This window comes from Harpia harpyja, chromosome 3, assembly GCF_026419915.1.
Source record: "Harpia harpyja isolate bHarHar1 chromosome 3, bHarHar1 primary haplotype, whole genome shotgun sequence".
NCBI classification, from domain to species: Eukaryota; Metazoa; Chordata; class Aves; order Accipitriformes; family Accipitridae; genus Harpia; species Harpia harpyja.
The window spans coordinates 44478558-44593434 of NC_068942.1; the positions used below are offsets into that span (position 1 = coordinate 44478558).

Here is a 114877-nt window from a genome sequence, read left to right on the forward strand (position 1 = left end):
CATACGTAGCTGTACTGGAAAGGTGGACGGAAGTTTACTTTTCCTATTTTTCTGCAATATCACAGCGATCGTTCATAGTAAAAGCCCAAAATAGGCTATAGAAATGGCTTACCATCACTTGATCGGGTATAGGAGATGAACACGGTACATGACAAAACATTCCCTACAAATACTCGCCTTGTAAGCACTTCAAAACCAAAAAGCAGGAAAAAACTACATGGTCACCCAGAAAACATGCCTGAAGGCAGGAAGGAAGAGACTGGGAGCTAGAGCTGCACACAAACCTGCTGATTCACACAGCTGCTCTTTTTGTGAAATCTTGGATGCAGGCCAGTATTTTCACTCTGTCCCTTCCACCTTTGCATTTTGCTCTGGTTTGGCCTGTTGGTGCAGCTCTCCTGGACCTGGAGGAAAAGTTCGGAAACCCACGCACCTCTGAAAGAAAAGAGCTGTGAGGAGGCAGCCACACTGCTCCCTCTACTCATGGCATTAATGTACACAGAAAGGTGCAACTCCTGGCAAATCCTCACTAAAATGGCCTCTCCCTGGGGGCTGGTTCATATTCTGGGGTTCAACCAGTTAAAGTTTTTAAATATTTAGCAAGTACTTTTTAATTTCTGTGCTATGCTTTGTTTCCTTAATTCTCATTCATACAGATTTCTTTTTATAACTGTATCAAGCTGTAACAAAAAATATGATGCTCCTCCTTTGGGACCTCAGATACACTAATGTGACTGTGCTTGGTTTTTTGTTTATCGTGGAATCACAGAAATCAGCATTTACAGACTATCTTGTATGTCCAAAGTATCGCACAGGCATTAACTAATGCCTTTTACATCAGATTTACCATACTGCATCAGACCACCGATTCGTCTAATCCAATATTCTGTTTCCAGCGTTAGCCAACAGCCGATGCTTCAGAGGAAGTAAATGCCACCAACTGCCCCTAAAATAGGTACTTCCCTCTTCACAGCCCAGTGCTTGTGACCTACTGGTTCCATTCTTTTCAGGCTCTAGGTTCTGAACAGGGAGGTGAAATATTTTCCCTTTATTACACCTGTGTCAATATAGGAAGATCGGGAGCTGCCACCACCAGCACGCCTCTTTCGCAGGTGAAAAGCGTACGGTCTCAGCACAGGTGTTTTGGCACAATTTTCCTGATGTTCAAAGGCTTTCAGGTTGCTTGAATAGAAATGAAAAGAAAAAATTCATTGAAACATTTAATTTTGGGTAGCAGAAATTTTAAAGCATGAAAGCTGCCAAACTTCACCGGAGCGTCAAAGCATGCTTATTTTGTGCAGCCCCACCTGATTAAACAATTCATTTCTTATCTGCTGGTTATGGATGTCGCTTTTATTCCACAGAAGGAGTATTACTATCATCACATGAGTCTTAGCCCTTCAAGACACTCCTTCCTGGCAGAGACGCCGACGGGCATTCGGTCAGGCTGCAGGCATTTGGTCAGGCTGCGACTCGCTGGCAGGGGTCCGGGGGAAGAAGGCGGCCCATACATGGGGGCCGTGGGGCACCCCACACCGCGTTTCACTCTGGTCCCCTTGGCAAACCTGCGGCAGTGGGATGGCAGGGGAGGCTGGGTGGTGAAGCCCCGTTTTACAGCAATACGAAGCATCTCTCCTAGTGCAGCAAACACAGGCTGTTCTGCACGCCTTGATAGTCCCCCACAGGGACGGTTGCTGTCCTCCAGATCCAGACCTGCCACTGGATTATCCAGATAAAAGAAACACCTTTTTAATCCCAGCCATGAAATTCTTATCCTCTCCTTCAAACTGCTGAAAGCCCTTCACATCCTTGTGAAAACAGATGGTACCTTTCACCCTCATGCACAGACCTGCCCATCGCTTCCATCCTGTGATGGACTTCAGGTTATTGATGTCTGTCCAGGTGCCACATATCTAACATGACCCCAATTTCAAGTTAATTTCACTTCTGAGAGAGAAGCCACAGATAAAACATGATTCCTGATGGTAGTCCTCAGCTGGAAGAAGTCTCATGACAGTCCAAGCACTGTCAGAGGAGAAAAAAATAGCCTAAGAGATAATGTTACCTCAGGCTGTGACACAACCCATCCTTGCCCACGAGCCCTGGTAACATTACCATCCTGTGCGATGTCCTCCTCCCCAGTGCTATGTGCTCCTGCAGACAAGGAGGGAGTGCTGTACCTGCTCCATGCCATTTGCTCCTTCCTCCGCAGAGCTGCCCAGCCAGCCAGCCAAAAGACTGAGACAGCTCCACTCCAAGAACAAGCTGCTACAGAGACCCTTCAGCACCCAGCTCAGTCACCAAAGACTTTGTGGCTTCCGAGGGCTCCCTCACAAACCTTTTCTCCTTAGTGAGACAGCTCTGAAACTCTTACTATTAAGATGCAGGAGAGCTACTCACCTTTGGTTGCTTCCATCAACCCCTCATGTCCAGATTCCAGTGGGAAAGCAGGTGGCTGGCATCACACCAGAGCTGCCTTTTGTTCCTCAGAGCCGGCAGCGTGCCAGGCATGATTCTAGCAAACGCCATCTCCCACTTGGGTGTACATGACAGCCACGCACACTCTTGCTCCTTTGCCTTCTTGCTGATAACACCTATGTGACCTACTCATTGGCAACTTGTTTGAAGTGGGATTTGTGCAGCAGTGAATCAGTTTTTAAGTGCTCCTGAAATCCCTGCAGCCCACTAGCCTCCTGTACAGTTTACCTCTCCTGTTTTGCTTTGTTTTCTCCCACTTCCTTCTGCGCACATCCGTTCTGCCAGCTCTTCGTTACACTCTCAGTATCATACACTGGAACCCATGCACACTTTTCATGTTTAGCAGGGCATTACTCATTTATTAGTATTCAGAGTGGATGCAAATAGAAAAGCTCATCTCCAAAAGACTATTGAAGCAACATGGGAAAACCAACAGTAAAGCAGAAATCTTGGTACACCATCCGCCCTCCTACCTCGCTGGGGCACTCTGGAAGCAGAGGGGATGATGCTGAGCCCCTCGTCTCTACCTTTAGCCCTCTCTCTGCACAGTTCATAGCCTGCTGATGAAGGACAGGTGAGTCTAAACCAGGCTAAGAGCATCATCCCTGCCGTGACATTTCCTTTCTCGGACTACTGCCAATATTCACTGCTCTGAGATAATTTTCCTTTCTGTGACTTGAAATGCAGCACGCAGTTGTGGAACAGCCACTGAGGCTGTCACACCATTGTGGGAGCCAGAAGACCCAGCTCACAGCCTGGAGCTTATAGGGATTTGGAGCTTGAAGCTGTACAACATTTGTTCTGTACATACAGGCCTGTACCAAAGAAGCTCAGGAAAAAAAAAAGTCATCTCCTGGAAACTACCCAGAGCTTTTCTCTCTGAGGGAAACAAACGAGGCCTTAATTAATTTTCTTTCAAATACAGCAAATTGACTTCTGCTCCAGTTGTGCTAGATTCAAGCCACACAGCACAATGGTATTAATTCCACTTCACTTAAGGGCTAAATGTTCAGAGCAAGGAAAAGGGAGTTTCCTGTAGGTCTTGCTCATGTTGAAGTCAACAACCAAACCACCCTGGTTTTCACAGGAGCAGTTTCTTCAGAGCCTGCATTTCTGAGGTTGACTGTGACATGCCCCTGGGTTAGCACAGCAAAATGCGGGATATATGAAAGGCAGTGGCTGAGCAAGTTGCCTGGTCCCTTGCGTGTTTTTAAAGCTCTGCCACATCCTGCCTCAAATGTCATTTTACAGGCTCAAAGATCGAAGCGCTTTTAGTGTCCTGTCCTAAGGCTAGCTTACTGGTTCGCTGATCATCCTAACTAGCCCTGCTGTCTCAAACTCCATTTAATCTTTCTTAACACCAGGGTCCTGCCTGCAGGATTTCCTAACACTGGAGTAACACCCAGCATTCTGGACAGGGTCTCCTCAGTACTTCGCAAACCAGTGGTGTACTCCCTCATCTCTACCAGAGACACTTTGCCCAATAAACCAGAAGATCATATTGGCCTTCTTAGCATTTGCTTCATAGGGGTAGCTCAGAGCCGCCCTGCACTCAGCACCTACCCCATGTCCAAGAAAATTGCACCCAAATCCCAGCAGAACGATTCGCCTAGGCACAGCGCCGCTGTACAGCAGCCATCCTGCGCGGGTATCTCACCGTGGTGTTCTACAGTGCCGTGGACCTGTACCAGCTTGTTCAGCACCATCTCATGAATCTCATCCCTACGCTGTGCTAAAAAGCTTAAGAGTTGGAGGAAAAAAAGGTACAACAAAACCCAAATTACTGAGTCCAGTGAAACTGTTAGTGTAAGCAGAGAAACTGCAGAATCTGACCTATATACACATATATATGAAATACCAATACTACAAAACTGTTATGGGAAAATATCTATCCTGCCCCCTTTAGTATCTGTTCAATGATACAGTACCTGTATCATGGCCTTTGTGCTACAATAAAGAGGTACGGGGGACCCCCTCTTGCTTGTCTGAGGGATTCCGTTTCAAAGAGGCTGAAGGACAAGATCTCCTTCACTGTAAAATCCGGTGATTAATTTAAATTACCTTCCAACCATCTTGAGATCCTCCTGCTGCCAAATTTATCTAATATATTTAATATACAGCTTCATTATCACATTGGCTATGCACTGCTTAGGGAAGGTGCTATTATTCCTCTTCACAGATGGAAGAGAGAGGCCCAGATCCCAAAGATACCCACTCATAGCATTTATTTAGGTAAAAAAGTGACAAAGCAAAGAACTGAACCTGTTCCTGTCTAACACCCATTGTCCTTGTCCTGGTTTTGGCTGGTATAGTGTTGTGTTTTGGATTTAGTATGAGAACAATGTTGATAACACACTGACGTTTTTAGTTGTTGCTAAGTAGTGCTTATCCTAAGTTAAGGATTTTTCAGTTTCCCATGCTCTGCCAGCAAGCAGATGCACAAGAAGTTGGGAGGGGGCACAGCTGGGACAGCTGACCCCACCTGGCCAAAGGGATATTCCGTACCATATGACATCATGATCAGTATATAAAGCTGGGGGACGAAGAAGGAAGGGGGGGACGTTCGGAGTTACGGCGTTTGTCTTCCCAAGTAACTGTTACATGTGATGGAGCCCTGCTTTCCTGGGGATGGCTGAACACCTGCCTGCCGATGGGAAGTGGTGAATGAATTCCTTGTTTTGCTTTGCTTGCGTGCACGGCTTTTGCTTTACCTATTAAACTGTCTTTATCTCAACCCACAAGTTTTCTCACTTTTACTCTTCTGATTCTCTCCCCCATCCCACTGGGGGGGAGTGAGCGAGTGCCTGTGTGGGGCTGAGTTGCCAGCTGGGGTTAAACCATGACAGTCCTCAACCCTTCTTTCTTTCCAACCAGAACTTCATGTTCCAGGATCTCCTGCAAAAAGCAGCCCGATTTACTCTTGGCTTCTCTGTCAATTTCGAAAATTAAATTAAGAAAGTCAGGCATCTCTTGACTTACTTCTTCAAAATGAAGGGTAGCTGTAAAAGTCGTTCTATTACACAGTAGGTTTTTGTTACAGGACATTTGTTAACTTCTTGGATTTCCATCTGTTCTTTCCACATGATTTTGCATTGTTTGGCTACATACAGTGACACTGTACACCTCAAGGAAGCAGTAAATCATCATTTTCTTTCCTTTCTATAAAAACTCAGCCCTTTTCAAGTTGCAAAGCTGCATATTAAAACTACTGTCTGCTGACTTTCATATTTTCTGAGGCAACATCTGGCATAATAACTGATTGCAAATACGATCAGAGTTAGGAAGATTTCCTTCCAGCAGTCTTCCAGCTGGCTTTATTCCCAAATATCAGCCCAACAGAAAAGAAAAAAATCTATTTGGCACTGTCTCCAGTTGCAGTCTCTTACTCTTCAGGTAGAACAGTTTCCCTTCCCAGGGAGGTTTTGATGACATGGGATTCAGATGATGGGATCTGAACTGCACTGGAACTCGTACGGCCTCCAGGGTTCAGGACAGATGCTCTCTGATGCCTAAGGAATTAGGAATCCCAGCTTGTGCTGTAGAAGAATAATAGAGTTTATCCCCTCCAAAGTCTAAACATACAGATAAATATAGGTATAATTTTGAGGAACTTAAATGTAATCCTATCATTATGAGTAGTAGGCTTCAGCTGCAGACATTCTCCTGTAATTAAGCAGAATTATTCATAAGGGGGTTGGCTGTAGTCAAGGCAGACTCGGTAGCTCAGGTTATTGTTAAACAGTGTTAAAACAGCAGGGGCAACTCAGCCCGGGGTGACCACATCGCTGGCCTAATGTGGGTGTGTGATGCGACTCTGCCCACGTGTGATCGCTCTGCCTCCACGAGTGTGATGTTTGTCTTTCAGTTCTCCTGAATTCGGAGGCAGGCATTGTGGGCTTAACACGTCTTTGCCTTTCTCCTCAGACCGTAATGTACATCAATGCAGGCTGAGTGCAGAGCCCCCATATACCTCTTTTACACTCTGTAAGCACAGGTGTACGGCTAACAAAGCGAGGAAGGATCCAGCTCCCAACTCCTGACCCCTCTCTCATGCTCCCTGCTGCACTTCACTCCCAAATGAGAGCAGAAGCAAACAGCAAATCTCTTCCATCTACAAGCTCCTTGGCACAGCACCATCAGGCAAGACCAAGTACAATCTAGGAATGGAAACGTAGCTTATATTTAGACTGGAGCATTAAATACTATACCCTAGAAAACTATGTTTTGGTGTGGCTTCTGATAGGGGATGGAGGAGTGATGTGAGATTTTTGCAGTTCTCCTAAAAATACCTAACTGATAAAATTCATGCCATGGTCAAGGTAGAAATCATACAAGAAGAGAAAAGGTCTCTTACTATTCACCTAATAAACACTTCAGATTAGTTAAACCTAAAATAATTTTAAATCTCCAGTCTTAATCTAACAGTTTATTCTGTTTGATTACACTTTGCATTTTATTTCCCCTGAAGAGCATCACCAGCAATGTCATATTTCCCACTGGTTTTCAATAGCTTCACATTGTGATTTCCAGGCTGTGCTAGAATAAATAGCGCAGCCTGGAAACTGAAGCGGCATGCAAGACTGATCATTTGCTCAAAATCAACAGTTTTCAAGTAAATGAATGGAACATAATTGCATTTCAGCTTCAGCTTGAAAATGTAACCAGCGTTAGCATGCAATCTTCCTGTTGAGTTTACACTCAATGGCACTTGCTTATTAGAGATGATTCTGGGTGACTGCACTGTTTGTATATGGATAGTAGCTCACGGAGATGTAATTTCTTGTCCTGCACAAATCACTCCAACGATGTACTCTGACCTCTCATATAACAAAGACATCCTTATACTAATTTCCGAGTGATTCATGTATTTGTTTACTTCACCTTTACTCTGTAATCCTGGGGCCCAACCTATCCTCCATGATTCACCATGTGCAAGGGCTCTGTAACTCCCTCACCACCCATGAGCTCTCCATAAGAAGCCAAGCCTGACCAGGAGAATTGAGTGCATGAGGTTCAGCTGCCGCATCTCAGATTTGGTTTGGGCCAAAACATGCCAGTATTCTAATTTCGCCACTGACAACAGAATATCCCCAAAAGCAAATAAAATCTACTCTCACATCTATACTTGTTTCCATGGAAATATGCAGTTACAAGGGGTTTTTTGCTCATTTTCAAAATTTTCTCTGCCAGCCTACCATATTTTTTTCCAGACAGCCCTAGTAACTGCATAGGTTTACCCAAATACAAAGACTACTGCAGATGTGCCAGACTTGCTCAAAGCCAAGTAGAGAGCTGTTCAGCGTGACCCCAAGAAAGCATCCATGCAGCAACACTGCTGCCAGTCCTTAATACAGAGAGCGCCAATTGTCTGGAGATCCTTTCAGCCAGGGACTAACAAAACCTTTTCGTTACCGAGGACCAAGTGTTTTTGGTGAGATGGCAAACAACACGCACTGTAGTGCTACCCAGCAAGATGAACACTAATAACAACTCACCGTCAACACGGTTCACATCCTGGCCTTAGACTCTGGCTTTAGAGTGAAGGATGTAGTATTTGTAGTGCAAGTCTGTCCCCAGTGGCTGCCAAACATTTTGCTTCTGGCAGTAGCCCTCTTGCATTGCCCCTCACCATATGTCACCGTCTCCAGCTACCTCCTCACGCCCTGTCTCTTTGCTTCCCTGCTCTGCACATCTGCCCCAGCCAGAAGCTCCATATCCCTAGCGACTCGTGTGAAGTGGCTGAGGCCCAGCCACAGATGACAACATTAAGCAAAGCCCCTGGGCCGTGAGCGGTGGGGACGATGCTTCGGCTTTGGGCAGTTACTTTGAAGTCGCTCAGGGTGCTGTGTGCTCACTGCACTGGAACAGCCTGGCGGGGGCTGCAGAACAATGCCTACAACCCAGGGGAGGAGGGAGGCTTTGCCTGCATCTCCCCGGCAGGCAGTTTGTGGCAGCAGAAGGAGGAAAGCAAACACCCATCCTGCCACCCACAGAGGAAGGGAAAGGCATGCTGTGCCAGGGCTGTGGGCAGAGCAGAAGCAGGGAGTGACAAGAGCCAAAGGCAGAGCACGGGAAATCGATGAAAGGAGCCAACGCTGAAATCTCCCGGAGGAGGACTTTGGTTTTTATCAGGTTGTTACACCGACATCGTAGCATGCTGGGTTTCAGTCCTTGGCTACCAGGCAAGCCCAGCCTGTGAAGTCTCATGGGACTTTATGTTCAGCATTACCTCAGAGCAGGCTGCAAAATAACTCGGGTGGAGGGGCTGCAGGACTGTAAACAAAGGATTATGGCATGTGGCAAGGACCTGTTTAGAGAGGAGGGAACGATGCTATCATGGAGATGGGGATCAGTAAGACCTTAAACTGAGTGCCTCATTAAAGTTTTAAACTAGTACTTAAATGGTCCAGCTGACAGAGGAAGGCTATGCTGGAGAGGCTTTGCTATGACTGGGAGAGATGCAGGAGCTGCCTCCAGGCAGGGAAGGGACACACTTATCCTCCTGCCCTCGGGGAAGGCACCGGGTGCCTGTGCTCCATAAACAGCTAGAAAGAGAAGGACACTGTGCCTGGGAGATACCAGCAGCCTGTAGCCTAAAAACTGTGTCAGAGGGCTCCTTACTCTCCTCTCCCCAAGGCTGTCACCTTCCCCCTATCCCCAGGGCTCAGGAAGCAGCAGTATTCCGGTGCAAAACCAAGAGGTGTCTAAACAGGAGTGAGTAGGCTGAGAGCTGGACTAGCTACACAATAGCTAGGTCAGGGTCCTCGCAACAATGGCGTAAACACAGCATGAGAAAGAGAGAGTAGAAATTGCAACTAGACGGAAACAGGATACAACATGGAAAACAAAAGCTATTTAGCAAGGAGGAAATCATTTGCCAACTAACGTTCCCCATAGCCGAGGGGGGAACCATTCTAGAAAGTCAAACTGTATTGAGCGAACCTTAGGAGAGCTAGCAAATCAGGGAAGGGGACATGAGGAGATGCTAGAGAGGAGGAAGGCAACGCACCAGCACCAGGACTGTGCCAGGCAGTGCAGAGGTAAGTGCTGGGCGGGAACCCACTGCTCAGTTCAGGGCAGCAGCTCCTGGGAGAGCCCGACACGCTGGGAGGAGGTCAGAAGAAAGGCGATAGCTCCTTGTGCAACTACAGAGGATTGATTTGCAATGACAGTATGTTTTCCCTGGCTCTGAGGGGATATAGAAACGGTTTACAAACATTTGTTAGGCATAAACCCAAGCAGGAGGGAGGGCAAATTACTTACTAGAGAAGATAAAACAAAGAGAGGAAAACCCGAAGCTGAAAGTAAATAATAACATTTTACCAATGAGCTCTAGTAGGCTGTGAAATAGCTCTCACGAGGAGAGCAGGGAAAAACCTAGGTACGGGCAGTTTTAAAGTTGGGTGGGAAGAAAGTAATTAATGCACGTGTGGTGAAGAGCATACAGAAGAATTTGTTGAAATGATACAAATATTTCCACCCCCACGATCTGTAGTCCCAATTTTCCACTGCCCTGCATCTCTTGCTATCATTAACAGCAATGCAAAGAAGGAAAATGTTTATTAAAGCAGGAGCGTAACCTTATAGTACTGCTCCGCCTGAGTGCGTAGATTTCTAGGCATTAGGTTTTATAATTGTGTGTGGGAAAACGGCTCACTAGCAGTCATCCTCTTCAACTCCTCCAGAGATCTCCTCCTACCCCATCCCAAATCTCCTTTAGTCTTGATGAGGTAGGGGTATGACTCCATGTTTGGATAGTGTGTGTTAATGTCTCCTAAAGTCATACCCAGCTGCTTCTAAAATCTCCCGATAAATCCCCTCCCAATGGCATTTGGGAGACCACTTATAGGACTCCTAAAGATCCACGAGGAAACCCGAAAGATCAAGGCCCAAATACAGCATCACTGGAGGCTGAAACAGCCACCTGCCAAAAGCCCCGAGAAGCCCACACCTTACCTGGCATATACACTTACCAGCTTAATATTTTCCACGAGGAGGGAACACAGCTATGGCTTGACAGCTACGGCGCTGCAGCTAGTATTAATGGTTAGCCCCATCAGCCAGCGAGCTAGGCTCTTCAGAGCACAGAACTGTTCCCTGGCCTGAGGATTTTTCACATAACTAATTACCAAGCTTTATAACCGTCCCCTGCAGACTATGATGATGACGAATGAATGAGATCAGATTAGTCAATATGGTTTATTGGTGGAGTTTGCCCACTCGCTGCAGATGCATCATTACTGGGTGCATTCATCAGCATGGGGATGAGCATGACTCGAAGTCTCTGCCTGTACAATATGAAACCACAACCAACCTGCAGCTCTTCGGCTTTCTCCCAAGGACTCCCGAGGCCTTTCTTGGGTCCTTCTGTTGCTCTGTATGCTTGTCCCAGGCCATCCTGGAAGTCCTTTGCTGAGTGCCATGTCCTTCCTTACTAAAGCGAAGCAGATTAAGCTGCGCCTGTAGAGGTTAAAGGAGAAATTGCTGAAAAGCACTGAAGTCGTAACACGGTGGCTAATGGTGCATTTGCTACTGCTGTCCTCTGCCTGACAAAGTCAGAGTGGCTCCACTGTGTGGCACAGATGCTCTGCAGCTCCGCAACCAGCAACGATCCCCTTTTTCCTAAACGGTATTTCTAGAGCAGGGCATTCCTCAACCCCACCGAGGCTGCTGAGCCCAGGATCCCTGTAGAAACAGGGGATCTATCAAAGTAACTGCAACCAGCATGTTCAAAGTCAGCACCTGAAAAGGTGTGCTGTATTGCCTATAACATCACTCTCGTTCCCCCTTTGTCAGTCCTGACACATCCCTGCAGCAAGCAATAGCTTGCGTTAGCACTAAAGGGAATAGGGTTTCATGGCTGGAAACTGCTTTGAACTGAAATTTGAGAGCTGTGCCTTTCTTTTCCAGCTCTGGCATGAATTCCCCAGGTGGCCCGAGGCAGGCACCTTCATCTCCCCGTGGCTCAGTTGGCCATCTGTAAAACTGGGTTAGCATCCCCTCCTCCTTCTTACACCCCTTTTATCCTTGTTTATATTAACCCTCAATACAGACGGGCTTGTTTGCGTGCAGGCACAGTGCAAAACAGGGGGCACGACCCTGAAAGCGCCTCTCATGGGGAAGGATGGGTGCGCAGAGGGGCAAGCGCCCGGCAGGACGCAGGGATGGAGGGATGCGCACGCAGGGATGGAGGACGCCCGCCTGCAGGGAAGGACCCACGCCTGGCGGGCCGGGCGTCTGCCGCCCGCCCGAGCCAGCCCCGGCGCCGCTCCCGCCGCAGCAGCGCCCGGCCCGGCCCGGCCCGGCCCCTCACAGCGGGGGGAGGGCGGGACCCCCGCCCGGCAGCAGCGCTGCCCCCGGCCCGGCCCGGCCCCGCCGCGGGGCTGCGGGGCGGGTTCCCCCCGCGCCCGCCTCCGCCCGCCCCCCGCGCGGGGCCCGCAGCGGGCAGCGCGGGGCGCCGCAGCCTGCGGGCGGCCGCCGTGCCCGCCGCCGCCGCCGCCCCGGAGGTGGGGGCGCCGCGCGGGGCGCGGGGTGCCATGGAGGCGCCGCCGCCGCCCGCCTGATCCCCGAGGCTGCCGGCACCGAGACAAAGCGCGGGGCTGCCCGCCGCGCCCGCCCGGTGAGTGCAGCGGGGGGGCTCCGTCCTGCGCCGTGGGCACCGGCCCGGGGGGGGGGTCCCGGTCCCGCACGCAGCCCTGCCTGACACCCCCGTGCACCCCCATCCCCATTCACAGCCCAGACGCCCCCGTCCGCCGCTCCGCCGAGCCCGGTGCACCGCAAGCGTCCTAGTCCGTCGCCCGACCACCCCCCATCCCAAACTCCCCCACCTCTGGCCCGGACCCACGCCGTGCGCCCCCCGCACTCCCATTCGTTGCCAAGCAAGCCTGCGCCCACGGCCCAAACATGCCGCAGGGGCTCTGAACGCACCCCACGCACCCCCCACCACCCCAAACGCCCCCACGCACAACCCACGCACCCTAAAGACTCCCCTACCACCCCCGCCCCCCGTGCCCGAGCAGACACTCCCAACACCCCCGCTGACCGCCCAAACGCATCTCCCCCCCCACCCAGGCACTCCCCTCCGCCAAACACCGCTCCCCCCCCCAACACCCCGGGCGACCTGCCCCCCTCCCTCCCCAAACACAGCCCAGCGGCACCCCCCCAGCCCAGGCACACCCCCCCCCCCGGGGCAGGCAGACCCCACCACCCCTCTCCAGCTCCTCCTGCCCGCCCTGCCCTTGCGCCTTGCCGGGGAGACAAAAGGGGTCCCTGCGCCCACCGCCCCGCTCACCCGCCGCCGCTCTCTCCCTTGCAGGCCGAGCCATGGTGGAGCCGCCGGCTGAGCCTCCCCCGCAGCCCTGCCCGGCGCCCGGGGGGGCAGCGGCGGCGGCGGCGGGGGGAGAGCCGGCCCGGCCCGGGGAGCAGTCGCCGCTGCTGCACCTGGACCTGTACAACTTCGACTGCGCGGCGGCGGAGGGCAGCCGGTACGTGCTGACCAGCCCGCGCTCGCTGGAGGCCTGCGCCCGCTGCGCCGTGCGGCCGGTGGAGCTGCTGCCGCGGGCGCTGGGGGAACTGCTGCGGGAGGCCCCCGGGCGCTCCATGCGGGTGGCCGCCGGCCTCTACGAGGCCTACGAGCGGGAGCGCCGCCGCAAGCTGCAGCAGTGCCGGGAGGAGCGGGAGCGGATTATCCGGGAGGAGAAGAGGCGGATCCTCGCGCCCCCTCGGCAGCCTGCCGCCCTCGCCCGCCGCCCGCGCCGCCCCCCGGGCCGCCGCCACCGCTGCCGCCGCGCCCCGGCCCCATGGCGGGGGGAAGGCCGGGGCGTCGGGGGGCGCCAAGGCCAAGAGCCACTCCCTGGACTCGCTGCAGAAGCGCCGTGAGGGCAGCTGGGGCAAGACCTCCTCCGAGTCGGGGGCCTCGTCCTCCTACAGCGGGGAGAGCCTGCGGGAGCGCGGGGGCAAGGGGGGCGGCCGGGGCCGGGGGGCAGCAGCCGCCGCCGCCGGCAGCGGCTCCCTGCTGGGGCGCAGCTTTAGCCTGGGCGACCTCAGCCACTCGCCGCAGACGGCGCAGAGGGTGGAGAGGATCGTCAGGGAGGTGAGGAGGAGGAAGGGCCTCTCCGAGGTGCCCGAGAGGGACAAGAAGATCGCGGCGCTGATGATCGCCAAGCACCAGGAGGCCAGCCTGCTGCGGGAGCAGCAGCAGGCCGCCCACCTGCAGTGGGACAGCCAGCGGCGCCTGGCGGAGCGGCGGAAGGAGCAGGAGGAGAAGGAGAAGCAGAGGGCCCTCCTGCAGGGCCAGCGCATGTGGGAGAGCCAGGTGGAGAAGCGTCGCGGGAGGCTGAGCCAGGAGCAGGAGGAAGCCGCCCTGCTGAAGCAGAGGCAGCGGCTGGTGTGCGAGGAGAGGTGGCGGGAGCAAGCGGAGAAGCAGGAGCGGCTGCGCAGGGAGAGGCTGGAGAGGGCCGTCCAGGAGGACAAGCAGAAGAAGCTCCATCAGGAGCACAACCTGAAGGCGAAGGAGGAGGGCAAGAAGGAGCACCGGGAGCGAGAGGAGCAGCTCCTGCAAGAGAAGCTGTCCACCGCCGCACAGAAGAGGCTGAAGAAGGAGGTGCAGCTGCAGAAGGAGAAGAAACTGCTCAACCAAGCAGAGAAGCTGAAGCACGAGGCCTTGCTCAAGGAACTGGCCAAGCAAGAGGCTGAAGAAAAGGAGATGCTGAAGGCCTCCCTGGAGATGAGTTTGACGAAGGCTCAGGAGAACTACGAGCAGCTAGTGGAGAAGAGGAACCAGGAGCTGAGGGAGAAGGCCAGGCGGGAGGACATGCAGATCCAGAGAGCCAAACTGGCAGCAGAGAAGAAGGAAAGAGAGCAGAAGGAGCACTTGGAGGCCCTGGCCAGGGAGACAGAGAGAAAGCTCCAGCATGCTGCCCAGGTGGCCGAAGAGGTCGTCCAAGAAAAAGCCCGCAAGGTGGTCTTGAGCCGTCTGGAGAAGGAGAAAGTGCAGAAGATGAACAAGCAAAAGGTAGAACAGTATGAGGACTTACGGCGCAGGGAGATCCTCCTCTCTATAGAGAGGAAGCTGGAGAGGAGCGAGCAGATCTTCAAGGAGAAGAAGACTGTCTTGGAAAATGCCAGGTCTGTTGCTCGGGCATCCTTCCATGTCCGGGAAAAGGTACGGGAGGAGACGAACATGCGCACCTTTGACAAGATGGCCTTGGAAGCAGAACTGCATGCCCACCTGAATAAAAAATGAAAGACCTTGTCATGGATGAGTGGAGATAGATCACTAGTTGTCCATTGTGATGCATCAGAAAGCTCCTCCACATTAACATTTAAAAAGCAACAACAACCGACAACCGCCCTAATTTCTTATTTTGGGGGAGCAGGGTACCGCACAAAAACATGGCAGCTATTTCACATACTGTTTAAAATATGTTTTTGTTCTGGGTGTGTTTTAAGGACTGACCTCAGTCATCTTTACGGAGGGGAAGCGAGTTTTTGTGTCCTCTACCCCACAAGCACACGCATCTTCTCAGAGAGGGCTGCAAAAGAAGTCTGCTTGAAGCCTGTGAGTTACCGATTGATTGTCTACACCGGAGCTGATTACAACTGCACTCTTTTCAGTTGGAAATGCAGACAACACAGACTACTCACTGCTAGAGCCTACTGACTAAGAACCAAAACCGCCCCAGCTGATTCTGGCTTGAGTGACAGGCAGCTTGGTTTAAGTTACAGGACTGCATTTTCAAAGCCACTGCACTCCCATGCCGAAGGTGAGGAGGGCTGGAGCAGAGAATGCCATATGCCCCTCGGTGCCCCTCACGCGCTGCTGGTGCCGAGCTAGAGAAAGCACAGATCAAGACTTCGTAACACCATGTAAGTAGACCTTACGATCAGAGCTGGGCAGAAGCTGTTAGAAGTGCTCACAAATACAATTTCACTTTTGCCATTTGCAACTGTTGCCCTTCCTGGTTTTATCCTCACCCCTCCTTCTCCTTTCCAAGTTTCTCTTGCAAACATTTGTACAATTTATTATTTTCTTTCGGAGGGGGAGAGAGGAGAGAAGTTTGTGGGCGATCTACAAACTGACAGGCACCCACGCAACCCACTTGTTCATTAAGATACGTGAATGATCCTGTGGAAACTGGCCTTTGTGGCAAACACGCGGATCCATTTGTAAATGGAAATCTGCAAACAGATTGCATGGAGAAATTGCCACCCTTGGGAGTTCTCAAAACTTGAGGACACCCTTGGCAACCTTATCCAATTTGTCCTGCCTTGAGCAGGAGGTTGGACCAGGTGTGTTCCATAGGTCCTCTCCAACCTAATGGTTCTGTGAGCTGCTTGCAATGAGACATTCACCCAGCTCTTATCATCGTCTACTGAGCAGGGCAGCATTTGCCTGTCCACTGGTGCTAACAGTTGTATTCTTATAGAGGGCATAAAAAAGAGTAGATGCACAAAATAAGGTACATGACAGATTCTCTTAGATGAGGATCACGGCTTTTTTATAACTAACTCGGTACCATTTAGAGGTAACTGAGTCCTTCTGCCGTTAATGCACTGGAAATGTGAAAAGCCTACCTATGCCCCATGCACAGCATTCAAGTAAGACAGTGTTCTGCTCCAGGTTTCCATGTTTACTCTCTGCTGGGTTGCAGTTATGAGCATGCACCCAAACCAGGCACTTTCTGCTGGTTTTTTTCTGGCTCCAGGCAGCGCCAGCTCTCTATTCCACCATCCATGACGCCTAGATGGCATCAGACCTGGAACGTGGGGGAGAAGCAGCAAGAACAGCCAGGATCTTGCTTGCTTGCGGATGTCTCTGACAAAAAACACAGCAGAAGAGAAAACCAGAAGAAGGTTGACATATGGCACAGGCATGCAGTCCTGCACACATAGATTACTTACCAGAGTTTCCTCGGAGGTGACAGCAGGTAAAAAACCTCTCTAAGGAAGGTGTTAAGTGAACAGCAACAACAACGGTAGACCAAGCACAACCTGGTACCCTGCAAGGCTGGAGACATTGTACAAACAGTGCTGAAAATTAAGCGAGTAGGGATTTTCTTTGATTTTGATGGAACTTGCTCTTCTTTGAATCACGGTACAATTGGTGCCGTTGAGGGCAGGCAGCATGAAAGTAGGGCACCTGAGCGATGTTTGCTCTGTCAATCATTGGCTCGCTGTGTAACGCCAGGCAAGTCCTCAAGGGCTGGGCTTGCTCCTATTGATATAAACGGAAGCAGAGTCAGGCTCTTGGGATTGCTGGGACTTGCCGGAAATAGTAACGCTTGGCAGAACGCTTCAAAGACTTCGGACAAATGATGCTAACAAAGCACAAAGTACTATTTATTTATTTATTTATTTATTTATTTGAGTAGTTATTAAAGTAAAACATATCCATTGGTGAAAAGCACTAATTAACACGAAAATCTAAAAATATCGGTAGCTGTGGGAAGGACAGCTGTGTTACTGTTTCCAGCTATGTTACTGTTTCCAGCTAGGAGTCTGTCCCCTCACCCTCGTCCTCAAAACAGCAATCCGTTTAAACAGTGGAACCAATCCTGCTGTAACACCGGACAAGGTCCTTGATAAAAAACGATCGTCTTCACATTTTGTTTGTACCGCAGTGGTCCATGTGTGCTGTCGTAGCTGCAAAGACCTAGAAAAGAGATGCCCAGTGGCCCAAATCCAGCCTGCACAAAACTTCCTTGCTCCCTGGCAGCACTAGAGTTGGGATAAAACCTGCAGTGAGTCCAGCATAGCCAACATTTCACCTTGTTTGTAGCCTTTGGGGCTGCAGAGAAAGCCTGCCAGCACAGATGTGAGGGCTCTTGCTCCCCACGTCATCGCACTGTGGTTGAAGTTCACTGCTCAGTCCATTTAGCAGAGGGCAAATGGGGAGAGCTGGGAAACAGCGAAAAGAAGGCAAAATGTGGTGGACGAATGAGTAGACACAGTCTCTAACTGGAACAGCAGTTTTTCCCTAAAGGTCTACTGCAATCTACCTGAAGGCTTTGTCCAAACCTCCCTCTGACGGGGCTTTTCCAGTGTGGACTGAGAACATTTTACAGCCCAGGAGACGTGTCTTGGCCACCGACTGTAATTACACCTGGGGTCCATCTCCTGCTGCTGACTGAGTTTGACACCTTGGGGCTACAGCCGAACTAATTAAAACACACCTATGTGGTGGTAATTGGATTGGCAAACTACTGTTCCTATACCATGCAGTGTGCAGCTGAAGTTTTGAATGTGCAATCTAAGAAAAAAATATTTTTTTTTCAAAAGACATTAATCTGTGTATGGATATTTTTTATTTCTGTAGTGGTGCCAGTCCAAAGTCTGTGAAAGTCAATGGAGTTTATAAGTTGTTTAAAACTGTGGCGTGGAAAGTTAAGTCAGCAAGTTGGGTGGAGGTGTGAGAGGTATTTCTTGGGTCTGCTTATGCTTCTGTTTATTTGAGAAGGAGTTTTACTGGTGGATTTCTGTGGGAACAGAAATTAAACCCTGGGACACATGTAAAAAGTGTGGCCCTTTTAGGTGAGGCTTATTTGGTGTTTTTGATACTGAGCTGCAGGCCAGGGAGAACTAAAAATCAAAGCAAGCAACATGTTACCTCACAGCTCGGAAGTAGATCAGAGCTTATTTAGAGCAGAGGAGCAGCTGATGAATTTGGTTAGGTCCTGCAGAAAGATAACTTAGGTTGGTCCTGTCCTGGGATTAGAAAACACATTTTAGGCTATTGCTGTATTATAGTCATAAGGTTATAATAAAGACTTTCCTTCTAGGCCATTTGCGTGCATGCCACAGAATGACCACTAGACCTTGAAATACCCACACTTTAAAAGCAACAGCAACAAAAGGACAATTATCAGGAAACTTCTGTCACTGGTAACACATCTTAGATCCAGTTAACATCAAATTCCCAGGTTTCAATTCCTAAACACTTGGAGTCTAGCTCCAGGTTTCTTGTTGGATCCCATAGATCTGAAATAGATCCCAAAATCTGAATCCAATGCCACTAAACATTCCAATCTAAAGCCAAACACTGACATGTGGACGCACCTCTAACCCCACTTGAAAACCACTGCTCTGCTTATTACTGCCCATTGACTAGGACTACTGTTAGAAGTTGACCTGCTAGAAACCACTCTGAATGTTTACAGGGTTTCTGAAGTTGAGATACTGAAACACGAGGGAGAAAGACTCCAGTGTCATTTAAATGTTCTAAGAAGAATTACAGGACCATCTCCTGGGATTGATTTTCAGGTAAACCCCCCATCATTATATACTAATGTTTTGCTTAGTGAGACAACATGATCAAGCACACAGTATTGGAAAAGAAGAGTCTGTCACACTGCTGGCTGTGGGAGAATAAGACAAGTAATTTCAGAGGCCCCAGAACTGTGCAGCCTGGTTTCCTTGGGCGGGTGGCCTGTGATTCTCACTTCAGCGAAACCAAGGCTGCAGGATGAGTTCATCTTGTATTGGACATCAGAGAACTCATACATGGGGGAGAAGCGTTGACTAAAGAGCAGTTTCTTTTGCCTGAGCTCTGGATGAATCTTTCACACATTTTGAGTGTTCACAGACTATCTTGTTTATGTCGATTGTCTAGTTTTTAATAGCATCTGGGCTAAAGCTGGAGCCCTTCAGTGCCAGTGAGAATGCCAACAATCTCTTCTGCACGCTGCCTCTTCACACAAAATTCATCACTAAACCACGATCTCTCTGTCAAGGTTGAATTTGGCAGATGCGTTCAAAAGCTATTAGGAGGAGCAGCTGCGCTCGTTAATATTTTACAAGGTATTTTTTAACCCAGTTTATCATAAATTCTTTCACCGCCTGGATAAGAGAGATGTGAGGATCAGATTTCTCACCTTGGTTACCTACTGTGTTTCTCTTATGATGCTTATGGAGCTCCAGGCTCATTCTGTGCTAAAATTTCTCTTGATGCCAGGGGAATTTGTTCACTAAACAAATGCTGAATATGCAGTGCACACAGGTCTGAGAGGGGACTTATTTCAGTGTGCATGTCTTCACTAAGCCAAGACTGGACAGGGAGATGTGGGAAACAAAGAATTTGCAATACAAAGTCCAGCAACCACTAGTTTTCTAGAAGTTCTGCTAAGAACGGCCCTGGAGCCACCTCTGCTAGCTGTCATTGGGGAACTGACTTCTTCAGGGACGTGGCATTTTCTGCTCCCTTACTGACCTCAGAGAGAGCCAGGCTGATCACATCCTACCTGAGGATGGATGCTTATCGCCACTAGCTGTTACACCAAAACAAGAGATTTGCTTCCAGCTGCGGGTGTTCTTCCTCTGGTGGTGAAGACCAAAATGTAATAGTTAGAATGCCATTTTGAAAGTTGGGGGTCTTTTAGTCTTTTTTTTGTTGTTTTTTTCTTCTTAAAGCAGATGCAGGGAGGTATAAGGACAAGACACAAAACTAGTTAGATGCAGCACGCTGCAGGTGATGACTGTGACTCTCTGCACACAGTTCTGTTTTGCAGACCTGGGACTGTGCTGTTGTTCAGAAGAGCAGCCACCACATCCAGGAGAACAGAGGTGCTCTGGGAGGGATCAGCCTGTTCTCAGATCACGCAGGCTCCCTTCAAAGCATGCAAGTTTAAGCTCGTTTAATGCTTTGCTGAGTCAAGGTCCTAGGGAATTAAGTTTGTTAGAATCAGACTTAGCTGTCATAGTTGTAAAAGAAGGCTGTCATAGGCAAAGAAGAGGAACACACTGGCTTAGCCCAGTCCTTCTGGAAATAAGCCCCGTGACATTTACTTTGCAGTGCAGTACAGGCATGTTCTAATGTGAGCCAATGGAGCCCTAATACAACTCCTTGTGGGAGTGCAGCCCCACAACCCCTTGGCAAGCAAGTAGCCAGTACTGAGGCACAGTAAGAAAATCATAATGTTTCTGCTTCTAGGCAGGAGGCGGCTCTGCCCCTCTTTTTGGTGAGATGTTACTAGATGATGTTTTGAAAAGAAAACACTGGGAAGGGGAAAAAATGCAAAACTCTTCTGTACAAGATACCTGGAAACACATTTTCCTTTTATGCAGAGCAACCAGCACTCTGGGGAATGCCAGTGTTCAGAGCCTTCATAACAGAATATGCCCCACATCCCGCATGCCTCTTAACGCTAGGGCATAAAAAAAATCAATTCTAGGCCTGACTTCTTTGTCCTTTGCCCATTCTTTGAGCATAGCTCTTAGCTGTGAAACCCGACCTTGTTATTGTAAGATTCTAGTCTGAAAGGACCCAAATCATTCTCTGGCACCTTTGCACTCATCTCCTACATCCCTGCCATTCAGCAAGAAATCCCCTGCATTACAAAACCACTCTGGCAGTAAGAAATATCCTGTATTACAAAACCAAACTGCCAGTGTTATTTTGTTCTTATGTGCTTTACACAGCTCCCCGCTCTAATTTCAGGACCTGGCTGTGAGGTAAACTAGTTATCCCTCCCAGCCTAAGTACGGGAAAACTGAAGCAGAAAGAACTGATGTGACTTGCCCCTGGCCATGCTGGCCCTGATCTAGCTGGAGCTCTCACTCATGTCCTCCCTGTTCCCCAAGCAGCCCTCTAATTAACTGCTCCTGGTTGCAAGGGAAGGATATCCCTGTGCCCCTGCTGTGGCAGCTCCTCTGGCTTCTGCTCTGCAGCTGGTGCTTCATGGAGGATGAATGTTTTAAGCTGCCAGCCTCCACTTCTGGGCATTTCCCTCAAACCTTGAAGCACTTTCAAATGGGGGGCCTGAAGGTGGGTGGCACAGATAAGGCTGGACTGGGAGCCCAGGACAGAGGCAGGGTGGGAGGAAGGTGCATTAGCAAAAATGGGCAGGAACTACAGATGGAAATGTTAAATGAACGAGCAGGCATGGACTGAGAATCCTTATACCATCCTAGCTAGCTAGAATCACTTACATCTCTATGTATGACAGCATACAATAACACTTTCTTTCAGCATATTAAAGTTACAGGGCCCAGTTCATCCATTAGTTACCTCCCTAGAGCCAGCAGTTACTCCAGGAATGAATACAGCCTAGATATATTAAACTTTTTATTATTTATGTAGATCATAGTGGCTTGGGATAGGCTACGCTTCCAAGAGCTCGGTGGAAATTTCCCCCTGCCTGCACTGTACCCGGGCAACGGGATGGGAGGGTCACATATCAGTTGGTATTTTTAGGCTGGGCAACGAGTTTGTCAATACCCCGTGCTGCATGCTGCGTTCTGGGTGTTTGCAAAGCAATGTCTGCTTAAACAGCTCAGCCCAGCTGAGGGGAAAAGCAGCTGGCACAGAGGCACTTTGTCAGACAGCAAGCTAAACAGCGGGGAGTAAGAGATTTGGCTCTGTGTCTGTCAGATGCTACTGGGAATGTTTTGGTTTGTAAGAGGGTGATGGGATAATTTCTTCTCTTTTTTAACCACCTCCAAAGTAAACTGTGCTATTTTTGACAATTATTTAATCATTTATAAGAGATGGGAAAGTAAACAAGAAAGGGAGCTCAAAACACACGTGTAGGTAAGGCAGAAAGACATTTTCCTTTCCCTCCTGAAAAAGCCCTGAGCATTATGCCAGCAGTTGAGAGTTTTGTTAAGTGCCAAGTTGCATGCATTTTGTTAGACCCTAGGAGGGGGGGGCCACTCTGTTCACAAGCTTTTCTCCTGTACATGCTGAATGAGACAGGCTTCATGTTTACCTCCCAGTAACAGCTATTTCTTCAGACTTCAAGGAAAAGGTGAGATCCATGAACAGAAAGGCAGTATTATTTTCACTGCAGAGGGACCACTACACAGCCGTCCCGGGTGGACTCAGCCCATGTCTGACATGAAGCCCGACGGAGGAGTGACACTTTGCTCTCATCAGGGGATTTCTGCAGCCTTCACCCAGACAGTCTAGGAGCCTCTGCACCATTTTCAGCACACACCAGATTCAAGCTGTCCTTGTTTCCTAGCCAGTTTGGTCCTGAAGCTCCTACTCCCATTGCCTGCAGCTAGGTACCTGGGGAGCCGACCACAGGGTGCAGCCAAGTCTCCACTTGTCTGTCGAGTCTTCAAGGCAACTAATTTGCCCTGCTTTTCCTTAAACTGAGGCACGCTTGTGCATGAGCAACTACAGGAACTGTCTGAATCTGGGTTTTGGGCCTTTGGGTGGTGTAGATTGAAAAACCTACAGAAAAGCTAGGATGTTGCAGCACAGCAAAGGGATGCTACTGTTGGATTTTTAAATAGCAGCACCACTAATTTGCTTCCCTTGCATTGCTTTCTCAGACAGTGTACCATGAATGGGGCGAGAACTAGCAGCCCCAGAAGAAGTGATTAGGTGTTTGCCCTCCATGCTTAGACCAGTGCTTGGCATGGGAAGTGGTGCCCCTTCTTGCATGAGAGGGAAGCTTTCCTTTCTGCAGTCATCATCGCCTGTGCTTTGGAGACAGGCTGGAATCCTGTCTAAGATACATCCACCCTATCACCACTGCGACGACTGCCAGCGAGGTGTGGATATAACCAAGCCAGTGTTAAACAGACTAGCTCAGTCTCCACTAGCAGTTTAACTGCAGCAGTGCAGAACCTAGGATGGGCTAACTGGTCCAGTATTCTCCAGCTTGTCCTTATGGGCTTTTCAACCCATCCTGAGCTCTACCGGTAAATCCATAATTAGCTTATATTGGCCTGCATGACCTGTCATGATGGGAATTTTAGACACATCTTAACAGCTCCGAGTCATGACATTAGTTTTTCTGCTAGCAGTTTCACCTACTGCTGTGCAGGAGGAAGTAAAGCCAGGGAGGATTGTTTCAGTAAACCAGAGCTGACCTGCCTGCTCTCAGAAAAAGCTAGGCAGGTAGGCAAGCTGAGGGATCCTTCAGGGCTTTATGCAACACTAGAGCACCTGATGTCTTAGGTTTGCTGTAGATACACTCCATATCACTTTGCATGGTAGCTGTCACTCCAACTCACATCTCTTGGGTGCTGTGAGTCCTCATATTTTCCAGGCAGAAGGCACTCTATCTTCTAACAGAAGTTTTCTGTGATTCCTACATTTCAAACACATTTCAGGTATTTCAATGCATTTTATTTATGGTTCCATCAACAAATTGTGGAAGTGGAGATTCCTGAAGGCAGTAATGTTCACACCCAGAGCTACTGTCCTCTCTAAGTGTCTCTGATCAGACTACACTGTGCTACTCTATAGATTTCTTGCAGCTCCTGCAGTCTCTGGGAACCTGCAGATCCCTCCCTGCAAAGACATTGTACTATAATGCAGATGCCACGTGATTCAGTCACAGCCTGCGAGTCCCCAAATACAAAGAAAATTTACTGTAAGCTACCGGGGGAATTTCTGCAGAGTCTTCTGGAATCCGCAGGGGCCCTTTCTGTCCGTCCTGATGCCAGCGCTGTATAAACTCACATGCTGTATGGTACCTGCTGACCTAGCAATACAGTCTGAATCCTCTCCATGACAACACACTGCAATGTCCTCAGGTACAGGGAGGCATCCTGCAAGCAGGCAATGCTGGCGAGGGAGTCAATGTATCAGTTGTATGGAATATAATTTTAGCATAAGTCTTTTCTATGGGGAAGTTGGAGGCACAAATGCAAAGGGACAAAATGTCTCCCCAGAGGAAAGGAAAGAATTGCTGAATGTTCGAGAAAAAAAAAGAAATGGCAAAATGGGAGATTCAAATAACCTTCATATCATAGGAGACACGGTTTATAGGTCTTATGCAACAGATGTGCATGGCCAAACAGCTCCTTTCACACAACATTTTGGATACCCTTGGGGAATGAAGAATAGTGAAAGGTACTTAGGACCACAGGTAAGAAAGGAGCGGTGTTTTCTAACGAGGGTTGGGGTTGGCTGGAAAGCCGAGTGCAGAAATGTAGAAAAGCTGTTCTAGACATCTCCAAAAATGATGGCTCTTACAGCAAAGAAACACGTCCTGAATGCATGGTGCAAGTAAGGAGGGAGAAGAGAAGCCAGCTCCATGGAGCTGGCTGGGATAAGCGCATGGAGAACTTAAACGAGTGGACAATATAATGAAAATAGGACTGGGACTCTACATGAGCATCATGATGAATTTTGAATTTTTTAAGGTCTCCTTCCTGTTGAAGCCTCCTCCCTTACAGTAGCAGAGAAATGCCTTCTGGAGCACCCAAGCCCAGCTGCTTCCTCCACCCGAGGCTTGCATGGGTGCTGATCCAGGTGGCTGGCAGGCAGCACCCCATGACATTAGGAGGGAGCCTGAGCTAACTCGCCACCCTTTGGGCTCTGGAGCAGCAGCCAAGGGTGCCCGGGGTCTCCTGTGAAGCAGAGGGTGATGAGGAGCATTTCTCTTAGTGTTTGAATGGGAGCTGGCACTAAAAGGATTTTACCGTTGCTAGGATCAGGAGGATGAGCTGTAGAAAAGGTATCTAGCTCAAGAGCACAGGATGAGGAAGCACATTTCTGCTGAAGATTGTTTTAATTCTGCTTTTTAATTTTTTTTTTTTTTTTCTTAAAGACCAAATTTAATGTCAAACTGCCAGGGGTTGGTAGAGACCCACAACATGCCCATAGCCCAGTTCTTGTTAGGCAACCAGAGAGCTGGCTGGCAGTGTCGCACAAAGGCCAGATCCATGCACAGCTTTATTTATAAGCAACCATTTCGATTCAGTCACCAGACCACAGGCCTGGGGCTGGGTTCATGCCTGGTAAGGTCAATTGCCCAAAGGCAAGCACATGGTGACAACCAGCACGCTCCTGCGTCCGAACAGAGGTGACACCAGAGCCAAAGAAAACCTGAGGCTGGGGCGGTTTCCAAGGAGGGCAGGGACCTTCTGAAAGGGGAAAGCCAGGTTAAAGGGGAATCATAATCCTCAAATATGCAGTGAGAGCACGGGAAGAGAGGATCGCTCAAAAAAAAAGGGTCCTCCCTCAAGAAAGATGGTGCCTCACCACTGGCAGGCTGGATGTGGGCTCACGTCCCCATCTTCTCCTTTTCTGGCTGGGGCAAGAAGCGGACTCTCAGCAGAAAGGGGGGACAGAAGGCTGGCTGGGAGGATGAAACGTCCAAGGTCAGAACTTGTCAATCAAAGCTCTCACTCTTATTTCAGTTGCAGACGGGACCCTAAATATCACCAGCAGGACTGGGCTTCAACCCTCAGTGACTTGTACAACCCTGAAACCTGGTCATGCATCCACACTCTGAAGCATTTGCTGCACTTGCTTGGACATTAAGGCAGGCTTGTGGGGCTTTCCAGCATGCCAGCTGGATGCTTCACAGCCATATCCCAGCCACAACTTTGAAGCAGCAGAAAAGGTTGTATCTCATCATTCCCCAGCTCAAATCAGCAGGATTAATTGGTTATTCAGGAGTCCCTTCCCCCATCGAGAGAGTGGAGGAAAAATAATTATAAACCTTCTTTTAATATATGCTAGCTAGCAGACAGGATCAATACGCAAAGGGAGTCCCTGCTTTCTGACATGCCTAAGCCCTCAGACGACTGTGGGGTTTTGCACCATATGGCTCTATCACTTGATAAAATAGTGCCCTAGATATACTGGTTGTTTTCCAGTCTGCCACCAAATTAACTTAGGAGGATGGGCATATACAGCCACAGTTTCTGCACTGTTGCCACCGTTTCTGAGATCTCCAGACCTATTGCAAGCTGCTGTATTTTTGCAGCCCCTCCTGCCCACCCCTCCCTGGGACCAGCTACCAAAGGGATTAAACATGGCATGTTATCTACTGCAGTGGCTTAATCACTAAGCAAAGCGCTCATCCCCTGACCGCAAGGTCAAGGAATTATCTTCTTGACAGATAACGCAGCCAGGGCTTGGAATGAAATGGGGAGCTGAACTGTCATTGCAAGCCCACAGGCCACAGCTTTATTGCTGTTTCTGGGAGAGTAACACCACTAAGATGCTATGAAAGTGTAATGTGACTTTTCCCACCTGCCCCGAGATGCCTCTTGATGGCAGGGGAAGATAAACTTTGTGCACGCATGTCCCACTCCCATAAACACCCCCTATGCCAAACCTGTCCTGCTGAGAGCAAAAGATTTTGATGGTTGGATATATTTGGCACTGTATACTAAAGAGAGCGCATTACACAGGAAGAGCTTTAATAGACTGTGAAGGACTAATGGAGCACTAAGTCTGGGCCAGAAAAGACGTGACCTCGGGGGAAACACATATATCTAGAAATATGATTTCAGAGGGCATAGGTCCTATGCGTTAGTTTCATCAGAAGGTGGGAAGTCCTGCTCCCACATAAACTAGCCCATTGGGGCAGAGCTGCAGAGCCTCCTAGCCCCACAGCTCATCGCATACAGGGACAGCCCCACTGGGGTGCAAGAGGGCAATTGAAGGCATCAGTGAAAAAACTCTTCATTCACAATTTAAATATAAAGAGTCTAGGTCTGCTGCCACCGTAAAAGAGTGAGGAGAACTCCTGACACAGAGCGCTATGAAACCAGGTTCTTACTAGGGACTAACATGGGCCATCAGCTCCTGCAGCTTTGCTGTGAGCACCTTGGGACCTTCTGTCCACATGCAGGCAGGATGAGCCACGGTCCCCTGCCTGGTGGCTGCCAGACATCGGCCCCATTTCATAGATGGGGAAGGCATGAACTGAGATTACAGAAAAAGGCTGAGAAGATGAGGCTTTCTACCCAGAGCTGGGTGATACAAATAGCTCCCCAAGTGACTCCTTCAAGGTCACATATATGACAGTAACTGCAGAGGAGGAACCTGCATGTCTCTGCTTTAGCCAAGAGGCCAGGTCCCTAAGACTCTGGTTGAAATTACACACGCACTAAATCTTCCTTGTTGCGCCTTTCAAAAGCAGCTAGGCAATCAAAGGACATTTTCCCACCTCCCTCAGTACATCTCGCCTTTTGCAGTCCAGCTGCTCCCTAAAGACCATGGTTATTATCATTTGTCTGTGAAATACCCACACCCTGCCAAGTCCGTGTGCCTTACCTGTGAACAGCAAGGGCCACCCTGCAGCCAGAGCGCTGGTCTCCTCTGTCTTCCCACCAAGAGATGCTTCCCGCAGCACTGGCATGGGATGTGAGAGAAGCAGCTCCCACCCCAAGGCACAAGATTAGCCCAGAGCCTGCTTGGCAAATTCTACTGTTCTTCAGCTATAAATAAAAATAAAAATGTTTTCATTACTTTCAGCTCTGAAACTTGAAGGGTCAGATCATCATAAACAGGAGGAGCTGGAAGCCATTGTGCAGCAGGAAAACTATGACATACTTGCCATCACAGAAATATGGTGGGATGACTCACACGACTGGAGTGCTGCAATGGATGGCTGTGAACTCTTCAGAAGGGTACCCAGCCCCTGAGCTGGAAGACAGGGACGGGGAGCAGAATGAAGCCCCCACAATCCAAGGGGAAATGGTTAGTGACCTGCTACACCACTTACACACACACAAGTCTATGGGGCTGGATGGGATCCACCCAAGGGTGCTGAGGGAGCCGGTGGAAGTGCTCACCAAGCCATTTTCAGTCATTTATCAGCAGTCCTGGCTAACCAGGGAGGTCCCAGTTGACTGGGAGTTAGCTAATGTGACGCCCACCTACAAGAAGGGCTGGAAGGAGGATCCAGGGAACTACAGGCCTGTCAGCCTGACCTCGGTGCCAGGGAAGGTTATGGAGCAGATCATCCTGAGTGCCATCACACGGCACGTACAGGGCAACCAGGGGATCAGGCCCAGTCAGCAGGGGTTTGTGAAAGGCAGGTCCTGCTTGACCGACCCGATCTCCTTCTATGACAAGGTGACCCGCCTAGTGGATGAGGGAAAGGCTGTGGATGTTGTTTACCTGGACTTTAGTAAAGCCTTTGACACCATTTCCCACAGCATTTTCCTGGAGAAACTGGCTGCTCATGGCTGGAGCGTGTCCAGAGAAGGGCAATGAAGCTGGTGAAGGGTCTAGAGAACAAGCCCTATGAGGAGCGGCTGAGGGAACTGGGGTTGTTTAGCCCTGAGAAAAGGAGGCTGAGGGGAGACCTTATCGCTCTCTACAACTACCTGAAAGGAGGTTGTAGCGAGGTGGGTGTTGGTCTCTTCTCCCAAGTAACAAGTCATAGGAAAAGAAGGAACAGCCTCAAGTTGCGCCAGGGGAGGTTTAGATTGGCTATTAGGAAAAATTTCTTCACCGAAAGGGTTGTCAAGCATTGGAACAGGCTGCCGAGGAAAGTGGTGAAGTCACTGTCCCTGGAGGTATTTAAAAGACATGTAGATGTGGCACTTAGGGACATGGTTTAGTGGTGGACTTGGCAGTGCTAGGTTAACGGTTGGACTCAATGATCTTAAAGGTCCTTTCCAACCTAAATGATTCTATGATTCTATTTTTGAGATCTCTGTGTCTCTTAAGCTTGGTGGACAAAGGTCACAACTGTGGGCAAGTGGGAGAGACAGAGCAACTGCCGACACTTCATTTTCTTAGGAAAGCAGGCTGGATGAGCAGGTTGGTAGTTGAAGCTTTTTGAGCTGAATGCATTGCATCCGAAGAGTGCGTGTCCCCCAAAGAGGGGGATGCTGTTCATCCTCCTGGGGCAGGGCACAGGCATCAGTGCCCTTTCCACACACCCACCCCCAACAGCTCCAGACCAACAGCTAAGGCACAGCAGAGACACAGAGAGCTATTTAAACAAACCACAGGCAGGACTGGCAAGTGGAATAAGTAACCTGCCTGCCCTGCAAGGGGTCTGGTTGAGATAGCTGCAAATAAAGGTCCTTTTTCCCATCTCTCATCTCAGGCAAAGAAGACAAAACCCCACGGTGCTCCATATGGAAAACAGAGCACTAATAAAGCTTAGGATTTTCTGCTCGGCTGTTGCTCCTCAGCTTCCCTCCCTTTCCCACCTGCATTTCTCTGTGCCTTTGGGGAAATCTGATATTACGTATATTTCTATATTGTTCTTAATTAGGAAAAAAAAGTTCCCTCGCTCCATTAAGTGACTCTCAAGAGCAGAGATGGAGGAAAGTGCATTTGAGAGCTGTCTGCCTTGCAGCCTGCTAGGGGCCCTGTCTCCTCAGCGTCCCTCCCACGGCTGCTGTCCCTGCAGCCCCAGGATCTGCAGCCACCACAACCCAAGCCTCAATGACACTTTGGCTGTAGCAGAAAGCTGGACAACCCCTTCACAAAAGACCACATCTCTGCTCTAGAGCACAGATGCGCAAGGAACCCTTTCAACCATGTGGAAATCAAGCACTGCTCTACCTCTCCTTTGTGTGCTTCTCTCCACAGGGGTGCTGCTGCAGGCTGTGGCTGGGGACGTACCCCAGAGATTGTTCCGGCCAAGTTAGGAGCTGCTTCCCAGAAAGGGCAATGGCTACACAAGTTCGCCAGGTCAGCTGGGGGATGGCATGAGCTGCCTTCGCCTCCCACAGAGCTCAAGCCTGGCACCTCTGCTTAGACTAGTTTTCCCATTTCATTGAGCTTTACCTCTTCCCTACAAGTAGACTTTAGTCATGACTTCTCCACATCTCCACCATGCTCCAGCTGACAGCATGGCCACCAAGAAGAGGATCATCTCTTCCAGTGGATTCACCAGCCTACAGCAACTACAGCAACTAGCCCAGATAACAATACATCTTCCTGAAAAAAATGGTCCGTATATGTTCAGATACAAACAGCCTTTGGAAAATGTACATGATTAAATACAGCCCCTCCAGCAGTGAGTGTGAGGAGCCTGGGCCAGCCACTGCTTTCCTTCTTTTCCCTGTTAGTGGTCCCAGCACCATGAAAAATGGTGCGGCCTGAAGCTCCTTCCTGCTGTGCGAGACAGGCTCCCTCACACCAAGCACCTCAGTTCCTCTCCTTCCCCTGGCTCCAGCACTGCCAGCTGGGTTTGCCAGGTTTCCCTTGGGGACCCTTCTGCCTTCCAGCTCTCCAGGCACAGCCAAGCTGCGGAGGCCTGCCAGTCCACGTGCTCCCCAGCTGGCTGCTGCTCGTGCACACATCCTGGAGGGTCCGTGCTGGGGCGCTGGTGTTTAGGTGTGTGTCGGTCCAGGCAGCATTAATGCAGGTGGGGAAATCCCCAGTAAGTGCCAGAGGCCATGTGCTGCAGATCCTGTTCCCAAGACTTTCTCGCCGTGGATTAGAATAACACTAAAATTCACCCAGTGGTAAGTAGGTGAAATGTACTTGTCTGTGGCAGACAGAAGAAGAGATTAGAGGCTCTAATGGTTCTTTTCTAACCTTAAGCTTTTCAATAAATCTCTGAAGATTAAGGAGAAAAGAAATTCCATAAGATAAAATCTGATTTATCTTTGGTGCAGCTGTCCATCCAAAGATGAGTACCCACATCCCACTTCTGTATAATTTACATTTCTCCACACGCAGCCTCCAGAAAGTCACCTGAAGTTATGACCTTACTACTGTAATTAACATCCATAACATGGTAGGCTGTGGTATCTGGGCAGCGGGGATGGCAAATACTGACCCACTTCTCCTTAGAAAGGAGACAGGATTAATTTCACATTACCTTGGGAACGCACACCCTACCATGGCAAACATCACCTGGACAGGCAGAGAAAAAGCAGAATATAGTCCTGTCTGTCCTACTGTCTCCTGACCTTATACAACACGTCCTCCTTCCTCCATAATTGATGTCTCCTGCTGCAGAAGCAGCCACGGCTTCTGCTTCTCTGGCTATCCCATTACAGCAGTAGTAAGTACAAGCCAATTATTCTGCAAAACAATTCAAATTTATTCAGTGCCTTAAATCAGGAAATGTGTCTTTATAACACCACCTCTTCCTTGCTGCACCGCAGCTACAGGAACTCAGCAGCACTCTCTCTTCATCTTCCCCACAAGCTCACTGTCTGGGACACACACACCACCTCCTCCAAGGAAACTGTTATTTGTTTTCTTCTCCGTGACATTCAGAGATACCTAAAACATCCCTGATGCATGTAAGAGGGATGCGTTTCCAGGGCTCTTAGGATATAGTTGTATTTTGTTAAATCGTGCAGATAGGAAAATGTTGAGTAAATTTCTGGCGTGCCAGCTGTCTGACCTGACTTATTTACATGATGCTAGCGCTAGGAAACGTGCTAGTTTTATAGCTCTCATGATTTGAGACTGTTTATCCAGAGAAAGGCAGCAGCAAGGAAAAGGGCACATCAGGCTTCCTACACGCTAACTTCAAGACCCGCGTTAGCCCTGAGCCTCAGGCCCCAGCCCCTGCCCTGGGACGGGCTGCTCGCCCTCTTCACCAGCACCGCTCTGCACATGGGAGCTGCGCACCCAGCCATGCCAGCAGGGACCGGCCACCACCAACCCTCATCCAGGGGAGCCGGAGAGATGCTCAGCTGCATGTCTCGAGCAGGACGCTGAAAGGCTCGGAAAAACGAGGCCACGGTTGACCTGGCTGCTGCTGGGTGGAGGAGCAGAAGTGTCCCTACATGCAGGATTAACAGGCTGTTTGCCCACGTGCGGCTTTCTCTGTGGGTCTGGCAATGGCAGCTACAGTAGAGACACAGCCTCCAGGGTGACCTTCAGTTATAAAGTACACCATGTTTCACCTGAAGGTAAAACTTTCTGGTTTGCTCTCTGCCTATGAGGAAAGAAAATGAGAGGAAAAATCAGAAATTATTTTTGGGCAAATTATTTTCAGGCAAAACAAGAAAAATAAAAAAAGACCTCATTATGAAATATTTCTTTCGATAGATGACATACATCTGAGCTATACATTTAATGCACATTGGGTTTTTTATGTATGTGTGTATAAATAAGCATGCGTGTGCACATATGTATGTATATGTGTGTGAATACAGGCTGGGGGAGAGGCGAGTCGGATTCAGCGCTCGTTAGCAGCTTGCAAGGGGGACAGGACGTCAGCCAACTCGCTGAAGTGCAGACCCTCTGAGCCTCCCAGCAGAGGCTCAGACTGGTTTGGAGGAGGCACTGGTTCCTCAGCCTGCCCCTCGCCCCTGTGAAACACACTGGGACAAGACCTAGTGCACAGACCCCGAAAGGGCCTACGCTGCAGGTTGCAAGGTAAGGGGGGACCAGGCACCTCCCTGCCCACCTTTGCACCCGCAGGGCTTGGCCCAAAGCCACATGTGAGGTGGGCTGTGAAGCAGGGAACGAAAGCACCTGGTTAACAGCCCGGGGTGTTCACTGCCCATCTCTACGCATTTTCTGCATGAAACACTCAAGTCTGAAAGACTTTGCGAGTTGCATGAATAATATTTTCTAGACAGAAAGCCAGCATTATGAAAAAGGCATGAGCAGCTACGACCGTCTGCAAGCCACGTCTCACCTCCTTTGCACTCTCCAAGGGGAGCGGCTCTCCAGCTCCACTATGGCAGGGTGGGCTTCCTCTCCGCCTGGGGCAGCACCATCCTTCCACCGCTCCCAGGTGCCACAGAGCCTGCCGGGATGATGCTAATTTCCACCTCGGGGAGATAGCCACAATTAGCCAAAAAAGAACAAATGGAAAGCTGAGGGAGCGGGCTGGAGGAGAAGGCAAGGAGAAGCCAGCTTGCCCTTTGCAATTCCGCTCGGAGCTGGGGAGAGCTGGATGGCAGGGAGGCAGAGGGAGGGGATGTTCCTCGTGTAAAGCAGTATTTGTTTACTAACTTTGTAATCCTCTTCAAGTACAGACAGAACAAAAACTCCTGGTACAGGGAATGCACCAGAACCAAGGCCCAGAAACATCTTTCGGGTCTGCTCCCTCCTGTCTGGACAAGGAAAAGAAGATTATCGGGATGCTTTACTCCTTTGCAGGATGCTATCCACAACAGCTATTCTTTGCTTCCCTGCTAGGTCTGCTCTTTCCTTCCAGTACTCTCCTGTCCTGGTCTGGGAATGAAGCAGAGCCCACATGCAGCTCCTCTGACAGCCAGCCTCTGGATCCTCCCTGCACTGCACCTAGGATCCAAACAGGGTGCTTATAGCAGGGTGCTATAGGGGCAGGGACAGGGAGATGCTCTTCTCCCTCCAGGAAGCAAATGGAATAGCTCCCATGCCTGCTCCCAATGGTCTTTCCTAAGGCTGCCTTATTAAATCCCCTCCTTCCACACTGCCGCTGCTGGATGAAAGCTCAGTGGCGGAGGTCTGCCCTGGCATGCTGGGATCCAAGAGGCCAGAGGCAGTGGGGAGGCTGGGATGCAGGAGCAGCTCGAGCAGTGGGCTCTCCACTCCTGGGTGCCAGCACAGAGCTGCAAGATGAGCTCGTGCCCACTTGCAAGGGGAAGCCAAAGTCTCCCATGACGTTGAGCCCCTGTGAGTTTAGCTGGGAGGGGTGTCATGCACGTCCTTTGCTGTATACAGGTCTGAGGGTGCTCCCTGGAGCCACAACCACCACCAATGCTTTTGAACAAGGCTGTTAGTCAGCAGCAGTTGGTCACAGCAGGAGGAATTTTCTGTGTGGTGAGCAGCCACCAAACCTAATCCCATGCTAGCACCAGGAGCCAACCACAAGCTAAAAGGAGAACATGGACTTAGTGGACACGTTCTCTTCTAGCTCCTTCAGCATCAGCCAAAGCAAGGGGCTAAAACTTCTCCTTCTCCAAACTCATCTTCCCTTGCTGCAGGCTGGCTTCAACTCTGAATACAGAGTGTCCTGCTACTGCTCCTCATCGAAGCTTGGCACACGTGATAAGCACTCTTATTTTACCCAGCTATGGTACCTTTGAATGGCTGGGAATTTTCTGTCCTCGTTTTGGAGCACGTGTTCCCCCTACACAGGGAGGAAAGCCAGCTCTACCTGCACATTGTTTCTCTTAATCTAAAATAAGTCCCACATTACACCATACCTGCTCTGTATTTATGTGCAGGGAGAAACTACAAGAAGAGAAATTTAGGAGCAGAAGCAGAAAGAAAAAGAGAGTGCCTGGCTTTACTCCTACTCCCCGCATCCCTTCATGGGTCAGAGCAAACCAAGGTGGTTTTTGCATACTGAGAAACAGGACAGCTGTCTTTTGCTTATTGAGATGCACTTGCCATAGCACACACTTTTGTTCATTTGTTTTTTAAACACACCAACCCACTATCAGCAGTGCTCTAGTTTTCAGTCACATCTGCTGCACTCCTATCTTTCAATCTCATTCCTGGTGAAGCCTCCTCACCTTCTTCTCACACGCAGCAAACACAAGTGTTGTGCCTCCGGCAGAATCAGGAAAGGAAAGGAGAAATGAAAGCAGTGGCTATTCCCAAGTGAGTTACAATCCATTCTCTCTGGCAATCTTTACAGTAAGCCTGCTCCTTTTGCTACAAAAGCCACAGCATTCCCACCTTCTTGCCATGTCATTTAAATTCTTCTCACAGCATCACATGCCACTGAGATGAGTGCACCTGAGAGCAGACCCTACCTCTGTCACCTAGGGTCCTTGAGTGCTTGTGAACCATCCCAAAGGCAGAGCTCTGCCATACGTGCTACTGCCCTGTTCACGGCTGTGCTTTCAGCAGTGACTCTAACACAAGCCTGCAGCCATACTTCCATCAAGGCTGAGAGTGCCAGCACCTTTTTTGAACAGGGCCTAATCCCATTACAGCAAGTCAGTTTTCTCACATCCACCATAAATAGCTCATTTTCAAGCCCCCTTATTAAAATGGAAATGCTAAAAATATTTAACTCCTGTTTTGCAGAGCTTAGAACAAAATAAGACAACAACAACAACCAGAACCTGTTTTCCTCATGCCAGAGGAACAGGGGCCGGCTTCTCCTGCAGGCAGCCACTGACTTATGGAGGGACCTCTCTCCTGCCCCCCAGAATTAATGATGAACAAACTGATGGGAGCAGCAGCTCTAGGAGAGGACTTGTTCCTCTGCTCTTGGGTGGTTTCCACAGAGAGGTTTGAGGCAGGGGTGCAGTCAAGAAGAACTCAAGGGTAAGCGGTGTTCACTTATTATTTTAAGCAATGCAAAGTTTGCACTTTTCATGATATAGCAAAATAAGAACACATGACCCTGCCAAGTTATTTATTGCAACACCTCTGAGTTAGCAAAAGGTGCCTTTGCTACCCCCACAAAATGGCCTTTACAATTTTTCTTCCTCTGAAGTGCCAGATCTGCTAACATTGGGAGGAAAAAGAAAAAAAAAAAAAAATGTTGGTTCCAGCACTACAGCATATCCTGCACTTAGTACTGGTGGCAAAAAGGAGCAGAAAGGACTCACAGACCTGACTGAGTACTCACTTGGATCTTTCTCCATTTTAACTTTGGAGCTAAGCCTGCAGTAAGAAGTAAATGTTACTCAAAGGGATGTTATCTCAGTGGGCAGAAAGGCACTGAAGGTTGTTCAACAAACCACACGTGGTTGCTGAGCTCAAGGTTCCACGTGGCCCTGCTCATGGTGACTGTCTGTCACCCCAACAGGCCACCTCAGACCCAGCTTGCAGGTGACCAACTACAGCCAGTTCCTCTGGCTTCGTCATTTCTCCCATTCATGGCCACACTCAAACTAGGTGGATAACAAATTGTGGATGGACTAGGTGAAAAACTGAAGAATTGTCCTTTTGCCAAGTGCATCAGGTAGAAGATGCTAAAAACCAGTAGCATCCTTCACAGTCACACCAGCACAAAGGAGCACTGAGTGTCCAGGCAAGCCCCAGGACCCGCCTGAAGCTAAGCCTTGGACAAAACTTTCAGAGCATGGCCACCTTCCTGGGAGCAAACTTCTCCTTACTAGACACAACACAAGCCATCTTCTGTCCCTCTAGTAATCACAAAAAGTGACTGCATTGAAAAGCATTCCAAACAGACTATTTCTGTGAAAAACTATCATCTTATTTCCAAAGAGATCCACTAAGGCTACACTCATGTCCTAAGCAGAAAGCCTGCCTACCATCTTGAGCTAAAAGCAAGCCATAATCTGTAGCTGAAAATCGCTGCCAGCCTGTATCACTTGTGTGCCGTGCACAGCAATGCATAACACGCACCAGCAACCATTTATCCTTTATTATTGACTTCTGACCTTGAGGGCAGTTTCCATTTCTTGTCCACTTTCTCTGCTTTAGAAGCAGCACATATTGGAGGCAGCGGGGCTGGCGCTGCCTTCCTTTCTCTGCCATTTACTTCTGTGCAAGAGCAAAGCCTTGGGGCAGCGAGCACCAGGGAAGCTGCCAAAGCCCTGTCCTTCAGCAGAAACCACTCTTCTACACCAGGGACTGAAACAGCCTGGAGGCTTTGTGCATCTTATGTGGAGGATGAAATTAATCTTTAAATTGACCTTAGTGGGAGCCACCATTCACACTGTGAAAAGAAGACAAGAATCAGCAGGCTTCACATTTGGCAGTAGCTGCAAATGAAACTCATATTTTAAAGTGTCTCTGAAGGGGACAATAGGGAAAGTCTTTAGAGGGAAGAGAAGTTCCCAGATGATAGCCAGAAGGTGGAGGTGGTGGAAGAACAGCCACAGGCTCTTCAGAGCCGGTCTAGCTGTTCTGCAACTTCTGAAGAGAAATCTTAGAGGTGCAAACCATCCTATATCTTCTCCTATCCTCGGACGTGAGGGAACAATTTAGGGAACTCTCCTCAGTGGAGGGAATTCTCATCCCATTCCCAGTTTTCCCAGCAGGAGAAAGCAATTTGATAGTGGAGGTTATTTGAACAGAGATGGGTTGCTCCATAAGCCATCTTCCTGTTACTGCATTGCATTGAAAATACACAGATAACATTGAAATCAGTAACTCTGTGTCCTTTCAAACAGAATAAGGAGACAGTCACTTAATTAAGATGCTATGGTACATAGGCCCAGCTCTGTGCTGACTCTGCCAGGGAGCTTACAGGGCAGTAGATTCCTCTGCAGGACTAGTATCTGCAGCAAGGAACAACTGATGGCAAGCACCTCGTCGCAGGTGGCTTAGGGCATGCCTTGCTGGTTACACAGAGAGCTTCTCACTGGCTTCAGGTTAGCGAGTAGGAGATTTCTTCTTTGGTTTTCATATGTCCTGGCTTTAACTTTATACACATTTCAAAAGTGGAAGAGGGTAGCAAGGGTGAAAGCATTTTACATCCAGCCAGTCCTTTTGAGAAGTGATGTTAAGCACGTAACACAACAACTCAGTGAAGCAGAGGAAGTGCACTGGCAGTAAATGAGCATGTCACAATGATTTGTATCAACTCCTGCAGAGGCAATTTAACATCATTTCAGTGACAGTGTATCAAGAACACACAGGAATTCACTCTAGTGTTAGCATAACTTTTATTTTTTTATTGCTGTCAATATGCACAGTAAAGGAAGACCCGATGTGGCTACCTCCTGAGTACAATACTTCTGTAAAGTCTGATATTGTGGCTTTTGATGGTAATAGATCAAAGGTGCTGCATTCACAAGCCACAAAGTGATTTTCCTAACTGCCTGAATTACAGATACCCTCCCTGGGTGTCCTTTTTTCTGTCCCTTCCAGCATCACATAGTATAGACCTTGTAACTGGAAAATAGCCAGAGATGATGTGAGGACAGTGTAAAGGGGAAAACCAGCTCTGTATTGCTTTCTCACAGCCCTTCAGCCTTGTAGGAGCAAGAATTCATTTGTGGCTTTCTAGCACGCAACCACAAGTGGAAAAACCACAGAAGGATCAGGTATATTAGCTAAGGAGGGATGCAAATTCTCTTTTCCTATCGCATGACCTGTCATCACAAAAATGTCAGCCTTCAGTGCTGGACCCTCTGATTCTATAAAACCTCCCATTGCCTGGCAGAAGGATTCTGGTCAGCAACTGCCTGAAATGGAAAGTACAGGCTGTGCCTTCAATGCTTTTCCTCTGGTCACACCAGAGGAACTGCTTCCAGGAGCATCACACCCTCCCAGTACGCTCCTCCACCCAGCATCAACGCCTCTCCTCTGGCTGACAAGCCAGGGCTCCCTTCCCAGCCTCATCCTTGACTTCTCCCTAGAAACAGCACTGAATTGGTAGGGAATGACTTAGGTGGCCAGCAGCCAAAGCCTGGGACTGGACAGTGTCACAGTCTGCATGGGAGAGGTAAGCAGCTACCCCAGTGTCACTGGACATATGTAATACCCAGGGGTACTGATGAGGGTTACAGCCCTGAAAGCCTTGGTAAATCTGCACTTAAGACCCCCTGAGCCCTAACTGTACCTCTGTTGCTAATTTCATTCACCTTTGAATTGTTTATTCCTTTGTTTCCCAATTTATACCACGGGGATAACAGCATCACTCTGAGCGTGCTTGTCACATGCTCTGTAGGCACCAGGCAGTGCTGTTACTATAGCATGGGTAATTATTAGCCAGCTGCTTGTTTAAAACAGGTGGGAGAGGCTGCAAGGTTTCCACAACAAAGGGATTCCTCTCCTATAACATACAAGATGACCACAAGCAGGGCAAATCCTCCCCTGCAATAACCACCTGGTGAGCACTTGGGAGGGGACAGAGGCCAGCCAGAAGCCCAACTCTGACTAGGCTGTCCACAGCGCCTCTCCCAGTCCAGCCTTGACTTGCCAGAGGTCCCAGTTTGACCATGATAGCCTGGATTGCAATTAAGAGGACTGGCAGAGAGCAGTACAAAGCCTTGAGTACAGGCTATTCACTGCAGCACATACAGAGATGACTTTCCCCACCTCCACAGCCCTGACAGCTTGCTGCTGACAATGTTTAATTCTCCAAGCGGTAGTGGGTTTTGTTGCTGAACACTCCTCACCCACCTGTCCTCCAGCTTGTTTTACAGAGGTGATGAGGAAGCCATCAGAGCTCAGTCAAAGGTTCCTCCACACTGAATCTGCCTATAGATAACATCTTCCACAGCTCACAGCTCTGCTCCTCCTTCTGGCAGTGACACAGCCAGATGTCCCAATGCAAAAAAAGTGCAAAGGTGGCCCCAGGATGTTCTGCCCACAGTCAACACAACACAACCCTCCCTCCAGCTTGCATCGATGCCACTGAGTTACCTATAAGCTCTTCTCTGCACACGATCCTCCTTGGAGCCAAATCCACAGCATCCTCAGGTTGTCTTCAACTTGTGTTGCTACTGTTTGCTTGAAATGATGTAGCATCAAGAGGTTGCCCTGTGTTTGATATTATTGCCTGTGCTTGGGAGGCTGGGACTGCTGTAGTCTTCAGGAAATGTGCCAGGAAACGTGCCCCGCCGAAGTGCTCATTGACTGGGGGTGTGCAGCAAGCCATTTCCTAGAGGGGATCAGGCAGAACAGGGTAAGCTGTGTCCTACTGGGGAGGTTACACTAGCTGGAGCATAGGCGGATAAAGGGCTTTCTCAGAAGCACTTGTGTTTGGCAGACAGACTAGACAGGAAAGGAAAGAAGAGGCACTTCCTAAGCTACGGTCTGTGGTTCACTTTAACACCGACCGTGGTATCTTGGCAAAACGTGGCTTAACGTAAGCAGCTGAAGCAAACGGATCTGGAGTGATCAGCAGAGAAGGTCTTTCAGGCTACAGGGAGCATTCAAACTAAAGTAAAGCCACTAACTGAGGGAATTGCCTACACACAACTTTCCCCCACTTTCCCCACCAAAGGGCAAATCTCCCTTCCGACCCTGGCGCCCAATGGCGTAACTTTTGCGGAGCTGAATGGCAAGTTGAGATCAGAAGCCCCCTCCCAACAAGAGTCACTTTTCATCCCCCAGAGAATCATCCTTTTGCGACCTCATGATCTGATAAAGAGTTTCCCTGAAGTGCTGGTCCCGGCTCAGTCTTTTGGCTGCTTCTTTCAGCTCCTCGATGTTTTCAGCTTCTGTGTGCGAGAAGATGAAGGACTGGGACTGCTTCACTGAAACAAGATCAGCACAGAAAGGTCAGCACTTTCTGTCAGGGACACAAACTGAAGACAAAACTTCACTAGAGCACAAGCCATGCGATCAACATGACTGAGAGCCTGGCAAGGGATGAGCTAACCATTGCACTCTATAACAGCTTCACCTTACTGTTTTCAGAGGAGGAAAATGCTGACAGCATGGAAACGCACTTTTCTTTACAGCTGTCCCTGAATTAGGGTTCTACATAGAACCTGATCTAACCTTGCAGGCAGCCACCCTGAGCATTGGATTGGACGATGTCCAGGTCTCCCTTCCAACCTAACTCAGTCTATGATTAAGCATTCAGATGAAGTCAGCTTTGAGCATGGTTTTTTAGGGGCCCAGCACCATCACAGCAGTTACTTTTCGACATACACGAACAGACAGGCAACCAGCACACAGACTCGGTGCCTGCTCTCTGGGAAAAAAAGCTCCAAGTTTCTCTGTAGCTCCATTCTACTACTAGGGAATATGAAATATGGACCATGTTTGCAGACCTTACCGCTCTGTCAGCCCCATCTGCACATATCTGCTCCTGCAGGATAGAGAGTAAGAAGCTGCCTGATACCTACAGTCATTCCACGAAGCACTGGCTCTCCGGCGGTGGAAGCGGCAGCTCTTTATGCGACGAGTGGCAGCCTTGTGGATATACACAGAGTTCTTCATGATCACGGGCATCTTGGCTTCCAGCTCGGCATTGCGGATGCACTCTTCGAAGAACTCTGAGGAGAAGACACCACTGTGAGCAGTGACTGGAGAGACACTTCAAGCAATGAACCAGTCACAAGGGACTACACTCACTGATGGGCTGAGCCAGGTGATGTTGTTCAACACCTCCCTAGATCTTCACGAACAACAATCCATGAAGCTCCAGAATATCATCAGAATAGACAAGTTCAAAGTGACAAAAACCTCCAGTCCCCAACAAATGCATACTCAAATTATAGAAGGAACTGCAGCCATCCATTCTCCATCAGTCATTCCCACAACTGCTCATGATTCAACTGCCAAAAGCCTCTGATATTGTGATAAAACTTCTCCACTCTCTTGCAACAGAGGGGTCTGAAGCCTTGCTCATTGCACTTTCTTTGAAGGACTTCTAAAACCAGTCAATCTAGCTGCAGAAAAGGTGGTGTTGGCAACACTGGCACAGGCACACACACCCAGGCCATACGTGGCCAGGTATTTCTTAATAGCATAGCATAGCAAATACTAGCACATACATACATTACAGGCTCCATACAAAGCCGTATGTCCAAACTCTGACAATGTTATTCTGTCCCAATCTGCCACACAAGCTGCTTTTCCTGACCCGTTCCCCCTCTTATGGTCTAACCAGCATATTTTCTGCCATTCCAGTCTTGCTGTCCTCCTACTTGTTGCTGGTCTCTTGCTGTTCAGAGGGCTCACGTGCTAATACACCCCAACTCTTACATGAAAGGGCAGGGCAGAGCTGCAGGAAACACTTGGAAGGACTGAGGGATCTGTGCTGGGATTGATGTTAAAGAAAACATTGCTGGTCCCTCACTTTCTCTAGTGTTTTGCTCATCAGTACATTTTTACTCTTTTGAAGATAACATCCTCCAAAATCTAAGATTGGAAATGAGTGTCAGGAGACATTCAGTGCCAGAGGTTACTCACTTATGCCCTGTGCAGGTAGCTCAGCTCTAGTTGAACACTGAGCTCAACACATGCACTTTAGCTCTGTTTACTTACGACAGCTCTGAGCCAGTGGACTGAAGTTCAGAATCATGCCCTTTTGACTCAGTTTAGAACTCTGACGTAGGAACTACTGAATAATACTTACTTTATTTACATGCATTTATATATAAAAATTATAAAGATGCATATATATATAAAAACTATTTATACATATATTTATACTTATATATGTAACACTGCTCAGAATGCCACAGGACTTTTTGACTTTTCTATATTGGCTTGATACATCCACCTTTCACTGAAATTAAGCCTTAACTGCACAGATACAGCACCTTCATGACAGCTTGCCCCTGCACTATACTTGAGGATGGGAAACAAGCAAGACTCACCCAACTGAAGCTGCTAACGTCAATTCCCAAATCTGACTCAAGCCAGATGCTAGGGTAATGCCCCATCTTACGATAAAAAAAAAAAAAAAAAAAAAAAAAAAGGCAAAGAAACGAGGATAAACTGTGAGGAAACGTGAAATGCGAGTCTTACACCTGACTTGTGGACTGCAGTCATCTCAGCACAGTAGTGGTGGGCTGATGGCAGTGATTCAGCTCTGAGTAAGGATCCAAACTTCACCTGCTGGGTCACCTACCAGCACATCGCTACAGCAACCACAGTCCTCCTTAAAAACTGCTGATGTTCTCATAACCAAGACTGAGAAAAGATTATGTTGAGGGGAACCAGAGGACTCTCTATAACTCAGACCTAGGCAGTCTTTACAGCTCTGCCACAGCTTCCCTGTTTGTCAATTTGAAAAGCATTTGCTCATCTCTGCCCCTAGGTTTGTCTTCCACTCAGTGGGGAAGGCCGGAATACTTTTGCCCTCCTTTGAGGACAAAACACCAAGTGCCTGCATACCATGTTCTGGTTCTGCAAAAGGGAGGTGTTGTTGAAGTACAAGGAGTTGGGAGAGCACATTATGTGCAGCTTTGCTAATTTGGGAACTTGTTTTTGTGTCTGACAAGATGGGTAGAAAAATTTCCTCTCTCAGAGCTTGCTCATCAGTAGAGAGGATGGATGACCGATGTCGTGGTTTAACCCCAGCCAGCAACTAAACACCACGCAGCCGCTCACTCACTCCCCCCCACCCAGTGGGATGGGGGAGAAAATCGGGAAAAGAAGCAAAACCCATGGGTTGAGATAAGAACGGTTTAATAGAACAGAAAAGAAGAAACTAATAATGATAATGATAACACTAATAAAATGACAACAGTAATAATGAAAGGATTGGAATGTACAAATGATGCGCAGTGCAATTGCTCACCAGCCGCTGACCGACACCCAGCCAGTCCCCTGAGCGGCAATTCCCCCCCCCCACTCCCCCCCGTTCCTATACTAGATGGGACGTCACACGGTATGGAATACCCCGTTGGCCAGTTTGGGTCAGCTGCCCTGGCTGTGTCCTGTGCCAACTTCTTGTGCCCCTCCAGCTTTCTCGCTGGCTGGGCATGAGAAGCTGAAAAATCCTTGACTTTAGTCTAAACACTACTGAGCAACAACTGAAAACATCAGTGTGTTATCAACATTCTTTGCATACTGAACTCAAAACATAGCACCGTACCAGCTACTAGGAAGACAGTTAACTCTACCCCAGCTGAAACCAGGACACCGACTTACTTCTTAAGTTACTGACATCTGCTTTCATCTTCTCCTCTTTCTCCTTGTTGCAATCCAGAGAGTCTAAGCCTTGCTCCAAGCTCTGCAACGCTTCCTCAGCTTCTCTCAGTCTCTTCTCCAGATCCATGCGCACCTTCACCTCAGCCTGAGGAAGAGAATAAGCATTGCTGAAAAACAGCTTGTGTCTCAATAACCATCCTGCTAACTCACGAGGTCTCTGAGGGACCCACCAAGCAGAAGAAAATGAAAGGACAACAGTAAGGAAAACCAATAGAAATATTGTACGACAACATAAAAGTCGTTCCTCGTCTTCAGACAGAACCTGAATTTGAAGAAGTCCAGATAATTTTAATAATTCTCCTTTACTCTGACTTTCATTTTCACAGCTTCCCTCTCATTGTATGAACAATGTGGAATCAGAGGTATTTCAACACGTGAATTTGTGCTTATGCAAGTACTTGCACTGAGCAGGAACAGGAGGACATCTTTCCAGGTGAGACAGACTTGAGATAAAGGAAACCTCAGTTCCCACAAAGGGGTGTACAGTACTTAGTTTCAGAAGCAAAACACAAGAAAAGTTAGAAATAAAGGATAATATCAGTAGTAGCTTAGCAAATGAGAATAACACAGCTTAGGCCAACTTAGTTTTAGTTTGGCCAAGTGGAAGGTGACAGGATAAGAAAATCTTGGAGGTTCAGGAAAATGAAGAATTGGGGTTTTTTTGGATGAAATATTTGTAGAAGGAGGTTAAGTGTCAAACAGCCAATAATAAGCATAACCTTTACATTATTTAGATTAAAATAAAGTAGCATACTTTGTCCAATTACCTTTGCATAGATTCAGGGATCTTCCATTACTGGGATAACGAAGGAGGGCTGGTACCTCACCTGCATTCCTCTGCTTTTGAACCCAAGTTCATGCAGAGGTTCCTGAAGATTTACAAATCTTAAGATTGATTCTCTGAGCACAAGTGAGGAGGGAAGATTTCTGCTCAGTTCTGCAATGTCCATATTAGCATCTCTTTGAAATAATCTTTATTCTTGATTGTGTCTACTTTCCTCTTTTACTTTTTTCCCCTCCCTCCATCTTTAGATGATGCTTTCACAGTAGCAAATGAAAAGACTTCTACTGAATGGGTTAATCAGACCTCAGAATGAGAAAATAAATGGTAGTGCTACATAGATACAACCTGGCAACTTCACGTGTTACCATGGCATAAAGCACAGCAAATGAAGATTTGCAACTACAAAATGAAAACAAAATAAAACCAAGTCTCCCACTTGATAGGGGGTGAACTGAAAGAGAAAACGAGAGAACCCTGGGCCCAGGGACAGCAATACGCAACATACACAGAGGATACCTTGAGGTCTCTCTCCGCCTGCTGCTTCTCCGCAGTCAGCTCTGAGAGCGAGTTCTGCAGCGCTTGCGACTGGGAAGAGTAAAACTCCCGCTCCTCCTCCAGCACTCGGGACCGCTCCTCATTCTCCTTCATCCTGGTGCACGGCACAGCAAAGGAAGACAACCATTCCCTCCTCAGCACAGCTCACAGGAAGGAAGGGGCTCAGTATCGTGACGGGGCATGCCTAACTACCTGGCTGCCCTGAGCAAAGAGGCACTAACAGGAGCACTGTCTGTGTTTCACTTCAATAACACAGACATCGCTGGTGAAAGCCAGGTGGACAGTTCTTGAATGGAACATTCTCAACCCCCAGACGAGGTCCAGGAGCACCAACCACTTCTCATGGATAAGTCCATGAACACCAAATGGATTCACGTGCCTAAGTCCTGATTTGAAAGGAGCAAGCCCAAGCAGCAGCAAGTTCAGCTGCCCTGCCTCACTCTGTCCCCTCTGAAGCATTTATAACCTGAACTCCTGCCATAGGAACCAGACAAGCTTCCAGACTTGTCTTGTGTTGGCAACCAAAAAGCAAGTCAGCAGATAGTCACATCATTTGGCATCACTAAGCCTGAGCAGGGCAGAAGTGTCCTCTACCCTTTGCGGCACCCAAGAATGGAAATTATAAAGGATCTTGCCTCTGCATGTCCCAGGATAAACAGGGGAACAGTTTTGGAGTGATCCTAATTTTAAGCCTGGAAATATTTAGCCATGCCCTTTCTGATCGCCTCCCACCTGCGAGGGGGAAAAAACTACCTCTTTTCCCACCACCCTCTTCACACTGGATGGCATCTTGTCCTGCATTCCTCTCTCTGGCACCACCATAACAGCCCCTGTCCCCATTTCACCTCTTCTCTGCCAGGAGTTTCTCCTCCAGAAGTTGCTGCATCTTCTCTTCAATCTGTCGCAGGCTGCAGTGCAGTCCCCAGATGGGGCTTTGCTCCTTGCTGGGGCTGGTTGGAGGTGGGAGCTGGCTCTCGTTTTCTTCCAGCATCTCCAGCATTTGCTGCTTTTCCAGTGAGAGCTCCTTGAAGAAGGGCAGAGATTGTATCAGCCAAGTCTAACACTTCTGCTCCTGTTCCTGCCTGGCTCCTCCCTATTGAGTCCCTCCATCATTACATCCACATGCTTCATTCAGGTTAAAAAACAGGAATACCAAAATCTGGTTTTCATTTCGTACCTGTCTCACGAGGAGCAAGCCTCCACCATAGCCTTCACTGTGCAAGGGGGCGAGAACCTGCAGGCTCCTTTGCCATGATAGGCTGGTAAGGACCCAGCTCAGGGTCTGGAGCCTTGTGCTTCCCTAGTGCATCACCCATGCAGGCAGCTTCCCTGCCTTTGCTCCTCACCTTGCTCCTCAGTGTGAACTAGAGGCATCCTCTCTGTGGTACTTCTAACTGTGGGGCAATAGGACATAGCACGCTGTTTTCCTGTGAAGTGTTTGGTCCAATGTGCATGGCATGAATGGTCCTTCCCTAGCTTTCCAGTTCTTTTTTCATACCCATAACTGCAGGCAAGGAGAAGAGCTCAAAGGAACATCAGCAACAGATTTTTGAACAAACTTGCAGGATCTGACACAAACATTAAGGATGATATTGAGGCTTCAGAAGGCCAGCTGTGTGGAAATTTCACAAACAATACACATTTAGAAAAGCCACTTTCCACCAACCCATCAGAGTGATATCAAGTAAGCAAAGGGTTTAATACATCAACACTCTGTTGCCTAAATTCCCGTGTGGTACATGATTCCCCAGGAACCGTGCTCCCTTCTGTGAACAAGGAATGCCTCTCTGCTACTCCAACTTCCACCAGGACCTAGGGAGTTGCAGTTAAAAAAAAAAAAAAAAAAAAAAATCAGAAAGCCATCACAGATTTAGAGCCATGTTGGCTGGAAGGGACCCTCCAGTAAGCTCTAGTCCAGCCTCCTGTTCAGAACTGGTCTGTCAACACAGCAAGTTATGGTCAGCTCTGGCTTTCTACAGTCGAGTTGTGAAAACCTTCTAAGATGGAGGTTCCTCAGCCTCCCTCACTGCCTGCCTACCTGTCTGGTGAAAAGTCACTCCATAGTCTTCAGCCTGAGCTTCCCAAACTGCAACTTACTGTTATTGTCCTACATCACATCAACTGGTACTGCTGAGAGAAGTTGGGTTCTGCTGGGCTCCGTGTCACTTCTAGTCCTTTTCTGCAGGGGATTTTGGCCTTCATATCAGTTACCAAATGAACCCGTTCATGTGCACAGGACTTAACTCTGGCACTAGTGGATGTTAGATTCATTCCATGGGACAGCATTGCTTTCAGCCCTGGTCAGTTTGCATGGATTGTTCCCAAAATGCTGTCGCTCAGAGGGAAGAAGTGGTCACTCACCTCTAGGGTTTTCTGTAAGGACTGTGTCAGGCTTCGCAACTCTTTCTTTTCTTCTTCCACTCCTTTAAGGGAGCGGGCTGTGAGCTCTAGCTCCCTAAAGAAGCAAAAAGGGTGATAGCTATTGCAGGGGAACTCTAGCCCCACAGACTGCGCTCAGACTGCGCAGGCTGCGGATCTCTTAGTGCAGGACCTGCGACCAATGGTTGGTACAGGCAGCCCTGGAAAGTCAGAAGCTTGGCAGGAAGCATCATGCCTTGAACACACTACAGGCATCCAGGAACTTTACTGTGCCTCCTGATCATCAAACCCAAACCAACTGTTAGCGTGCTTCTCTAGCGAGGGCAAGGCCACAGTTGCAACTGGAAGAGCTCAGACAGGGCAGTCATATCTCAGCAGATGTAGTCTATGAAAACAAAAATGGTTTGCAAAATCACACTGGCTTTTCTGAGACGTTATTTAGGGATAGAAAAGGAAAAAAAGAGGGCAATGGCAAAACATGCCCTTTCAACACTCAGGGCAAAGCACTTGGCTCCTTCCCTTTTTAAATAAAGTTGCTGTTCATATTTTGCATAGTGTAACTCTTCAAATGACAAAATTACTCTTGGTGAGGCAACTTCATCATCCACCCAGTGTCATTCAGCTGATGGTAGAAAACCAGATTCAGATGTCTGGAGCCCACATGGCTGGTCAGTCAATCAAACTAATTGCCTCTCTGAAATCCTCTAGCACCTGTCCGTTGCCATGCTACCCCAACTAATCTGGGGTTTGATCATGTCCCAGCCCTTTGAAAATGAAGTTGCTGGAGCCCTGAACACAAAATTGAAACTAAGCTGTATTCTATTGGTCACACAAGCGATAGCAAATGCAGGTAAACAGATCTCAACCGTTCCTGTTTTGTTCAATATACCATTTATCTCCTTCCTACATGCACAAAATCGGTGGATTTTATGAACTGTTTTGATTCATCACCACAGCAGCACTTCTGCCCGGTGTGGGAGTTCATGTCCTTTTCCTGCCCTGTGCAGTTTCCCACCTTACCGTTTGATCTGTTCCTGCTCCAGCCGCAGTTCCCGTACCACCTCTTCAAACTGGTGCTTCTCTGCTTCCAGGACCTGGTTCAGACGCTCGAGTTCCTGGACCAAAAGAGAAGACAGGAATGTACTCTGCTGACACAGTTAGGAAAGTCTTCCCTGTTAACAATGCCTGGGACTTTTAACCTGAGCTATGTAGAGCCATGGGGTGTCCAATTCCACCATACTTTTGTCCAGAGGGAATTAGAGGGGATTGAAGGTTGGTTGAGGATTTCCAGACATCCAGAAGTCCCAGTCAGGTTACCAGGCACCTGGAAATCCCAGACATGCTCCCTGCACAGATCAGCTCTGCTGCACATATACAGAAGGTCCAAAGTTCCCTGGGAAAGCTGGACTCAACATGCATGTACCATTTCCAGGCACCCACATGTGCAGGTGCAGAAAGCCTAGACAGGAATATGACAGCCCCAGCACTGCTGCACCTGAAGTGTGATATTTCTACTAGCTCAGCCTTACTTCCCATCCCCATTGGGACAGGAAAACATGACTGCACAGTTACAGCTTTGCACAGTTTAATCAGCCTGCCGCTATCTTTGTGCTAATAAAACCAAGCTTAAAGAGCACTGAATGCCACAAGCTAACCTCAAGCAGTGAAACAGTCTCTTCCCCTAGTCTAGAGGAAGCAGTTGTATCGAGACCTACTGCAGATGGAGGGAGATGGGGACAAAGTACAGCAAGGGTCCTGCTGCTGGTCAGGTCCCCTTGCAGCCGTAGCTGCTAGGCAGATCTTCTGCTGCAGGCCAAAGTAGGTCACAAAACAGCACTGATGCCAGAAAAATTCATAATATGACTCTTGCTCCATGGTGCAGATACATGGTTCAAGCTGCTTTCCCAACATATTGCCCTGAAGCCTTCAGGCTCACAGCAGACCAGACCATTAGAGCTCAGTGAGCTATATATTCATTCCTTCATCAGTACCAAACTCCTTTAAACTAACCCAGCCCCATCTGCTCTGTGGTCAATGGAGATACCGTGCATGGCTTTGTAAGAGCAGAGATTTGTTCCAGGGTCTTTAGACAGGGGCATTTCCCTCCCTACGCCTGTGGGTTGTGCAGCAGGCTACCTCACCAGAAAGGGATGTCTCCCTGCAAAAGCAGAAGTAGCTTAGCCCTGAAGGAGTGTCCCAGCCACCTTTGGACTTTACCTCTGCAGAAATGTACACAGGAAAAACCTAGGCCTGAGAAGCCTAGGTCAGCATTGCCGTCTTTTGCTAAAGAGGGACAACAGTCATTTTGGATTAACTGGAAAAGAGAGCATGCGGCAGTTTGCAAGACTGGAGTGTGGTGGTCTACATCCATGCCCGCTTTCCTACCGTGTAATAGGACAACCCATTTGCAAAGCTATCTTGCAATAACTTTATGATGGTGCTATGAAAAACAGTATAGATTTGGTGCAAATATGAGAATGAGCTACTTTTATTATACTAAGCAAATACAAGTTAGGAATAGTTTGGAAAACAATAATAAACTTGCTAAATTAAGGTTTAATAGTCACATTTAAGGGAGAGCTCTCTTGAGTTTTCCCTAGCACAATGTTTATTTTTCTCCCCATCTCTGGTACATCCAAAGAACAAACCACATTGCTTTTTGCTGCTCCTTGTTTCTCACAACAGTATCTCTACACTAGGACAATGTCAGGTCTGTTTATTTGCTTTCTAACTGTGGAGGCAAACAAGTTGATTGCCACAGTCTTATTGAATCTACCAAAGAACAAGTGTATAATTCAACCCAGTGAATATGAATTCAATCTGATCTTCCTCCCTGGTCCTCCTGGAGACATAATCACAAGCACACCGCATGGGAAGTGCCTGGGAAGGGGAGCAGGGATACATCTCCAGGACCCATCCACGGCACAGCTCTTATTCCTGTCTTCATCCACAGAGCCCAGAGGTTAGCTGGAGACTCTTTTGGCTCTGCAGCCTCCCTTCCTGAACCCTGACATGCCTTCAAACCAGCAACTCCCAACCTCCCAGTCCTGCCACATGGAAGCTAAACGAAATTGGCTTGTGATGAACACTTACCTCTTTTTGCTCCCTCTGCAGACACAGCTCTTCTGTTTCTTCCATTAGCTTATCTGCAAACACACACACAAAGGCAAAATGCAGAGAAAAGCAATTTATATCCTGGGGATATTTATGAGCCTGAAATACTGACTGTTTGAAGCTTGAAAATGCAGCGTTCCCTATTGCTCTCTGTGTATCTGTCTGGGAGGCTCCAAAGGCTGAGATGACGCTAATGGGATGTTCTGTAATTTCCCTCCTGCCAATAACTTAATAAACTAAACAACCATATTGCTGTGTACTCCTTCTAAGGTTTCCTCTCAATGTTCTTAAAGAGCATTAACGAACTAACCTTTGCAATCCTCTAGCTGAATCAGGAAAACATGCTTATCTCTGCTTCACACGTGAGGAAGCAGAGGCACAGAAAGGTTAAGCGGGTGCACAGGGTCGCACACCGCATACCAGCAGTCAGTTCTCCTACTGCAGCTCAGTGCCCGTCCCTACCCGCCTAGCTCATCACCCTCTCCTTCAGCCCCCTCGGCATCACTACCAGCTCCCTATTGTCACCTTGGGATGCCCCAGCCAAGCCCAGAAATCAATCCTCTATTTTAGTCACAAAACTTTTAGCTGTAAAGAATAGTTCCACTGAACATCAGTTGCTCTTGTCTGCTGAGAAGGACACATGCCCACCAGAGACTCTGCTCTGATCCTTACAGCGTGACCTGATGTACATACACTGTGCTATGCTCTAACCTTAAACAGAGGCTCTGCCTTAGGCAGCTCTGAGTCACGCTTGCAGGAAACTAGACAGAAACACATTTCTCATAGTTAAGCCTAGGGTTTAGCTCTCAGCTCTGCCACCTGGCTGCCGTGGGAGCAGGGTCACATTCACTGTGGCACTTTATGATTAAGTCTTCCCCATATCAGGCGAGGAGGATGTTACTGGCTCCATTTTTACTGGGGACCTGAAGAGATTACTACTGCTGGCAGGATTACTACTGCTAGGAGGAATGCAGACCTCTACCTCCTGCCCACAGCAGGGCTCCTGGTGCCAGAGCAATAGTGTTATATTTCTAAAGCTCTGCTGACCACCACTGCTGCCTTTCCTTCCCACTCTTGCCCTCTTTCTCCTTTCCGGGACCCAGCACAGCTGCACTGTAATTACACAGAGACACCTTCCCTTTTCTGCCCCTCCTGGGGGGGGCAAGCCCAGGGCTTGATGGGCTTCTGCAAAGTCCCTGCCCAAGAGAAACCTGGATCCCAGCTGGGGGGCAGGTGGAATGTAACTCCAGGAGGATTCAGGGAATTCCCCAGAGCAGTGTTTGCTTCCTCCAGAGAGCCCCGACCAGCTGCAAGGAGCAGTGCCTGACCTCAAAGCTTAACTACAGGATGGACACAGATCACTGAAGGTAAGGCTAATGAGGCAGAAGCCTCAGCAGTTATACAGGAAAAAATAGACAATTGCTGTCAAAAGAAAGTAACCAACTGTGACAATTGATCAGCTCTAAATGTTCTTGTCATGGGCCAAAGAACACAGTGAAATACATATTTTATGTTCCAAATATCTCCTTTTTGCCACAGAACGTGTATTCCTCTATTCCTCCATCACCTTGTCTTTTATTGTACTGTGGCCCTCTTTAGTTTCTTAGGCTCTTTAGTCTGCTCTGGTGGTTGCAAAATAAAGTTTTGACAAAACTTTCCTGTTTCTAATTTTCCTCCTGTCTCTCCAGGTCCTCTTAGCACCCCCCGTTATCCCTTTGTCAGGTGTGGAACCACTCCTCCCTGCCTGCCTCACATATGAGCCCATCCATCAGCTCAGACAGGTGAATGGCACTTAGAAGGCCAGAATGAACATGCCTCGATACTTGAATTATGATCATTGTTACATGTGAGACTAGATAACCTCCAGAAGTCTCTTCCAACCTAAATTATTCTATGTTCATCTGGAGCAAATGCTCTCTCTCTGTTGCCCACGGAGAGAGCAATGACAAATTAGCCATGGCCATTAGACAGCTCAAACAAGCCCACGTAAATGCTCCCACTTCCAATATGAACAGTGTGAGCAAATGCAGACAAAGACCCAGTAGAGAAAGACCAAAAAAACCAGCCAGAGGAGCAAAACTCATGCATGAAAAGCTGCGATCAGCCTCAGAAATACCAGTCCTGTGCGATTCAGGGAGACAAAGGTATTGGCTGTTTGCCTGGTGAGCAGCTGAAATCAGCACATCCAAACTTCTCAGGGGCAGCAAATGTTTGTACAGTCTAACCATCGGGAGCTGCAGGACTCAGCATGCTGGCCGAAGCACGTTCTTCCTTTCAGGCTCCATGCAGACACCCAGATCCTACCTTAACATTTTCATGTTTTGACCCCCTTCAAAACCTGAATTTCAGCTGCTGACTACTCAAAAGCTTCATCCAGTAAAAGTCAACAGTAAAAACCTGTAGCTGTTTGGCTTGACCACACTGACAACCCCAGAAAAGCAAAATGGCTATTTTGGGGTTTACGGGTTTTGGAAGCAAGAGTTTCCTACCTAAATACTCCTGTTTCTCCTTGGCCAGTTGCAGTCCTTGGGCTTCCAGGCTCTCGATCATGGCTTCTCCCAGCTGGGCATTCTTCCAGGTCCTAGGGAGAGCAGACACAAAGCAGACAATGTAAGAGAGCTAAGGGTCCCACAGAGTGAGGTAGGGGACTCAGCCTAGCAATCTACCAAGGAATTCAAACACACGGACTCTTGTCAGTTGGGACAGGGATTCTCTAAATTTTTCTCCACAAATGAATTGGAGAAATTTCCCTGACATTCAGTAATTTTTTTTTTTAATACAGGAGCTGTACGTCAACACTGCACAGCTATTCAAATGTTTTTTCCAGTGTTTTGGAGATTTCTACACTGAGCTTAGTCTTAAGGGCTCTCCAGACCAACCCAGCACATGCACAGCCTCCAACTGCAACAGGATGTACCTGGAACCCGTTAAATGGATCCCAAGAGACTTTAGAACCAGATTTTAGCTTTTAACTCAGCTTACTTCCCATCTGCCAGTGACATCTTCTGCAGCCTTTCCAATATTTTGCTGCTATAGCCACTTTTCCCCTTCAAACATTAACCATTTATTGACTCTTTCCCACAGCCTTCTATCTTCAGCCTTTCTGGTATCCATCATCCATCCTGGAACCAATCAATCCCTCCTCTGCTAAACCTGTAAGCCACTAGGATTTGGTGTCTGGCCCTACACTGTGAGTTAAGTGCCTCTCCCTGTAAAAACAATGAAGAACCAGAGACAAAAGCCAGACAAGATGCTGCCAAGTAGGGAAAGTTAAAGGAAGCAGGCATATTCAAAGAGTACCTTGTGTTATGTGTAGGACAATGTGTAGGACCATTGGCCAGAGAATCTCAATGTCTCTTGAACACATTATGAAACTAAGCTGTAAAAAAGGCCTGTGTAGCAGATGCCCATTACTGATTGAGTTGAGGGGCAGAGTAGGCTTTAATACAGATATTAAATACCATGGACAAGGACACACAAATCAAAAACAGAATCAGAAATGGAGTTTGCTGCTCACTTCTATTCATGTTCCATTAGAAAAAAATACCTACACACATAAAATACCTAAAATGCATACATAAAATTCATCCCAATCTATTTATATCGATGCACATACAGGAACAGCAATTGCTGCCCAGAAATTCTGCCATCTTTGTTAAATCCTAAGGGAGCTTATTAATATTAAATAACTGTAAGCCTTCCTGTACCAGGCCTGTTTGTGAGCCATTTGAAATTGTAGCTTTTCGGAAACCATTAAGTTGGCAACCTCTTATAAAACAATTTCAAGGCAACCTGTACTTCGTCTCTTACAAAAGCCAGACAAATATATTAAACACACATCACCCCAGGGACCAGGCAGCTCACAGCTCCAGCAGCCCAAGCACTGCCTTGTGCCCTTTGCAGACAGCTGGGTTTCTTTTCAGCTAACAAGCATCTAGGATATTTCTAAAGTGCAAAGGAAATTAGAATGCTAATTAAAAAGGTGATGTTTTGCCCACAGGTAGACATCTTCGTCTTGAGTGAGAACATGTGGGCGTGAATGTGTTTTTCCACTAACATTCTCTGATACAGGATGAACCTGATCCCAGAGAAAGCAACAGCAAACAGCTCGGGGGGGGGGGGGGGGGGGGGGGGACGACACTGCACGACAGAGTTTATCATATGATTATTTGGAGGGTTTCAAAATGGCTGTAGCCTTTAAGGTGTCTGTTCATTAGATTCACTTTTTCAGTGCTCCCTCCCTTCCCCAGCCTAACAAGATGTTTCCCTGTCTGTAACTCAAAGGTTACTACACCCACTGCTCTGTAACTTAGAAGATGCACCTATACGACTGTGTAGCATTTAAGCTTTTATTCCTTTTATCTGCTGGAACCAGTGCCGGTGTATAACTGCAGCAGGGGGGAGGTACAGGCTATGACTTTAGCTGAGGGGCCAGCAAGTGCTTTTTTTATTTTGTACTTCTTACCAAGTGAGTTTTCATCAGAAAAAGCTACAATACTTAAAGAGCTGGAAAGCACAGGGTCAGGAGGGCTCTTGGGACAAGTAGAAAGTGCTTTTATAATATAATTCTGAAAAAAAACCAACCCCAACGCTGTATAGTATCTCCATTTGCTATACAGCTCAAACACTGCCTATTCCAGTCCTTTTGCAGCACTGGGAACATCTCTCCAGCTTTGCCTGCATTTTACTTTTCTCGGGAGCATCCACAACCAATTTTTGGAGACACTTAGCACTTTGTGGTCCACAGGACATATGTACTAAGTTACCTGTTTTTTTCCCCTGTTGCCCACCAAGTCTACTTTTAACCAGTGCAGGGAATGCTGCTACGGACATAGAGAGTGCACATGTGCCCCTCTCCCCCACTAGCAGCAGCAAAAGCCTCTCTGGGTGGGAAAAGAGCCTGGCTGGCTGGGAGTCAGGGCTTTGTGCATTTCTGAAAAGCTTTCAAGATATGGCGAGTGTGATAAGTCCAAGCCACAACAGGTTAGAAGGGTGGAGAGGCCATCAGCTCCCCTCTGCATTGAATAAGCAGTTTCCCTATCAAACCGGGAGGCTTGGAAAGGAGTGAAGAGCTGAAGGCATCACTGAGCAGACTGTGATGGTGGATGTAATAAGCAATTGCGCAGGCACACACACACACACCACCCAGCCCTAGATGTAAAGAGACAGCAGACAAAATTGCAACAAAGGAGAGAGGATAGAGGATGCTTCCCATCCTGGGTTCATTTTTTCCTCTTTCCCCTATTTAACAAAATCTCAGTCTATGGAGTTGGGTTTTTTTGAGGGTGGTGGTTTGGGTTTTGTTTGGGTTTTTTTTTTTCTTTGGTTGGTTTTAAATAACGAGGGAGTCTGTAGGATGATCACAATAAACTGTAAGTGCTGCAGTGCCACCGGCAATACAATCTCCATCTAGGAACAACAGGGCACTAAAACAGGTTGCCTAGAAGACTTCCGCTGTGTCCTCTTAGCATTCCTATTCATTGCAGATCAATTTACCGGCCCATGGCATAGCTTTCTGGCTGCTACTTAGCTCCCAACCTGATCCTGCTAACATAAATCACATAATCTGTGCTTTTCCTCCCATGCAGGTTATCATCAGCATTGATTAGGCCGGCACTGGAGCTGCATCACCCTCCTTCTCTGATGCAAGAACAGAAGCAGAGAGGGGAGGGAAGGGGGTGCCTCAGGCAGATTTTCAGCTAGGTGCATGAAGTCTGCTGTATGATAGCAGCCACTGTCTAGCTCCTGTTTTAAATACTAGTGCTGGAATAATGAAGCAAGGACTAGAAAAAAGGCTGGTTCTGTGAAATAAGCAGCTGCACAGGGCTTGCTTATGAAAACCCCTCCTGAGCTGTGCAGCCAACGTTTCTTTCCTCCCATACACACCTGAAAGATGAATTTGGCCCCCAAATTATTGCCCTTGGCAATAGTTATGTTTAACATTGGTGAAGGCGAGTGCAGACCTGTGCTATCAAAGAAAAAACTCCAAATTACTCAAGGCCTAAATCGGGGTTCCTCCTCCTCTGCAGTGGCTGAGCCTGCTCATGCTGAGTGGGTGACAGACCTCCGCCTTGGGTCTTGTGTCCCATGGGGCTCATGCACCCACGAAGCTTTAATGGACAGCTTTGTGTTGCAGTTCACACAGTACCTTGGAGGTAACAGCTTGCTCCAGCACCAAAGCCAGGCTCACTGCAGCAGCCCAAAGCTTGGCTTGGCCTGATCCACGTTAACACTGTGTTCTCCATTAATTACAAATGAACATTTTCAGCCTCATAGCATTGGAATTAACTGAGATACCCTTTACCATGCACACATGCACGCACACACTGGTATTACAAGTTAAACTTGCCTGAAAGAGCAGCTTTTGTCCCTAAAGTCACAAGAGACCACATACATACATTGTAATGCAGCCAGGAAGGGCAGAGCAAAGTGCTCATTGCTTCAAGCCTCACAGCTGAACAGTAGGCTCTGCTCTACAGACTCTGAAAGCTTCTACCTGGCTTGCAAAAGTCAAATCCCTGTTTAAGTGTTACCTCTTCCTGCATCTGCTGAGAATTAGGAAGAGCCTGCTGTGGTTTTGCGGGACAGCTGCTCATTGCACCGTCAGGCTCCTGGGTGCCGAGGGATTGCAGAGCTGGTGGCTGACAAACTGGAAATCTCGCCGGCATTCTCAGCAGACTGTGAACTCAATATTGTACACATACAGCAATCAAACCCTCTCAACCCTGTAGGTGGGCTGGAAATGCCTTGCTAACACCTCCTCCCCTGGGGTTTAGCCTGCCTCCGCATTTCAGAATTAAACTGTCTTGAGAGGCCAAATCCTGCTGCTGCATGGCCTGAGCGCCCTAGGATCCGGGCAGAAGGGATGCACACCCCACGGACACACAATCACATCAGGGCTGTTACTGACATCTCGGCGTGACCGGTACTGCTCAGGAGAGCAGGGACGGGCTGGCGAAGTCCCAGCTCACCAGCGGGGCGTAGAGCCACATGGACAGCTGCTCACCAGCTTTGTGCCTTTCCTGTTCTGCTCTTACCTTAACCCAAATTCATACATCTGCAGTGTAGAGAGGTTTTCTGACCCCCACCTTTGTCAAGCCTGCGGACCTTGCTTCCCACACAAAACCGACCAGGAGAGCTCCCGTTCAGTCCCAGGTCCCAACTCTCCGAGGCAAGAGAGAGGGAGAGCAGATGCCACTCAGTATATCAGCATTTGACAGATGACAGCCTGGGGTTGTTAGCAAAGAGTCATACTGCATACCATACTGCACAGCAAGGCAGGAAGCTTTGTGTCAGTTTTAGAGCATTCTCGTTTAGGGAAAGGATGGGTCCAGGAGGCAAGTGAAGGTCTCCCTATAGTCTTGGGGAACTTGTCTGCCTCCCTGTAGTCCTTCTAGTCAGGCTTCTTCCTCTTTATCCTTTACACGTCTACAGAGCAGATCAAAGAGAATAAGGAATAGAAAGAAGCTTACACTTTTCCAGACTCCTGTAGCATCTCCAGCCACTGAGCCTGCTCAAACTCTGATTCGGCTGCTAGAACAATGTTACCCTAGAAGAGGGGAGGGGAGGGGAAAAAAACCTGGGTTAGAGAGGCTGGTGCCTTACGTGCCTCTGTGCACTCGGGGCATGAACTGGACACAGCTAGCACAGCTATGGCAGAGGAGAGCCCACCGCAGGCTTCCACCTCCGCGGGAGGCATCACGTGGGAACAAATAAGTCCCAGGCCTACCACACATTGGAAAGAGATGCACACAGCAAGCGGTCATGGTAGGAATAAAATGATAGGGCAACGTGAGCTCTAGGGCTCCTGAGTATCTGTCCACTGGTCTGCTAGTATCGTAAGACCTGCTGTCAGAAAGAGCAAGTTTCCTTGTTGGTTGTCAAAGCAGGAGCAGCAGCAAAGCCTTGAGAGGACTTGGGATGCTAAGCCACACTCTCTCTCAAGACAGTCCGCCCAGAGAGGGTAGGCATGCCTTGGTGGGGTGGGAAAGACTGCCAATCCAGCTCTGGTCATCAGCAATAAAATGTTTTGTGGGGTTTGGGGTTTTTTTGAGAAGGAAAGAAATCTACTTACATGGAAGTCTTCGTGAGAGATCTTTATGGCATAAGGCATGTTGGGCTCTTCTTTGGGTTCCACGATGCAGCCTCCCAGGGGTATGACACCCTGGGGATAAACCAGAGCGCTCCAATCAGTCAGCAATATCAAGTATAACTATTAACTAACCCGGAGCTGAACTTTCACCCTTGGTCACTTGTGGGCCTCTGCCCTGCCTTGGCTGTCCCAGGAGGGGCAATATACACAGTTCCTGAAAAGCAGAGGGCCTCCCACCCCCACCAGGAGACCTCCAACTGGTATCTGAGAGGCGGTCGAGATGGCTCTCTTGCATTTGTCTTGGAGGGAAGGCTGCTAGCTAGAATACGGAAGCGCGAGCTCTTTTATCAAGGAGGAGGCGATCTCCCAACAGGGGCAGGCGTTGCAGATTCACAGTGCGGTACCATGGGGGAGATTGTGGATCCATCGCAGTCACCACCAGCAGGTCAACACCCCACACATGCTGTGTGGGGACAGATGGGTTGCCTGCTGCCCCTAACCAGGCTGGGTGAAATCAGCACCTTTGGAAGCACATGGGCTTCATCAGCCTCCAGTGACTACAGAGGATAAAAGTGGACTCAGAGCACAGAGTCCCGCCATGAGAGCTCCAGACGGCAGAGCTACGGAGGCTGCTGCTTGGGGCTGAGGGCACGTGGGTTAGCAGGGGCTGGCTGCGACTGCTCATGAGTGCAAGTACAGGTTTGGAACAAGCAGCAACCAAAGCTGTTAGCCCCACCACTGGCTTTGCCAACAGTATTCTGAACAAGATTAGTTGATTAGGAGATCGTGAAAACAAGGGAATACATCTACTATCAGGTAAAAAAAAAAAATTAAAGTCAAGTACCTGCTGAATCATTAAGGAGCCTGAAGAGGTACTGACATGATTCTTGCTTTTTTTGAGGCTTCCCTGGATCTGTGAGAAGTTTGTGACTTACCTCTTCTTCACCTGCTGGGCCCATGGAGGGAGGAGAAGCGAGACAGAATAACCCCCTCTCCCATGCACATGCTGCTCACCTTGGGGTGGATATTGAAGTATCTATTGCTTTCAAAACTCTTCTTCTCACTCTCAGCATAGTAGAGCAGGAAACTTTCCTTAATGATGAAGAACCTTTAAGAAAGGAAATAAATTCTGCTAGAACAGAGGTCGTGGTTCGCAGCACAAGAAAATCTCCACCTAACTAAAGCTGCTACCTGAGCAGAAGAGTTTACTATTCCCACCTAAGCCTAAGGTGAGGTGCCTCACTTCTGCTCATAGCCAAGAGCTAGTGCTCAACACTAAGTGCCAAGTTCAACTGCGTTGTGCTTGCAGCTTACCACAGCGTGCACACACCAGTGTTGAAGGCAAACCATAGCACCATTTACTCACAGGGGAACAGGACAGCGGTCTGTGTCCAAGACAGGAGCACAGCCAAAGCCTTTTGGCATCTTGACCTGTGCGCGGTCTATCTAGCCCATGTGTTGGATTCAACCTATTGGAAGAGAGCTGCTCCTTTTTTTAAGGGTGTCTCATATGGGCTAAGAGCAACTAAAAGCTTATTTTTGCAATCCACTGCCTGCCACCCTCTTTCCTCCCATCTCAGCATAAGCCAGAAGAGAAGAGTTTCCACTGTAACGCTAAGTCATATGGCAGGGAGAGTCACAGGCTAGCATCCCCAAGTGACTCTTGAGGCAAAAGATTGTCTATGAGAGCACTCCGGAGCAGAAATAAATTTTAGAGATATTTTTAAGCAGAGCTCCTGGCAAAGTCTCCTGTCATTGACCTTTGTAAATACAAAGGAAATCGAATTTATTTTTTTTTCTCATATACGTCACATTAAAATGTGCCTTGTTCTGCTCAGTTAGCCTTAGGTATGCTCTGATGAACACTGTCTAGCAGCCACAAAATATCACAGCTTCTGTAAAACCAAGCCTCTAATTTACTGGAGCGTGTCCTCAAAATTGTGATTAAAGGAGTGCCACTCTTAGCTTATTTGGATGTTCAAAATGCCCCTGGGAGAGTCCCTCTTCTCTTCAAAAATTGAGGTTGCATTTACCCTGCAGGCAGATGTATAGGGGAGAGATATCTGACTTAGCTCAAATTTGGTCTAAATCTCTGCAGCGCTCAAAAATGCCGAAGAGCAGGTGAAAAAAAAGGGGACAAGTTTAGCAGGGAGGTTTCAAAAGAGTAAATGACAAAGAAAACATGTTGCACTATTCTGTACATATTTTCTGAGATGAGAAAAGAGGGATTTGGAAGGAAAGTGAAAGGCAATAATCTGAAAATTAATAAAGAATGCCTTTTTACACTGCATAAAACACTGCTGTGTTAATCACTTTCATGTGGTCCCGAGGACAAGAGCTTATGAGGAATCTGGAAAGGATAAGGCCTTTCTGTGAATAATGAGAACATCCCCAGGAAACCCTCCTGCTTCTGGACAGAAAGCCTCCACTGAGAGGGATCAGGAAGACACTTCTCTGGGCAGCACTTTCCAGTTGTGCAGCCTGGGGATTCCTGCACCTTCCTCCGAAGCCACCGTTAGCGATGGGCTACAGGCTGAAAGGTCTGATCCACAAGAGCAATTCTAATACCTCCACCTGCCCATCCCACCCCAGTCCTCTCCTGAAGCAGAGGGCACTGCCTCCAGTAGAGATGGTCACAGCCATTTGGTACCAGTTTGGTTCCTAAAGCTAAAGAAAGAAGTCAAAGCTGGCGGAGAACTATCATTATAATACTAAAATTATATATATCATTATAATATAATATATTATTGATAATAATTATCATTATTATACTCAGGGGAAAGCTTTACCACTTGACCAGCTCCTTATCTCTTGCTCTTCTGCCATGGCTCTGGCAAGAAAAATGAAATTGCCGCATGCCATGGAAACATGAGCCATGGGCTCACAGAAGGGACTAAAGAACACAGAACAAAGTTAAACTTCAGAATGCTTGCAGCTCTGGACCTACTGTGCGCCTGCTCCAAAATGTTTAAAAGTGACAGTCATTGAACACGTGCATATTTACATCCAGAAATCTTCAGAACTTACAAACACCAGCAGCAATTATTGTGCCCCGAATTTTTTCTTCTCCTTGCCCACTCATCTAAACCTGTTCCTGTTGATATCAGAGGTGGGGAGAAGAAGCCAGCTTGCTTCCTCAGCAGGGCACCGTCTTCTTGTTTGATACTCTGGGATCATCATGGTTGACTGCCTAACCTCACCTCTTGTTCCTGACCACAGCCTGGCAAAATCTCTCCAAGGAGAACAGCATGACTCAGCGCAAAAAATCACTCTTCTGCACTGAGGTCATTTAGTCAGTAGCAGATCAAAAAGGTGCTCATTCACAGTGCAGCCTGTCCAGCAAGTTACCTGAGTAGGAGCAATTACTATTCACCTTCCACCCAGGGGACCATCACATTTCCAGCCCGAGCTTGTGTCCCAGTGCACCTCCCAGAGGAGCCGCATCTTACGACCCCTCAGCTGGGAAAGCAATGCGTGACCCCACCTGTGGGGGCTGTCCATACTCAGTCTGTATAATTGTAAAAGGTGCCTAAGATGGACAGGGAGATGGACTGTCCATGGGGCACAACTTGCTTTCCCTATGATGGGAATCTCCATCCTAAACCTCTCGCCAGTGTCACAGATCAGGGACCAGAATGGTTTCCTCATGACAGTAGGCAGGGATGGGAAGGAGCATCCCAGAAAAGGGCAGGGGCTGAACTGCTCACACAACTTTGAGACACCGGCCCATTTAGCAGATGCGTTAGGCACAGCTCTGTGGGACACATAACTGGTAGAGGGGATTCATCAAGGTCTCACCTTTGTGTGAAAAAAGGATTGGTATTTTCAGATATATTTGCATTAATGGCAAAGGCAGCCATGACCCCTGCAGCAGGTTCAGAGCTGACCCTGGCCAAGGCAGATATCAGAGCGAGCTCCACATAATTTCTGTGAGCAGCAGCCTTGTGCCTTCCTGTTTCATTTTTCCTCCCACCTCTTGTCATTAACTCTATAAGAAAGCTTTCTTATGAGTAGCTGCATCTTCACTTTATGTCTCTAATGCTTAGTTCAACAAGGACTTGATTTTTAGAGGGACATATAACCTCATCTGCACAATAAATACAGAAATAACTTCTTTAAAGAACAATCCTGCCTGGCCAAGGGCCTGTGCTTGGTCCAGTGGGTCAGAGTGAACTAGATACTGTGGGCATAAATATGAAAATAAGGAATAAAAACCAACACACCACATGGAATGGAGAAAGTCTATTCATTGCTTCCAACAGTCTTGTCAGTCTGAACAACCTCGAGAAACATTTGCAAGATGGGTAAAGATACTGATCTTTAGCTATGTGTGATTTTTAATCTAAATGTTAACCCCCAGTTAAAGCCAGGCTTTAGTTTGTTACTTACTTTTTGCCTGCTCAGTGCTGCTGATAATCCCCATATTACAGATTATGCTCCAGTGGAATACAAAACCAAAACAAAAACCAGAACAAAGCATAGCACAGTTCTCTGAGAATTTATGTGCCTCTGGCAGATTAATGAACTTTTAGATCGCTGACCTCACAGATGTGGAGAGAATCTGTGGGGATTTGGAATGAAAATGTACAAAATAAGAGTTTAAAAAATAGTAACAACAAAACCCCACAGCAAATAATGAAGGAAAAGCATTGAAAAACTGGTTAGCTGATGGACATAATGTATTTATGCTTAGATTATATTCCCTCATCTATCCTCACCTGGAAGGCAATGACCACTTTAACTTTGACTTTCAGGATGAAGCCTCCATACAACAATACGAGGATAACTGATGCAGCACAATGGAAAGAGGGGTGAAGTGAAGGAGTAGAGGAGAAAGAGTTACAAGACTCAAGGGCAAGCTGAAGACTGAAGCAGCAGCAAGGTGAGTAAGAGCAGAAAGGGAAAAGATGACCAAGGGACAATGGGGAGAGACACCCAGTTAGGACTGGGGGGCTGGAGGCACTGAACCCATATCTGAATTAGGCACAGATGAGCCAGCAGAAGAAAAAGGAGTGCTGGAAAGACAGGGGAAGGTTTTGAATACAAACAAGAAACCAGAAAAAGAAGAGATTTAAAAACAGAGCAGCTTTCAAAAAGCCTGGAGAGCAGCAGCAAAGGTGAGAGAGGTGAGCGGACCTGGCACAGCCATGCACACTCCACATGCCGCACAAGAGCCATTCGCATATGGTCACCCACCCTTGGGTCACCCATGTCCTGTCACTAAATCCTGCACTAAGAAACCACTGAAACCGCAGTGTAACTAAACTGGAATAGCAGAGGAACAGTAACAATCCGAGTGACTTGATCTGCCAGAATTAGACACAACAGCTCTATACTGGACAAGTAGAGATACCTGATCTCTGGGGACAAAGTGCTTTCTTTGTGTCACAGAGGGCTAATGAGATTAATTAGCTAATCTTTGTAAAAGTTTTTGAAGCGACAATGGACTGTGTTACGTGTTTACATTATAAAACTGCAGCAGTCTCACTGGTCCTTCCTTCCAATGGTGGTTTTCTGGGCGCCAGTCCAGGAGCACAGGCAGCGAATCCCTGTTACTACATCAGCCCAGTTCTCTCTCCCTGGGGACGGCTCAGGAAACCGATGGGCAAAGGATCTTTATCAGCACGTCAGCTCAGAGACTGCAGTACCTGTCCCTCACTCTTCCTCTCCTGACAGCTCCAGGCTTTCCTGACTGCCTCCTGCCCTGGTTCCAGGCAGCTGGAGCAGCGCCTGGGCAGGGAGCGGGAAGAGGTGATGCTTCCCGACAGCAACCAGCCAAGTGGGAAGTTTACAAGGATGAGAGGGAAGCACACGGTCTGCTTGACTCACAGCCCCTGTGCTGCTTCAGCAGCTCCCGCTGCCCCTGTGCTGCACGCACACACACTGCTCTGCAGCTGCCTCCCTTCTAGCTTTTTTAGAGCAGAAAACAGTCCTAAACAATCATCCTTTCCATCTGTCCTGTGACCACATCCAGTGACTGTTGGTAGCCACTTTGCTGGAAAACAAGGTTATGTGCATGCTTTGCAGTGCCACAGCCAGGACTGGTCCAAGAGAAGATAAAATTTCTCTCTCAACTGTGCTGTGTTTCCCTCCTTCCAGCAGCACCCTGGCATCTCTGATGGATTTACTCAGAGGTATAAGCATATTTTGTGGTTTGTTCTCTACTCTTTTCAACTCCTAATGTTCCACCTTGCTTTTCTCGTTGACCACTGAGCAGATGCCCTCCTGGAACTGTTCCCCTTAGCCCCAAAGTCTCTCACCTGAAAGGTGACAGTCAGGTTAGAGCCTGACATTTCTGTAAGGGGCTGGGATTACTCACAGTAAAAAAGGATGCGTCACTTCCTATCTGCAAAGTTACAGTGCCCCATTCATGCCACATCCAGGGCAGGTACATACCTTGTGCATTTTATTCCAGACTCCATGCCAGGCTGATGCCGTTACCAGTACAACTTTTGGAGTAGGGAAGAGACTAAATAGCTTGTTGTTAACTGGAAGGAAGAACGGGGTGCAGTTTGGTGGGAAGAGGAGGACCCATAATCAAGGGCCGAGAATATGACTTTCCAAAGACAGTCCAGCAGTGACCCAAGCTTAGACTGGTCAAAAGCACCAGTAAACTCAGAAGACTGTTGCGTCTCTTTTGGAAGGCTATTACTTTACAAGGAAAGAAAATTCACCTTCGGAATAGAACTTCTTCTCTTGGAGACACAGGGGCTAGGATGCTGCTAACAGCATTCCAAAATAAAGCTCTGAAAGGCAGCACGCTCAGACGTCAGCCCTGGCAGATAAACACAGCCATGCTGGTCCAGTGCCAGAAGCACCCAGCCCACTCTCAGTCAGTTGAGCACTCTCAGGCAGCACACAAATACTTAGGCTGCAGGACAGACCATTGTGTGGGCAAGGGAAAGGACTGAGAGTGCTCCAGACAACTGCCTCATGTCAAGTCTTGCTGTCTTCACAGGTGCCATCAGATGCCAGCCCTGACTAAAACAAGGCTCTGCTATCCCTCCCTGCATAACCTCTACTGCTGTGAAATCCCCAAACCTGGGATTTCAATCACCAAAGCACTGGACACCGTGCCTGGACTTTTTTCCTTGATCCATTATCCACTCAGGCTCCATCTTTCCCTTAAACATTTGCTTTTCCTCTCAGTGTCTCCAGCAGCACTGTTGCTACAGCCAAATGAATAGGATCAAGCCAGTAAGTACCAAGCATCTCTTAACAGCCACACAGACTCATCTGCATGGCTGATGGCCTGATGTGATCAATCCTCCTGTTGCGTGCTGGTTTATCTCCCATATCTTGGGAAGACTTTCCTTGGGACAGGGAGTAGTAATATTGTCCAGAGCAAAATTACTTCACAGCAAAGTTACTACCTGTAAATACCAAACAGATTAAAAGTAGTAATCTGAGATTTCAGGACAAAATCTACATTGCTCAGAGATCAGATCCTCAACTGTATCTAGCAATAGTCAATTCTTTCTCTTAATTTAACTGGAGCAGGAAACATCTCTTCTCCTTTTCATAAAATAATGCACTTGACCAGCCATGTCTTGGTGGGCATGGAGGTTAAGGGGGAGAATAGATGAATTGCTCCTTATCCCCCCATAATGACCAACTTCTAATAACATGCAAGATTTTTTACTTTAAAGGAAATCTCTCCTGCGATAAAAAAAATCTTATCGTTCCATCTGTTCCAGCCTTTTTACTCCAGAAACCCCTTCCTTCCAAACCCTACAGATTCCCTGTGTTCATCTCCCACTGACCTGTCTCTGGTGCCCCAGGACCCTCAGCTGCCATGCTTGCAGCTAACCTTCCACACCACCCCATCCCACAGTCACCTCCCCATCTCTTCCCACCTGCTATCACTAAAATATTTACCACTTGCTGAAGATGGGGGTGACTTCTAGGAATAGAACAGCACCAAATAAATAATGACAGAGAGAGCAGAGATGGGCCATTTGCCTGCAAGAAATTTTAATTAGGAAGAAAAAAAGCCTTTTAAGAATTTCTCCTCCGTGGCAAATTACCTTCCCCTCTGTTATTCTGTCCACTTCTTTTCCATAACACAGTCAAATTAGTTTCCAGACATAATTCATTTAAATATCAATGTCTGGGAGCTGAGTAGGGAGCATCAGCACAAATTCTCTCCTGGGTGAAAAAAGGCCATCGTTTGGGGGGCAGGGATGGGGTGGGTGGGGGAGTACAGCATAAAACCTGCATCCAGGTCAGAGATTGCTACAAACACAAAACTGCTTCCCAAGCAACATTTAACTATTTTTCAGGCCACACCATCTTCACAGGTCTATTAGACTAGACAGCACTGTGGTTACTACACAGCGCAAAACTGGGAAAGCTGGGTTTAGAAATGGATTTGATGTGCCTACACTGCAGACTGCAGCAAAAAGGTACGCACAAAAGGTAAGTACCCGAGGTAGCCGACAGACATTGCTCATGTGCAGGTTAATTTATTCTTCCAAAAAGCCTTGACACACACACTGTGCTACAAAGGCTACAAAACTGCCTTTCAGCTCCAGAGGTAGCTCCGGCTTCCTGTGCTGCCTTTTGTTAATGACTTATTTGTGTCTTTCCCCAGTGGAAAGGTGAGGTGGGGGAAGAAAACAACATTACTTTGCTTTTCTGGCAGACTTTTTCATCTGCTGGTATCAAACTACTAAAGGCGGGTAAGTACTACTATCCTTCTTTAATAGATCATGACAACAAATCCTGGGTCACAAAACATATCTCTGGCAGTGGTAGGGTGAAAATGCAAGTTTCTCAGCTGCCAGTCTTCTAACTGAATCACTTGGCAATGACATCTATCAGCAGTGACATTAATCTGCCATCCAGGAGTGCTGTAAGGTTTAATGCATTGGATCATGTACCCCCCGTGAGCAATGAGAAAGAGCTGCACTATGTTTCTGTGCGAATACCCATCCATAAACAGTCATGTCTCATCATTTGACAGCCAGCAGAAAACTCTCCTGTGAGATTCAGTGATTCACATAAAGAAACTACACCAACTTTAAACCTCAAACTGACCTTCACTTCAGTATTATAGAACATATTTCTGTCCTTGGTAAAAGGTTATAGCAAATGCTTTCCAGCTCCAAGCTTCCTGGCTGCTGATACACAACACACAGCAGCAGCTTACAACTTCCTAGCAGCAGATGGGAAAGAATTCAGAGCCACCTTCTCCCCAGGGAAGATAGTCTGCATTTGCTGTTCCAAGCGTGCCATCACCATCACGCAGCACAGCAGTACTGATGCTGGTCCACAAACCTCTGCAGACCATACACATGCACACACAGTCCCACATGCACAATCAGTCCAGCTTAGCCATCTCGTACCCAAAGGACTCAAAGAGCTTTAACAAGTGCTAATGAACAAAGTCAAGCAGTTCAGGGGCAAAATATAGGAGCTGACTTTTCCTCTTTCATGAAATGATCGTAGGATAATTATCCAGAGGAGGCAGCTAGTCCCTGTTCCCACCCTGGAGTACACGTTGCACAGGGACTGAGCAGATAAAGAAGAAAGCACAATGAGGTGCCATGTGTGTAAAGCAGACTCAGAACAGCAGGGAAACTATGCCCAAAGTTTCACCCCTAGTCTCTGCCTGGCTAGCTGCACTTGAAGAGCCAAGCACTCAGGCTCTAACTTACCCCAGCATCCTTAGGCTTTGTATTTCACCCGAGCATCCCTCAGCGACTGTAGCTTACCTCCTGGACCATTTGGCTGACTGCCTCCCAAAGGGTCTCTTCCAGAGCACGCCGTACAGCTGCACTTTGGTACTGATGTCCAGAGCATCTGAATCTGCCTGCTCCATGGATGGAGAAGGGGATACGGAACTGGATTTTGAAGCGAACATTATAGATGGATCTGGTTCTAACTCTCTCCCTCTGCGCGGCAGCTCAGGGAATCCGATTAAATGCAATGAACCAGAAGGACGTAACCAGCCACTCCAAGCGGCAGACGGAGAGACTGGGCTATGGTTTGAATCAATAACTTGACTGCTCAGCACTCAGTCAATAATTCTCTCCCTGATGCACAGATGATGAGAGTTTCCTCATTGCGTATTACTTCCTGATGCATTACAGACAGCACACATCCCAGCCCAAGGAAAAAAAAGAGTGAAGAGAGCCAGAGATCAGGAACACAGAGAGGCAGAAAAAGCTCATCAGAGAGAAAGCTCCCAGCAATAACATAAGCCAAAATACATCTGCACCGGAGCTGGCTTGGAAGGTTATTTCACTCAACATTGCAGCACCCCAGACAGAAATCAGGGCAAGATGGACGTTTTACTGTCAGGCATCTCTTACTCTGATACACACCCCCAAAATATTGCACTTGGAGACAGGTTCTTCTCATTTGTCCCAAGGAAAAAGGGAGCAGAATGGGTGGGAGCCAGCAAGTTCAATAAGATTCCCTCTGCCATTGGAAGGCTTTTGCTGTGCCAGCCTGGCGCTGGCCACCCAGGTACAGTTCACGTGGCTGCTGGATTTGGACTGGGCAGTGTCCATGCTGCACGCCTTGCTCAGCCTTAAAGGGCCATTGCTGATCAAAGTTACGAGTATAAAATTCTGCCTGCCTCCGTGCCTTGCTGCATCTTGGAGATGTGGCAAGCGCAGCCTCTGCCCTGCCTCTTAGGTACCAGCTCCTTCCTGGCCACAGCACAGAGACGTAGGAATATGTCACACAGCTCAGGTGAGTCTCCATTCACCTCCCGTTTAGTACTCTCACAACAAGCTTTTTATTCTGGTTCCCTAAGTCCTTGTTCCTCTCTTGAAACCCACCCTCCCTGCAGAGATACAAACACAGCCCTCCAAAAGAACCTGTCTTTTGTAATGCCCACAGGAAAGCACGTTAGCATCATATTGTTCCTTCCCGCATCCTGCCTTCCCACCAGGATTACGATTTGGGGAAGAACTGCCTGCATTGTGCCTGGTAAAACATCCGGAGTTTTGGGGTATCATATAACCAATACAGACACATACATGCTGTGAGGCATCTGCTCCTGTTTTAACCTGTGCCATCCTATGTGTATCGAGTTTGATGCTCTAATTGCTAAATGTCAGCCCTTCCCAGTGCAGTTATTCAGAAGTGACACACTGCAGACACACGGTCCTCTCTCATTCCTGGAGATTAGAAACCTGGGACATACCATACGCTAGATCACAGCACTGGGGACAGGCTCGCTTAGCTTTATATGGTCACAGGCACTTGCAAAGCATCTTAAATAGAGGAAACACAGACAGCCCGCCTCCAGCTCACAAGGTGCATTTGGTATTAGAGAAATTATAGATGCAGGTCCCTGATAAAAGTGTCTATTGACCGCTAGATGCGAGAGTCAGCAAACTCGATGCTTTGTTACTTTCTCTCATCCTGCCTTTGACTGGCCTTTTGGTCCCAGACAGGACGTGTCCCGAGCAGCGTCAAAGACCATCTCAGAGTGACATTAAGGGAGAGGGTGGTGAACAGAGCAGAGCAGCAGATACTGCCTCCATCTCACCTGAGCCTCAACTCTTGAATACACCACTGCGTTGCAGAAGAGAAGTATTAATGCTGTAGTGACCATTCCTCACACTGCACTGAGAAGAAACTACTACTCATAATCAGGAGAGGAAAAAGGTTCCCTGGAATTATGTTGCACAAAGGGTAAAAAGGATTCTGGGCCCAACGGCATCACCTTAATTTATAAATGTGGAGTGAAAAGACACAGAGCTCCCATGTAAGGATGATCCAGCGCCCCTGCCATTGCACTGCACTGGCGATGCAAAGATCTGATAGCAGTGACCTGCAGATTTTCATCCTTTGCTTCTTTACTTATTTTTATCTTGCACAAATCAAGAGAGAGAAAGAGGTCTCTAGCTCCCAACATCAAAAAAACTGAGATATTGTTTCCTCTGGAGACCTCTAGGACAAGCAAGGGACTGAGTAGTCACAGCAAATTCTTTAGAGTGCGCAGCCGCAGGGGAGGGAAAGAGAAACTTGCTTTTGTCAAGTGACCAAGAGTTAAACATGGGCAGGAGCCAGCAACACTAGGGCAGTAATAGCAGTGGGGTGGATTTTGTAACTGCTGGTGTCTGGACAAAGCAATCTGTAATAACAGTGGTTATGTTAACATTTCCTTTACGTGTGTACTAGCCTAAATAAATTGGGGGCCCATCTGAAGGGAAGAGCAGGAGAGCAACACAACCGGTCCGAGCAACTTGCCTCTCACAAACAGAAGGTAACAGCATAACGGCCACCTTAAAGATTCTTCGATATTACTTCTGTCAGATGCAAAACTTACTTCAACTGGACAGGAACTTCAGGATCAAGAGAACAGTGTCACAAAACCCGGCCGGGAGAAAAGGGTCCACCACAGTAAGGAGAGCTGTGTCCTGCAGAAGCGCCTTCTCCAAATTCCAGGGGACAGAAAGCCTTAGGAAAGCACAAGCAGACTTGGTTTTGCTGCAAGCTCTTGGTGAAACCTAATAGCCCAAAAGCACATAGACATTTATACAGAGATAATAAATTTGTATTTAATCTGGGAGCTCACCATTTAATAAGAGCAGAGGAGGGAGACCCAAGTATACAAGACCTTCACAGGACAACCGTGTGACACCAGTGCAAAAAGAAAAATGCAGTTGTGGTCTGCATTGTAAGTGAAGGCAGACATAAGCCCTTGTGCCAGACCCACACACAATCCCTTCTGTACAGTTCTGGCCAAACAGATTCCCTGGCCCTGAAGAGATGCAGAAAAAGACTCGAGGGATGATCACAGGTCACAGGTATAGCTAACTCATAGTATGACAGGAGACTAAAAGGACTTCACTTGTTTAAATGAGAGCAAAGGGGAAAATTTGACTGCTGTCTAGTTTCAGGCATTCTTTCCCCTCTTAATGTATTGGTAAAGGTTGATGCTTGCAATAGAACAAACTGACCTAAATTGGCCATGAATAGATGAGAAGGTGTGTAACTGTCACAGGAAGGGGGTTGTGGAACTGCCTCACAAGAGCAGCAGAGGCAAAGACATTACTTGGTTGGATCCGTTACACACAAAGCAACGTGAAGTGGCCGTACCTTCCAGAGATACAGATTAGGCTCACTCGCTTTCTCTGAAACATTTTTGCTCCAGAATAATAATTTAAACATTTTTAGATGGATGTTTCAGTCTTGATGGCTCATAGGGGACACACAACTGTACATTCTGGAGAGAAAGCACTGGAGCTTTACTCAGAAAATCTTCCTGCAGAGAGAAAGGTTGTACTGATACAGGAATTATTTTGCTAATACGTTGTCCCTACTTTTCCTACACATCAAGCCAATAAAATTTTGCTCAAAAAAACCTTTGAAGCAGACAGCAGTGCAAGCTAGTACAGAAGTAACACTCCATCATCACAGGCCACCCTCCAGCTGAAAGATGCTCCCTTTCAGTTTAAGGATACATATACTGGCTAACTGCAGTCAATGAGGAGGCTTGTATTTTATTATTTTTTTAAGTGAAAAGTTATACCTTTATGTTCTGGGCAGCCTTACAATAATAGTTTATGCAGAAAAGCACAAACTAATCCTTAGGCTGGGGCCAGGAAGTCAAGATTTGGATCAGAGCTGCGGCAGAGTTGGAAAGATTCAGAACTTGCCTTCCCATATGGATTCCCTTTCCTCTTACAGCTTCTGATAGGCTCTGCAGCCGTTTTCAACCCAAAAAACCATTAGCAATTATGGAAGATATTAGCAGGTACCTGGAACAATGTCGAAAAATTAAAAAAAAGTCCAGCTCAGGTTTCATTTATGATATATCATTCTTACATGTGACATTTTATCTTTGCATCTATCAAAATGATGTTCCAGCTTCCCAGATGTACAGCTGTGTACAGAGACTATTTTAAATAGAACAAAAGCAACCACCATCCCTCCATCCCTAGTGCAATACATTGACAGATTATGTTTCCTTTGCATGTGGTTAAATTCTTAGTGTCAGATCAGAAGGCAGAGCTGTCCTGCAGAGCTCAAAGAAAAGAGTTATTCAGCAAACAGTCATTGAAGTGAAAAGCCTTTGTAGATTTATAACCCCATCTGACATCATCCCGTGATGAGAATCATGTGGTCTCAGTGTCCTGTTCCAGACAACGCCCTCCACCAGTCCCAGCCCTTCCAACCCACCCAGATCCATGTTGGATGGCCCATGAGTCATATTAAACTATTAGCTGTGAATATAGCACCACTTCAGGAAACTTCCAGGAAGACAGAAAATAAGATGCCAGTTTACTGAAGCAAAGGGATTTGATAGCAAGCAGCCAGCCCAATAGCCTTGTGGACAGTAAGCACTCACAGCCTGGCTTTTGGGGGGTGGCTTGTTCAGGGACTGACACCACAGTCAATGACTGTTTCTCTCAGCATCTGCGGTGGACTGACCCTGGCTGGACACCAGGTGCCCACTAAAGCTGCTCTATCACTCCCCTCCTCAGCTGGACAGGGGAGAGAAAATATAATAAAAGGCTCGTGGGTCAAGATAAAGACAAGGAGAGATCACTTGCCAGTTATCATCATGGACAAAACAGACTCAACTTGGGGAAAATTAATTTAATTTATTACCAATCCAATCAGAGTAGGATAGTGAGAAATAAAACCAAATCTTAAAACACCTTCCCCCCACCCCTCCCTTCTTCGCAGGCTTGACTTTACTCCTGATTTTCTCTACCTCCTCCCCCTCAGCAGCACATGGGGACAGGGAACAGGGTTTGGGGTCAGTTCCTCACACGCTGTCTCTGCTGCTCCTTCCTCCTCAGGGGCAGGACTCCTCACTCTTCCCCTGCTCCGGCGTGGGGTCCTCCACGGGCTCCAGGTGGAGATCTGCTCCACTGTGGACCTCCATGGGCTGCAGGGGGACAGCCTGCCTCACCATGGTGTTCACCATGGCCTTCCCCATGGGCTGCAGGGGAATCTCTGCTCCGGCACCTGGAGCACCTCCTCCCCCTCCTTCTTCACTGACCTGGGTGTCTGCAGGGTTGTTTCTCTCACATATTCTCACTCTTCTCAGACAGCTGCTGTTGCATAGGGGTTTTTTCCCCCCTTCTTAAATCTGTTATCCCAGAGGTTCTACCACCATCACTGATGGGCTTGGCCTTGGCCAGTGGCGGGTCCATCTTGGAGCCGGCTGGCATTGGCTCTGTCAGACATGGAAAAAGCTTCCAGCAGCTTCTCACAGAAGCCACCCCTGTAGCCCCCCCACTACCAAAACCTTGCCATGCAAACCCAATACATGTATCTGAAGGAGAAAATTTCTTTTTTTTTTTTTTAAATCCTACTAAGAGATCTCTTCTGAAAGAAGACTCATTCACTGTGGTGGTGGTTTTTTTGTTTGTTTTAAAAAATGGTTTCTGCTAAACAGGCATTTTTTAGGGACTTTAGAATACAACAGAGTAGTCAGCTACATTAGAAAAAGCTTCCTCCAGAAGATAGCCCATAGGCTTCCTGCAATACCCCAGTTTTTCCCCCATCAAGCCTAAATACCACGAAGTAATCACATGGCTTACATAAAAAATACTCAGTACTGGAATAGTTAAATAGGCTGCTTCCAACAAGCAGCTTGTTCAACAGCAGTAAATAAATACAGCCCTACTTGCTTTCTGGCTTTCCTTAGATTATGAACCCACCAGCACATGCTCCCTTCCCCTCCTCCCTGGGGAAGGGCAGCACTGCATGACCATGGTGACTGCTGCCTAACCAGTCGCGTTGCTCAGGCAGCCCCAGCCAGCCAAATCCCAGTCCCAGTTCTGAGGCTGTGGGAGGGCCCAGCGGCCATGCGTACACTCCTCCTCATGGGGAGCAGCGGAACCTCCATGCACAGGGACACGAAAGAACAAACCTTTCCCCGAAAAGGTTTTATAACAGTGTTCAGAGCTGGTAAGCTTGCTGCTTAACCTGCAGACCACCTGCATTTCTATTTACCTTTCCTAGAGCATTTGATTTTACCTCCATCTTACCTGCTTGTGATCAACATCATTCAACCTGATCCCAAGTGTGACAACAGCAACAGTAGAGAGTTACCAAGGATGTGGTTTGACCAGGTGACACAGCTCAGCAGCAATGGCTTAGCCAGCTCTGCTGGAAGCTTTCTGCACAGAAAACAGCAAAGTCAAGTTGAGGGACTACCTATGACATGCATACACATGCCACGTAAGTAGCACTGACTACATAAAAGCCAGCTCAGCAATTTTTAAAGACTTTACTGTCCTTTGCACCCTGTGGTGCCAGAGCACTCAGAGATCTAGCAAACAGATCAGAGGCAAGGTTTAGAGCCGTTATTTCAGAAGTCAGCACAGAGCTTCAAGGTGCAATTGCTTACTCAGTCCTGTTAATTCTGAGCACAGAAAAGGTGTTGCCTTCATAATGAGTTCAGTACAACAGGGCTTAGCTTCCAGCCCTGGCAATATCCCTACCTGACTTAAGCATGTAACTTGATTTCTCTCAGCCACAGTTCCTCACCTATGACACTGGTACTAAATTCAGAACATCATAAGAATACATATACCCATACAGTAGTTTGGGTACAACGGCCAGACAAAAAAATCCCGCAAAAGAGAAGGATTTGTTAGAGATTTCTTGGCAGAATAATGGATGGGAAAAATGTAATACCTCTACATATTAACACAGGCAAACAACTGGAGCACCATCAACACTTAAGATCTGACAACACAGTCCAGCAAGTAGTAAATGAGGTCCAGGGCTGATGGCTGCCCACTCTGGAGAAGCACACTCCTTAGCTGTTTCAACATCAGTCAGTAGATCTGAACTCTCACTCCAAGTTTCTAGAACAGGGTTAGGTGCAGGACTACTTTCTACAAGGTGTTTCTCAACTGCAAAAGTTTAGATATTGATTGCAGTCCACTAATTTCTACTTTGTTCCCTCTGGTCAAAACAGGGAAAGAAGTCATAGGCTTAACTTTTAAACAATAAATACATATCCAGAAAGCAGAATTGGCTAAACCATGTTTTCATTTAATCTAAAGTCCACAAAATGCCCAGCACACACACACAGACCATAACTGCTTTTGCATACACATTCAATGTTCCCTTTACCCCTACCATTATTATGATCATTGAAGGCAAGGCCTTAAAAAGCTAAGGACACTACAATTAGGCCTTCATTCAGGAGTGGAAACTGCAGGGACCACAACACTGATGTTCTTCACACCCTTCACCTATACATTCTGTTATATCCCTCAGCTCTAATCTGCAGCAGCCTCCACTCCCAAGTTTCTCTCTCTCGGTCCTGCTCACAGCCAGTCACTGTGAGCTCAGGGCTCCTGCTGTACGCATACACAGGACAGGAACAAGACATACTTCTTGCCTCCTTCCTATCTGCATTCTCAAGGAGTTATCTAAATAGAGACACAAAGATATACTGGTGCCACCTATCACAGCAGGAGACCATGACAGCTCTACCGCAAACCCTCTATGTTAAAGGAGAGCCGTCAGACATATGAAAGAAACTGCCTGGCAAGGAAGGACACCGAAAGCAAAAATGCAGCGGGCTAAGAGGGCCATCTCCTCCCTCACCACCTCCAGTTACCCTCCCCATGAGCCATGCTGCCATACAGCTTTTGTAGATGAGGCCTCTTTCGTACTGCTGAAGTCCAGGTTGCAGGGAAAAGCACGGAAAAACTCCCAGGCAGACTCATTGCTTAGCCCTCCATCTGTACCAAATCACATTCATGTGAAGCATCTGCACAGAATAAATACCAGTAGTACAAAGTTTTGTTCAAGATCAGTTGTCGCTCAGTTTCTCCCTCAAAAAGAGAAAACAGAACATGGGAAATCCATTGCAGTCCTACAACGTGACTCATTCTACTTAGAGCTTCACCCTCTGGAAGCAAGTAAGAAAAGCTTGACTAAGAGGCATTACTGTAAGAGTCATTCAGATTAGTACTAAGGCTTGTAAGCAGAGTTTTTAGCAGCCCTCTTCAGCCCACTATAACCATGAGTATCTCATTTAAAGTGTTTCTTCAGACAGCAGAAGCCCATTAACTTCCACAGGCTCCAACATAACTATGATCATATATCATAAAGTAATTACCACTTCAGACACTGGATGGGCATACAGATATAGAACAAGCATTTTTCCCCTTTCTAATAATTTCACCTCTGCTTTTAGATTTTCTAAATACTATATAGCTTTGGTGTCAATCAGAATGATACGGCTTACTTTTAATTAGCTCTACAAGTTTTCCAAATGAGGCATTTTTCTTAACCCCCCAATCCACCATAAGGATTTGTTAATCTCTAGACATCTCAGACAAGAGGGAGAAGTGCTGTGATAAGGAAGGTGGAATGTTGTGCAATTCTGCCTGCAGGGATATTTGTATAAGGCTTGCATATATCAGTAGAAGAATGGCTTAATTTGTAAGCTGGAACAAGAGATGACAGTTCATCTTCTTGCTGCTGCGCTCATCCCTAATGAGTCTCTGATAAAAACGCTGATGAAAAATTTTTTCCTTAACAAATGAAGGAACACTCTACAGCCATCATCAGGAAGCCTGCAACACCACAGCTCCTCAGTATTTAAGATTTTAGTGGTAACTCTTGTAACATAAATGCACCAAAAAGCACTTCCTCACATCTCCAAAAGGATTTACAACAGGCTGCAGTGATTAAGTCCCCAGTTAACAAGGCAGCATTTTTATTAAACACACTAAAAGAATGCTAATATACTGCATAATGCTTCACCATTAAAACTGAATTTTACTTGCCAAAAAAACAAGAGCCTATCTGGCAAAATACTGGCTTCCCATCCTTACTCTCTTGCACCTGCCTGTACTAGCTATAATAGCAATACTGTGATTTGTTTCAGTTCTCCTACTGACTTTACATTAATCATATTGTCTTGTGATTAAGCCAGTATAAAGAGATTACATTTTTTCCTAACCACACAAGTCCTATGAGCTACCAGAAAAATCAAAAGTAAGCAATTAGCTGAGAAGATTGCTTATTGCTTGAGTGAAACAGCTAAAACACCAACTGTTAAAGTGACAGGTCCTTAGGTAAGTCTGTAGATAGCAACTGCAGGTGAAAAACATAAATCCTTTTTTTAATTAATTGCTTAGAAATCATCTCCATTAAGGGTATCTCTTAAATGAAAACATGAAGTTTGGGAATGCATACATCACCCATCCTATAACAGCATCATTCCCCTTTCTCTTTTCTGAAAATGTATGTCTAAAACCCAGTCCTGCTTACAGGGCAGCTGGAGAGTATGGAGAGCAAGCATAAACTGTGTCAAGTCAGCAGCTATAGGAGGGATCTCATCAATGTATACAAATACCTGAAAGGAAGGCGCAAAGAGGATGGAGCCAGGCTCTTTTCAGTGATGCCCAATGACAGGACAAGAGGCAATGGGCACACACTGAAACACCGGAGGTTCCCTCTGAACACTTTTTTACTGCAAGTGTTACTGAGCACTGGCACAGGCTGCCCAGGGAGGTTGTGGAGTCTCCCACCTTGGAGATATTCAAAAGCCATCTGGACACAGTCCTGGGCAACTGGATCTAGGTGACCCTGCTTGAGCAGGGGTGGTGTTGGACCAGGTGACCTCCAAAGGTCCCTTCCAGCCTCCACCACTCCGCAATCAGTGCTCTAGACTGCATTCAATTAGTGCCTTCCCACCATGTGCTAAAGAACTTGGCACACTGCCAGGCAGCATCCCATATCAGGGAGGTGAAGGTGAGTCCTTAATTACCCATCTGCAAGCTGCTTAAGGGGTTACCTCACTCTCTAAGATTGCTTTAAACCATTAACATTTCCTGAATTGCTCCAGCTGATAGTTTTACCAAGTGACAGAGTTTCAGACTACTTACTTGCAAAACCCACAGGTCCTACAAACAGATCTGAAAAGCCTACGCAGGTGTTTCCTTAGGGACTGCCTTGTGACAGGGTGTCAACTTCCTAGTTATTCCAAGGATCCCAATTCCGATTCTCATCCTTGCCCTAAATCCTGGCAGTAGCCATAGGATGCCACAGTAGTAATAACTTCCTTCTACAAACCTCTAAGAGCATACACACAACAGGACATGCTTTGGTAAGAGACAAGCACATTTCTGGTTTTTACACAGCATTTGCTCTTTGAATTTATTCATTTATTTGTGTCCTACATGTGTTTTAAAATGTTAAATCTAGTCCCAACCAAGTTTGGTAAAGTAACATTTTTAGTCAGAGGTGTCCAACTGTGGCCATTCTTTTTAGAGCTGCATCTTTTAAAAAAACAAATTCAGTGTTTTATATGAAAAGTTTACCCCTTCTACAATCACAGCACACAATGTGCAACTGGCTGGATTTTTTCAGAATCTTTTAATAAAACCTGCAAACCCTAAAAAATATGGCCTAAAGCATCCTATAGGAAATAAAATGACTGTCCTGCAACTTTTTGCTCAGATAACAAAACAGAATTAATTTTCAAAGCCCTCCTCATATCCCCTGCCTGAGTGCCTCTTAAGAGACCACTACTAAAACTTAATTTCCAGTTATTCTTTGTAACTCAAAAGTTATGTCAGAGGCAAATAAAACCCTTCCAGAGAAACTCAGGAGCCTGAGAAGACAATTTTTCTTCACAGCAAGAACACAATCCACTGTTACAGTGACTGCCATGACTAGCATTAGCGAGAAAACTTAGGTAGCTATGGCTTAACACAGGCTTTCTTTTCATTGTACACTGCAGGAAGAAGGTAAGCTGCCTTCCGGAAAAACTGTGTCAATAGTGAAGACAGAGCAATACTGAAGAGCTGTGAACAGGTAAGCAAGCAGTAGGATCACGGGGCAGTCACAAGGAAAGCTGAGCTGTGACTCAGTGCCTGAAAACAGCAAGAAGATGGGAGGAAAAAAAACCCAAACCCCAGAACAGGGGAAGAAAGATTTCATCAGCAGTTTTCCCCCACAACAGAACAAAAAGCAGGCTAGGGTTTTCTTCACATCTTTGCATGCATATTTACAGTTGACTTGTAATCCAAATCACACAGAGGCACATATATATTGGAAAGGCTACTTTGTCACAAAGTCTCCAAAAAGAAGGGAGGGACTTAGTGTTTGCATTTTGGGTTTGGGGCCAACAAGATTTTTTTAACTCCATCCTGTGCTCTCGATCTTCTTTAGCCCCAATGTGTCTTCCAGCCTTTTAACAGTGGCCTGGAGGAACCTGGAGCCAACCATCTCCTTATGGGCCCCCGAAGAGGTCTCTGCCTTGTAAGCTTCAGAGACTTCCCTGGCGCTGAGGCAGGGGAAGAGAGAGCTTCAGGTCAATGCCAACTCCTAAACACTCTGCAGGAGACAGAAGCTGTCAAATGCCCCTCTCAAGCAGTGCTGTCAAACCATTTCTGTATTTGTATCTCTAAACCCACTCATACTCATGTACAAATCAACCTGCTGTACTGCCTCCCAACATGCAGTTTCACACTTCAGGTTTCCAGAAGGTGCTCAGATATTAGGAAGAAAAGCAGCAAACACACAAAATAAAATGTACTGTCTGCACCACTTGCATCCCATTTAAGACTGTCATTTCTCTTTGTCAGAGCTGTCACAAAACCCCATGCAGTAAATGACAAGCCAACTCCAAAGCACTGCACCTAGTAAAAATTTAATATAATAAAACAAATTGAAAACGGCAACATTATTTTAACCATTCACAATTAAAGTGGAAAAATTATAAGGCAGCCATTCATGGAATGATTTTGTGTACAAATGGTTTGGAAAAAGAGACATTAAAATTACAGTTCCATACATGGAGTCAGGTAAACAGCAATGACCACGCAATGTTTTTCCCTGGAAAGCCAAGGCTGCTAAGAGATGTAATAAAAGGATGGTAAGGAAAAAAAAAAAAAAAAAAGAAGAAGATTTATTTTATTTTATAAGAAGTTTGAGGTGAACAGGAATCTGAAATTCATCATAAACTTTCCCACCATACCACAACCACTCCTCCTCCTTCCACCCCCCAAAAAAATACAAATACACTTCCCTCCTCTTCTTCCCAAGTCCCAGCACAGAACGGGAAGGAAGCAGCTGCAACATTTATTCCACAGCATCTCTCTTATTCTGCATAGAGCTGATACCACATGGACACATCTGCTACTGTCAAAAGCTCCTTGAAGGCTCTGAACTAGTTCCTGAACACACACATTCATTTTCCTGTGTCTCTTGGATAACATTAGCCTTTTCCACCTGGAAACGGTTCTTTAAAGTCAACAGTGGGTTTCTGTGTTTAACACAGGCCATCTGACATGCCACAACTATCAAAAATTCCTATCTTGGTGTGACAGCTCTGCCATCCTCACCTAAGTTAATGTCAGTGCAGCTTCTGCATCTGTCATCAGGTGCTGAAAAAGAAATATTTCCCTTCTTTATACAAGGAACAATAAAAGAATTAGAACAGCAGGGGAAGTACCTGAACACACCAGGATCAATGGAAACAGCTTTAGTCCAATTCCTATCGCCAGTTAAGAAATCATTACCTGAAAAAACAGCTGATGAGAAGATTATAGATTTCCAAGAGGGACTGCCAGAAGGAAAGGGGCAACATGCCTGGCACTTGGTTAAAGCGTTACCTGCTAGACCTGCTGCCACCTTCCTCACAACAGAAACACAGGGAGGGATGGTTATTACAGAGAGAGTAAGAGGAATTTGTTTGCACCAAGGTCCCCTGAGGAGTAGAAAATGATACCAGATGGCCCTGACTACATGCAGTGCTTGGATTTACTGTGACAGATGGGAGATAGGTAAAAAAAGGGTCTATGATAAAATGGACCATTTTAACTCATTAAAATACTCTGCTTCAAGAAAATAATCCTCCACGTGGAACTAACAATTTGGGAAGGTCTGATAATTTAAAATTTTATCTTATCCTTACCACATAACCAAAAGCTTCCTTAGTCACTGCAGTTTCAGCTACAGAATTGAAAATAAAAGTTCAAAACAGAGATAAGAGAGGCAGCCAAAAGAAAATGCTGTTACTGCTTCTAAATGGGGGGGGGGGGGGGGAATCACAAAAGTTTTCTATCACTTAACCGAGTGCCAAAATGAAAAGTACATGTTATCAGAATTTCTGTGCCAATTTTAAGTTGCCAATGTTTTCATTTGAAATCCCTCACCTGCTGCTATAATTTGGCCTCTATAGTTCATGAATCATTAAACTGAGTATTACCATTTCTGGTGGCTGCCCCAGAAATTGGAAACATGATCCAAGGGACAGGAGAAAAGAAAGACAACAAGACCTCTCAGCGGTGGCACCTCTTACAATTAATACACCAGAGGTTATGTCAGCAGTGAAAAGGCTGGCTGCCACATCCTCATCAATACACACTGAGCCATATAAGAAGGTACTATCCACACGCTGCAACACTGGAACAAAAGGCATGAAATGGGACCCTACCTACATACCTCCCTAAACTGTTTTTATTGTTATACACAAAATGAGGCTGAAGTGGAACACAGTCAGGATGCCAGCTTAACTAGTGGGGTGGGGTGCACATGCAAGTGACAGATGATAGTTTAAAGAGGAAAAAAAAAAACCAAACTTGCTTACGTTTTGTAAAACAGTATCTGCTGCTGCACTTAAGCTATCTCCTGCTTCTGCTGCAGATCTTGCAAACTCTCCAGCTTTTGGAAACAGTTATGTGGAAAGATTAAGTAAGGTAAAATAGTGAGATGATATATCAAGGAAGAAGGTAATTAAGAGGAAATCAGGAAGAACACTGGGAGCTCTGGTGTTAAACATCCCTGTGTATCATTCGCATGTATCAGTAATCTGTATCACTGAACTTTTTAAACAGGTAACTTACTAATTGCACATGTATGTTGTAAAAAACAAAAAAAGCTTTAAGAACGTGCAGGAGAGGATCTCATCCATGTCAGTAATTTTGCAGTGACTTTTCAGAACAGAAATTAACTTTGGAAGGTCTAATGTCAAAAATGCTTGTTTAGGCCTGATACACTAATTCTATATGAAAATACTGTCTTGTGGGAAAAGATGATTTCTAATAATTTTGCATTGATTTTACATAGTAAAACACACAAATGAACAAGCACTCCTGGGGATCAGTACTAGGTTCAATCCTGGGATACACCTGTATGGTTACAAAGCCAACAAAGCAATCACTAGTCCAAGAGCCAGGCCATGCCCATTATTGAACCAGCAGACAAACAGGACAATGACAAAACCAAAGAATTTAAACTACACAGGCCATTGTGCTTCCTAAGTAATAAATGGCATGAAAAACAGACACACTCATTCAAATGGAAGCAAGAAGCACTTCAGTTAGGAAGATATTTCAATCCTTGAAAATCCATTTCAAACAAAAAAAAAATCAAAAGAAAAATATATTTGGCAATGTTATCTTTAAAAAGTGCAGAGAGAGTATAGCTTAAAAAAGGGTACGGCATTAAAAAGTTTTCCCCTAAAGAAAGAATTTTATGTTGAGTCTGTGCACATCAAGCATTCCTGACTTTTCAATGCACTAGTTATTACAATATATTTTGCATAAAAGAAATGGTGCCTGACAAGAGAAGGCTGTGCCTTGGAAAGGGAGGGATCTTTTATCACTCTTCTGCAGTGAGAGGCATCAGCAGTTGGCAATAAGTCCTCCAGTAGATTCACCAAAACTAACACTTATCAGTAAGAGGCAAATGCAAAGCAAAATGCGTAACAGCTGCACTGGGAACGCACCAGACTGGGTTTTTGTTTCTGGGTTTTTTTGTTCAGAACTGCTTTAGAAACACTTTGTACTCTATCTGCAGCATAAATATTTAACTAAACATCTTGTTTTGCTAGCATTAATACCTTCTATTTAAAGAAAAAATCTCCCCCACCCCCCACTGATTTCAGCAGTTCAGACTTTTGAAAACGAGCTAGTAAAGTTCTCTGGTCCCTCAACAGCTGTCACAATCACATTTCTACTCCTCAGAGCCCCGAACAGCTCAATTTCAAGGGATACTATGGGTATCCCTCTCAACAGTAGCAGTAGTGTAATTACAGTACCCGATACCTAATTCCTGCTAACATTTTTGGTGCCTGTGCTTTACTGACTCAGCAGAAGACCATCTCCCAAGAAATACTGTCTTTTAAAAACTTATTAACAACTGCATAAACAATCAAAACACTATCCTCCTTGCTTCTATCCTTTGTCTTAAATAATAGAATACACTGCGAAATTCATTTGCACTTTCTTAACCAGCTGATTACCTACTCTAATCCTACACTCTGTCTACATCATTTCTTTCCCATCAGTGACACTTCTGTGACAATAGCAGTGTTGTCCAGAGTTCCGAGTATAGCCCACTTTTGCAATACAATTAGTGACAAACATCACAAGGACCAGTCGTGTTGTCAGGACAACATAGAACCAACAGGGGAGAGTCCCCTTCTTCATTACTAAGACTTCAACCTCTCACAAGGCAGCCATCCTTTGTTTTTGCTCTCAGCTGTGAAAGCTGAATTGCAGGATACTTTGGTGATTGCAACTTCGTGATGAGTCGCTATGTTCTTCCCCACTCACCTTTCTTCAACTCCAAATTCCATCTTCCCTGAGAATAGGGCCAGAAGAAACAATTAAAATAGCAAATGTCTTCAGAAAAGAAAGTTACACAGAATTTATGTCCGGCTGCCAAAGTACATTTTGCTACACTAAAAACTTTCCCAGTATTCCTCATTTTGCAATCAAGGTTCCCTCTGAACTCCATAAAGTGGATGGGATGGATGATGGGTAAGAGACAATGATAAAAGGAGCAGCCGACATTTACTGCTCACGTCAGATCGAGGAGGAGAACGGTGAAATTCGAGCATTTAGTGATGGTGTCCGATGGACAAAACTAGAGGAATAAGGCATCCTAATACTAGGGCTGCCACCTCCAGACGACTGAGTCCTTTTCCTCCGGTTGATTCAGGTTTGTGGCTATGAGCAATTCCTCCTACTTCTGGGAGGACATGAACTGTGGCAACATAAAGAAAAGTCCCCGCAGAAAACAACATAGCAACTCCGGTGGCATTGACTTCCGAGAGGGCTTCTTTGCTGCTCTGAAATGGGAAAAAAAAAACCAGAAAGAGTAAAAAAATAAGGATAAGTACAAGTTCTTCAATCAATAATAAAAAAATTCTGTAAGTGTCAAGACACAGTAGGATTTCTATCGACTCTCATTCTCTCACAATGACAATGGTTTAATGTGTTGTTTTGTATCTTGCACCTTATGTGTAGCAACTGGCATTCTAAAGTTGATGTGGGGGGCAGAAAGACACCTCTCATCCTAGTTAGTTCACTTCAGACTTCTAGGAGCCCTTACAGAAGAAAAAAGTCACGGTCTGTGCAGAAGCATCTTGTTTGACCATCTCACAGCAACACATAAAATGTCAAAATGACAAAATGTACTCTGAAAAAAAATAAAGTTTAGATCGCAAAGCCACAAATTTTAGGAAGGACACTCAAGACTGACCTTTTTTTTTTTCCATTTTTCTAAACAAAGAGTTCAAATGAGATGTTAGCCTTTAAATATCTGGTCCTCTGCTGTTCAGAGCAAGATTTGCTAGGTTTAAGTCCCAAACCATCACTCATTCAATATTTCATTTGTATATACAAGTAAACACCCAAAACTTTTCCAGAATTTCCAAGCGAAAAACTTCATAAAGAAATGCATCGTCTGGATCAAAACTGAGCACCTCTTCACATTCATACTAGGATTAAGATCATGCTACACATCATTAAACATAATGAAATGAAAACCCACTCCTATCAGTTTCAAAATGCTTCTTGAACAATTTCCAGCTCAAGTGTGCTGTTAGTTCTCTGGTATACTCTCAGGTTATTTCTCCAAAGAGTGGAGATACATCTTCTGCTCTGAACTATACAACCACTGTGACAGCCCTTATGCCTTATCAATTCTCTGTTCCTTCTGAAGTGCAAAATGCAAAACCAACTCTTAGTGAGCCTGCATCAAGAGAATGCTTAAACAGCATTCTCATTTCTGTTTACAAACGCAACCCTTTCTGCTGTCTCCTGTACTGCAGTATCAAATATAACTCCCTTCCGGTAAGTAAAGGGATTAGCCCAGATGATTTACTCAATATTTCCTCTCATGCCTTGAGTTTCATGAGATCCCATGTTAGATTCTTTACAACACAACACCATAGTGTGTCACCAGCATGGCCCACAGCAGTTAGAAATACAGGAATGTCATAGGAAATGCTATGAGAAGCAGAAACATTTAATTTGGACAGAAATGTTAAAACTCGTACAGTAGCCCATTTCACGGGCCTTTTGTTGTACAGAGCCAAGACAAGACTATGCTTTATAAAGTATGAGAGGCAAAAAAGGCGGTTCTAGCTGAGGATTCAACTTCTGACACAGTGTGAAAAAGACTTTGAGCATATAGGACCAAGAATACAAGTATATTGTTCTAAGCAGGGAGCAGCAGAAAGGACAAAAGACAGAAATCAGCCTTCTAAAAAAAACTATACAAAACTATAGAGGAGTTACATCACTGGTTCTGATGAAAAACATAAGTTATTTTTTGTTTCACACATTCATGTTGCTACCTTTTATCCACTTCTTTTAATCTTCATTCTGCTAAATTTTTCAAGCAGTTTGGAATTATGTTCTGTGAAACTCATATGATATTCCTTTCCCCAAACTCCACCACTAAGCTACATTTTGGGCAGAACAAAATCACAGACCTACCTTGCTTAGCCCTAAGTATGTCACCATCGACATAACAGGTGCTGCTAACGCAAAGACCAGCAAGTGTTTTCTAATTCGATTCCGTTCCAGCCCAGCATGCATCAGGAAGGAAACCAGGCCAAAGGCAGCTGGTGCCTGCAAAAAACAATATTCACCAGTAATACAATACCTTCTAAAAATTCCCTGAAATCTGAGATAAAGTTGAAATACGAGTTACTACGTTGAAATGCACTGAATTGGAAGATATTCAGTGAGAGCACTGGTGTGTTGCAGTTAAGCCAAATCAATAAAATTCTGCAGACTGCCCTACCTTAATAACAGTACCTAATAGAAACTCACGTTCTGGCTATCAGAGTACACATATTTGTGTAGTCATTGTAAATATTAAAATGTTCATTCTGACTCGAGTCATTGCGATAATCCCTAAGTCTCCATTAACTTACGTAATTTCTTTTTTTGTCCTGATGCTACTACACATCCTTAGATAGTTTCTTTATCTACAGCAGAAAAATTCTACAATTAACATGGAGGGGGAAAAAATTCCCAAAGACAGACAACCGTCAGCCTCCACATGAAAAAGACTTAAGAACTCTTTTGATTAGTTCATCATTCAGTTTCATTTCTGTTCCCACTGGGAAGCAAACAAATACTTGCTGCTTCTCCCTCTGCTGGCATCTAGTTTCTTATCTACAAGGCATAGCTGTCCTACTATTCACAGCATTTACTATATTTTTGCTCGCATAAAGACGATAGCGGTCTACCCCAACATTTTTGAGATAAGACATTAGCTAAAATATATTGAGCATTTTTTTTATACACAGAATCTTTTTTTTTTTAAGCCTAGAAGGAGGAAACCATGAGTGAAGGAAAGAAAGAGGAGAAAGACAAAAGCATCAATCAATCAGGATGAGAAGACTAGAAAAATAAAAAAGACACCAGAGAAGAAATACATTTCTCTTTCAAAACCAAGTATTTCTTGATAATCTTTCACAGGAGAAATTTTCCTCTTCTAAAATTGTACAATTTCAGAAGTCAGTTAATTTGAACATTAAGAATAATAAAAGCAAGTTTCACTTGGCAATATCCGTAAACCAAGCTTCATAACAAGATGTGACATTGACATTGCCACCTTTGAAGCAGGCTACGTAAACCACAATTTCTTCTATGAACAGTGAAGAAAAGACACATTAGATCTGGATTTCCTAACATTTTGAACATGCAATTATGCAAGCAAGATTTTGGATGAGTGTATGACTAACTACTGTAATATATGCATGTGCTACCATAAGTCAAATATGCTTCTGCACACATACGTTCAGAACCTATATAGCTAACAGATATCTTTGCACAAACATTAAGGAAAAAAGATCTTACCATCTTCAAGAGCCATTGTTTGCTTGTTACCATCAGAAAAACATTTAAAATTTTTTCCTGCAGAAATGGCATATGACTGATGTGGAAGCTACTACAATAACAGAGGTAACCAGAAGTTGTAATTTAATACTCTGATATCAAGTAGTTTCAAAATACTAACCCTTTAAACACTAAACCCCTTTATAACAAATATCCTTCCCATTTTCTTAAGAACATCACAGAACCAAGAAACTGTTGTAATCAGTGTAAAACTACTTTTCCTCCTTGAATACACTAGCATATACTTCTATGCTTTAGCCTCTAGAACTTCTCCGAATACATCACTTACAGCAGTAAGAATCTTGGGGGCTTTTGTTCGTTTTTTAAAAAAAAAACAAACACAACACCACACTAGCTTCAGAAAAAGTCAGTGTGAAGCTGCCACACTTCTTCATGAGCTATTCTCTCCCTACTTTTGGGAAACTTTTCCCAACTGTTGCAATGAAGGTAGGCAGCAGGCAGTCAGAATTCTCTCATTCATACCCCATTCAGACTTAGCATCCATCATTCGCTATTCTGCCATAAATCATACCAGTGCTTTTTGGTTCTTGAAGCTGTACTACTAACCTGTTCGTTGCAATGGCAATGACATTTCCATATTACAACACTAAGGAAACTTAAGATCTTTAGTAATTTCTGTATGCTTTAACAGTCTTTTGAAGAACAAATAAGATTTTTTGGATTATGACTTACCTTGTGCAACATAATCGCAACAAACACTATCAATTGGACACTAGTCTGAGAAGTAGAAGCTGCTGCACCCAATGCAACACCATCAGCTGAAACAGGAGTGCAAATTCAAGGATTATTCCTCCACATTAGTTCCAGCTTTCCCACCCCCTCAATGGCTGACAGTACAAAACGTTGATTTGAGAAGTCCTGTTACTCAAAATGCCATTAACAATACCAACTCCACACATGATTCACTTCCCTTTGTTTGTTAAGCCACAACAATTTCAGGAGATCAGACAACCCTCAACAGGAGCTGTCTCGTATTTCCCAAGACAATAAAAACCATACTGAGAATCTACTCAGTATTGACACATTCTGACAAATTAGAACCAGGTAAGAAGTTTAGTTATTTCAGTCTTCTGTAGCAGAAGTGGCTTCTGGTCTAAATTAAAAAATCTCCTTTAGATTCTAAGCATTAAAAGAATTGTAATTATTACCCTTTAAATGAATTTCCAAATACAAATACTATTGTAAATACTATTTTTTTACCGTTTAACAAATATATTTTTCTAAACGAAATAGGAAATGGATACTATATTAATCCTTAATATATAGACACTTCATTTAGTGAAGAAATATCTTTTTAATCAATATCTTATGACTTGTCTAGACAATAACCTTCAGCAGGAGAGATTAAAAAGCATCATATTTATACTACACATATATAGTGAATTACAACATGAACATGGGTTGACTGCAACACATGCATAACTTTTTCAGTCCTTGCAAGTCAGCCCAAATATGTTTCAATCAAATCTTTGCACTCCACCCTATAATGTCCTTTTTTCCACAAGATTTTTTTTTTTTAAACTTAATATTTTTTTAAAAACACAGGTCAACTGACAAATAAACCCAAAGGTGTTTCATACTACATATCAAACGTGTTAACATGTATTGAAATTTAGCAGCTAAAGCAGCCAGCAAAGGAATTGAAGCAGCAGAGAGTGAGCATCACACAACTTTTCAGATGGGAAAAATAAAGGAATAATAAAGGAGTGAAAATACTGTACCCAAATAAAACACCATGGAACATTATGAGCACTGGAATATGTTTTCCCAGTAAGTAAGTTTTAGGGCAGATCCTTAGTTCTCCCTACCTTTTTTTTTTTTTTTTTAAATGAAAAGACAACTTCAAAAACAAAACTCAAGTGTTTCTATCACATCTAAAGACGAGCCACACAGTAACAGAAGTCCTTGTCAAGTATTATCAATAGGTCTCGCATTACCTGCGGCATGGACTACTAGTCCCAGTGTTGTGGTGATTTTGGAGTTGCCTGATCTTGCAGCTTCTGGATCTGAAACCGTCACGAGGAAAGTTAGAATAAAGAGAACAAATACATAAATTATGCTGAAAGAAAAACGTTAAGTATCACTGCACATCTCTCTACCAGCTGCTTGGGCAGTTATATTCCAAGCTACCACCTTTTGTATTTCTGCATTAGACTTACTGTAAAATAGGCTGATATCTAATACCTTCAAATCACCTGAAGTTCTGCCAAAAAACAAGTGACAGAATCATAGACAATTCTTTGCAGTTTACAGGATCATTGATATAGGCAGTAGCAGTTGTTTTTCTTAACCTCCTGAAACCAAACGTTAAAGTTCTGTGCTACCAAGGGGAAGAAAAGCTAGTTTTGCATCCCCAGAATCCAGAGCTGCTCCAAGAGTCAGGATGATTTTTCCCTACATAGCCCAATGTTGGCATTTTCCTTCAGGTGAGTCTGGGGCAGCCTCTGTTGCACTGATCCTCTGGCAATTCCTAGGAAGCTGTAAGTTCTACTTGTCAGAGCAGCAGTTGCAAAGATTTCCCTCCAACGTTATACACCACAGAGAAGAAAAGCAGCCAGTGCTGCTTGAGATCCAGTGTTTTGACTGTAATTGTTTGACAACTACTCTGAGGACATTTGCAGCTTAGCTCATTGCACAACAGGGCAATATCCACCACTACACAGTTGGCAGTGAAACTATTACAAAGAATCACTGCAATGAACAGGGCAGGTAAGTCCTACACAAGTATAGAAACATCTTATTATCAACTGTTTAATTCCAAACAGTTGAACAGCTGTTATTTAATTATACTAGTGGTCAGTAAGCTGACTGCAGGCACGCTTACACAGCTACTTTAGTTAAGTTCACACTGCTGCCGAAACCCGAAGTCCAGTCCTGTTCCTTTCCTCCTGCCTGTCTCTCCACCCTCCAGTCTCCCTCTTCACACCCAGGCACCCACATAGTTGCCCACTGAGTCAGATCAGGGAAGCGAGCTGGCTAAAAACTAATGTATTCTCTTCAGTCAGATTGATCTTCTGAATCAAGTGGAGCCTATCTGAGCAGTTAATTGCATAAGCTGCATTTGGATGACTGTGACAGTATACTTATATTGAACAGGAGAAGATATTCACAAAAAACATTTCTTTTAAATTTGTTTTGAATTGACCAGAACTAAACACAAAGAGAGTCACATTTGATTTCATACCTCCACTCTGGCCTACAGAATTCTTCTAGTTTAGACAAAGTAAAATCTAGCCACTTGGGAGATAACAAAACTACCAGACAAAGTAAAATCTAGCCACTTGGGAGATAACAAAACTACCAGACATTGGTTCAAATGAGAAGCGTGTTTTCCTTCAGTAGCTTTAAAAAACATTGTAAAAACACTACTACATTTCCTGTAACAGAGGTACAGACTAGATAAAACTTTACTTAATATCCTATTTTATAGTATTTATCTCTAACACAGATCATAGTCTATTTTCTCCTGGTATTTGCTCTGACCAGAGACATACAAAAGGGTCATAACCTGTACAAACCAAGGATTCTCCTGGCAGATGCTCACCTGCGTCCCCTTATCTTCACTGCCACTGTTTCCTTTGAAAAGCTCTGAAAATCAGCTAGCCATGGCTGTGGTTCCATTTACGTTTCTCCAGGAGCACAAAGGTAACATAACCCCTGCACTGGCCTCCCATCTGTCTTACCACACTAACCCCACACAAGCCTTTGCACATCTGCACTGTGAACTGCCAAGGATCCAGCCACAACATATCACCCCTCCTTTATGTGTGTATGTGTGTTTCACTTTTCCTTCAAGATCAATTTCTTAATTTTTGAGGGCCAAATTCTACCATCAGAGGAAATTATGTGGGAGAAAATGTGCAGCCGAAGGCAATAAAATACCTTTTCAGATGACAAAACACCTTTGGTGCATTTCAAGCTACAGTCTGAGCATGAAGCCACAGGCAGTAAACAAAGGCAACTGCAGGCATTTTTAGAGTCTTGCAACGAGGTTGAGGAATCTTGGGACTAAACAGGAAGTATTTTGAAGTAAGTGAGGCTCCAGACTAGCACGGGAGTCCAGCTGTGCAGTTACAGTAAAGGACCAGAGCTTACATATAGTCATTTCTGCATTCTTACTTAGGATAACTTTTTGTTCTTTGCAAATGTTACCTACATGTATGACAATTAAGTAGGAAAAACAAACAAAGGTAAGACTAACCTTAATTTTTTTGGAAAGCCAAAGAAATCCCCTATGGGTGATACTGTAAAACAGACAATAACTCAAGTGTCAAGACACCCTCCAACCCCACACCAGATGTGCTCACACAGTTATTTCATGTTAGCAAAGCAAGCTCTCAAATTATGCTGAATTCCAGGACAGATTTCCAGCACAAACATTTCACACAGACTTTGCTTTATGTTTGTAAAAGCACCTACTGAAACTCTGGACATGACTGGTCAAATTAAATCCCAGCAGCATTCAAAAAAATTGTAACTTGCTAATTAAGACTAATTAGCAAGTCTAATGGAAGTGAATCCTTACTTACCATCTGTAGAGTGCACATGAGAGCTGCCTATCTGATCCACCAACAGCATGAAGACAAAGCCGAGGACAAGGGATACACCAATGTAGGCATGCAACCTGGAATGGTCATGGCCATACTCATGTACAACCGGGATTTCTGCTACCTTCTCAGACTCAATCACACGCTGCATCTCGCTCGCCGGGTGATGCTTCCCTGTGGCAGGCAAGCAAACAGATTAGGAGACAGGGGACTAAACATGGCATGGTCACTTTTCTCCTCCTTTGCTGACAGCATTCCTTGTGCTTTCTTGGACAATTCACAGAAGTCCTTGTTTAACATCTTTCTTAGACCATTTTGTTAGGGAAGCACACATTTGCTTGGTTGGCCTCTCCTCATACATCTTCAGTATGGAAAAGCAAAGAAAGCATTAATATTTTATAAGCCAAGCTACTTTGTTTAAATATTGCATTTTACATATAATTTGATTGATAAAAATTGCTGAGTAATTCCTTTTTTAACTGAAGTTGCCAATTTTGTCAGTATTCAGAGATACTGTCAAGCAGTTAAGTCATAATCTTCATTTAAGTGAGAAAATACAGGATGAGGAGATAAAATAGGTTCCATCCACTAAGAGACCTAATATAATCTTTAAGAAGATTAACTTTATATCTCGAAGCATCAGTCTCTAGTGAAACAAGTTAGCATTGATATGGACTAGAACAGTTAAGTCAGCACACTGTCCTACAAATGTCAGTACCATCCTAGAAACCCAAAGTCTAAGCCCTGGGGTTGAACATTGTGTGGTTGTTTCCTTTCCCTACACAAGCTTTAATTCCATGCCTCCCCTCAAACATTTACTTTGTCTCACTGAGCTGCCCTGAAATTAGGTAAGCTCCAAATGACTCTCAGAAGGGGAAAGATGGCTGGGCAGGTTTTTAATTAAGTTTCCATCGTATAAAATGCTTTATTTGGTGCACAGTTCATAATTTAAAAACATCTTCAAGTATTTCATAGGTTAGTAAAAGTGACAAATGTCTCTACCTAAAACGACTTTTAGAAAGCAGAGATGTAATATAACTACCAACTTTTACAGGTTGTCGTTTGCCCAGCATGTGATCTTTAGAAGCAAATACTCACACTTTCACAAGTAGATACTCACCACACACAAAATTCCCACCAATTTCACCAGAAACTACATCAGTCTCACTCTGAATTTACACAGGCTTAAAGAGAAAGGAGAAGGTTTTTCTGGCACATGCATTTAACATTTCCAGTAGTCTTTGGCCTAGCGGCTCCCAAGATAAATCCATGAGATCCTCCAACCTTGCTCATGACCACAAGAAATTACTGCTTCTGCAATCCCATCTGACACAGAGGGCAAACAATATCCAGAAGTACATAGCTTTTTTCAGTATTGGCCAGCAAAGATTGGCAAGAATTGCCTTAGTACATATATGTGAAAGAGACTTAATAAAGCTTTTTTTTAGCAAAATTCTAGGTATTGTTTCCAGCTGACATAAGCGAAGAATCACGTCTAAGCCTTCTTCTACCAAAAGCATACAGAAATACACTGTTAGAAAGGTACAAGCAAAGATCAGTAATAGGTAATTTTGAATTAAGTTCCAAACTACCATATAGAGCACAGTAAACATTTGACCTCTTGGTTTCAGACTCTGTGCTCACCTGAATCATATATGCTTTCTTTTTCTTTTTTTCATATTTCCCCTTATACCCCCTGGCAGAGACAAGACATCAGGTTAGAAAGCCCTTTGGGTGATGCAGAAGAGGCATTTAATGCTCCTTGGCATACTTGTTACTATAAATAGTTGTATTTCCACAGCAGGTAAGGCACTTTACACACAGTAAGTATTACTCAAGTGTTTCCAATGGAAGAACAAACACAGAAAGTCTACTTCCACATCTGATACCTCAAGCTAAGTCAGATGTTTGAGTTGCATGCTATACTCCAAAGCCCTGAACTACCTACCGTTCAGTACAAGTTGCCTCCATTCCAGAACAGGGCCTTACAATGCTTACAACCACGTTTGGCAGGTTCAACTAATATTTGTAAATCTCTTTAACGTTCTGCTAAGAAAATATTTCTTCTTCTATGCTTCTCTGCTAGACCCAATGATAGTATCGCAATCTCTAATTATAATTATCTTCATAAAGTCTTCTGTCCTTCCCTTACACTTACAGAATGTAGTTACACAAGCAACCTTCCTGTATTTACACAGGAACTCAAGAGAAATTTGTTTTTTGAATAGGAAATTAAAAAAAAAGAGAACCCATTTGCAAAGCTCCAGTGCCCTAGAGAACATATGCACCACAGTCCAATACAAGGAAGCAGGTGAAACATTAATTTCTACTCCCTCACAAAGCAACAGTTAGCACTATATTACAAACTATGACCATGAAGAAAGCAACAGGTAGCACTATAATAGAAACTACGAACATGAAGAGGTCTCTGTCATGTTCAAATGCTTGATCAGGAACTATATTTTCTCTTAAGACCTGACTTGATCTTCAGATCTGCACCTGGGGAGGAATAACCCCAGGTACCAGCATATGTGGGGGGCCAACAATCAAAAAAGCAGCTTTGCAGAAAGGACCTCAGGGTCCTTGTGGACACAAAGTTTACCATGAGCCAGCAGTGTGCCCTGTGGCAAAAAAAAAGGCTAACCAAGTGCTGGGGTGCACTAAGAAGAGCGCTGCCAGCAGGTCGAGAAAGGTGATCCTTGCACTCTACTCAGCACCAGTGAGGCCACACCTGGAGTGCTGGGTCCAGGTCTAGACTCCCCAGTACAAGAGAGACATGGTCATAGTGGAGAGGCATGAAAATGACTACAGGACTGGAGCACTTCTCCTATAAGAAAAGGCTGAGAAAGCTGGGACTGTTCAGCCTGGAGAAGAAAAGGCTCAGGGGGATCTTATCAATGTATATAAATACCTGATGGGAGGGTGTAAAGACAACAGAGCCTTACATATTAATTACTTGTTCCTATCTATCCTTTTTAATTCTTCCTGAAGTTTGGAATGACCTACCTGACCTTGTCCACCAGCTGAACTCACCCTCTTTTCTGAAAAAGACTTCTTCCAAAGTGACTTGAAACAATAACATGCACAAACCCCTCCTTGGTTCCACTTTGTATTTCTTGCTATTTCACAGGACAGCAATGCTTTGATGACAATACTACATAGAACAACATTGACTAAGCAAGAAGTTTCCATCAGGAATTCTTAAAAATCTTTACTAGAAACAATGTTACTGATTTTAGTTTAATTTTTATCACCTTTAACAGTAAGAGGACTAACAGGACTAATGTACAGCACTTAAGAGAAACTAGGATATTAACTAGATTTTTTCTTTGGTCTAACAGCAAACAATGTTTTCTCAGTATGAGAATAGACAAGGCTTTTGGAGAAGCCGTCGTTCAGCATTGGAAAGCTTTTTGACTTCAGAACAGCTGATTCATTCTGCTTGAATCAAGGTAAGGATATTAATGTCTGAATTTATTATAATAATTACAGTTCAACACAGTGTATCTCTCCGGTTTGAATCTTGCATTTTTAAAGTTAACTCTACATAATTTTTTATTTTTTTTTAAGTGAAAAGGCAACTTTCATGCACCTAATTTTATAAAAAAAGAGACTGGCAACAAACAAAACAGAGGACAGCACACATTAGGGCTTTCCCAACATCTGTGGCTTAAGTGACAAAAGTAAAACTTCTGTCATTTTGGGGAGGTCTTTTGGCTGGCAACTACTCTTCAGGAGTCTTAGATATTCACAGCAAAAACTTGACTTATTCAAGTCATCTTCTTGCTGGAGTATTCATACATCTTGGATGAGACGCAATTGTACATCCATCCCACTGTACAAAATGTTGGCACAACACCATTGCTACAGACAAAGCACATCGGAATAGGCTTGGTAGCCCTTGAAAGATTTCACAAACGTATCTTTGCCAAACAAGATTGGTCAATAAAATAACCTCACAAGATTGTTGCCATCTATATTAAAAAGTTAACTTTGCTTCAGATCATTTCAAGTCATAAAACATAGTGGGTGACTTGGGGAAATGTTTCTGACAGCAGCTATGCAGTTTCATGCTTATAATAAAGGAAGGTCGCCAAAGGAATTTTATTTGCTGGTAACACTCAAACCAAGGTTTCACTACACACATACATAGGTTTATGATCAAATAATAGTCTGAATCATGATATGCTATTTGTTCTCAGCCTACAAGGTCAAAAATTGGAAGTTATTTATTCTGCTGCCTGTGGGAAAATACAGAAGTAATAGTAAATGACTTTTGTATCAATGACAAACACCTGTTTTGATAACAAACAACCAGTCTCAGAGTTATATGACACTTGGAACTGGGAAAACAAAGACCTCTCTTTTATGTTCCCTTAGGCACATTTCTAGGTTTAGCTATGTAAATGGGAGAATTTAAAAAAATATAAAAATGCACTGAGAGCTGTTAAGTTCTCAGAATCTTAAGCTTAACTTTGAATATCCTGCTTTTTTAAGAAAAATATTAGAAATATTTTTTGCAGTTAAATCTATAATTTCCATGAATTTTTCCTTTTTGCAATACAAAAAATTCTTTACAGACAGACTAGCTTTAGTCATGATACTGTGAGTTAAGAATTGAGTCTGAATTCATTCACAGAACAAATTCTTTTTTCCTAGGTAAATACTTCTGATACTACTACTGCAGTAATAGGAAGTGCCTTTTTTCTCTCCGCATACTGAACTTCACATTGTAGAGCACATAGCTCTAAACAGCAGGCTGTAGATTTCATATGTGAACAGTATGCCCCATGTAGTGGAAAAAAAATAAATTAAAAAATGTAAATGTTCACAGCAATTCTATTTACTGCTAGCCATATCATTACAAGAAAAATTCAGTCTACTTAGAATTAAAATTAAATGGAGAGCAAACCCACAACTACAGCTCATTAGAGACATCCTACATTAGAGTGCACAAATTACAGTACAGTATAAAAGCATAATCAGACGTTCTTTCACTTTCTTGATAGAGGATGATTTTATATATTATCTTCTGTTTACTTTAAGCAGAACAACATAAATTTAGTGGAAACTAAACCAGGATAAATTAAGCATATTACTAAAAAGAAATTTAAAACGGTGTAGAAACAAGAAAAAAGTAGTAGTACAAGAAAAGCAAAGTATTACAATTATCTCTCAATCCCAGATTAGCAACAACGGTACATCAGACACTTGCAAAGTTCTCTACAGCCTCAACTTTATAGTGCTTTCTCCTGTGACCACTAATTTGTTGCTGTTTACCTTCAGACAAATTTCTGATTCTGAGCATACTGGAAAAATCTCATACATGCAATGGTAATGTAATAGCACAAGACTCCAAGCTAAAGCAAGATTTAAAGTGCACTCCAAACAGAGGTAATGAGCCCTGACCATTTAAAATAATGTCATAACCTCAAATTGAGGTTTACTAAGACTTTGGGGTATAAGATGTGCTCCACACTCACGTCCCTACAAGACACATAATTGCTGTTAGCTTTGAGCTATTCATTAGAGGCTACGAGGTTTTGAAGACTGTCGACAGCATACTAGAGCTGGATGCTGGAGCTTGGAACCATGCGCAGATATCTACTGGTAATGGACACCACCACCCAAGAAAGCAATGCCTCCTACTCTGTGAGTTAGCCCTATATAACCATACTTTAATATACTTGGCTTAAAATTAACTTAATTCCAAGATGCTCTTCAGCTTCAAAGGAGGAAATTCTTATGAGGGCAAGTACGTATAGATCTATAAAATACCTCCTGCAATTGCTTTAATGAGAAGTACTCTAAACTACAAAAAGCAACAGCAAATAGTCCACAGTTCCATTCTCTGCCAAAGGCATCCTTACGCCTCCTTTGAAGTTCCAGTGAAAGTTAAACTTCAACTCTCTCCAGAATAAGGAAACTACACATGACCTGGCATAAAAGGCTGTGGTTCCATGAACAGTACAGTACCTGGACCCACAAATGACTGGATCACTCAGCAAGAGTCATCGATCCACAACCTGACCACATCCCTCTGTCGAATCGCCATAAACATGCAATATCATCCCCATGACAGTTTTTGATTCTATGCCAGCTTTGTGTCATGCTGCCGCGAAACCCTTCCACCAATCTCATGTTAAAAGCCCTAGAAACAAGACCCAGTATATAACAACACCATCACCTAAGTTATCTTGAAAAAGGCCATCTGGGTTCGGTTCTTACCCTCCAAGATGTCTTCATAAAGTGCATGTACTCCTTCTGGCACAATGACAGCCAAGGCAGTTCCACACAGCAGCCCAGCACCCAGAACAGTCACCAACTTTAATCTCTCCTGCAAGCAAGTACAAAACAAGTATCATCTTTAAGAATGAAAATGCTTTCTTTACTCTCCCTCATTAACAGAAGTTGAGGCAGGCGGCAGGGGAAGAATGATCCACAAAACCTCTTGCTGATTTTTATTCAAGAGCCCCAGTTGCATAATCCTATATTTCTAATGATTAACTTTCTGAAAAGTGAACATATCCAGTGTCCAATGCAATCAACTGAAGTAGGAAATGAAAGTTAAAGATGACCTGTTTGACTGTTAACATCAGACAAGAAATGAAACATAGCATACTTGAAAATAGCAAAAATTGCTATATTTGGGACTAATGATTATTGGGGGTCTAATTCATCCGCTAGGGCCTCAAACTGTAAGGCCTGCAGAGCCAAAGAAAAGTTGAAAGTGCCTGAATTGATGCATGTTTGCAACTACGTCTTATCTCCATTCTGGGTTTCTTTTCAAGTATCTCCTTCCTACTAGAAATCATACTTAAACATGCAAGTTCCCTAAAATGTCTGCTAGGTATGGCAATGTGCAAGTTAAATTGCCTGTTCCACAAAAAAGCCAATCTAAATAATAAAAGAAAGCACAAGAAAGAAAAATAGATTACCAAAGCAAAAACAGAAAGACAAGAGAACCAATAATGTAAATGGATCTACAGGTACAAATACATTGGTCCGAGTACGAGTGTAAACTGCTAAGTCAGCTATATTTATATAACACAGAAAACAGCTAAGAAAAGTTTTAGGACTACAGAAGGAGAAAAGAAAGACTTTACAGGAAAAAAGCAGCAGGAGCTCTACTTTCACTTACAGGTTTAGAGACAGAAGAAATGCAGTTAAGCTGTTATAAGACTGTTACATGACAGATGAACTATATTTCAGTCTCTGAACCAAACAGCCACTCTTGTGCAGAAGCTTGTCCTTAAAACTGCCGTATTTTAACGGCCTTGTATTTAATATGGTATCATCAAGGAACAGACTTTCTTTAAAAACATAAAACTGCGGATAAAAAAGGAATTTAAGAGAAAGATACTTCTTTTGTACTTGAAAGATCTGATGATGTGTTTGTTCCACATATTAAAAGAAAAAAAAAAAAAAAAAGGGTGCCAGGTGAAGTTTTAGATCTACAGTACCACAGCACTTGCAGAATGTCAGGTAGCTACAAAATATGGCAGAAGGGACTGAATCCCCCAAATAGCTCCAAAACCAGAATTATAAAAAAAAAAATTTATAAAGGCTTACTCAAATGAAAGTTTGAATAAGGGACCTGCACCAAACTGATAATGGTGCTAATATACATTTCATGTCAGTCTTTTTTTCTTTTTAATCCAATTAGGAGATGCAGAAATGCAGAACAGTGCTTATTGTTTTTACAATCATTTCTAAGCCTTCCAGTGGCATTTTAAAAGGTGTTAAAGATTGTAAAGGCATTTAGGGCAATATAAAATGATCTTCTACTCTCCGTGTAATTACAGACCATGACAATCCCCTTTCCCCTCTGCAAAGGTAGGTTTTAAAAAAAGATTTGTTACATTAAGTATTGCAAATTTGCAATTAAACCTTAACAAAAAATACATAAACAATGTTTTTATAGTAAAGTAGTTTAATTCATATTTCAGGAAGAATTTCTGCAACAAGATTAAAAAACACACGTGAGAGTTTATAAGTACTTGCTACTATTAGTAAGGGTTATCTTCTTAGTTGTATTCAAATTTGGGACAAAAAACTTAGAGAGACATTACCCCTCCCTCACCCCTCCCAAAGCAACTAAATTCTGTTTTACCAATATAAGAACAGTTTACTACTACGTTTTGCTTCCTTGTGACTACAACATTGACAGGTTAAAGTCAAAGCCATGTACTGAAAATCCAATTATATAAACATCTAACAGACTCTAAAATACAACAGCTTGCAGAGGCTGTTTCTCATCGTTTCTGTAAGAGCCCTTACCGTATCACATGTAGCAACCACAGGAGTTTAGATTCTCATAACAACTGTGTAGCATACATTTTGTGGCAGAACCATCATCATCTTCCATGCACAATGAGATGTCTGGGTGCTACCAAAATACTAACATTAACTACTGAGGACCTGGAGACAGAGGTCAGTGTTTGACTAATGGGAAACCACTTGTTGCATTATCTCACTGAAATAGGCAACACTTGCATAGAAGAAATAGGAGGCTCTAGAGAGATGCACAACTAGCTTTCTGAAAGCAAGCTGAATGTGACCATAAGGAAACAATTACAGCATCACTGGGGAAAATTCAAGTAGTAATATGCAAGAGCTGAAAACACCTATGAAGTTTCCACGAACATGCACTGTATACTGGCATATATAACAATTAGATTTGGTAAATTGTTATACAGTGGCAATCTACATGAAAAGACAATCTTCAACACCCACTGTTCATAAAGTCATTGTGCAAAAATATAGTATCTTACAAGGAAAAACAAGATTATTTTTATACTGCAGCAGTATAATCTCTTTTACATACATACATAAACACAGGGGGAAAAGCATGAAGTAACACTGGTTTATTACAACTGCAAATACAGAGTACCACTTGCTTTTATTTGGGCATCTGTGAGTTTTAAAGATCCATGAAAATAATACACACTAACAAATTACTATTTCAAGAGAAGTCTCCACCTCCTTTTCAATACAAAATACCTAAACACGGTGAATACAGCAATATAACAATTGCGGCCTACCCAGACAGGCAAAAATCACCTAGTTTTATCCAAGAAATCAAACCATTTCAGTTACAAAAACACTTGTGTGTCTGCTGGTAAAAACAAGAGCAACACAGTAAATAATGCTAAAAAATGCATGCGAAAAATCTTAAATTCCTCAAATTAGCAAACTGTTCCACTGCTCAGTATTTGGTTTAAGTCTGCATGGCATAGAAACTCTTGCTTGGACCTATCAAAAACTCACACCTCCTTTCAGCTGCAAGCAGTCCCAGTCCAGTCAACACTGCCTGCCCGTCTTACACCAGCAAAACTTTCAAACTGCTAGAACTCGATTTTTTTTTAATCTTTTGTGTTTAGACTACAACTTAAGATACAGCCTCAAGAACCGGTATAGCGTTGTTTCCAGCCCAAAGTTAGCCCAACAGAGTACTGTAAATTAGGATTAAGCTGAAAGGGTACATCTGCAAACAGAAATAAAGTGACATTCTGTTCAGTCTACCCTTTTATCACCAATGTTTAATCATACCTGGCTTTGCTGCAGTTTTATACTTTCAAGAATATCCAAATCTAATTAAGAGTAGAAACTACCATGAAATCAGAACACAACCAATAGGTTCCAGAGGAAAAAAACGCATCTGAAGGAATGTATTAACACTAATGAATAATTTTTTTGTTCTCCAGCATCTGGGGAACAGCTTTACACACTAGGTAAAGCATTCATTTTTGTTTTCTACTTAACCATTATAAGTGGCCAGTGGGAGGAGGCATTTTTCCTCACTAAGGCCACCTGCAAAACTTTCTGCAAACCACGGAATGCACAGTCCAAACAGTCATTTCAGTTTGAAATTGTACTTTTTGCAGAGCCCTAAGCAATCATTTTAAACAAAACAATTCTAATTTCTAATTAGACACTTCCAGGATTAGCTAGTATTTGCACATAATTTGCAGAGATTCTGCTCCTCTTTTAAACCAGCATAGCATGTGGATCCTTAAAGTATCAAAGTTAAATCAAGTGTAAAACTGAGTCAAGAATTTGTGAGAGTTTGATACCACAATAAACTTGATTGTGCATGTGTGTACTGTTGGTAAAATACTGCACACATAAAAGGCTAATAAGCATGTGATTACTGCTTATGCAGAGTGCTGGTTTTGGATCCACAACGGATCTGTATTTCTGCAGCTGTTGGGAGCCCCAAAAGGTTTACGAGCCCGCAGATTCAACTATATAAATAAACCACATAAACACAGATCAAGAACTCTACCTTCAGACAACACTGAATATGAAGTCAGAGACAACAGGCGACTATCAAGCACACACATGTGGAAATGCAAAATTAAATAAAAGAGAAAATATTAGCATGCTAGGCAGCGTTCTCAGTGAATTTGCAAGAAAATCCTTTGTAGGCTTCAGGGCAAACGTGAGTTTTGAAGAGCAAGACAGTGGAAGCAACAGCATTTAAGACATATAAGGGAACATCCATCAAAGCATCAGACGAAGCACTGGCAAAACGGAACTATGCTAATGTTTATGTAACAATTTCAGAATACATTGTCATGTTTCAATCCATTTGGGTGAATTGTAGTGTTAGCAAAATGAACAGCCTTTCCTTCCATGCTGCCCAAGGTCTACTGCTCCCAAAGCCTCTTAGTAATAATGGGACCAGAGAGGTGCAACCAGCTCTGTGACTTGAAGGAAGAACAGGTCACTTGTCTCTTCCAGCACTTTGCTTTCCAAAAGCAGCACCGCTCCCAGTAGAAATGGGAAACTTCTGGTAAGAGGTTGCTACCATCTTAGAACAACTAAACTCTCACTACACCACACCTCTACACAACTGTCATCATTTAGAAAGAGAAAAACCCCTCAGGCATCAGAGGCTATTAGGAGACTTGCAGCGACTGTAACAATGATCATCACCTTAACAATAATTTCTTAGAAGCACTCAAATACCTCCACTTCTGAAATGCCGTACCGCTTGGAAACTCATTCAGTCTATGAAAGTCTCCCTCTCCTGTAACAATCATAGAATGGTTTGGGTTGGAAGGGACCTTAAAGATCATCTAGTTCTAGTTCCAACCCCCCTGCCATGGGCAGGGACACCTTCCACTAGACCAGGTTGCTCAAAGCCCCCTCCAACCTGGCCTTGAACGCTTCCAGGGGTGGGGCATTCACAACCTGTTCCAGTGCCTCACCACCCTCACAGTGGCAAACTTCTTCCTTACATCTAATCTAAATCTACCCTCTTCCAGTTCAAAGCCATTACCCCTTGTCCTATTGCAACAGGTGCTGCTAAAAAGTCCCTCTCCAGCTTTCTTGGAGGCCCCCTTTAGGTACTGGAAGGCTGCTGCTATAAGGTCTCCCCTGAGCCTTCTCTTCTCCAGGCTGAACAACCCCAACTCTCTCAGTCTGTCTTCACAGGAGACGTGCTCCAGCCCTCTGATCATCTTTGTGGCCCTCCTCTGGACGCGCTCCAACAGGTCCACGTCCTTCTTATGTTGGGGGCCCCAGAGCTGAACACAGTACTCCACGTGGGGTCTCATGAAAGCAGAATATCTTATGTATCCAAGATCTTTTTCCAAAAGAATGCCTTGAGTTACGTGGACAGTGACATAACTTGAAGCTGCATTGTAATCAAACGGCTAAGGTTTAATTTTCAGCAGCACAAGCTGCGAACAAAATTGTGCACCAAACCACAGTCTTCCAAGGACATTCTTGGAATTGTTTTTAAAAGCCCTAAATTGAGTAGCCCATAGACACATAATAACAGTTAATCTCCGACTTCGGTAGTCTCTGACACAAGCTCCTAAGAATAACCGCGTCCAGCTCCTATCAAGTCTTTCCCCTACATGCTGAGGCTTTGCTTCATCTGTAGCTGAGACACTGGCCTCAAGTCTGGCACGTTTAAGTGACTTTTATACACACTGTAGAACAAGCATAATTTTACACTGCGATTTCGAATGAAATTAATATCATATTCACAACTTCCTTAAAAATCTTTTGAAGTTACAACATCACCCCTAACAGCACTGCCGTACTTGCAAGAGGACTGCACTAACTCCTCCTGGAAGATCTCTCCCTCTAGCTTCTCCCTTAGCAACCAACCAGCACTTTGGCAAAGCTGTCTTACCTCGGAAAAATTAACTGCCAAGGGGATAATTCCTGCCACATAGCAGGCGACCAGCATGGCCAGAGACAGCAGGCAGATGGAGCGGAAGTCATCCATTTCGCTGCTTTCTGTCCGGTCCCTTAAAGTGAAATTCAACAGCAACTTTTCCACCTCGCCCCGCACGCCTTAACCCGTGCAGACACCGAGCTCCCAAGAAAGGTTTTCAGCCATGTCTCTCCCGCCCGGCGGCTCCGGCCGGCTCGGCCCACGGCGGCGGCCCCTCCGGGGCCCGGCGTGGCGGCAGCCGCTATCCCGCCGAGGCCGCCCGACACCACTGCAGGGGGCGGGCAGGGACCCCCGGCGCGGCCGGGGGAATGGGCAATAAGGACACCTGCGCGGCTAGGGGGCGGCGGGGGGGGGGGGGGGAGCGGCCCGGCCCCGGGGCGGGCAGGCCCAGCCCTCACCTGAAGGCAGCGGGACCTTCCCCTGCGCCCCACTGCCCCCGGGGGGGGAGGAAACAGCGGGCGCCGAAGCGACTCCTCGCGTGAAGGGCGGCCTGAGGCAGGCTGCGTGCGCGGGGAACCCGCGGGGCCGGTGCGCGCCTCCCCTCCTCCGCCCGCCCCCGCCGCTGCCTCGGAGGCCAACTGGCACCTCCGCGACCTAGCGCTTCCCCTTCCGGGGCACCCCCCGCCCCGCGCTTCCCGACTCCAAGATGGCGGGCGAGGCCACGGCCGCCCAACGGGCGGCGGCGGGAAGGAGCGGCTCCCTCACCAAAGATGGCCGCGCGCCCCGCCCCCTCCAGCCCGGCGCGTTCCGGCCGCTCCCCGCCATCCTCAGCGCCCCGCCAGGGGGGGCGTCGCGGGCGCCGGCCTCCGGCCGCGCGTGCGCGGAGCGGCGCTCTGGCGCCGCCAAGCTCTATGGTCGGCCGTTAGCGCAGCGTTTCCGGCGGGCGCGGGGGGTTGTGGGCGATCGTCGCGCGCCTCTTCGCCACCGCCGCCGTGCTGAGGAGCGGGAGCCGTGATGGTGAGCGGGGCTGGGCGGCGGGACGGGCCCGGCGCCGCCGCCTCCTCGCACCCGTCTTGGGGCGGGGGCGGCGCCGCTTGGGCTGCTTTCCTTCCCCCCCCCCCCCCCGCTGGGGCAAAGGGGGGCGGTCGGCGGCGGCGCCGCGGGCGGGAAGGCGCGGCGAGTAGTGGGGACAGGCCGCGGCCGCCGCTCCGGGCCCGGGCGGGCGGCAGCACGTGCTGGCGGGGCAGTGGCCCGAGGAGTGCCCCCCACACACACCTCCGCCGTCGCCTCCCCGGGCACAAAGGCCGGTTGCTCTCGGGTGAGGGGGGGGAGGCTTCCGGCCCGGGCGCGGAGCGGGCTCGCCCGGGAGCTTCAGCCCCTTTATAGGGCGGTTCTGGAAGCGCAGCCCTTCCTGGCGAGCGGTGGCTTCGCGGATCCGTCGGGTGTGTGCCTGCCTTAATTGGCTGATTTGCGTTAATTGAAACTGTTTCTGCCCACGCTGCTGTCCCTGCTCCGCCCCGGTGCTCGGAGGAGGAGGGAAGGGCGGTAGCTTGCGCTGGTGGGCCGTTTGAATGGCACGCTAAAGCACAAAGGCCTACCGGTCACACGAGTCGTTCGCTCGCATGCGTCTAATAAATTTGAGTATGCTGAAGCAAGTGGTTGCCCTGCGGTGGAAGGACCGCTGCCTCTGGGTTTGCAGCAAAGTTCTACATCCGTCTGGCACACGCGCAAAAGCGGTTAGCTTCTGCTAGGATGAGCAGCTACAAGCCCCATCCCTGTTGTCCAAAGTGGAAGGTGACACTTAAACCCCTTTTTCTGCCTAGCAGAAGTAACTGAAAGGCATTTAGGTGTGTGCAGTATACTACTTGTATTTGCATCACTGCGCATCTTATTCTTACAATACTTTTTTATCTTCCTTTTTTATTGGGTTGTTTTTTGTTTTTTTTTTACTTTATTTTTTAATAGGACTACAGTTGGTGGAAGCCTCTTTGGACAGATGCTACCTAGCTCCTAAGTCCTGCTGCTTTGGCTGTCAGCACGGCCTTAACCATTCTTACAGGGCTGTGTCTTCAGTAATTGGAATGCTTTCTATAGTGCTCTGTAGAAGTTCAAAATTATTGGTGTAATATAAACCATGTGGTATCTCATTCAGTGTCCTGCTTAACAGCAGCCAGTACAACTGTGCTTTTAAAGAAAATGCAAGAAAACCCAATGTATGCATCAGAATAAGAAGAGTCCATATTGGGCTTTTCCAGATAACCTGGTCCTAACACGTGAAGGTTTATGGATCTTACCTTGTTTTGGCTTTCTTTTTCCTATCAACAAGATTTATACCTATAGGAAAACATAATAAGTTATTAATCACACTGATTCTTGCCCTGTCACCTAGGCACATATTCAGTAGGGCAGGTAATAGTTGGAGGAAACTTCTCTCGGGCTTCTGAACTTGTCACTTTTTTTGTACTGATGTGGTAGGAGAGGAGGAGCAATTTTATCAAATCGAACAATTTCTTTTTTTTTCCTCTTAAGGTAAAATAATGGGAAGTCCCCAAAGAAATGTGTGAGATGTAATGTATTAATTCTGCAGCATGGATGGTCCCAATGGCATTAATTTTAATAAGTTCCAGGCCAGTATCTGGTATGGATATTGTAAAATGTCTGACGTGATAAACAGTTTAAAGTCAGAAGCCCAAATAATTTCTACTGTAAAGTTCTGAAAGAACTGGCTCACGTGTCTGGCTCACACATCTGGCTCACTGATATTTTTTTTTTCTATAATCTGATTATTGGGATAATTTCAGAATATATACATTCATTTAACAATCAAAGAATGGGAGGGATAGCCTGAGTATTTATAGGCCAGAAAGCCTAAATTAATTCCCCAGCAAGATACTGAGAGACCAAACACAGAATTCACTCAATTATGGTACAGTTCCGTAACTCCTGGTCAGTTCAGTTTTATCTATGCTCTCTTAGGTTTTGTCAAACACACACAACTTTTTTTTAATACTGAGTTTAGTTGAAAAAGATAAATATGTGTATGTAATCAGACACCACAAATGTAGTTTGCAAGACATTCTGATGCTAAAATAACACAGCTTTTTTTAGAACATACTGACTGAACTGCCCGATACACCTCGGCCATTGTTGTTAATGAGAGATCCTTAGTCAAATGCTCCCTGGAAGTCAGAGTTGCAAGTCCTGGAACCAAGCCTTGTCATCAGTGACCAGCAAATACAAATGATAGTGCTGGAAAAAGTATTTTATAATAAAGTTTGGCAGTCATTTGGACTCCCTGGTAAGACACGCCTGTTCAAGTACAATGCACTTAGGAACAGCCAGATACCAGCCCCCCTTGGGGAATTCCTTTCAAATCTAGCGTCCTCTGGCATACATGAAAGTGGACTTAAATGGTCTAGTCTCCTTTGTATGATTTTTGTTACAGTGTGTGGCTCTGAATTCCCCTCTTTTTCCATTTCTGATTGGGAAAAGTCTTGCTGCTTCTGTTTCTCTGTGTAACTTTTTCCTGGGCTTTTCTGAATCGCCTTCTACCATGTTACTTGAGACAGAATTTAAAGAACTGAAAACTGTATTCCAGGCATGGGAACACTATCAGTCATGGTATAAAAACTTGTACTGTTTTCTTATACGTTCCTTGTAAATCCTAATATTGGCCATTTTTCTTTTCTGTCACTGCATTTGATAAACACTGAACTGGTATCTTGACTGATACATCCACAGTGTGGGTCAGGATCTTTGTATCAGCAGAAATTAATTTCAGACCAATAATATGCTTTGGTATTTGTTTCCAGCGTGTCTTACTCTGCAGTTGCCTCCATGAATATTACATGTTGTGTGCGCACCTCATATATTAGCATTGAAAACGTTGGATCCAATTAGCAGCACTGGGAATGGTGTTTTGTAGCCTGCTTGCAAACTTCCTGTGCTGTGTAACCTGTTAATTAGATCACGGATTGTGTACACTTCAAAAAATCTTGCTTCTTGTTTGCTCAAATTACTTGCAGTAGCCAAGTGACAAATATTACAGAAATAATGCAAGCCACAGACTGTACAATCATCTAAGTCTTTCCTGCAGAAGAACAAGCTTACAGACACTGACATTTGGAACAGTTATGTGTTCCATAATTACTGTTTCAGTAGACTCAGTGATGCATGAAAAATCGGTGCATCTGTTTTGCAGGAAATAATCTTGAATACTATGTGTAGATTTATTGTATAATTTGTGTTCCCTTGAAGTTAAGAGAATAATTCAAAATAGCTATTTCTGTTAAAATATTTTAAGGTGGGACTGACAGTGAAGTTAAGTTGGACTCCCTCCTTGCTCTTTAATTGGGGTATTTAAAATCTTAATATCAGCTTGCATTTGGAATAAAATAAAATAAGTAAATGCACTAATGGCATAGCTTTTATACATTGACTTTATTGCTTTGCTTTTGTGTTTAAATAGAAACTACTATTTCCGTGGTATTTTTTTCAGCACAGTAGCTGCTTTACTGGTGATTTTACACATTTTAAAGTTACGTAAGGATTGATGGGACTGATTGGAAACAAAAATTATTAACACAGCTTATATGAATAGTAAATGCTGTTTGGAAAATGTCTGGTCCTTGATTGCTAGTTCAGTGTTTTAATATTATGCTTCTTTTTAGCGCTTCATTCAGATAAATAACTTAATTCAAACAAAAAATCATTCAAATTTTGCAAGTAACCTGTTTTCTTGGTGTTTGTTTTGTTTTGTTTTTCAGTCTCACACAATTCTACTTGTCCAGCCTACCAAGAGGCCAGAAGGCAGAACATACGCTGATTATGAATCGGTGAATGAGTGCATGGAAGGTGGGTGCAAACATGGTAGTCAAAAACTGTTGTTAAAACCCCATTTTTGACATATTCCCAAACTTACTCAGTAAGAAAATAAGTTGCTGTTCATGTTTTCCCAAGGTAATTAACAAAAAAATGCAAAAATGTCTCATGCTTTTAGTTTACTAATGTTTTAGCTAGCTAAAAAATAGTTATTCTTTGTTTCTGAAACTTCCTTTTTATATTAAATGTCTCTTTTTGATTTAACTAGATTGAACCACATTCAGTTCGTGAGAGCAGGCAATATTCTTAGTGGGGCCGTGCAGTAGACTTGCCTGAATGCATTTCATTGCAGGATCAGAGCCTAACTCACTAATCTTTGTGCTAGCCATGTAAAGGAAAGATTGCTACTGAAAATTATATATAGAAGTGTGTATGCAATTGATAAATAATTTGCAGCCTCTTGGGATATATGCCAGAGAAAAAAATCCTGCATGACTTTGAGAGACACATAGTGAGCTTGGAAAGAAGATTGAAATACTACAGCTGTATGATTTAAATGTGGAATTTCACTTAACAGTAAAAATTCTAATTCCAGGAAGTTTTGCAAGGCAAACAACAGCATGTAAAGCCTCTGTGCTCACTTTAATATTATATTCTTCTCAAATGTATCTGAATTATTTATGGGCTAGCTTAAATAAAACTGACTTAAATTCATATACAGGCTTGTGCTGTCACTCTTACCTCAGTAGTCCTGTTTGACTCTTTCATCAAGAATGATCTTTCTTATGAGGTTTGAGTAGCTTTATTTATTATATAAAGAATTCTTTTCTTTCTTGGGTGTCTGTACAGTAGGAGTATATGTTGCAATTGCTGTCTTAAAATTAGTAGAAGGAATTTCAGTATTTCAGTTGGAGCTTACTGCATGGAAAGTTACATCTTTGACAGAAGTAAACCTTTTTGCTCTAGATGATGATAATGCTTCTTTCCATGCATCTTACCAGATTTTGTAGTATTATGTTTCAATGCAAATAGCTAGAACAAAAGCATTTCAACTCTGCAAAATCTGAGGAAGAAGTTTATGTCTCTATTTTCATGGTGGTCATCTCTAAACTTTCCTGATATCTGTGATTCAGTAGCTGAAGAAGTTTCAGCAAATACAGTTTTTGGTTTTTTAATATTGCATTGTTAATCTTCTTTCTCTGTAGGAGTCTGTAAAATGTATGAAGAGCATCTGAAGAGAATGAATCCCAACAGTCCATCCATTACATATGATATCAGCCAATTGTTTGACTTCATTGATGACTTGGCAGACCTCAGCTGTCTTGTGTAAGTTCAGTTGTACAAGTCCATTTCAGTGACTTAGAGAAGTCAGTAGTCTTCTATCTAAACATGTTTTATTGAAATTTGGTAAGGTTCTGGGTGTTTTTTGCAATAACTGTTTGTAAGGCAGCAGTGTTGCAGCTAGCATGCCATGTTGCCCACTTCAATTAACTGCAACGGAATAAAGTATCTCTAAAGAAAGCTCAGAAACTGACAGTTCCACTTGGATTTTAGTCACATTGAAGCTCCCTGCATTTCAAATACTGAAGTCCAACAGTTTAATACAGCTACATATTTTATTGATGCTAGAATCTGTTTAAATTGGGGCTGTATCTGCCTTTGTGCAGTTGGTCCGAGTCTTAAGGAGGCAGAACAATTGCAGAATTTTATTCAGCTGAGGGCTGTACTAGTGGTATGGTAGAAGTCTACAGAAATGCATTGCAGCCAACTGTTTATTTTCATCAAGATACAGCAAGATGAAAGTTTCTGTAAATCCTAATGAAGTGATTGAGGAACAGATCAATCCTTCAGAGAACTCTAGCTAATTGTTTAAGTGTTCTTGTGAATACATTATCTCCAGTTCTTATCTGTGTGTTAAAGTTGTGGGCAAGCAAAGGTGATCTTGTGTACTTTCCATTCTGACAGCACTGTGAAATTAAATCTTAGATTTCACTATTCAGAACATAACTTAATATTGTAACTAAATCACTTAGTCCAGATCATAAGTATTTTCCATGCCATAAATTTCAAAGTAATGGTTTGATATGACAGTGATATCAACTTTGCAGAAATTCTGTAGGAATAAGGATACAAATCTCGTATTCAGATAGCAAAAGACATAGCATTTGGTCTTCAAATCTCAAAATGCCACAAACTCTTTTTAAGCCAGTGAGTATCTGGCGTGTACATTCCTGCAGCTGTACTGCTCTGTCTGAAATCTGAGTGCAAGTACTTGTGTAGCAGCACAGTGAACAGCCTTTGCCAGTTGACTCCAGTTCAAAACAAAAAGTTATTTAAAAAAAAAACCCTGAGCATCAGATTGCTTTCTTTTGCATTCTGATGTACATACTGAATCTATGTTACTGACAGTGACTTATTACAAATGCCAGAAGTTTTCAGTAGAATAAGTAAAACAGGATTACAATTTCTGCAGAGTTACCTTGTCCCTAGACATTCTGCCACATTTGATCTTCAGGTGTCATAGTGCTGGGCTGATGCAGTTTGAAAGACACACTTTGTTTTAGTTTATCTAACAGACTGAAGCTAGCTACTTGCTTTGGGAAGTAGCAACTGTTTTCTACTACAGTCTTGTGCCTTTCTTAATTAGGCTTGTAAACTCAGTGTTGTGCCAATTTCTACTTCAGCTTACAGTTTTCCACCAGATGGCACATGTAGCACGTAGTGTACCAGACATGTCTTGTGTTCATGGAGATTCCTAAAGTACCTTCTATCTGGTCTTGCAGTGTAGCATTATGAATAGATTGGGGCGGGGGCAGAAATCAGTAACTTTTCCTGAAACTAGCATTTCTTAGACTGCACTGGAACTACTACTAACTGCTACTATATCAATATATACTGAAACTCTTTCTGTGGCCTTGAACCAGTCATGCTGGGTTTTAAATAAAAAGGCTTTCTTAGAAACAGTATGCTTAGGGTTTTTTCCTTAGGTAAGAACTGTAAATTGTTCTGGATTGAGTTAACTCTGGATTTTTACTTAGCTTCTTACCAACGACCATCTCACCCTTCTGATTAGAAATATATGTATCAAGACTTTTACTGACCAGGACGTCAGTAGTTCTTGAAGCATTCACTGAAAATACCATCTTCATCAAAAAACCATTCAACTTTAACGACTGAGAGGGGAAAGGAGGGTGTGAATCTACACAGATAACTTCACGCAATTTGCTTTCGTTTTTCAGTCTATTTCTGCTTCAATTCAACAGTGTCTTGAGTAACTGAGTTCTTTGGCCCTGGCAAGAAATCAACTATCCCTGAATAGCAAAGAAAATGAGTCTGTGGGTTCTTGTTTTCAGTTTGCTTTTTATGAAGCAGCCTTGTTTTTTAGATGTGAGCTTGTCCTCGCTGCCAACTGGCAAGAATCCTTTGCCATCCATCTATGAGTCTACCCTTGCTCCTGGAAAATTGTGCTTTTATTCATTCTCTAAAAATTCCAAACAGAAGTGGAACACTTGAATTTACCTGAACACTTGCTTGAAGTGGTGTTTGGCTCATTAAGACAAATTAGGTTGTTTCCTGGTGGAACTATTCTTCTTCATTCTGTGCTCCAGAATATTAAGGTGCTCCATTTGTCGTCTCCCATAAGTAATTATATTCATGAATTAAAATGTGAACACACTGTGATCCAGTCACTCAGTAGTCCTTGGAGCATCTAGTTTTATTTCAGGTTCTTACTGATCTGCTGGGTAACTGGTTTTTAGGCAACAGGTAAATCTGTTTGGTAAGTCGCAATTCCTATCTACTTCTGATATTACTTGTGTTCTGTACACAACTTTCTGCCTCATACGCTTGAAGATGCTTAATTGTTTGTGAAGTTCTTCTGGTAAACGTACTACAGGGCAGACTGATGTTAAATTCATTCTTTTTTTTCTCTCTAGTTACCGTGCTGATACTCAGACATACCAACCGTACAATAAAGACTGGATAAAGGAGAAGATCTATGTCCTCCTCCGCAGGCAGGCCCAGCAAGCAAGCAAATAATGGGGGCACCATCATTACATGGGTTTGGGGGAGGGCTTGGACAACAGGTGTGTACAGAGTGTAGTAGTGAACGTTTTGTATTATAGTCATCCTGTTGCCATCTTGTTAAACTCTTTAGCCAGGACTGAATGTATTGTTAGAGATGCAAGGATTTTGTTGGATTTGACTTTTTTTTCAGTGTAAATGGAGAAGAAAGTGCAACATCTTCAACAGAGTTTTAATTTGTTTTTTTTCCTCTGGTTAGCTAATGGTCCTACCTTATTTGAACCCCTGGGGCTGTTCACATTGTACTTCGCCACATTCACTGTATGTGCCCTCCTGTGGGGTTTCCAACATTTAGTTATGTCCTTGAGACAGTCTTAATGGGGAATAAAAAACTACCCTTTAGTTAAACTTGAGTGCTGAATTTTGTGGGTTTTGCCAGAAAACAAATTGAATCTTTCTTGCCTGTTTGCCAAGGAACGAGGTTCGAAACATGTGGACTGAGCCAACAGTTGTTTGCTGTATTAGAAAATGGCTCAAATTCTGGCCTGCCAAGTTAACTTCTCTGGCCTAGTCTTGACTACTGTCTTTCCTGGGGATCTTTGGGAAACACAGCAACCCTCTTCCACTCTAAACTTGATCTTTCTACAAGACATTTATATTCAGGTAAGTGTGTCTGTTCCAGGATAGGTGATGGGAGAGCGCAGGCTGAATTTATCACATCACAGACCCCATGAATTAGTCCACTTACAACCTTCCCCTGAGAAAGGAATAGGCAAAGCAAATTGTTTTGATGGGGATCTGCCCCAAACTGCATTTTATCTTTACAGAGGATAAGGACTTAACTGTTTGCATGCACCATAAAATTATATCTGCCCCTAGATATCTTGAACACTGATGTCTTTGTAATTTTGCTGTACTGAAAAAGTTTGGATTGGAGGACACATTAGACCAAAAAATACAGGTAGAAAAGCAAGGCTGGCTTGGTACTTTGTGCCTTTGTGTTACTCCAGAGTTTGCCTACTGTAGGTACAGATCTGAGTCTTGGACTGTACAGGCATACTCAACCAGGAGCAGTTCCAGGATTAACAGAAGAATGGAATTCTTTCTAGTGCACTTAACTTCCTAATACACATCAATAGTTTCTGATAGACCACAGTAAATGGATTGGCTTAAAAGAATCTGAGGTCAAATTGTCTGTCTATAGTAAAGCTTTAATGAAAATAGCTTCATTTAAGTAATAGCTGCTGAAGACTTGGAATCAAGTTACTGAAGAGATAGAAATTCTTAGAAGGATATTGGGAGGAGGTGTTAAACTTTTTGCTCAACACAAATACAAATTGGAGACTAGACCTACTAGCTCTACAGTTGTAGTGGCCAGGAATCAATTCAATCTGCTAACATCAAAGCATGCTTCCTTTATAATAAATAGTGATTTTCAGAACATAGTAGGTCAGAAGTATATTAATCCACTTAAGGTTATTTAAATCTATAAATACTTCTGTATGGAAGTTTTATATCCAAATGCAGCTTGACACAGTAAGTAAAACGTAAAAAAATTCACTATTGCCCCATATAATAACATTGAGGTTTAATATAAGCAATGTTATTTAAACAGCTTATATAGCTTATCCTCCTGTGTAGCAAGTAGTAAAATAACATGTTCTTTCGTGACATGTTTGAGGTTAACTTCTGGTAAATGTTTACAATTTTTT

General features: G+C 45.2%; 4 protein-coding genes and 1 long non-coding RNA gene across 9 annotated transcripts; 2 read left to right on the top strand and 3 right to left on the bottom strand.

The window, feature by feature from the left end:
• Positions 1-5755: 5755 nt before the first annotated feature.
• LOC128139648 (uncharacterized) lies at positions 5756-12946 on the bottom strand. The gene is made up of 3 exons (XR_008234454.1): positions 12770-12946; positions 10452-10938; positions 5756-6014 (listed from the first exon to the last, which is right to left on the bottom strand). It is a non-coding gene; the product is annotated as an uncharacterized LOC128139648 (long non-coding RNA).
• On the top strand, positions 11850-17996 carry CCDC177 (coiled-coil domain containing 177). Its single transcript, XM_052782349.1, is given in 3 exon segments — positions 11850-12097; positions 12794-13220; positions 13222-17996. Coding segments are annotated over 2 exon segments (1920 nt in total). The 5' UTR covers positions 11850-12097; positions 12794-12801; the 3' UTR covers positions 14723-17996.
• A 19627-nt stretch (positions 17997-37623) lies between these two features.
• Positions 37624-68991, bottom strand: PLEKHD1 (pleckstrin homology and coiled-coil domain containing D1). Of its 3 annotated transcripts, XM_052782350.1 has the most exons (14): positions 68844-68944; positions 68232-68595; positions 59530-59623; positions 58498-58587; positions 57896-57972; positions 52913-53004; positions 50403-50455; positions 48330-48424; positions 47292-47385; positions 45776-45954; positions 44892-45024; positions 43532-43676; positions 40774-40923; positions 37624-40176 (listed from the first exon to the last, which is right to left on the bottom strand). In XM_052782350.1, exons 2-14 carry the CDS (start codon positions 68378-68380, stop codon positions 40016-40018), a joined length of 1512 nt encoding a protein of 503 aa, XP_052638310.1. In that variant the 5' UTR covers positions 68381-68595; positions 68844-68944; the 3' UTR covers positions 37624-40015. The 3 variants fall into 3 exon arrangements, with proteins under 3 accessions (XP_052638310.1, XP_052638311.1, XP_052638312.1); XM_052782351.1 differs by lacking the exon at positions 68232-68595 and having other exon boundaries at positions 68844-68991; XM_052782352.1 differs by having other exon boundaries at positions 40770-40923; positions 68232-68962.
• Positions 68992-80106: 11115 nt separating this feature from the next.
• SLC39A9 (solute carrier family 39 member 9) lies at positions 80107-104954 on the bottom strand. Of its 2 annotated transcripts, XM_052782354.1 has the most exons (8): positions 104780-104954; positions 104337-104454; positions 98414-98522; positions 92168-92359; positions 89576-89644; positions 88311-88396; positions 86205-86339; positions 80107-84550 (listed from the first exon to the last, which is right to left on the bottom strand). In XM_052782354.1, the coding sequence occupies exons 2-8, from the start codon at positions 104430-104432 to the stop codon at positions 84320-84322; spliced, it is 918 nt and encodes a 305-aa protein (XP_052638314.1). In that variant the 5' UTR covers positions 104433-104454; positions 104780-104954; the 3' UTR covers positions 80107-84319. The 2 variants fall into 2 exon arrangements, with proteins under 2 accessions (XP_052638314.1, XP_052638313.1); XM_052782353.1 differs by lacking the exons at positions 104337-104454; positions 104780-104954 and adding an exon at positions 98162-98336 and having other exon boundaries at positions 98414-98484.
• Positions 104955-105205: 251 nt separating this feature from the next.
• On the top strand, positions 105206-113573 carry ERH (ERH mRNA splicing and mitosis factor). Of its 2 annotated transcripts, none has more exons than XM_052782357.1 (4): positions 105206-105338; positions 109088-109175; positions 110348-110468; positions 113078-113573. In XM_052782357.1, exons 1-4 carry the CDS (start codon positions 105336-105338, stop codon positions 113178-113180), a joined length of 315 nt encoding a protein of 104 aa, XP_052638317.1. In that variant the 5' UTR covers positions 105206-105335; the 3' UTR covers positions 113181-113573. The 2 variants fall into 2 exon arrangements, with proteins under 2 accessions (XP_052638317.1, XP_052638316.1); XM_052782356.1 differs by lacking the exon at positions 105206-105338 and adding an exon at positions 107907-107942.
• Positions 113574-114877: the final 1304 nt, after the last annotated feature.

What these genes read in the sequence shown, in the direction of transcription:
- ERH (XM_052782356.1), top strand. Translation starts at nt 107,922, where the DNA reads ATGGGAACACTATCAGTCATG. An exon ending in GGTGAATGAGTGCATGGAAG is followed by an intron (nt 109,176 to 110,347) that starts GTGGGTGCAAAC and finishes CTTTCTCTGTAG; the next exon opens with GAGTCTGTAAAATGTATGAA. An exon ending in GCAGACCTCAGCTGTCTTGT is followed by an intron (nt 110,469 to 113,077) that starts GTAAGTTCAGTT and finishes TTTTCTCTCTAG; the next exon opens with TTACCGTGCTGATACTCAGA.
- SLC39A9 (XM_052782354.1), bottom strand. Translation starts at nt 104,432, where the DNA reads ATGGATGACTTCCGCTCCATCTGCCTGCTGTCTCTGGCCATGCTGGTC. An exon ending in TTATGAAGACATCTTGGAGG is followed by an intron (nt 92,360 to 98,413) that starts GTAAGAACCGAA and finishes TGCCTGCCACAG; the next exon opens with GGAAGCATCACCCGGCGAGC. An exon ending in CATACTTAGGGCTAAGCAAG is followed by an intron (nt 84,551 to 86,204) that starts GTAGGTCTGTGA and finishes TTCCCATTTCAG; the next exon opens with AGCAGCAAAGAAGCCCTCTC.
- PLEKHD1 (XM_052782350.1), bottom strand. Translation starts at nt 68,380, where the DNA reads ATGTTCGCTTCAAAATCCAGTTCCGTATCCCCTTCTCCATCCATGGAG. An exon ending in ACTTCAATATCCACCCCAAG is followed by an intron (nt 58,588 to 59,529) that starts GTGAGCAGCATG and finishes GTTTATCCCCAG; the next exon opens with GGTGTCATACCCCTGGGAGG. An exon ending in GGAGAAACAGGAGTATTTAG is followed by an intron (nt 50,456 to 52,912) that starts GTAGGAAACTCT and finishes GTGTGTTTGCAG; the next exon opens with ATAAGCTAATGGAAGAAACA.